Here is a 144,179-nt window from a genome sequence, read left to right as displayed (position 1 = left end):
AACGTAAAATATGCTATATTTTTGAGTTCCCAAATCATCTTCAAAGTTAGACAGAATGAAGTTAGATTCTAGAGAAAAAAATGTCAAAGGAAATCAGTTGTAGTGTTGTGTGATGACAGGGTTCCTAGTCAAAAGCAATAAATGTGGTCCAATCTAACAATCACTGGGTGAGACTTTACCCTGTGTCGGGTGTTGTACTGAACATTTTGAAGAGAGAGGCTCTGCCTTGGAGTTGCCCACAGCTTGGCAAATTTTTACTGATTTGGGAAGGGATCTGTCAATATTAATGATTGAGGAAAAAAAACCTGTGTACTCTTGTGAACCGGCTTTGGATGAAAAAAAAGTCTTACTGACTCACACGATATGGGAGGCCTTCAACAATTTATCTTTAATTTAAAAGGAAGAATTCAAGTATCTATGTATAAATAAAAGAGGATTTTTAATTGTAATGACTCAGAAATGGAAATAGTTGAGCTTAAGATTAAAACAGCTATCACTAGGTATTAATGTTTTAGTATCTAACCAACAATTTTGGTGATTCCTTCTAACCAACATTAGTCTCAGTGCTGGTGTATTGTGTGTTTGTGAAAAATAATGTTTTAATCGATTCACATTTGATTGAAACAATAATTGGACCCAGATACCCATTTACAATAGCATTACTACAATACAACTTCACTTAGAAGTCAACTTCTAATAAAAACTCAATTCAATTTAACAATAATTTCTTTGGCATATATTATGTATACGTGAAGTACTGAGTGAGGTGCTCTGAGGGATGTTAGAATGAGTAAAGCTAGTCTCAATTTTCAAAGATGAGGGCGGGGGCTTTTAAAATCGTCTTAACGACTATATTTCCAATACTTAGGATAGTTCTTAATACATAATTGGCTTTCAAATAAACCTCTGTAAAGTATTAGCTATGATGCGAGGCTTTACATGTGATGTACTTTAAACAGGAAGTACAACTAGGTCATAGAAGTGTGAGGCAGCAAAACAGGTACCTTACCCTCTTGCCATTTTATCTAAGCACACGGAAACCCACTCAAACATAAAGTGCATGTGTACATGTACTACACACACACACACACACACACACACACACACGACCACAAACACCATGTTTCCTGTAGTCTGCAAGATAGATTTCCTGTAAGTTGATCCCTCCCTAACTAAATGCTATATTGACAGAGAAGTAAGATCCTGGCAGATACAACAATTGTGTGGCGTAACCGTTATTTTCCACCACTGAGAATTTTAAACAGACAAATGAAACCTTGAGGATTTTTCCTTAAATATTTGCTATATCCATTATTGAGAGCCCAGTTCTTCTGAAATGTAACATGTAAAATTTCAAATAAAATTACTTTTTAAATGCTGACCTTTTGTTTCTGAGTTTTTCTTGCACAGTTACCATAGATATTCCATGGATCTATGGGAGAGTTACAGGTCCCAATAAAATCACCCAACTCTATTCAACTGTGGGAGTCAATGACACTGTGTTGTCTGAGATGTGCATCTCTTGGGCCCCAAGAACACAGATTTGCTCTTTTCAGCTCTCTAGGTGAATCTTACTATCTGGCAATAAATATTTTACCTTCACTTCCTCTGATTATAGATTTAATCTAGTTTTGTTTTTAAGACAACTCTTCTATTGCCTTCATTCTTGGAGGAAACACTGGAATATATTTTTAATCTTTGTGTTTTAAGTTTACTATCAAAGACAGGGCATCTCTTCTCTTTGGGTAGGAGATAACAGCAATCTAGATGACTCCTTACATATGACCTTTTTGTCTGTTTGTTTTTATTGAGTATTCTCTTATTTCCTGGCATTTGGGTCACCCATCTCTTTCTCACAGGGTCACTAGACTTGATTTAGTCAGAACAATAGTCTGTCTCAACTGTGGGGTTAATAAGGTATTTCCTGTGCTGTTGAATATTTGCCTTTCTGACTACTGATAAAATCATCTTTGCTATTTGTCTTGGTCTCAAGAGAAAAAAAAAATGTGTATTCACCTTCAAAGCATGCAAGATAATGAAGAAATAGCTCCTGGATCAAGGAATGTCACAATCAGTGTAACTTTAATATCTTTTGTGTCTCTGTGACTTTCATGTTCTGATGCTGTTATTACTGACCCTCAAGTTTAATGAGAGAGCGGCAAGTGTGCTCCATTTCTGAGCTCATGTGCCGAAGTCTGATGGCCACCGACCTGCTCTGGTTAAAACGTCTTTCTCATTTTAAAATTAGAAACGAAAAGAATCTGTTCCTATAAATCATGAATGCTGGGTGAAAATTGACTAAATGATTAAAAGGCTGGTTTTTTTTTTTGTTTGTTTGTTTCTAAACAGAGCTCTGCAAACGATCTGGTCTGGCTGCCAGAAGCTGTGTGTAGGGTGAGAGCCTGGAGGACCTGGGTGGCCTGCTGTCTTCCAGTTTAGAGACCAAAAGCTAAGGTTAGTTTGGGAGAGCCTTTGAAAAGTGTGTGGAAGTATCTAAAGGTCTGTGACAATTTCAAAGGTAAAATATCAATAGCATAATGGACTTCCATGGATCTATATTTGCTCTTGATGTTGGCTGAAGTTATAAAAACTGAGGCTGTCACATCTCTGTGTGTCTGTAAGAGACAAAACAAGCGCCTTTCCCCTTTGTACAAAAAGTTAGTCTTTTATAAGTGTCTGTCGGTAAATATAGCCCTTTTGCATCTGTGCCTAGAAATCTGGGGGGAAACCCTTTTGGAAATTAATTGGTCATAGGAATTTGTGTTTGTACACAAATGTGGGATGTGTCTAATGTCTACTTCCAATAAGAGGCACATGGGATAGGAGCAGGGTGGAAGGCAGGTACCAGACACTTCCTCTGTGGTGAGGAGAGGATCTTGATTGGTTGGAAGAGACAGCTAGGACCCTGGACTCCTGCCCCACTCCCTGAAGTCAGATGAAGCCCTTTCCACACCTGCCAGAGGACTGGAGAATTGTTTGGAGAGACTGAACTCTAGTGATACTCAGGCACAGCTGGAGGTAGGGTGACAAACCTGGATGAAATCCTTTGATAAAAACAGTAGGGGATATATATATATATGAATTGTATTAGATTATTGAAACTGTTTTGCATAGCTTGGAAAAGAGAAAACTAACTTGGTAATCCTTTCCTGGTTTGAATAATGAGCCTAAATGTGTGTTGGAAGGAACTGCAGGTAGAATATGAATGATCCTTTCGGGTTTGTCTGGAAGTGTCTTCTCAACAGACAAATCTAAAGGGTTATGAATTTTAAATGTCTTCTCTCTTTGCTCTAAAAAAATTGAGACATTTTATAAAAATACACCAAAGCTATAGAACACAGAATATTTATTCTGTTCTCTCTGGAATGACTCTTACTTTGTTGCTAGCCGCCACTCTCCCCCACCCCTGCCTTAATGATCCGCTGATTTTCTTATTTTTTTATTTCTTATTTTCTGGTTTTATTCTCTAGGAGACTTTCTCAACTTTATTTTTCCAATGCTTCTCTTGAATTCTTCATTTCTGCTATAGTATTTTTAACTTCCAAGATGTCTTTTTTGTTCTCTGATGGTGCTTTGTTTTTTCAGTCTCCTATTTATATTTAATATGCAATATCTTCTCTTGTCTACGGATAAGAATTAATTATTATACTTTGAAGATTTCGTGACTACTTGCTCTGCTACCTGGAGTTATTTTCTTTCTTAAAAAACTTTTTTCCTATATGTTCATTTTTTTTAAACATCTTTATTGCAGTGTAATTGCTTCACAATGGTGTGTTAGTTTCTGCTTTATAACAAAGTGAATCAGCTATACGTACACACATATCCCCATATCTCCTCCCTCTTGCGTCTCCCTCCCATTATCCCTATCCCACCCCTCTATGTGGTCAAAAAGCACTGAGCTTATCTCCCTGTGCTATGTGGTTGCTTCCCACTAACTATCTATTTTACATGCCATGTCCATGCCACTCTCTCACTTTGTCCTAGCTTACCCTTCCCCCTTCCCATGTCCTCAAGTCCATTCTCTACGTCTGTGTCTTTATTCCTGTCCTGCCCCTAGGTTTTTCAGAAACATTTTTTTTTTTTTTTTTTAGATTCCATATATATGTGTTAGCATACAGTATTCATTTTTCTCTTTCTGACTTACTTCACTCTGTATGACAGAGTCTAGGTCCATCCACCTCACTACAAATAACTCAATTTCGTTTCTTTTTATGGCTGAGTTATGTTCCATTGTATATATGTGCCACATCTTCGTTATCCATTCACCTGTTGATGGACACTTAGGTTGCTTCCATGTCCTGGCTATTGTAAGTAAAGCTGCAGTGAACATCGTGCTACATGACTCTTTTTGAATTATGGTTTTCTCAGGGTATATGCCCAATAGTGGGATTGCTGGGTCATATGGTAATTCTATTTTTAGTTTTTTTGTTTTCGTTTTTGTTTTTTTGCGGTACACGGGCCTCTCACTGTTGTGGCTTCTCCATTGCGGAGCACAGGCTCCGGACGCGCAGGCTCAGCAGCCATGGCTCGTGGGCCCAGCCGCTCCGCGGCATGTGGGATCTTCCCGGACCGGGGCACGAACCCGTGTCCCCTTCATCGGCAGGCAGACTCTCAACCACTGCGCCACCAGGGAAGCCCTATTCCTAGGTATTTTATTCTTTTGTTGCAATGGTAAATGAGAGTGTTTCCTTAATTTCTCTTTCAGATTTTTCATCATTAGTGTATAGGAATGCCACAGATTTCTGTGCATTGATTTTGTATCCTGCTACTTTACCAAATTCACTGGTTAGCTCTAGTATTTTTCTGGTAGCATCTTTAGGATTCTCTATGTATAGTATCATGTCATCTGCAAACAGTGACAGCTTTACTTCTTCTTTTCCGGTTTGGATTCCTTTTACTTCTCTGATTGCTGTGGCTAAAACTTCCAAAACTATGTTGAATAATAGTGGTGAGAGTGGATAACGTTGTCTTGTTCCTGATCTTAGAGGAAATGGTTTCAATTTTTCACCATTGAGAATGATGTTGGCTGTGGGTTTGTCATATATGGCCTTTATTATGTTGAGGTAATTTCCCTCTATGCCTATTTTCTGGAGAGTTTTTATCATAAATGGGTGTTGAATTTTGTCAAAAGCTTTTTCTGCATCTATTGAGATGATCATATGTTTTTTCTGCCTCTATTTGTTAATATGGTGTGTCACATTGATTGATTCACATATATTGAAGAATCTTTGCATTCCTGAGATAAACTCCCCTTGATCATGGTATATGATCCTTTTAATGTGCTGTTGGATTCTGTTTGCTAGTATTTTGTTGAGGATTTTTGCATCTGTATTCATCAGGGCTATTGACCTGTAGTTTTCTTTCTTTGTGACATCTTTGTCTGGTTTTGGTGTTAGGGTGATGGTGGCCTTGTAGAATGAGTTTGGCAGTATTCCTCCCTTTGCTATATTTTGGAAGAGTTTGAGAAGGATAGGTGTTAGCTCTTCTCTAAATGTTTCATAGAATTTGCCTGTGAATCCATTTGGTCCTGCGTTTTTGTTTGTTGGAAGATTTTTAATCACAGTCTCAATTTCAGTGCTTTTGATTGGTCTGTTTTTATATTCTATTTCTTCCTTGTTCAGTCTCGGAAGGTTGTGCTTTTCTGTGAATTTGTCCATTTCTTCCAGATTGTCCATTTTATTGGCATAGAGTTGCTTGTAGTAATCTCTCATGATCCTCTGTATTTCTGCAGTGTCAGTTGTTACTTCTCCTTTTTCATTTGTAATTCTGTTGATTTGAGTCTTCTCCCTTTTTTTCTTCATGAGTCTGGCTAGTGGTTTATCAATTTTGTTTATATTCTCAAAGAACCAGCTTTTAGTTTTATTGATCTTTGCTATCGTTTCCTTCATTTCTTTTTCATTTATTTCTGTATATATGCATATGTGCACAAGTTTATGTATGTACATGTGTGTGTATAATATCTATGTATGTATATCAGACCTTGGTCTCTAATATCATTCCCTTTTGAAAGGAAACAGGGCTCCTTGGAGAAGTTGCTAATTCCAGGGCTGAGGCAGGGTAGGTTAAAAGATGATCCTAGAATATCTCATCTTGCTAGATTATTATGTTAGCCACTAGTTTTGGTGGCTATTTAAAATTACATTAATTAAAATTAAATATAATTAACAAATGTGTTCCTCATTTGCACCAGCCACATTTCAAAAGCTCAGTAGCCACATGGGGCCAGTGGCTACAGCATTGGATAGCATAGATATGGAAAATCCCCAGTATTGCAGAAAATCCTATTGGATGGCATTATGCCAGAAAGTATAAAGGAGTGCTCCCAGAAATAATGAGATCATATCACAAGAACATATGAACCAGTTTGAAGGGAAGAAGGGGGAAATTTGAGCTCTGAAAGTGTTAAAAACATTAATGACTTATATACCATTGGAAAAATAGAAATCCATGAATCCATACTGATGATAAGTAAATAAATACATGTATAAATGGGGAGAGGGGAGGGCTCTTACTTACAATAGAATGCTAAGGACTAACCAGTAAACGTGCAAGGAATCTTGTCGTTCAAAATCACCATTTTGGGTCTTCCCTGGTGGCACAGTCATTAAGAATCCTCCTGCCAATGCAGTGGACATGGGTTCAAGCCCTGGTCCAGGAAGATCCCCCATGCCGCAGAGCAACTAAACTCATGTACCACAACTACTGAGCCTGTCCTCTCGAGCCCGTGAGCCACAACCACTGAAGCCCGTGCGCCTAGAGCCTGTGCTCTGCCCCAAGAGAAGCTACCGCAGTGAGAAGCCCGCGCACTGCAACAAAGAGTAGCCCCTGCTCGCCGCAACTAGAGAAAGCCAGCGCACAGCAACGAAGACCCAATGCAGCCAAAAATAAATAAATTTAAAAAAACCCCAAGAGACAACAAAATCACCATTTTGCAACCATCATGGTACAGACTGGTTCAGTTAAGACTCATTAATGGATGCTGAATTTATAGGGAAATTTTGATGAAGGGCAGGATAGTTACATGGTCTCTGTGATGTATTGATTGTAAGGAAAAAATTGTAACTACGGTGGAGAAATAGATACACCTTGACTGGGTGATCAAAATTAACATGAGGGGCAGATGGACGTTGAGTGCCTCCAGATGGGCTAACCTGGGAAGAACATATCACTCAGGTAGTGTTCTGGCTGGGATCCATTACCTGAACCTACTCTCCAAGGAACGATTAGACCAACCCATGATAAGTAATGTTTTACTTGGGATATGAAAACTAATGAAATCCCTGATTCTAGACAAGATTCTGTACTGGAGGGGAAAAAGGCTGTAAAGGACATTGTCATTAGATCAACTGATAGAACTGGATCATGGTGCTTAGACAAAAGTGTCGTATTAATGTTAAATTTACTGAGGTTGATTACTATATAGTGATTATCTAAGAGAATATTCTCATTCTTAGGAAATACACATTGAAGCGTTTAGGGGCAAAGGACCAAGATGCATGCAACTTACTCTCAAAGGGTTCTAAAAAATTGTACACACACACACACGCAGGCACACACACCACAAGAGATAAAGCAGATGGGGTAAAACGTTAACAATATACAAATCTGGATAAAAGCCATTTGAATCTTCTTTGTACTATTGTTCTTTAAACTTTTTGTAAGGTTGAAATTATTTCCAAATGAAAAGATTTTAAAAAATATTCTTAACCTTGTCCTTGAAGGTTTTTTGTCATCTGGTCCCCACTAGTTCTCTGCCCTTGTATCTGATGTTCACTCTCTCCCTCTCCCTGGGACCTGGAATACGCCAAGCTTGTTCTAGACTTAGGGATTTTACATCTGCTTTTCGCTCTGCCTGGAATGCTCTCCCTGGATCTTTGCAAGGCTGGTGTCCTCACATCACTGAGATTCGGGTCTCTGTCCAAATGTCATCTCCTCAAAGAGGCCTTCCCTGAAATGCTGTGCATTTCTTCTTTATACTTATTAATAACTGAAATTGCGCACTTTTTTTTTATTGCGTGTTTCTTTAGGTGAGTGCACATTACATGAGGACAGGGACTTTGTCTTGTCAACTGCCGGGCCCTTGATGTCCAGAACAGCCATTCAATAAATATTTGTTGAATGAATAAATTAAGGAGAAGGAGTTTTCTTCATGGTCACTGTGGCCTTGACTGTATCATTAACATTTCTAGCAGGTTAAGCACTTGTTTATGACCCCTCTAGGAGCTGGTCCTGGGTCCTCTGCACCTTGGCAGTGACACTGAAGAGTTCATGCCTGGAGTCAGATGTCTCAGGTCCTAGTGTAGCTCTGACATCCATCTGTTCTTGCCTTTGGGTATGGTACTGACCTCATAGGCTTTTTGGGTGAAGATTTAATGGGTAATAAATAAAAAGTGTTTAGCACAGGTGCCTAACACATAGTAAAGAGTCAGTAAAAACTTGCTACTTCAATTATTATTGTATCTGCCTAGCACAAAGCCTGCCAGATCAGAAGTATTTAATGAATATTGAATTGCCAAATATATGAATGCCATTCTTATTTCTTTTTGTTCTTTATTTTGGAAAATACTTCCTAATTTTGGTTGCTGTCTTTTGTTGGCAGAGAAACAAAAAGTCAAAGATTGAAACAATCTATGTACTTATGAGTTAAATTTTTTAAACTTTTTTAAATAATTTATTTTATGATATTGTTTGAAAGAATCTAAATGTTAGATTTTTGTGCATGTGTTGTTCTGATTATAATGGATTTTTTTCCACAGTGATTTAAAAGCATAGTTTAACTATGCATTTAAGGATGGCATTATCCTTTGTTTTCCAGTGAATTGCAAAAAATACATAGCTCAGTTGAACTATCTTTAATGCTATTTTTTCCTTTACTTGTTTTGTTTGTTTTTTTTCACAAAATCTCTATAAGAACTCATTTTAAAGAGAAAAGAAAATCTCTTTTATTTACTTCTATTCGTCATATTCACATTATTTTTCAGTTTATTTGCTCGGTTTTATGTATTCATTAATTGTGATTTAAAATCCCTGTTGGCATGTCCTTTCAATATTTTAGAGTAATTTTAATTTTTTGTTCCAGAGTGCAAAACATTTTAAATTTGTTTTTGAATCTATGTCTCTCTCCATATGTTTAGGACTTTATTTTGCTATCTATAATTTATATATTATTTTAATTCTTATTCATAAATGTAACATTTCTTACCCTCTTCTAGATGTGATCATTACTAATTCTGACTTACAATAAATTATTAGTATACTTTTGTTACTTTTTGTCTGCATTACTGATAATATTTTATCCCATTTGTTTTTTTAATTAAGGCTTTTTCTTTTTTTGATGGTACATTTTTATTGTTGAATAATGCAAGAAGTTTTAATACCCTGTTTCATTTCTTTTAGATTATGTTACATTAGGCTTAAAATCTGTAAGGACCTGGTGTAAAGTTGTTTAGAAAGAATTTATGATCAGAATCTGTACCCATTACTCTAATCTTTATTCTAAATTAAAAATCAGAATGCATGTATGACAAAAGATTTCACCCCCAGCATCCATTTTGGAAATGTAGAGAACTCCATAAGGCGTTGTGAATTAGGGTATTTTCTGATAGCCGCACCAGTGAAGTCAACACTTTGTATCTGCTCTGTGACCTCAGGGGGCTCGACGTGGATCGCTCATGTTTGTTTTGAGGATCCAGCAGGGTAAGACTGTTGAAGCTACTGGAGTACTGTTTCCCTTGTATTTAAAAAACTCAGCTTGGTTAATAGTTATTAATTCTTACTTTAAAAAACATAGTTTGACAAGGATTATGGGCTGAAATGTGTCCCTCCAAAATTCATGTGTTGAAGTCTGAACATGACTATTTGGAGGTAAAACTTTCAAAGAGGTGATTAAGTTAAAAGGAGGCCATTGGGGTGGGCCCTAATCCAACATGTCTGATGTCTTTATAAGAAGAGGAAATTTGGACACATAGACACGGGGGATGTGTGCACACAGAGTAAAGGCCATGTGAAGACATAGCAAGAAAGTGGCCATCTGTAAGCCAAGGAGAGAGGCCTTAGAAGAAACCAGACCTTGAACTTGGACTTCTAGCCTCTGGACTGTAAGGAAATAAATTTCTGTTGTTTAAGCCACCCAGTATGTGGTACTTCGTTATGGCAGTCCTAGTAGACTAATACAGTTAGTCTCTCAAGACTTCTCTTTGTTTGACAAAGAGATTTTTTCAGCTTTACTGGTTGTTGAAAAATGTTCTCATTCCTCAAATTTGTTTATATACCTGAAGCAGAGGTATATAAAATGTGTGGGCTATTAATATTCTTTAACTTAACCTACATTCTGTCATTCCCTTATCCAATGTTATTACTTTATTCTCATTTAAGTAAGACTTAAGGCTAGAAAGGTTATTAAAAATTTCACTATATAATGAAGTGAGAATAGTACTTTCCAAAAGATATGAAATCTTTTCTGGATTATCCCATGGAGGACTTTAAAAAATGGGATACAGGAAACGGGAGAGATCCCAGTAAGACTTAATATTCCAAAGTTTTTTCTCTCTCAGGCAATTAACAGAAGTTCTCCTTTGTCACGTCCAAGATTCAAGTCACAATTCATAACAATGTTTTTTCTTCTCTATGATGTGAGCATTATTATCATCAAAGAACATGCTCAGTTTTACCAAGTGAGTTTACTTGATGGACTAAGTTTTATTTTATTTTTTTAAATACAGTGTTCAAATACTTAAATTAATGTTTAATTAAACATTAGAGTGCATTCTACTCTAGGTATAGGTAATTATTTTAATTTTAACTTTATAATTTATTTTTATTGAAGTATCGTTGACTTACAGTATTATATTAATTTCAGATGTACAGCATAGTGATTTGATATTTTTATAGATTACACACCATATGAAGTCATCACAAAATATTGACAGTATTCCCAAACTAGTAGTTGCCGAAGGGAAAAATGGTGGGGGAAGGGTGAAGTAGGTGAAGCAGATTAAGGGGTACAAACTACCAGTTATAAAATAAATCACAGGGATCTAAGTTTTAAATACATATTTTAATATTTTTTCAGACATTCAGTTTTTAAATGTAATTGCTTATACAGTTTAAAATCTGAATCTGAAAAAGCAAACCATCCTTTATCTCTGCTTTTCAGTCTTCTGGTCTTTTTATTTGGTGAACTGTGTTATCATTTCTATCAGCAGCCTGTGGAATTTGTAGAGGAAGCACAGGTCCCGTTGGCATCTTCTTAGAAGCAGACAGAAATGTTCCACAGCTGTCTCTTCATAAGTTCAGTTTCCCTTGTCCTGGTGTGCATGCTTTGGCCAGTCTGCTAAATGAGCTGAGTCACGTGTAGTACGTTCAATGAGCCCTTTGTCTTCTCATTTTAGGCAAAGGAACTAATTGCTCTGATATGTTAACTCGATAACATCACTTAGTCCCATAAATGAAAAGGCAGGAGGGGCCAGAACTGGGAATCTAGTGTGAGGAGAAGTTGCCATGGATGTGGAAGCACAGGGCATTTGGACAGGGATGGGTGTAAGAGCATCACAAACCTGGGTGGGAAACGGAATCTGGAGTCACCAGAATCGCCCGGTGGTGGATGTGAGATGTGATACAGAAAGTGGGTGTGAGGACTGAGTGAGGAGGTGTGCACGGTGGACAGGCCTTGGAGTTCATGGAAGGTACTCTGTGTCCGGAAACCGGGAGCCTCGGGTAGCGTTGCTCAGGAAGGTGGGCCAGGAGACCCAGGCACTGGGGATGCAGGTGAGTCGGCCTGAACAAAAGGGAATGGACTCCAGCTGGGCTGCAGGGTCTGGAGCCTGTAGTTCAGGCTGGGCTTCAGAAACCGGGGGGAGCTCCCCAGACTGGGGAAGAGCAGAGAGACCAGTGGAGGATGCAAGGGTCCCAGGACAGGTAGAGGCTGCTTGCCACCTTTGTTCCAGGCCTTTTGCTCAATTTGGGCCCACTAGTCTGGCAGGTGTATGTCAAGAGCCTGGGAGGGGTCAGCCATGCAGCAAAAGCAAAACCCTACACCTAACATATTACTGGATTTGATTAATTTTATTTAACATTAAAGTTAAATGTTTAAGAAGCTCAGGTAATTTAAGTAGTTCAGGTAAGCACTAGGTGAGTACTTTTTTTTTTTTTTTTAAAGAAAAAGAAAGAAGTCCAGCAACAAGATAATGGTCTGAAATACTTCAGCAGTATTTCTAAAAACTGCTTTGCTTTTCAGGAGAAACTTCATCTAAATCCAATGTCATAATTAGAGTAAGCAAAGAGGTACTTTGTGTCTGAAAGTATTTACTAACTTGGGGGTTTTTATTTCTCTGTTGGGACCAAGAGCATATCGGAGGTGGGAATGCTGGGCTTAATGTGCCCAGTGCTACCAAGACACGTGTTTTCATCCAGCTCCTGCCATTTTGGGGCTATAATGGAAGAATTACATGAATCATCAGCTTTCCGAGTGAATCTAATTATACTTCTGAAACAACACTGGGGGGGCTGCCCTGCCATATTATTGTCTCTGCAACTACATCCTATTGACACATAGCCCTGCTGCAAGGATGTGCCTAAGTGCCCATGTGACCTTGTCTCCTGGCTAAGCTGTTTGGATTGTGGTGCCCACCTCTCCCAGTGGACTTAATCCATTGTCTGGCAAGTTCGCCAAAGATTCTTCCTCTCAAAAACTTGAATCAGGACTTCACTCATGGTGCAGTGGTTAAGAATCCGCCTGCCAATGCAGGGGACACGGGTTTGATCCCTGGGGTCCGGGAAGATCCCATGAGCCGCGGAGCAACTAAGCCCATGCGCCACAACTACTGAACTTGCGCTTTAGGACCTGCGTGTTGCAACTACTAAGCCCGCTTGCTGCAATTTCTGAAGCCCATGTGCCTAGAGCCCATGCTCCACAACAAGAGAAGCAACCACATTGAGAAGTCCCTGCACCACAACAAAGAGTAGCCTCTGCTCACCGCAACTAGAGAAAGCCTGCGTGCAGCAACGAAGACCCAACACAGCCAAAAAAAATTAGTAAGTAACATTTAAAAAAAACATAAAGTGATTATAGCAGAGGAAAATTCTGAGGAGCAGAGCTATAAAAAAAAAAAACAACTTGAATCAAAAGACTCAGTTTGTGGTAGGTGCTGAATCTTGAGGTCGTGCAATGTTGGGGTCGAGGTCTGTGCCTTTAAAGGCAAAACCACCTACAAGCTAAAGTTGGGGGCAGTTAGAGAAACTATGAATAAGAAATTCTATCTGCAGCCCAGATACTACAGCAGTTACAGAGAAACAGATGGAAGCCGGAGTGGGGTGGGGGAGTGTGGAGATTGGTGGGGAGAGAGATTTAGATAAAGAAATAGACCAAGAGGCTGAGACAGTATTTGCTTTGACTTTGGATGGCTCCATGTCCTGCGAGGCCCTCTTTATTTGAACTAGCTTGAACTGTGTTTATTCCTTGTTCCTAAACTAACTTTGACTACAACAAACACAAAAAGTTAGGCCAAAGACCTGCTTGTAGAAGTGAGGTATGTTCAAGAGAAGGTAGTTCTGAAAGTAATCAAAGCTTCATGGAGAGAATTTGACACGAATAAAAACCTCTAGACATATTTCAAGCTATGAAGAGTCAGTAAGTGTGAAACTATAAACCATACTGTTCCCAGAAGCTACTTTTACTGAAATATTTTCAGAGTCAGCAGTCAGGAATTTTGGAAACTTCTTGTTTAGTTTATCTGACTTCTGAAAACTTGGCTGATAATTTTAAAGTCACCTTTTATTTGGTATTTTATACCTCCTTACCTGGAGATGTCTGAGGGAGGGAAAATGTACTTATAATATTGTGGAAGAGACAAAAGCTTAAGTCTATACATTCTCAGAGAGAATTTTGTCACATTACCAAGTTGGTGACAAGAGAAGGTGAAAGAAAAGTAATTTATTACTCTCAGCTTGCACCTAAGAGTTATGGTGATGGTTGAGTCATCTGTCCGCCCTGACCTATTTCAGTGATATTTGTGGATTATTTATTTCCCTCTGGCATTACTGGGTGCCAGAGTTTTGTGAAAAGAATTGCAGCTCAGAACTCTGTGGGAGGATGTGTTTTGCTATTAGCTACTTACACAATTAAAAAAAGAGAGAGATGCATTTATATATTGAGTGGGCTGACCAGCCATTTCTTTTGGAGTTTAGTGAAAAGAAGGAAAGAAAACAGTACTATCACCATGAATGAAGATTTGAGAACATTTCAAAACAGGAGTTCAAAGATTAGGGGTAGCAAGGTAGATAGTGGCTGGAGCCACTGAGAGGCCTCTCTCCCTCTAAACTAGTGACTCCCATTTTGGGGGGGAAACCCTCTGGGCTATGCTAATTATCTCAAAAGATACTATGAGATTGATTTTATGAGACTGATTTTTATTCATTGATTTTTATGATATTATATTTAAAGAAGAAACCATGTCTTCAGGAGAATTAAAAGGGACATTATATGTGAAAATCTCCACCTCGGTGTCTGCTATGTGGAAGTTGTTTCACAGAAGCATTTTTAATTTGGGAGGAGGTGTCACTAATTCAAAAGCCATCATTGTTCTATGATTTTCGAAGAAGATCTTTAAACCTGAAGATTGAATTAATAGGGTCTTGGGAAAGAGAACTGACGCTTTTTCTGTGGTTTTGGACCTTTGGTCATGGCAGGAATTAGGATTATCTGATTGTCTAAGTGACTGAAGTTTTCCTATAATAAAGCTGTTTCTATGGCTTAAGGGGTGTGAAGTCTGTGATCAACAGAACATTTTTGATTTGGTAGCAAAAATTCTCTGAAATAAGCAGTGCCCTGCTGATCCTTTCCCTAGTGTCTGTCCATGTTAAACTTACTCTATGGTGAAAAAATATGTGACCATGTGTGCTGAGGGGGCTCCTGTCCTTGCTGATTCTTTGAGAGAGGGAAATGATTAGAGATCCAACTTCAGCACAGCTCATCCCGGGTTAAAATGTGAGTTCTTTAACCTGGACGCAGAGTCCTTCTTGATCCAGCCCTTCTTCAGGCCCATCTTCCCTAACACCTTGGGCCTTGTAGACATACTAGTTACCACCCATTGTTCTCTGGAAACCAGACTGTCTCTCTTGCATCCATATTTCCTCTCCCTGAAATGACCTCGTACCACATCTCTCCTGTCTGTTCTTTTTTTTTTTAAAATAAATTTATTTATTTGTTTATTTCTTTATTGGCTGCTTTGGGTCTTCCTTACTGCGCGCGGGCTTTCTCTAGTTGCAGCGAGCGGGGGCTACTCTTCGTTGTGGTGCGCGGGTTTCTCACTGCGGTGGCTTCTCTTGTTGCAGAGCGCAGGCTCTAGGTGCATGGCTTCAGTAGTTGTGGCACACAGGCTTAGTTGCTCTGCGGCATGTGGGATCTTCCCTGACCAGGGCTCGAACCCGTGTCCCCTGCACTGGCAGGTGGATTCTTAACCACTGCGCCACCAGGGAAGTCCCACCTGTCTGTTCTTTCAGAGTCACCTCACATGTCTCCGGGCAGCCCTTCTTGACTCTTCCAGTTGCAGTTCCTTTTACAGCCATCATTTCATTTGATCATCACGGCAATACATGATTTAGGGAGGGCAGATATTAGTCAATAGCATCCCCATTTGATGAACGAGGCAAAGGAGCTCAAGATAAGTGACTTACCCGAGGCCAAAAATCTTATAAACAACGGGATCATGACTGGTACCTAGATGTTCCTACACTAAGTCTAGTGTTTTATTCCCGTATCTCACACTGATTTTGGAAGAGAGGCCAGGATGGAATTTTACTTCTAGTTTTGGCTGCTGCGGTTGGCAAGGCTAATGAGACGAAACAAGTTTTGGATGAGAGTGAGGGACAATTCCTAGAGGAAAATTTTGCTTTACTTTATGAATAGATATTTATTTGGAGTTCAATAGTCGTCTCCTGGTATAACTGGGGTTTTAGTATTAGTATCTATTAACAGTCTCGTTTATTAGTTTCTTGGCTTAGAGAGTTGCCTATATTAAAATCTAATCACACCTACCTAGATCGGAAGTCAGCAGAACTTGATTCCTAGAGGCACAGGATATAACGTTGCCCTTTCACCTCAGTCCTACTGGAGGGCTCTGCTTATGGAGTGATGATTACTTCATTGCTATTGGACAAAACTTTATTGGATCATAGTCAATTTAACATATGTGGACAGTGCACGTGACAGCAACTCACTTTCCTTGGAAATTTAATTCTTGGTATTGAACTCACTGTTATTTTTATTTCTTCATGTTATGCTTTATATGTTTTTCTTAATTTTATTTCTCTGGGTTTATTTCTTCAAACACTTCTTCATTTCTTTGCCTAGTTTATATTTTTAAATGTTTGTGGACTCCTTTTTCATTAAGTCTTTTCTGAGACATTTAACATCTCTAGGATTTTCCCTCATCAACCCGTCTCTTCATGTTTGTGCACACTTTTGTTTTTATTAACTTGCTTCAGATTCTCTTTAAACATACTTAAAACATATCATGGGTGTGATCTCATCAGTCAGATGCAGGCTAGAGAGAGAGACATCCCTTTCTTTACTCTTAATTTAATGCTGCTTTTATTGCTAATTTGGATTGTTTATGCCCAAGGGCCATATGTTTCCCAGGAAGCTCATGATAATCTCTTTTCATGGAAAAGATGAGGGAGAGAGTAGGGCTTATGGACAGAAACCTTATGGGATTATGGGATTCAACAGGAGTTGTCTGGACTAGGACTTGAAATTGTACCCACTGGAGACTGTAACAGAGGTCAGAGTCCTGGGAAAGAGTTGTGAACAAAGAGTGCAAGATGAAGTACCTCGTGTCTCCAGATATGGACAGAGAGTATTAGTATGGATTCTGGGGCCAGTAACTCTGGAGATCGAGGCAGTATGTTAGGGATGAAGTTTGGGGAAGAAGATGACTAGAGCAGGTGCAGGCTGAAGAGGACCCTGGAGCACCAGAGTCAGAACTGGCGCTCAGAGAGGAGAGGAGAGCAGGGCAGCCTGTGAGCACTGGGGTGGAGGCTTGGGAGTGAGGCCATTATCACTCCTGGGACATGGACCAGTGAAAGGAAAACTCAATATTGGACTTTTCTTGACCATACTACGTGGAAGCTTGTGTTCCATTCTCCTAGGAATTTCCTTGCAAATGATTCTCTGTGAATGTAAGAAAAGATGATTAAATGGAACTCCAACCTCATCCCCTTTCTTCTGTCTTGAGAACTAAGGCCATTTTTGCCATTTTCTTTCTTGGGACAGCATTTTGTCTTTGTTGATTAACCTAGAGAAAAAATTATGTTGGTTAGAAAGTATTTCAGGAGAAGAAAGTATTTCATTGGCAAACTTGCGAACTCTGTTATGATGAAGAGAACTGATTTAAAGTAACTTCCACCTCTCAGTTGGAAAACAAATGAAATGTCACTAAGGCAGTTTCTAAATTTCTGGCCATCAGCTCCAGGCTTTCTCCCCATATGTATGTAGTGATAGCGCCCTGTCCCCACTGTAGGAGAAGGACACTCCAGTTTCTGAGCAGGAAGTATATTAGCAGCTGGATTGCTAATCATAAATAAAAAGTTGAATTTTTGACTTAATTGTTGCTCCTTAAAGAGCAGGCACTGGGTGCCCATGATAGCAGGATTTCCTGGGACAGTGACAGATTGCAAGGTTGTCTCTCAACAACAGTTGAGAGACCCTGAAGTCCTACTCTCCTATGAGCTCCATGCACCATTGGGTCGCTGGGTATTATGGCTGTGCTGCTGGGGTCAACTCTGCTTGTTTCCTAATGCTGTGTTACCCGGATAGTCTTTACCCTGGTTGGTATTGCCAAGGTCAGGCAAGCCTCATTTCTAAGATAGTACCCATTATGACAGGAGCTGAATGTGGCTGGAACCATGGCCACCCTGACCAGCACCACCAATCGCCATCATAGCAACATAAGAAAATAACTGGGAAGGAAGAGATTTGGGAAGACAATAAAAGGAGGAAGCTTGCCTTCTTTGAATGGGAACTTGAAATTTGCTACCTGTTTCTAGAGCAGGTGTATCAGCTGCCTAGTCTTCCTTCCTCCCTCCCTTCCTTCCTTCTTTCCTTCATCTCCTCCTGGAATTGAAATATAGATTAGCGTAGCAGTCATATTTTGGAGAGGAATGTATGATAATGTTTTTGTGTTGTCATAAAAACAAATAAAGCAAACTACAATAGCAACAGCAATAAAGGCCAACATCACAATAAAAGAAGCAACCAATACCCCAAAACACTTGATTCGTGGATTCTGTTTTCATACTCTATGTGGAGAAGGGGAGATGTTCCAGTATTAGAAACTCCTCCCCGACCTTTGAAAGATGGAGCACTTATTAGATTTACATAGTTAATTTTAAAGACTAGTCAATAGAAAAAAAGGATTTATTAAAGTTGTGGATGGTGGGTCATGACAAGGACCTTCTATCTTGAGGAGGAAGATAATTTCATTTCCCCCCAAAAATGTTTCAATACAATTTAAAATATCATGTCAACCTTATCTTCAAATTATTTTGGCTTGCAGGCAAATATCCTTGCAACTCCAACCTTTAAGATGCTCTCAAAACTAAATAACATTAAAGTTATACAGCAATGCAAATGAGCTTTTGACATTAGTGGAAACACTTTCAACGTGTTGATAAACTGCAACTTAATTAGCAATCTGCTGTAACTAAGTCATTTAATGAAAAATAATGCTGATGTATTCCTGAGTGACTCTTACATGTACATCAGGTAAAAATGCATGGTAATAAGTTTTCCCGTGAAGGTTCTGTAGCTATGTGAAATATATAGATGACATTCTAAGAAACCAAAAATACTAAAATAGTCTGACCGGGCATTTAAAGATGTTAGTTCTGAGCAGTGATGCGATCTCACTGAATTTGGAATATTTAAGCTTCAGCATCTTAGATATTCACAGGGGTGTTCTACTCCTCCGAATCCTATAATTGTCTGGGTAAAACTTGCCTGTCCTTTGAATCCCAGCTCAGATGTCAGCTCCTTCAGGTAAACTTTCTTATTCTTCCCCCTTCCTTTGAATATCCACCCCCCCTTTCTTCTATCTCTCTTAAAATATTTGACCCTTCCTGCCCTCCTTGTGTTGTAGTTTGTCTTATTTGTTCTACTAGATAAGCGCCCTGAAGGTCACGATTCATTTCCTTCACCTTTGCATCTCTTACAATGAGGATATTATAGAAGTTAATTTAATAAACAAATGTCTCCTTATTCTATTATCCTGCTTTGTTTTTTTCATGGATATTATCATTAGCATTTTGCTGTGGTTTTTTTCTTACTCACTTATCATTCTCTTACTCTCAACTTAAATGAAGCCCCACAAGGAGCAGGGACCTTACCTGTCTTGTTTATACTTCAGTATTCCCAGCACTTAGCACGATAGCTGACACATAGCAGGAGCTCAATAAATGTTGTCAGCTGATTAAGTAATTGAATGTAGAGATGTATAAATTATTCAATGATGCAAATAAAAATTATAGAGGAAAGTGTATGTTGGAGGCCCAATTATCTTTATTGATTCATAGGTATGTCTCAAACTACAAGCCCCTTCCAGTCGTTTCCATGAACATTCTAAGGCCTTTCTCTTTTTCACTGTTTCACGGATCACAGGCACCGCTGGCCAGGTAAGAAATGGAAGAGCAATGAGAATCAAGAACTCACTCATAGTTACAAAGTATCGATGAGAGAGGCGAGATGAGAATTCAGAGCTTAAGAATTTTGGTCCATGAATCTTTTTTCTCTCTGTCTTAATTTGTGGTAGATTTACTATGAAACTAAGGAAGCATAAGCTTCAGACCCTTCCCTTGCATGGGCCCCTTCCAAAGCCCTGGACCTAGTTTTGTATTTTTAATTTTTATTTTATTTCTCTTTTAAAGAGGATCTCCCCATCCTCAGTTATATGAACCTCATGCCCCACGAAACCTAGATGCATCTTTCCTCCTCCTCCAAACTCTAACTTTGCCTCAGTTCTGCACAGCCACTCACCACACTTGCATTCTTCGAAATCTGTACTCTTTCAGTTTCTGCTTTTCTTGAGTTCTCCGATTGCTCTCTGTGTATTGATATTCTACCAAAGCTTTCCCCCAGTCTCAAAAATTCTAAAAAATACTGTGGATTTGTAATCAGACTACCAAGTTTAAATACAGATTGTGATTTCATAATGTTCCCTGGCCTTTAGTTATCGGGATAGTCTAAATTTCCCATGTTTTAAGGAATATTCAAAGCCTGGATTTAGAGATTTTATTTAGCCTGAAAGCAGTTTTGTTTTTCTCTATAACCAATTAGGCCCTCACGTGTAATGAGAAGCATGTCACATCTTTAATAAATACCTGAACAGACCTGGGTCATTGTCACAAACAAAATTCCATCAACTCTAAGAACCAAATACCCTGGCTGTGCAAGAATTTGGGGGGCACCAGATACCCATGATGTTTTAGCTTTTAATTCCCCTCCAGGTCTATACATTGCATTTTCAATTTTTTTCCAGAATTATTTCCAAAATGCATCAGAAGCACAAAGCTATATTTTCAGTCTTTACTGTTTTCTCTAAACATCTCCCTGAATTTTAAAATTTGGTTGTTCTTTAAATGTTGAAAACTTCAGTAGGGAAAACACCTTTTCTTTCCCCTTACTTGTATTTTTCAGCTTCCAAACATAAGGCACGCTATAGCAGCAGCTGCAAGCATGAATAAAAACACAATAATAAATGAGTTGGAGCTCAAAGAAAACATTCCAGGCCAGTTCTTGCATCCCCTATGCCAGCCTTGGCAGAGGTTTTATGTTGCTGGGTCAGCTGGTGGGAAGGCTGCAGGGAAATCAGGAGAGCTGCCTGCTGGCGATGATAGCTCTGCTCCTCTCTGCTCCTGCAGGTGTTGGGCCAGCTCCGGGGGCATAGTAGGTGCTTAGCAATTGTCTGCTGAATTGGTTGCCAGTACCAGGGATCTAGAATGGCAGCAGCAAAGGAAAGCGATATGATGGCCACCATTTATTGAGCACTTACTATATGCTCGAGCATATGCACAGTGCTCTATATGCACAGTCTCGAAGGGCACTGGACATTTTGCTTGAGCTATTCTGATGTAGCTGTTTTGACATAGCTATTTGGACACTTTAGCAAACAAACCATGATGTTTTCAGCTTTCTAAATACCAAGTCACTGACACTCTGACTCTCTCTGAGCCATAGCCCATTACCAACTCCCAGTCCCGAGGCAGGGCTCAGGCAGGCGTGAGGGATAGGAAGCCTCTCACCTGAAAGCACACGAAGCAGGGTTCATATGATTATCACACTTGCTAAGTACAAAAAGCCTTCTCATGCCATCAAGCATCCTAAAAGGCAACTATTCATTCTCTGAGAATTCGCTCTTGTGTATCTCGCTGTCTCAGATTTCTTTTTGAACGTGTAATGGTCATACTCAGTGATTTTTAATTAACAAGCACATGTATTTACTTAAAAATAAAACTTTTTGATTTCCAGTTGGAAAACTAGAGCAGTGGATCTCAGTGCTCCTAGAGGTGCATGTGAGAATACAAGTTTTAAAAAAGGATATTCAGTATGTAATATACTTTTATCGCTGGAAAAGGATAAGGGTAATCATTAAAAATATCAACTACACAAAAATAAGTAAAATAGATAGTAAAAGTCCCCCACAGTTAGGGTGGGCATTTAGGATCGAGCAGCAGGCAGTGATAGCTGTATTTATTATTCGATGACGAAAAACAACAACAGCAAAACAATGATTTTCCTACATCAAAACAAGCAGTGCAAAAATTCTTGCTTCAGGGCTTCCCTGGTGGCGCAGTGGTTGAGAGTCCGCCTGCCGATGCAGGGGACGCGGGTTCGTATCCCGGTCCGGGAGGATTCCACATGCCGCGGAGCGGCTGGGCCCGTGAGCCATGGCCACTGAGCCTGTGTGTCCGGAGCCTGTGCTCCGCAACGTGAGAGGCCACAACAGTGAGAGGCCCACGTACCACAAAAAAAAAAAAAATTCTTGCTTCAGTCTCTACAAGCTGAATCTCACACACCTATCTGGTAGACCTTGTCCAAGTTCACATGACTTTGTAACCATCAGAGTCATGTCTGTCTGATTCACCAGGCTTGCCCTTTTCAAGTATACTTTCTGTGCCAAGCAGAAGATCTGAAAAACAGTGACCAAGCAATTGCAACCCACTGCAGGCAGCCTTTGGTGCAAGATGCTGGGTGTTGAACAACCTTGGCTGATAGCCCTGGCTGGGGCATGAGGTAGGTTGGGACAACATTCAGATCCTGCAACCTGAAGATGTCCTCTGCCCTTTGAAGGGCTCTGGGTGGCTGATCCTGGTGTTTTGGGGGCACTTGCTGCCTTGGCTGAGATGTAATAGCTTTGCCACCTCATGGAAGTGTCAGCTGGTGTCATATCACAATGTCATCTATGAGTAAGGATGGACGGGAAGCAGCCACACTTGTCAGAGCTGTTTGCAGTTTTGTAATACTGTGGCGAAAATGGGCCATTATAACCATTGTCTTAGAAGAAAAGCCATAGTAACAGCAAGCTATGAAATGATGTTGTGGCCTGTTAGTCTGTCTGCCCTAGATAGGGAAAATGATATTCATGGAACTTTCTCTCTGCTCCCACCAAAAGGTTATACTTAGCAGAGCCCTGCTGAGGTTGTATGTATCGTGAGATGTGATGCGGATAATTGATCCCTTTACTCAAAGATCCCTTTTGTTAATGTTTAATAAATAAGCAAAACCCACTAAAGGCTGTGGTCAGTTGATCTGGCTATGGTGAGAATCTTTTCTCTCTCAGCTGGAGAGGCTTAGGGACTTACAGCATTGAATTTTGAGATTATAGGAACAAATAGGTTTAGCTATTTCCATTGCCAGAGGTAGAAAATATTTGGAAGTAAAATGCCATGAAACAATTACTGGAATTCCAGGGACCAGAATTATAAAATATTAGAATTGGAAAGAGGATTGGAGAGTAATGATTTTTTTAAACATTTATTCATTCATTAATTTAACAAATATTTATTGATCGCCTACTATATCCCAGGCATTGTTCTGGTATTCATTGGAATCAGTGAATAAAGTGGACAAAAATCTCTTTCAACCCTGTTTCCACTGAGTTCTAGAAAAGTCACAACCTTAAAATCGCACAGCTAATTAGGAGGAAAATTATTCTTGGACCCTAGTTCTCCCACTTCAAGCTTTGAGCTATTTCCATGATATCCCATCACCTTAGTTCTAATAATATACAGATGAAGTCAGTGTCTGCATTGAATAAAGTGTTGTGTTTATATTTTATAGCAGATTTTTTTGTTGTTCATTGAAATAACAGAGCTCTGTGCATACTATGCACAGAGTGCCTGGCATATAGCAAGCATTCCACAAATATATGTTGAATACATGAATGAGGATAAGCAATGAACAAGAGAGACACATTTCCTGCCCTTGTGGAGTTTACATTCTAGAGGTTGTGTGAGATATTAAACATGGTCACACATTATTTGCAGCTCCTCCCATCAAGAGGTGGAACATAAAAGTTTTAAAATTTACTTTATATTGAGATATGATTGACATATAACATTTGTGAAGTTTAAGGTGTACAAACTTCTTGGTTGGATATATTTACGTATTGCAATATGATTACCACTGTAGCGTTAGCTATCACCTTTATCATGTCACATAATTATCATTTTTTGTGTGTGTGGTGAGAACAATTAAGACCTAGTGTCTTAGCAACTTTGAAGTTTACGATAACAGTATTGACTATAATCACTATGCTGTGCGTTAGGTGTCCAGAACTTATTTATTTGCTAGTTGCAAGTTTGTACCCTTAAACAACATCTTTCCTATCTCCCCACCCAACAGTCCCTGGTAAACACCCTTCTACTCTGTGTTTTTATGAGTTCAGCTTTTTAAAATCCCACATATAAGTGATGTCATAGAATATTTGTGTTTCTGATTTATCCCACTTAGCATAATACCCTCAAGTTGTATCTATGTTGTTGCAGATGGCAGAATTTCCTTCTTTACCACGGCTGAATAATGTTCCATTGTACGTATATACCAAGTCTTCCATTCATCCACTGACAGGCACTTAGGTTATTTCCGTATTTGGCTATTGTGAATAATGCTTCAGTGAACATGGGTGTGCTGATATCTCTTCAAGACACTGATTTCAGTTCCTTCGGTTATGTACCCAGGAAAGGGATTGTTGGATCATATGGTAGTTCAATTTTTAATTCTTTGAGGAGCCTCTATACTGTTTCTCATAATGGCTGCACCAATTTACATTCCCATCAACAGTGCACAGGTATTTCCTTTTCTCCACTTTCTCACCGACACTTGTTATTTCTCATCTTTTTGATAATAGTCATTTTAACATGTGTGAGGTGATACATTATTGTGGTTTTAATTTTCATTTCCCTGATGATTAGTGGTGTTGAGCATCTTTTCATATACCTATTGGCCATCTGTATGTCTTCTTTGGAAAAATCTCTATTTGGGTCCTTTGCTCATTTTAATAGTGGATTATTTGCTTTTTTGCTGTTGAGTTCTTTATGTATTTTGGATATTAACCCTTATCAGATATAAGGTTTGTGAATGCTTTCTCTCATTCTATAAGTTGCCTTTTCAATTTATTGTTTCCTTTGCTGTGTGGAAGCTCTTTAGTTTAATGTAGTCCCACTTGTTTATTTTAAGATGTGGAGCCTATTTTCCCATACCTAAAATCTAGGTTGACCTTGTGACTTGCTCGAGCAACAAAATGCAACTTTTGTGATCTTATAGGATATCCTTGACGCTTCTGTTCTTACTTTCTTCTTCTTTTTTAAAAAAAATATTTATTTACTTATTTGGTTGCACTGGGTCTTAGTTGCGGCAGGCAGGCTCCTTAGTTGCAGCTTGCTAGCTCCTTAGTTGTGGCATGTGAGCTCTTAGCTGTGGCATGCATGTGGGTTCTAGTTCCCTGACCAGGGATCAAACCTGGGCCCCCTGCATTGGCATTGTGGAGTCTTAACCACTGCACCACCAGGGAAGTCCCTGCTCTTACCTTCTGAGAACACTTTTGCTACCTTGTGAAGAAGTCTGATTGAACTTTCTTGAAGATGAAAGATCACACAGGGAGAGAGTCTCAGCTCTTCCAGCTCTCCCCGTCAAGCCTGCCTGGTTCTTAATCTACCTGACAGTGGAGTGGCATGAAGAACCCCAGCCAAACACAGAATCAGGAGAAACAACAATCGTTGTTTTAAGCCAGTACTTTTCCAGCAATAGAAAATCAATATAGAGGGAGATAGATAGTTATTAATTTAATAATCATGTAAATTATAATTACAAGTCAAAATAAGTGCTATAGAGGAAAGGAACATGGTACCATGAAAGTATGTAAAAGAGGAATGGATTCTCTCTGGAAAATTAGCAAAGGCTTCCATAAAGAGTAAAGTTTATGTTGAGATCTAAAAGCTGAGTTAAAGTTAGAAGCGTGAGGGAAATGTGTTTCATTTAGAGGGAAGAATATGTGCAAAGGCACTGTGGTGTGGGAAAGTGTGATGTATTTAATGATCTGAGAGAAGGTCAATTCAGCTAGAGGGTTGAGGGTGAGGGAAAGAGGCAGAGGATGTGATTTATAGGACCTTGTAGGCTATGTTAATATTTTTGGTTTTTATCCTAAAAGCAATGGAAAAGGTTTTAAGCTGGTGTAGGGGTAGGACGGAAGTGGTGTTAACATGCATGGGTTTACATATAAAAAAGTCAGTGTGACTGTGAATGGAGAATGAATTGTGAACCATCCAGACTGGATAGATGAGGACTGGTAATTATAACTACTGTTTATTGCAGTGGTTCAGATGAGAAGCTGCCCCAGGATGAGTCAGTGGAGATGGAGGGAAGTAGACAAAGATCTACTGGATTAGATGTTGGAAGGCAAGGGGCATGAAAGTCTCAAGGAAGATTCCTAGGTTTCTGGCTTGGGTTACTGAACGTAAGGTGGTGCCATTCAAGAGAAAATACTGGAAGAGGAACTGGGCTTTATATTGTGTGGGAGGTGGCAAGGAGGCCATGAGATAATTTGGAAATGTTTAATTTGATGAGACTTAGTTCTTTTAATATATCCACATGGAGAAGTCAAGAGAATATTGAAATCTGGAACTCAGAGGAGAGTTTGGGCAAGAGATATACATTTAAGGGCCATTTGATTATAGATAGAAATTGAAGTTGTGAGCATGAATGAGATTTCCCCAGTAGAGAGGATAGTGTAAGAAGCAGAAAGAGCCTGAGCGTGAATTTTGGAGAGCTCCAACATTTAAAGAAAGCTAAATTAATGACCAGGCAGTGGAGGAATGTGTTGATTTTCAGTTTGCTCCTCTCACCCACTCCCAGCCCTCCTCTGCCCTGCTCTGTGCTGGGAGTGGGGTGTTTACTTCTTCTGACTGTGTTACCTGGGCTTCCTTGCCTCTGGCTTCTGGGTGGGTCAGCTAATGGGAAGCATTGATGGGAATTTGGGAGTAGGAAGAGAAAAAGGTCAAGGGATTTATTTTCTACCCCCTCTTTGTTCCCTCACCACCTGGATGTGGTTCTGGTGAGGCTGTGATTCTTTATTACAACTCCTCTCAGGTATCCCATCTTCCAAGGATCCCAGCACTCTCTAGGCTTGTGTAACAGCATTCCGTCCTCTTGCCCCTTCAAACATAGGGGCAGTAATGACTTCCTGCTGACTCACCCCATCCCCAGGTGCCCGCCTTCACCCTCCCAAACCTGTAAAGAGTCTTCGCATTAACTATGAGTATAGCATGTGTTTTCTGCCAGGACTCTGGCTGTGAAAAAGATAAAATGGATAAAATTTCAAAGGAGACAGAGAGTTAGGGGACAAGTGACAGTATGCTGTGATGGAAACCAAAGGAATGGAAGGCTTTAAGAAGCAAGGTGTAGAAAATAAACTTATGGTTACTGGGGGGTGGCGGGGGAGGAATAAACTGAGAGATTGGGATTGACATATACACACTACTATATATAAAATAGATAACTAGGGCTTCCTTGGTGGTACAGTGGTTAAGAATCCACCTGCCGGTGGGATCTTCAAGATGGCAGAGGAGTAAGATGCGGAGATCACCTTCCTCCCCACAGATACACCAGAACATGTGGAATAACTCCTACAGAACACCTACTGAACGCTGGCAGAAGACCTCAGACCTCCTGAAAGGCAAGAAACTCCCCACGTACCTGGGTAGGGCAAAAGAAAAAAGAAAAAACAGAGACAAAAGAATAGGGACAGGAACTGCACCTCTGGGAGGGAGCTGTGAAGGAGGAAAAGTTTCCACACACTAGAAGCCGCTTCGCCAGTGGGGCTGACAGGGTCTAGGTGCTCCAGCCTGGTGTCAGGCCTGAGTCTCTGAGGTGAGAGAGCCAAGTTCAGGACATTGACCCACCAGAGACCTCTGGGCCCCACGTAATATCACTCAGCAAGAGCTCTCCCAGAGATCTCTGTCTCAATGCTAAGACCCACCTCCACGCAACGGCCAGCAAACTCCAGTGCTTGATGCCCCATGCTAAACAACAAGCAAGACCGGAACACAACCACACCCATTAGCAGAGAGGCTGCCTAAAATCATACTAAGTTAACAGACACCTATAAAACACATCACCGGATGCGGCCCTGCCCACCAGAAAGACAAGAAAGACACGCACCAGAACAAAGGCACCAATCCCCTCCACCAGGAAGCCTACACAAGCCACTGAACCAACCTTACCAACTAGGGGCAAACACCAAAAAAAAAAAGGGAACTACGAACCTGAAGCCTGCGAAAAGGAGACACCAAACACAGTAAGTTAAGAAAAATTAGAAGACAGAGAAATATGCAGCAGATGAAGGAGCAAGATAAAAACCCACCAGACGAAACAAATGAAGAGGAAATAGGCAGTCTACCTGAAAAGAATTCAGAGCAATGATAGTAAAGATAATCCAAAATCTTGGAAATAGAATGGAGAAAATACACAAACGTTTAACGAGGACCTAGAACAACTAAAGAGCAAAAAAAACAATGATGAGTAACACAATAAATGAAATTAAATTTTCTCTAGAAGGAATCAATAGCAGAATAACTGAGGCAGAAAAACGGATAAATGACCTGGAAGATAAAATAGTGGAAATAACTATCACAGAGCAGAATAAAGAAAAAAGAATGAAAAGAATTGAGGACAGTCTCAGAGACCTGTGGGACAACATTAAATGCACCAACATTTGAATTACAGGGGTCCCAGAAGAAGAAGAGAATAAAAAGGGGACTGAGAAAATATTTGAAGAGATTATAGTTGAAAACTTCACTACTATGGGAAAGGAAATAGTCAATCAAATCCATGAAGTGCAGAGAGTCCAAACAGGATAAATCCAAGGAGAAACACGCCAAGACACATATTAATCAAACTATCAAAAATTAAATACAAAGAAAAAATATTAAAAGCAGCAAGAGAAGAGCAACAAATAACATACAAGGGAATCCCCATAAGGTTAACACCTGATTTTCAGCAGAAACTCTGCAAACCAGAATGGAGTGACAGGACGTATTTAAAGTGATGAAAGGGAAAAACCTGCAACCAAGAATACTCTACCCAGCAAGGATCTAATTCAGATTTGACAGAGAAATTAAAACATTTACAGATAAGCAAAAGCTACAAGAATTCAGCACCACCAAACCAGCTTTACAACAAATGCTAAAGGAACTTCTCTAGGCAGGAAACACAAGAGAAGGAAAACACCTACAATAACAAACCCAAAACAATTAAGAAAATGGTAATAGGAACATACATACTGATAATTACCTTAAATGAAAATGGATTAAATGCTCCCACCAAAAGACATAGACTGGCTGAATGGATACAAAAACAAGACCCATATATATGCTGTCTACAAGAGACCCACTTCAGACCTAGGGACACATACAGACTGAAAGTGAGGGAATGAAAAAAGATATTCCACACAAATGGAAATCAAAAGAAAGTGGGAGTAGCAATTCTCATATCAGACAAAATAGACTTTCAAACAAAGGCTATTACAAGAGACAAACGAGGACACTACATAATGATCAAGGGATCAATCCAAGAAGAGAGTGTAACAATTGTAAATATTTATGCACCCAACCTAGGAGCACCTCAATACATAAGGCATATGCTAACAGCCATAAAAGGGGAAATCAACAGTAACACAATAAGAGTAGGGGGCTTTAACACCCCACTTTCAACAATAACAGATCATCCAAAATGAAAATAAATAAGGAGACAGAGGCTTTAAATGGTACATTAAGCAAGATGGACTTAATTGATATTTATAGGACATTCCATCCAAAAACAACAGAATACACTTTCTTCTCAGGTGCTCATAGAACATTCTCCAGGATAGGTCATATCTTTGGTCACAAATCAAGCCTTGGTAAATTTAAGAATATTGAAATCGTATCAAGTATCTTTTCCGACCACAATGCTATGAGACTAGATATCAATTACAGGAAAAAAACCGTAAAAAATACAAACACATGGAGACTAAACAACACACTATTTAATAACCAAGATATCACTGAAGAAATCCAAGAGGAAATAAAAAAATACCTAGAAACAAATGACAATGGAAACATGACGACCCAAAACCTATGGGATGCAGCAAAAGCAGTTCTAAGAGGGAAGTTTATAGCAATACAATCCTACCTTAAGAAACAAGAAACATCTCAAATAAACAACCTAACCTTACACCTAAAGCAATTAGAGAAAAAAAGAACAAAAACTCCCTAAGGTTAGCAGAAGGAAAGAAGTCATAAAGATCAGATCAGAAATAAATGAAAAAGAACTGAAGGAAACAATAACAAAGGTCAATAAAACTGAAAGCTTGTTCTTTGAGAAGATAAACAAAATTGATAAACCATTAGCCAGACTCATCAAGAAAAAAAGGGAGAAGACTCAAACCAATAGAATTAGAAATGAAAAAGGAGAAGTAACAACTGACACTGCAGAAATACAAAGGATCATGAGAGATTACTACAAGCAACTCTATGCCAATAAAATGGACAACCTGGAAGAAATGGACAAATTCTTAGAAATGCACAACCTTCCGAGACTGAACCAGGAAGAAATAGAAAATATGAACAGACCAATCACAAGCACTGAAATTGAAACTGTGATTACAAATCTTCCAACAAACAAAAGCCCAGGACTACATAGCTTCACAGGCGAATTCTATCAAGCATTTAGAGAAGAGCTAACACCTATCCTTCTCAAACTCTTCCAAAATATAGCAGAGGGAGGAACACTCCCAAACTCATTCTACGAGGCCACCATCACCCTAATACCAAAACCAGACAAAGATGTCACAAAGAAAGAAAACCACAGGCCAATATCACTGATGAACATAGATGCAAAAATCCTCAACAAAATACTAGCAAACAGAATCCAACAGCACATTAAAAGGATCATACACCATGATCAAGTGGGGTTTATCCCAGGACTGCAAGGAGTCTTTACTATATGCAAATCAATCAATGTGATACACCATATTAACAAATTAAAGGAGAAAATCCATATGATCATCTCAATAGATGCAGAGAAAGCTTTTGACAAAATCCAACATCCATTTATGATAAAAACTCTCTGGAAAGTAGGCATAGAGGGAACTTTCCTCAACATAATAAAGGCCATATATGACAAACCCACAGCCAGCATCATCCTCAATGGTGAAAAACAAACCATTTCCACTAAGATCAAGAACAAGACAAGGTTGCCCACTCTCACCACTATTATTCAACACAGTTTTGGAAGTTTTAGCCACAGCAATCAGAGAAGAAAAAGAAATAAAAGGAATCCAAATCAGAAAAGAAGAAGTAAAGCTGTCACTGTTTGCAGATGACATGATACTATACATAGAGAATCCTAAAGATGCTACCAGAAAACTACTAGAGCTAATCAATGAATTTGGTGAAGTAGCAGGATACAAAATTAATGCACAGAAATCTCTTGCATTCCTCTACACTAATGATGAAAAATCTCAAAGAGAAATTAAGGAAACACTCCCATTTACCACTGCAACAAAAGAATAAAATACCTAGGAATAAACCTGCCTAGGGAGACAAAAGGCCTGTATGCAGAAAACTACAAGACACTGATGAAAGAAATTAAAGGTGATAGAAACAGATGGAGAGATATACCATGTTTTTGGATTGGAAGAATCAACATTGTGAAAATGACTATACTACCCAAAGCAATCTACAGATTCAGTGCAATCACTTTCAAACTACCAATGGCATTTTTCACAGAACTAGAACAAAAAATTTCACAATTTGTATTGAAACACAAAAGACCCCGAATAGCCAAAGCAATCTTGAGAAAGAAAAAATGGAGCTGGACGAATCAGGCTCCCTGACTTCAGACTATACTACAACGCTACAGTAATCAAGACAGTATGGTACTGCCAAAAAACAGAAATATAGATCAGTGGAACAAAATAGAAAGCCCAGAGATGAATGCATACGCATATGGTTACCTTATTTTTGCCAAGGAAGGGAAGAATATACAATGGAGAAAAGACAGCCTCTTCAATAAATAGTGCTGGGAAAACTGGACAGCTACATGTAAAAGAATGAAATTACAACACTCCCTAACGCCATACACAAAAATAAACTCAAAATGGATTAAAGACCTAAGTGTAAAGTCAGACACTATCAAACTCTTAGAGGAAAACATAGGCAGAACACTCTATGACCTCAATCACAGCAAGACCCTTTTTGGCCCACCTCCTAGAGAAATGGAAATAAAAACAAAAATAAACAAATGGGACCGAATGAAACTTCAAAGCTTTTGCACAGCAAAGGAAACCCTAAAGAAAACAAAAGGACAACCCTCAGAGTGGGAAAAAATATTTGCCAACAAAGCAACTGACAAAGGATTAATCTCCATAATATACAAGCAGCTCATGCAGCTCAATATCAAAAAACCAAACAACCCAATCCAAAAATGGGCAGAAGACCTAAATATACATTTCTCCAAAGAAGATATACAGATTGCCAACAAAGACATGAAAGGATGCTCAATGTCACTAACTATTAGAGAAATGCAAATCCAAAGTACAATGAGGTATCACCTCACACCAGTCAGAATGGCCATCATCAAAAAATCTACAAACAATAAATGCTGGAGAGGGTGTTGAGAAAAGGGAACCCTCTTGCATTGTTGGTGGGAATGTCAATTGATACAGCCACTATGGAGAACAGTATGGAGGTTCCTTAAAAAACTAACAATAGAACTACCGTAGGACCCAGCAATCGCACTACTGGGCATATACCCTGAGAAAACCATAATTCAAAAAGAGTCATGTACCACAATGTTCATTGCAGCTCTATTTACAATAGCCACGACATGGTATCAACCTAAGTGTCCATCGACAGATGAGTGGATAAAGAAGATGTGGCACATATATACAATGGAATATTACTCAGCCTAAAAAGAAACGAAATTGAGTTATTTGTAATCATGTGGATGGACCTAGAGAAGATGTGGCACATATATACAATGGAATATTTCTTAGCCATAAAGAGAAACGAAATTGAGTTATTTGTAATCATGTGGATGGACCTAGGGACTGTCATACAGAGTGAAGTTAAGTCAGAAAGAGAAAAACAAATACCGTATGCTAACACATATATATGGAATCTAAAAAAGTCGACTTTTTATCCCTCCAAGGGATAGCATGGAAGGCAGCACACCCAGCAGTAGTCACTTTCATGAGGCTAGGTTCCAAAGTCAATATGCAAGGCAAAAGTTACGTGTCAGCAATGCCTTGAATTACTTCCTAAGTTCTTGTATCATTTCTCTTTTGCTCTTCCTTGCTGCCCTGAAATTGCTTTTTTCCAAAAAACGTTAACTCTCAATATTTGCCTGTGGCTCTGTTTTCTAGGGAACCTGAAATAAAACAAATAGCTACTTACTTTACAGTTCACAGAGATAATGTCTCTAAATGGTGGTCTGTACTCAGTAAATGCTAGTTCTCTTTCCTCCTTTTACCTTCTTCTTTTACCTCTCTAACAAAAAATAATTATATTTTTCTGTCTTCTGCATTATCATCCTATTAATAAACTAAGCATGATTTATACAGTGGTTATAAACTCTCAACTAAAAAATTCCTAATGAAATTAAGAGAATAAGAGTAAGCATCTTTACAACTAGATAATGTGCAGAGAGTTCTATGTTTTCTTGCCAAAATTATATGAGCACAGTTAAATCTCTGAAGTGTTGATACATCAGGGACTCGATCTGCATTGGTGAAATGCTTGCAGAGAAGATAATACACTGCATTACCTCCAGCCACTCTGTTGAAAAGCACTGGGTTTGGTAACACATCTGTCAACCCAAGGTTACCTGAAAACAGTTCCCTTCGCAGTAGACTATAACACTCTACCAAGAGTAATCATTTTATGTCTTTTTCAAGAGATTTATTTGTGCTTTTTTTTTGTTGTTGTTGTCTTTTTACAATTGTAGAAATACAGTCTAAAGGAAAATTCTTTTACTTTCCCCCTCTCTGGAAATACAAGATTTCTAGCCATTTGGGATTATTACATCTGCTTGCTCATTTGATTTCACAGTCACTTGTCTTCTTTTCCCAAATTCCTATGGATTAAGTTACCTTTTAAAAATAGTTCTTACAACCTCCCTAGAATAAGTTAATCTCATTATGAAAGTTTTCAAATTAAAATTAGAAACCATAGTCTTACTAGTTAACCCAATCCCTAGATTTAAAACCCCCCCCCACCCCCCCTCAATTTTTCTTCTCTGAAGAATCATTTTTTATTTTATGGTTAAGTTCTAGTTTTACTCTTCTTTTGTTATTCAGATACTGTATATATCTTATATATATTTTTTTTTAAAAAAATTAAGGCTTTGTTTTAATCAAGGTTAAATAATCTTATTATTTAAGGAATAAAGTATTCCACAGCACTATGGCAAGCAGCAGAACTCTGATTGCTCCACCTTCTGGAGCCAAAATTCTTCTTCCAAAGGCAACTACTTTGAACTCTTTTGGCTGGTTATTTTGGTAGTACCCACAGCTCCAAAACACAGACTTTTACTGTTATATCTTGAGTTTTCCATTTCAAGCATTATTCATTGACTTCCTACTGTGGGAGATGAGGATTTAGTTCTTTTCCCTGTCCTATTCCCTCAAACACTCAACAGAGTTCTGTCTCTTCCTCTGTTATGACTTACACGTTCGTTTTGATTGGCTACATTCTTCAGTAGCTTTGAAGTGTATGGATGGTTAGTCTTTTGAGATCTTGCAAGTCTAAAAATGTTCTATTCGACTCTCACACTAATTTTACGATTTCTGTGGGTGCATAACTTCACACTGAAAATAATTGTTTCTCAAAATTTTCTTCAGTCTTTTCTTCTCCTTGGTCTTAGTTTCAGTAATTTCTATTTACTTGTTTTAAAGTTCATTGATCCTTTTTATTTTACAGTGTTCAATTTGATGTTATCCCAAATATTTTAAAAAATTTAGATATTGTATTTTTTCTTCTTCTTCTTCTTCTTTTTTTTTTTTGTGGTATGCGGGCCTCTCACTGTTGTGGCCTCTCCCGTTGCGGAGCACAGGCTCCAGACGCACAGGCTCAGCGGCCATGGCTCACGGGCCCAGCCACTCTGCGGCACGTGGGATCCTCCCGGACCGGGGCACGAACCCATGTCCCCTGCATCGGCAGGCGGACTCTCAACCACTGTGCCACCAGAGAAGCCCTATATATTGTATTTTTTAATTCTAGAAATTCAATTTGATTTTTTTTCTTTTTAGAATTTCCACATCTCTCTTGAAATTATTCCCTCTTTATATGCATCCTTTTCTATCAATTTAAAATATTTATAAAGTTATTTAAAAATCTTTGGCTGTTAATTCCATCATCTGGGTCATCTATTCCTCTCCTTTTATTGACTATGTTACATTGTCCTTCTTGGCATGTCTATTGACTTATTTTGTATATTGAATATTGTGGATGATACAATGTAGACACTTGATTACCTTCTTTTTTTTCTCCCCCACCCCAGCTTTATTGAGGTATTATTGACAAATACATTGCAACATATTTAAAGTGCACAATGTGATGCTTTGATATATGTATAGTGAAATGATTCCCACATTCAAGTTAATTAAGACATCTATCAACTCGAATAGTTACCCTTTTTTTGCAGGGGTGGGTGGGATAAGAACTTGATCACCTTCTTCTAAAGAGGATTGTCTGATTACTCTGATCCTACAGTGGCCTGGTTCTAAACTTGGTTGGGATAGGTTTATTTGTTTTTTTTTTCCCTTAGTCTAAAACTTCAGCCCTTAGTTCTGGGATATGGCCTTTAATTCTAAGGTGTGGCTCCTCTGATATCTTAGTAACAGCTCTGGACTTCATCTTAATTGCTATATTCATGCTATTAGGCAGCTGCTAACATCTCACTTCTTATCCTTCCAGCTGCTGCTTCCCACTAGATTCCTTACAGTCTTGCTCTTTGCATTTCGTTTTAGGAGTCAGTAACCATTTGAGGGCATTTAAAAAACTATTTATTTATTTATTTGGCTGTGCCAGGTCTTAGTTGTCGCATGCAGAATCTTTGTTGCTGTGTGCAAGATCTTTTTTCAGGCATGTGGGATCTCTAGTTGCGACATGTGGGTTCTGTTAGTTGTGGCATGCAGGCTCTTAGTTGCGGCATGCAGGATCTAGTTTGGTTTTGTGACTTTTCTCTCTGTAGTTCTCTCCTTTCCAGATTCCCTTCACCCAATTTCCCACCAGTCTGGTAACCTTAAACTTTGACCTCCGACTCCCTAGGCACCTCTCCTTTCTGTATGGGCTCCCCTCCTGTGCATCTGGGAAGTACTATTAGTGGCAACCAGAAAGCACTGTAAATGAAAAAGTCTGTTAAATTTGGGTATCATTCGTGTACTTCCCTTCTTTCAAGGCTCCTATCTCCTTATTTCTGCCTGCTTTTCATTGCTCGCTAGTGGTTTTAGAAAGTTGTTTTATATTTTGTCCAAAATGTTGATATTTTTATAATAATTATTAAAGGGAAGATACATCAGACATAAAATATATTGCTATAACCTAAAATTAATGAAGGTTTTGGAATAATCGAATGGGATATATTCACAGAACAGGAACTAATCTAACACTGAATGTTAAAAAATATGACTGTTGTTAAAAGGTCTTTGGCCATCCATGATGGATACCTCTCACTTTTCTTGGGACTTTCCCACTTTCTCTCTCCAAATCTATTCTTCTACCAGTTCCAGGCACCCTAACCTCTGCCTCCCAGTCTTCCATGTGTAAATTTTAAAATTCCCATTACTTTATCACTTAGCTGTTGACTCCGTAAGCCAGGACACAGAACTGATCCCCTTTACTTTTTTCCAGATGAACTCCAACTATAAGAAGGTTTTCATCTGTGAATACTCTTTTTTTTTTTTTCGGTACGCGGGCCTCTCACCGCCGCGGCCTCTCCCGCCGCGATGCACAGGCTCCGGACGCGCAGGCCCAGCGGCCACGGCCCACGGGCCCAGCCGCTCCGCGGCACACGGGATCCTCCCGGACCGGGGCACGAACCCGCGCCCCCCCACATCGGCAGGCGGATTCTCAACCACTGCGCCACCAGGGAAGCCCATGTGAATACTCTTTATTGAATCTTTTTGGGGTTATAGAGAGTTGTCATGTCCGCCATGCACAGCATTTCCATTAAAACACCCCCATGCAAGGTTTCTACCTTCCAAAGTGTCTCCTCCCTGTTGTCAGCAGGCATTCTCACTTCCCTGTCTTCAGGGCACCTGCCCTCCCTCTCAGATTATTTTCTCTTTTCTCTCTACATTTATATTTCAGAAAAGATGAATAAATTGCCTTTGGTTGGTTGAGGATCCCCCTGGGTTCTTATCCTCAGTAGCCAGTGGCTCATCTGAACACATAGGTGCTTATCCTCAGAGGAAATATGGCAAAGCTCTTATTTCTCTGTCTTATTCCATGATGGTGTCTTGTTCTCATTCTTTCAATCTTTGCTTTCCCAGATTATCTTGGACCTTGTTTTTATTTTATTTTATTTTTCATTATTTTTATATGTAAAAGTGGCCTGTAACTTTTTCTAAACAAAAAGGCCATTTCTACACTTTATAAGAGATTTACAAATATATTTTTGTTGCTTTGGTCTTTGTAAATCAGTTGATTTTGGTGAATTATCATAGAGCCATTGATAAGTTTGAGGTCCCTATTCACCCTGGATCATATTATTCTATGACTCACTAATGTGAAATAGAAGTAAGTAGGCCTTATTCTATTCTTAGCTACGTAGCTGTTAAATACTAGGCCACACAAAATCATATGCTCTCCAATGACTTATTGCTCATACTAGAGAGTAATTATACTGTTTTTTTTTTGTTGTTGTTGTTCTGTTTTTTTTTTTTTTTTTAGTTTGTCCATGGTCACATCAGTGGATGGTGATTATTCCACCTTTATGTATAAGAATAAAGCAGACTGTGTGTAAAATGAGAGCATCGAGCCCATGCACTGGTGGGAAATCTTTGTCTTGGCTCCCAGTGACTGGTAATCAAGGAGCAAACAACAGTGGTGGTCAGGTTGCCATGAAACTGAGTTTTACGATCCTCTGGATTTAGGTTAACTGTCACTATGGTTTTCTCAGAGTCAGTTCTGACATTTCTCAATCACCATAACCTTAGAGTGTCTTGTCTACTCGATAGAAAACACACACAATGTGGCCTCTATATTGTTGCTTCGTTTTCCTCTCCTTTGGACTTGGGAAGAACCAGCTCATTCAGGGAACTGGAATCTCCCTAACTTCCACAGAGCAACTAGATGCAATAAAGAACAAGGCAAGGATACAGAACCCATTTTGTTATTTCTAGGTCTGGTTGGACATCAGGAATAGTATGAAAGAACTTCTTTAAGTGATAGTGAATAATGAAGATTAAGGGCATTTACACATTGATCATATAAGAGACAAGCTATTTCATTTGTTGGCCGTCCAAGAGCTAAGCTAACAATCATTGTGTACTTACCATGTACCAGTGCATAACATGTGTTTTTGATCACAACTCATCCTCGTAATACCCAATGAGATAGGCAGCTTTATTATCCTTCATTCACAAATGAGAAATGGGCTGAGGATTACATAAAGTGTTCAAAGTGACAGGTTTCATAAGTGGTGGCACTGGCATTCAAGTCCAGGTGGCCCTGCTCCAGGACCTACACAGTGGACCAGAATTGACACATCAGTTTAGTTAGTCACAGATTTAATAAATGGGTATGGTCAGCTGATTTCTAGGGGCCCGCTTCTACCCAAAGGTAATAACGTCAAGGACTCCATGGGCCTGTTTCCAAGGACTGGTTTTTCCAAGTTCCGAAATCTTCACTGTCTCAGATTGCTCACAAAGTTTATCCAGACATGAGTCTCCACTTCTATGCTTTTTGGAGTGAATATCCCATATTAAGGGCTCTTTTATCAATTGTCATGCATACTTCTTCCCTCTGTATGAAGCATTTGAGATATTAGGAGGGAAAGGAAGAATGAATTAGACAGTAGAAGGAGGTTTTAGTGCAAAAAATATTGCTTCCCCCTTGCCCCGCTTTTTTTAACCCCAGGAAGAGTCCTGGAGAAAAATGTAGGGTACTCAGAGAGTAGCCCACTGGAAACAGGTCCCAGTATTTAGAAAGCTCTGTGATTTCCCAGTGGCTGGAAATATTTTAATTGGGAGGCTGATTCAGTGCAAATGGCCTGCAGCACCCAGCTGTGCCTGAACAATTTTGACAGACACTTGAGTCATCAGTTAACGCACTGCTGTATGCGCAATGAATTAGCTTTATTTATTATCCCTTTTAATGGTTGACATTGCTGGAAATTGTTGTGCTCTACTGTATTTTGTTGTTGTTCTTAATCATACTTTGATTTAGCTTGGTGATGAAAGCCAAGGAAATGTGCTATTATGCAATTTTTGATTCAGATTTAACATGTCCATATAATTTGGCCTAAGTGTCTGGCTCTAGAGGAAAAATCCCCGTAAATGAACAACTGAGTCTTTATCCAATATGAGTATGAGATCAAATCACTGGATTTTGAAAATACTGTGTTTACTAGCCCTGGGTATTTCCTAATAAAGACAGGGGCTGGGGCTGGGGAGCCACTTTGTTTAAAGTATTTGGCTACTGTCATGTAGTGATTCATTCATAACGGTATTTCTCCTCTGGACAACAACAACAGCAAAAAGAACATTTCAATAAAACGAAAAGGCAACCTACTTAATGAGAGGAAATATTTGCAAATCATACGTCTCATAAGGGACTAATATCCAAAATTAATAAAGAACTTATACAACTAAAACCAAAAACAAACGAAAAAAACCAAACAATCTGATTAAAAAATAGGCAAAAGATCTGAGTAGATATAGGTCTCAAAGAAGACATACAGATGGCCAACAGGTACATGAAAGGATGGTCTACATTATTAATCATCAGGGAAATGCAAATCAAACCACCATGAGATATCACCTCACACTGTTAGAATGGTTATTATCAAAAAGAACACAAATAAGTGTTAGCAAGGAAGTGGAGAAAAGGGAACATTTATGCACTGTTGGTGGGAATGTAAATTGGTGCAGCCACTATAGAAGGCTCCTCAAAAAATTAAAAATAGAACTATCATATGATCCAGCAATTCCACTTCTGGATATTTATCAAAAGAAAAGGAAAACATTAATTCAAAAAGATGTATGCACCCTCATGTTCATTGCCTCATTATTTACAATAGCCAAGACATGGAAACAACCTAAGTGTCCACTAATGGACTAATAGATAAAGAAATTGTGTCGTATATACAATGAAATACTATTCAGCCATAAAGAAGAAGGAAATCTTGCCGTTTGCCACAGCATGAGTGGACTCAAGGGTATTACGTTAAGTGAAGTCAGACAGAGAAAGACAAATACTATATGAAGCTTCTTATATGTGGAATTTAAACTAAGCTCATAGATGCAGAGTACAGATTGGTGGTTGCTAGATGTGGTGGTGAGGGTGTGAGTGGGAGAAATGGGTGAAATTTTTTTTTAAGTTCAAATAAGTTGGAAAGAAAAGAGGACTTTTTTTATGGTGCCTAGATGAAGAGAGAAACTATAACGTCTTTCTTTGTTCCGTGCCACTTGAGAAATGACTAGATTATCTAAGCTCTAGCTACTGTACTGTGTACTTTGATAGTGCATTTTAGCCAGTGGCATGGATAGTATGATTTTTCCTACTTTACTGATGAGAGAGATGAAGTAAAGAAATGTTAACAGAAGTGGCTAATGTCACATAACTGAAGATCAGATCTTCTGACTTTGACCTAGGGCTCTTTCTGCTACTGCCTGTGATTTTCACACCATATTCCACAGAGATGCCTCGGGTGGTCATGTGTGTTGTGTGGTGATGGGGAAAGGGAAAAGGAGTGTTTGAAGGGAAGGTTGAGCTGATGAGCTCCCCTCCACCTTCAGATCAGAGCAATATTGCCTTGATTCATTTTAGGTACTAGGATTCCACAAGGATTTCATTTAAAAAGAGATTTCAGTTCAGTTCAGTTCAATAAACATCCTTTGATTACCTATTCCTTCAATATTCTATTCAGTAGATATTGGTGGAGTCTGTTCTTTGATCTGGGGATACAAACACAAGTAACATGTGGTGTCTGTCCTCACCATTGAATGTGTGACTTTGGGGTGGGAGTGAGGAAGGGAATTTCGAGACTGAGGGACCACAGATATTTAGAGATGAGAACTTTTGCTAACCCCACGGTGACATGGGCTAGGTAAAGTTTGGCTTTTGCTGACTCTCCAGTCCTGTGTCAGCATCCTCATTTCTCCCACAGGTGAGGCTGAAGGACATCCTCTTAGAACAGCTCTGAAGAGAAAACCAGAAAAGCCAAGAGGACTGTAGTGCCTTCTTGTTCTCACCTGAGTGTTGCTAGGAGAACAGAGTTGAAACTACAAGTTGGATGCAAGATTCCAATCTTAAGTGTTTTTAGTTAGACTGCACCTCTTTTGCTGGCTGGATTGTATTCACACATTTTTTTTTCAGGCAGGAAATTCTGTATGTGAGCCCTTAGAAGCTGTCAACAGCCAATCTGGATTCAATTAGAATGATAAATGGTCCATCATATTCTGATAGTCTCAGGAGATGCCACATAACCGCTGGAAAAAACACACAGAATTCATGAAACATCAATACAATCAATGCATGTATTTTCCTCAAGATGCTATTGTTTCAGCGTTAATAGACAGTTACCTGAATTTTAGAGACAAACATGATAACCATTAACAAATGCCCATTTTATGTTCTAAAGTTAATTAAATTTGTGCTGCAGTGTCACTCTTACAGATATTAATGCTCATTCCTCAGGATATAAGGGCAGTTTTAGCTGGGTTTCTAGTGACATAGTAGAGACCTTCCTTGAAATTACTTATTTTGAGAGTTTTCCAATTACTGGTGGCAATCCTGTTAGCAACGAGCAGGGAACTTTTCGTTAGCATTATGAACCCTACTCAGAAATCAAGTCTTTGACTCAGGGTTTGACCTGGCTATAGGATTTAGACTTGCTAATGGCTAAGCTGTAAACCTCTAACTACTTGCCGGTCTATCCTATAGTGTGTATATTAGTTTGCTAGGGTTACCATAACAATGTACAATGGACTGGGTGGTTTAAGCAACAGAAATTAATTTTCTCACAATTCTGGAGCCTGGAAGTCCAAGATTAAGATGTTGGCAGGGTTGGCTTCTTTTGAGAGCTCTGAGGAAAGGGTCTATTCCAGACTTCTCTCCTTGGCTTTGTGAAAATGAATAAAGGAAAACCTCATTCAAAATGGAGTCAAGAAGCCTGGAAGGAGGAGCTCTCACACATGAACCACTCAACACAGCTGACTTTACAATCCCAGCAGGAAGAAGCTCACGTTACATACCTCAGCAGGAAGAAGGAAGATTTTTCTCCTTGTTTAACAACAACCCAGCCAATGAGAAACTGCCACAACCCTCACTCTTTCCAGTGAACTTTCATTCAGAACAGGCCCTCCCAACTTCCTTTCCTCTATAAAAGAACTCTCCTCTCCTTTGTTCTCTGGACTTGCCTACGGTTCCCCATGGTTTGCACACCCTGAATCACAATTCCTTTGCTATTCCTGAATAAGCTCCATTTTGCTGGCTAAACCGCTTACATTTTTATTTTAAAGGTTGACAGTCTATAGATGGCTGTCTTCTTCCTATGTCTTCACATGGCCTTCCTTGCATGTGTGTCTGTGTCCCAATCTCTTTGTCTAAGGAGACCAGTCATACTGTATTATGCCCACCCCTATGACCTCATGTTACCTTAATTATCTCTTTAAAGATCTGTCTCCACATACACTCACATTGTGAGATTCTGGGGCTTAGGAATTCAACATATGAATTTTGAAGGGATACAATTCAGCCCATAGTAGCGTGTATTTGGGATAAGGCATCTTAGTTAGAACATTTCATGTAGATATGAATTGGTGCACATTTTTCAACATAAACTTTGGCTTCATTAATAGCATGGGAAAAACATGAACTGAAATTTTATTTTGGTTTATTATTTTAAAGCTCTAAACACAGGTTTATGCATGTGTAAATCTCTCAAGAGTGCTATAAGATACTATAAATGGAAAAAGGAAGATAAACTCTTTGTTATAGAACCGTGGTGATGGACATTACACAATAGATAACTAGATACTTAAGACTAACTCATTATGTGGTAGGAATAAAGAGGAAATGGACACTCTCCGGTTTAAGCCTTAGCGATGGGGTTACAATAAGATTATTATTGTTATGAGACCTTATTTAAAATTGCCTCATGCTGACTGATTTTGAGGAATTAAATATTACTCTGGCGAAATCAGTTATAAGAATTATAGGATTTGTTGAATCCCAAGAGCTGCTTTAGATTAAGTGGAATCAAATTCTGAACAAGATAAGCACATATTATCACTATGATGCCAGCCTCCTGGGTAGTGTTACTGAGCCACTCACTGTAATGCCAGCCTGTTCTCTAGGCTAGTTCAATTGTTGCCTGAAATTCCAGAAATGCAAAGCATCTTCTTGCAAAGTGTACATTTATTTATTTTACAAATAGTTTCTTAGCACTGGCCATGTACTATTTGAATGACTTGAATCTCCTGGCTAATTGAATCTCCATAATAACTATGTGGAAGGCACTACTATAATTATCAATTCCATTTTATAAACAGGGAATCAGAGGCACAGATAGGATAAGTTACTTGTCCATAGTCACACAGCTGGCTGGTGATAATGCTGAGATTCTGGCTCTAAGGTCTGGGCTTTTGCTGACTGTGCCGTGCTACCAGGAAACTAAGGGAAATGAAGAGAGATTGTGACCCCACACGGACAAGAAGAGGGTGATGCTGAGGAAGGTCCACAAAACAGGCAGAGCAAAAGGGTCTCTGAGGACAGACCAAACGATAGGACTGTGCCCTTTGGTCCTGGGTCAGAAGCTGTTTGTTCTCTCACCTCCCCCCCCATGACCTCCTCCATCTTCTGGCCCATCTCTCTGTTCCCCTTCACAGCTAACCCACTGGGAAGACTTGTCTGTATTCAGTTTCTATGTCATCTCCTTTTCTCTCTTCTTCCCACTTGAATCTGATTTCCATCCTTTCTGCCTGGTGAAAGGAATCTTGCCAACGTCACCCCTTTCTTGCCGCATACAGTGTCCATTTGTTTGTTCTTATCTTAGACAAACTTTCAGAAGCATGCCACACAGTGTGTGCTTTTTTCTTTCCCTGAAACATTTTGTTCTCTTAGTACCTCATGGCATTCTCCTTCTTTCCCCCTATCTCATCAGCTACTGCTTCTCGATCTGTTTCTGCCTTCCTTTTATGATGTTGGAATACCTTTCAGGGGCTCCTTCTGGGCCTTCATCTCCTTTCTACTTGTATTATTTTCTTAGGTAATTGCCATGGACTGAATTGTGCTTCTCCTCAAATTCATATGTTGAAATGGTTGCCAATGTGGCTACATCTGGAAATAGGATCTTTAGGAGGTTAAGATTAAATGAGGTCATAAGGGTGGGGCTTTATAAGAAGAGGAAGATTTCTCTCTCTCTCTCTCTCTCTCTCTCTCTCTCTCTCTCTCTCTGCCATATGAGAACACAGTGAGTAGGAAACTGTTTGCAAGCCAGGAAGAGAGGCCTCACCAGAATCTGACCAGGCTGGCACCCTGATCTCAGACTCCTAGCCTCCAGAATTATTAGAAAATAAATTTCTATTCTTTTAAGTCCCTCAGTCTATGGTATTTGGTATGTCAGTCTGAACTGACTGATACAGTGATCCCATCAACACTTTGGTTTTAAATGCCATATACTACATGCTGATGACATAAAGATTTCTATCTTTAACATTCTCCACTAAGCTTTAAATTCATATATGAAACTGCCTATCTGACTTACATTTGATGTGCAATAAACATGTCAAAGTTAATATCAAGTAATCTTGATGTTTATGTGCAAATTGTTTTCTCTCTATCTTCCCATTCTCAGTAAGTAATACCATTGTCTATCCCTCCAGTAACTCAAGCCAAAAATTTGAGTTGTTCTTGAGTCTTTTCTTTCCCTTATTCTCTATGTCTCTTTCGTCAGTAATCCCTGTCAGCTTTGCTTCCAGAACGTATTTCAAGTCCATCTATTTGTCTCCATCTTCACTTCATAAGCTTAACCCAAATTGCTACAGTTGTTTGCTGGATTACCATATTTCTTCCTAGCTAGACATCCTTCCATTCTTTTCTCCTTAAAGCAGGGAAAATCACCATCTTAGAAAATAACTTGGACTATGTCACTTACCTGCTTAAAATCTTTCAGTGACCTCCACTTGCCCTTAGAATAAAATCTAAATTCTCTACCATGATCTACAAGGTCTACTTGTTTGCTGCTGTATCTCCCAGAGTTTAGAATAGTGCCTGGCATGCAGTAGGAACTCAATAAGGCAATGTTGAATAGATAAAAGATCTGTTCTTTGTATCTCTAACCTTATTTCATACTATTCTCCCCCAACTCATGAACCTTCAACCACACTTGCTTTTTTTATTCTCTTGAAGAAATATTGAAATGTTTGGAGAATATGAACTATTAGAGAATATGACATATTTCTTCCTCAGGACATTTGCATTTATTTCTAAGAAGAATCTTCTTCCCACGATATTTGCGCGACGGCCCTCTTGCTTATCATTCAGTTTTCATCTCAAGTGCTGCCTTCTCAGAGGGGCCCACCCTGACCACCCTCTATTCCTTTCTCTATTACATTGCTTCTATATTTAGGTATGCCAGAATTAGGAGTGCCTCTCTGTCTGCTGGAGTAGACCATAACTGAGATAGAAGCTGCATGGTCTTCAAAGACTGAAAACCATTAAAGGGTTTCAATCACCATTTGCTAACAGGGTTGGACTCTTGGATATTCTAGATAAACAGTCCTGGACGAGGACTATTCTTAGGGAGGTTTCCATAGAGACATTGTGGACACCAGGACACAACTCATATTCAAGCCTCTGTGGGGAAACTCAGCAACTGTTCACGGAAAGAATGTGGATATTCTGAGCCTAGAGTGTATGCTGAGGTGTGCTACACAGATCTGCCCTTCAGTACCGAGGCTTCATTCCTCCAGCTGCTGGAAGACTTGCTGCTGACAGTCATAGCTGAGTCCTTCCTCAGGACCTGCCCTCCAGCAAAGGGAGCTGCACTTGCCCAAGTATATTCACCCTCCCCAGGGGAGACCCCTTTCAAAGACTAGTTGTTGGAGGTTAGGAGTTACAAAGATCTTGTCCTGTTGTCTTGAACTGGGGCGTCTCTGAAAGGCCATCAGCTCCACCGCTTCCTATGGGTAGGCACCTACGTCACATGTCAGTTTCTCCTCTGCCCACTCCTGCTTCCTCCACTCCCAATAACTTCACTGATTTGTTATTCCCAAGGGCACACCCAGTGATTCACCTAATGCAGGTCTGTGTCTCAGACCTTGTTCCAGAGGCATGCTGCCTGTGACAAGCCCTTTTGTCTGTTATCCCAAGACAGAAGTTATGGGCCTGTGGGGATATCCAGTTTCCACTTTCCTTTGCTTTATTGGGGTTACAAAGATAAACTTTCTTTGTAATTAGATATGTATTAAAAGAACACTACAGCAAGATTTCTAAACAAAGAAGCTGTAAGCTGGGGCTTCATTGGGGGCAGATATGTGAACCAATTTAGCCTTCTTTGCTTAAGAACAATAGAAAATAGTTGTAGTCTGCAAATCCCATCGATTTCCTGTGATTTATGAGCAGATTAATACATGCATTTTGGTGTTAGGTGTTTCAGGCACATGTGGATGATTTTCTTGAAAATCTGTCGTATCATGCTGTTTTATTTTTTCATAGTACTTGTCATTATGTAAAAGCATCTTTAGTTTTGGGGTTTATTTACTCACTGTCTTTCTGCTTTCACTAAAATAGGAGCTCCCTGAAAGCAGGGAGCATGTCATTCTTGTTTCCTGCTATAGCCCCAGCTTCCAGCATCTTGCCCAGCATGCAAAAAGTCTTGATAAATGACTGTTAAATGAATGCTTCTCTGTGCTCTTCTTTCCTGTTTTCTGATGTGTAGGTAAATGGTCAAGGGTCTTTAGTCCGGCGTGTAGAGCCAGTGAGAACCCTGAGTCCTGCAGATGTTGATTAAGGTGGAGACGAGGAGGGTCTGGTCCTCCTAGAAGGTTCTTATAAACTGCCAAGAGGGGAGCTAGGACAGGCAAGATTTGAAGCTCATCTGGATGGGAGGCTGCCAGGCCAGGAAGTCAGGACAAGAAGTAGATTATGAAGCCAAGAGGAGAATCCAGAAACCAGAGAGCAGGTCTGTGTAGATTACAAAGCTGTGAATGTAGGTTTCTGAGCTGGGACTGAATCCAGTGTTGGCCAAGTCACTCAATGTGCCTGAGTCCTGGGTTTCCTTATCTACCTAATAAGGTTAATAACAACACCCACGAAGTCTTATTGTGAAGACTTAGCAAATTAAATCTTGCACATGGAACATACAGTAAATGTTAGTTCCTTTTTAAATATATAATTTTTAAAGATTACTTTCCAATTACATTTATTAAAAAATATCGGTTATAGTCCCCGTGTTGTACAATACATCCTTGAACCTATCTTATACCCAAGAGTTTATACCTCCTATTCCCCCACCCCTGTATCACCCCTCCTCCCCTCCCCACTGGTAACCACTAGTTTGTTCTCTATATCTGTGAGTCTGTTTCTTTTCTGTATTATTCACTAGTGTGTTGTATTTTTTAGATTCCACGTATAGGTGATAGCATACAGTATTTGTCTTTCTCTGTCTGACTCATTTCACTTAGCATAATGTCCTCCAAGTCTACCCGTGTTGCTGCAAATGGCAAACATTAGAACACTCTCTAACACCATACACAAAAATAAACTCAAAATGGATTAAAGACCTAAATGTAAAACAGGACGCTATAAACTCCTAGAGGAAAACATAGGCAGAACACTCTTTGATGTAAATTGCAGCAATATTTTTCTTGCATTGGTCTCCTAAAGTACAGGTAATAAAAGCAAATATAAACAAATGTTAGTTCTTCTTAAATAAGCCAGCCAGTGGGTCGGAAAGACAGGGCAGAAGCTAGTTGGAGAAGCAAGTCTTGTGATTTGTGCGCTCACAGAATGAATAACTGAGGTTAGATGTCTGCCTGCTCATAGTGGCTGGACTTGCCATTTTACCCTTGATCTAGGGCCTAAACCAGAGGTAGCAGGAGCCACAGAACTTTGCAGCTGAGGCAGGATCCTGTGAACTTTCTCTGCGAGCTCAGGGAAAGCCAGGGAGTCCCACACAAGCGGGACAGGCTCACCATGCAGAATAATTGAGAAGTTCAGGAGCGCAGAAGCAGAACCTAGAGACAGCCCTGCTCTGAGACCCCTTTAATTAGAGGGAGGGAACAGGAAGCCTTACATTTCTGCTTCAGGGAGTCAGCCCAGCAGTCAGCATATCCGAGAGATCAGAAGGCTCTCCTCTCCACCACAGTCTTCTGTGCTGACTCTCCAGCTACGAGCTCCTCTTGACTTAACAGATGGGGTTAGCTCTACCCTGATCAGTTCTAGGTTTGTGATTTCTGAGCCTGCAACAAGCACAGGCTGTTAAGTCCACTCTCTGGCAATTTTATCTAAGGGTCCCTTTAAGTAAATATCAGCCTTTCTTTTTTCTCTAGCCAGAAAAAACTGACCCTGTTAAATTTAATGGCAATGCTTTAAATTAGTGAGTCATCATTCCTCCGATGTGAACTCCCTGTAATGTGCCACGAGACCTTTCTAGCAGCCTGCACTCAGAATTGCAGAGCTGATCCCTCATGGCTAAAGTATCTACAGGTTCTGCTCCTGTGAATGAAAGCAGTAGAACGGATTAAGCTGTATCTGAAGCCTGCTTGAGACTTAGAGGAAACACAGCACTTTTACTTTACTGGTGTTCCTTTCCTTCAGGTAGACTTGCAAGCTTGTCTAAACTTTTGGAATTGTTTCTGTGCATTACATAATTATAAGGATAGCAAAAGTTGCCTTGAAAGAGCTAGAAAAACCCATAGAATAAAAGGTTGGTAATGATATGAAGTTTGAAATCACCTTGAGAGTCCAACTGATGATTAGGAAAAAGGTTTTTAGATTTGGGGCCAGGTTCTAAAACTTGGGTTCTGGTCACAATTCAGCTGAAAACTGGCCATCTGACTGTGGACAAATCATTCCTCCTTCTAGAGTCTTATTCTTCTGGGAAATTGGGAAGGGCTAGTACTAGAACAGATGATTGTCAAGATCCCCTTCAATGCCAGCATTCTGGAAAATGACCTCTTCTAGCACATGTGCATGTATGTGTGTGTATGTGAGTGCACACACACACATACGAATACACACACACACACACACACCCATAAGGAAGATTGGTCCTAGGTTTCTATCTTAAATAATGGGCTAGATGCCAAGGCTATTTCCTGAGATGGGGAAGTCTGCCATGGGGAGTACTGTGCTTTTATTGGAATGTGTTAGGTCTGAGATGCCTGAAAGCAGGTGCCTGCCACGTAGGCAAATTAAATACAAATCTAGAGCTCAGAAGTGAATTTGAGATAGAAATTTGCGAGTCAGCAGTATACAGATGATATCTAACCCCATGGGAATTGATGGGCTCACCTAGGAATAAAGTTTAGAGAACAAAAGGCGAAATTTCTAAAAGAGGAGTTCCAGGCATGTTTTAAACAATGGAACAGTTGAAGAAGTGTATGATATTCTACGTTGGACATGATTGGAGGATATCAGCCATTTGGGTATTCGTTATTTCTGCTAAAAGAACTCATCAACTTCTCTCTGTTGTTAAACTCTGTTAATGTAAATCCGGTTTATATACTCTCATTCAAGTGGAATCAGATGTGTTTGTGTAAAATAAAAGCTGAAATGTTCACTACTGGGTGCTTACAAGGATCCACTCCCCCCTCCATCATTACAGAACACCATTTTTTGTCCCTGTGTCTCAGGGAAAGTGAGGCAGCCTCTAGCTCTAACCATTGACCTGATTGGTCTAAGAGTAGTCTCACGTCCTTTGCCTGTGATTGGTTCAGGGATTGTCATGTGACCCAGTTCAGGGCAGTGGAATGAGAGGAGAGATTTTCTGGGGTTTCTGTGGAACCCTGGGAAATCTATGGATTTTCTGGGGTTTCTGATACTCCTGGGAAAGTTTCGGGAAGTGGCTCCTTTTTCTCCAAAGTTGTTGTGCATGGATGTGAGGACTAGAAGTGTAAGGACCAAGGATGATTAGAGGAGGGCAAATCTCAGAGAACAGCAGCGAAAAAAGAGGAGAGGACCCTGGATAAAGTAAGCCCTGAAGCTCACCTTGTGTCTAGACTTTTAGAACTGGTAGCCAGTATATTTCACTTTAAGCAACTTTGAATTGGATTTTTGGTACTTGTGGCTAAAAGTAGCCTCTATGATATACAGTCTTGCTAAATTAAATAGTTCATTTATAGGTAGAAACTTGCAAAGTACAAAATGTTTGGCTCCATATGTCTTATCTCCAAACATTTCATTTGTGTTTTTAAAATAAAGGTTGAAGCTGCAACAGAAGTGAAAAGAACCTGTCTTTTCAAGGGTGATATTAAAAGTTCTCGCTTTCATATTTAGCTGTCACTGGCAGACCTCTTTGACTGCTGAGAGGCACAGGTTCCAGAATTAGATCCTCAGTCCCCTTTGTTGATCTTTTTTTTTTTTTTTGCGGTACGCGGGCCTCTCACTGTTGTGGCCTCTCCCGTTGCGGAGCACAGGCTCCGGACGCGCAGGCTCAGTGGCCATGGCTCACGGGCCCAGCCGCTCCGCAGCACGTGGGATCCTCCCGGACCGGGGCAAAAACCCGTGTCCCCTGCATCGGCAGGCGGACTCCCAACCACTGCGCCACCAGGGAAGCCCCCCTTTGTTGATCTTACTGTGAATGCTAACTCTGCCTGTCAGATCACAAGCCCTGAGCTAGAGGTGTGTTAGGAGGGAGAGGGTGAGAGGGAGAATGAGGAACAGGGTTCAAGGGCATGGGTACTTGTGAGAATCAACAACCTGTGCAACGAATCCTGTGAAGTTTGCTCAGGGTGACAGAAATGAGAGCGGTTCTTAGTTCTAATCTTCCTTATCAATAATGGTTGCAAAAAAGGGAAAAGGAAACCAACCTGTATTAAGTAGCTACTCTTTTAGAGACACTCTGCTTGGAGCTAGGAGCTTTTGTGCGTGTGGGGTGGTAGAGACAGGACACTCTCATTAAGGTATGTGTCTTCTCCTGCTTGCATGTTGGGTGGCATATTATTGTATTTAATTCTCAAAGAAGTTCTTTGCAGTGTTATTATTCCTGTGTTTATAGAGTGAACAGAGGCATAGAGAAGTTGAGTAGCTGGCTTAAATTCACACATGGTGTTGAATCAAATCAGATTAAGCCACTCTTTTCACTATGTTATCCACACTTCCTCCACCATTCCCATCCTCACCCCTCATTCTCACCCTTACCGCTCTCTTGGGTAAAGTGTCTCAAGTCAGCTTGTCTTAAAATGGGGATAAGAAGTAGTTCTGGGTTACACTTCGCTGGCCTTAGTGATAGGCACAAAGTCTGGAGAGAGAGTGGTTTCTAAACAATCCCTTCTTCCAGATTCCTTTGCCCAGCTTCACCCATGGTCTTGCTGGTCAGTTCATTTATTGGCAGAAGTTTGTGATGTTTATTTGCTTCTGTTCTTACTCTTAGTTTATCTGTTTCCTGTTTATATGGTTTTTCAATAGACTCCCTCTCAAACCCAAATAGATTTTTATCAGTTCAGTAAGGATAAAATGTAGGAAGGATCTGAGTGTCCAGGAACAATTATTACTTGCAAAATATACTTTAGCATGCTACATGGTCGTGCTAGCTGCTTCTTCCTGTAAGTGATCTCACCTATGCTTTTCATACATATTACTTCCTGAGGAGAGATGTCTACTTTCTCATTCTTTTGTATTGTTTGTCGTTCCTGGTATAGTGCTCTGCAGATAAGAAGTGCTTAGTAGATATGATACTTGTTAATTGCCAACGTGATTGTAGCAGATGAGTTTCAGTAGTGAGGACTCAGAGGTAATGCAGTTAGGGAAGAAAAACACAACTTTCTGTTGGAGGCACAAAGATTACTGTACAAACAAGAAATGTCACATTTCTACTCTTTCTTAATCTCAACATCATTTTGACTCAGCCTACATCTTAGTTGCTATTGTGGCTTTCTTCCATTTTGTGTGTTGCACAAGAATTCCAAGACTAACAAGGGTGTGGAGATTAGAGGAGGGCCTTGAGTCTCCATTTCATCAAGACAAGCCCTAATGCCTTCATTTGCAAGCCTGGATTATCCAGATGGGCCCAACGTAATCACAAAGGTCCTTATAAGAGGGAGGCAGGAGGGTCATGGTTGTAGGAGACGTGACAAAGGAAGCAAAAGTCAGAGAGAGAGAATCACAGATGTTATACTGCTGGCTTTGAAGACGGAGGAAGGGGCTGTAAGCCAGCGAATGAAGGTGGCCTTTAGAAGCTGGAAAGGGGAAGGAAATGGGTTCTCTTCTAGAGCCTCCAAAGGAATTCAGCCCTTCCCTGATTTTTTTCCCCCAAGTGAGACCCATTTTGAACTTCTGACCACCAGAACCATAAGATAATAAATTTGTGTTTTAAGTTACCAAGTTCGTGGTAATTTGTTATAGCAGCCATAGAAAAAGGATACAGATGTGCAGTATTTTGAAGCTTTGTGTCCTGCTACTTTCTTTCTAAATGGGGGCCTGGAGCAGGACTGTTGTGGTGGGTTGGGTTTGTACCATGGTGCTATTCTCCTGTGCTGCATTGCTGGGATATTGCTTGGAGCAGGGGCTATTCTATGGATTGACAATGATGCTTTTCCATTTTTTCCCCTCACCATTTCTATCTCCCCCTCTATCTCTTCAGTAAATCTCTACATTGAGCTCCAAGTTGTGAAGAGATAGACCGTCTTGAATAGAAGAGGGAAAATTCTGTGCAAACAAATCACACATGTATAGCTCAGTAAATCATCTTACCAAATGCACTTACAGAATAAATACATTTTAAGCAGTGTTTTCTCATTTTTTCATTTTCTGACCGTGCTGCACGGCATGTGGGATCTTAGTTCCCCGACCAGGGATTGAACCCATACCCCCTGCATTGGAAGCATGAAGTCTTAACCACTGGACCACCAGGGAAGCCCCTAAGCAGTGGGTTTTGATCCAGGAAAGAATCTCAGATACCCCCGCCTGTCGGATAAATCTGTTTTTGTTGGCTCACTTGCTTTTTTCCTGCTCTCAGTGAACCTAAAACTCCTTCTCTGCTACCCTTTATATATGTATTCATATGTGTATGTATCTATGTGGGCATATCTATATGTCAAATTATTATATACGTATCACTGTATATAAAACTACCATGCATAATCTCACTTCATAAAAGGAATGAAGAGTTAAATTTTTCTAATTTATCATTTTTCTAGAAAAGACTAGTTAGAAAAAATTTTGGTTGCTTTGTGAGAAGAAGGATGGAGCAAATGTTTGTTTGAAGATTATGCTAAGAGTTTTCTTGGCAAACATGGGTTTATGTGCTCTAAATGATGTGACAACAGAACATCGGATGAGATTCTTGGCTCCTTTAAAGCCATTAATGGTATGTCCCTATTTTTCTTCTGGCAATTGTTAATATATGTTTTCTTCTCCTTGGGCTATAACTGATAAAATGAACAGTTGAAAAGCAGAGACTTGTATCAAACATTAACCTGGAATGAACTATACTAATTTGAACTGAATCCAAATATTACATTTGTATTCAATCATAAATGCTTCAGTTTTCTTCCTAAGAAGTGAACTGGTTTGAACCAGAACTGAGCCTGTATATACTTTTCCCCCAAAATCATTGAATTGGGAGAAAGCAGAACTGTCAGAATGTCCCCTGAACAAAATTTGAGCTGAACTATTTCATTTGGTTTGAATCTCTGATGAAAAGGGAATTGTATCTCCATATGTTTATCTTCATCTCTGGCTTTCCCTTATCTTTTAGGTGCAAAAAGCATGAGGATCTCTTGTTATTCTCTAGCTTTCACAACCATAATTAGTCATACTAAAAATGTTGTACAAAGTTCCAAGTCATATTATCAAAAAGACTCACTCTTATATGGGCACACATAGGGACTGACAAGGGGACAAGTGGAGGCCTACCTGTGACCAGGGAACTAGGAAGAAATATTCATAAGACTAATTGGTCCTTTACCACTTTTTTTTAAAAGAGCAATCCATTCATCTTGACTTCCTGCTGGTGTTCCCATTGTGTTGAGACCTTTTTTCATAGGCTTTGAAGATCATTTTGAGTTGGTGCTATCTACTATTTCTCTGGTTGGATGGGTTTTTGGATTAGAGGTAGGAATGGGGGTGCAATGGGGGTTGCCTTACTGGGTAATGATTAGGAAACTTGTCAATATTAGGTTTCTTCTGAATCAACTCTTCTGAGTCAGGCTCTAGATGGAACCCATCTTTCAATATAATAAATTATGCTTTGCTGTAAAATCTACAATACAGAGTGAAGACCTTTAAAACCATGTATCTTGTCCCTTTGATAGAGAAGGCCAGTTCTCTAGAATACTTTCTTTGGGATTTTGTACCAACCTTTGAAAATAAGAAACCCAATCCACACTGGCATGCAGAATAATTCTCTAAAGGGATTATTTTCCTCATAGGCTTCGCAATCAAACAAGTTTCTTAAGTTTAAGTTTCTTGATTCTACCCATTATTGTGTTTGAACTTTTTTGCCAGGTTATTACCTCCTTCTTTTACTTTTAGGCATTTGTAATCAAATATATCTTTCCTTAGTTCTGTTATTTGCTTCACTAAGACCTTAAATATTTCTCAATATCAGTTCATTACTCTTTAATTAGCCTTTATATATTTTTTAAAATGAAGTTATGATAGCTGACTACATTTTGCAGTTTGTAAATGCCTTTCTAAAAGTATGTTTTGCATTTCTAATCCCTGATGATCATATTGCCCTTGTAATTGCATAAGTAGAGAAAACATTGAGAATTTAATCTAAGTACATTTTTATAGCAAACAGTAATTATGGAAACAGATAGAGTAAAAATTAATATAGCAAATTACCTAGGTTCATGTGTGCTCTCTGAGGAGCACACAGACTATAATAGATTTTATGGACATTTAAAGACTAAAGTAGAAGATTTATTACTGATCATTTGAAGATGATAACGTTCTCTCTGATCTTGATTTTCAACTTGCAAATCACTTTTGTGTACATAATCTCATTTTGCCCTGATCACAACCCCAGAAACAAGGCAGAGAAGGAACAGTTATTTGTAGACTTGGAAAGGATAATTACCTATTCCAAGGACAAGAGCTGGGAGTAGAAGAGTACAACTGGTTCTTGCTTCTCTCAACAATAAGCTTATGTCCTACTTATCACCCCCTGCTGCTTCCTGAAGTTTTTGCAAACACTTCTCTATTTCATTTTTGTTTAGTTTTACAAAAACAGTAGTTTTTCTTGGCTTTGATCTGAATGATCCTCTAGGTCCAAACAGTTTGAAAAAGTCTGAGAAACAACATTCAGACCAAATTTATCTCATCTTTGGAGTAAAAAAATGTTTCCTTTAGGACCACATAAACAAACCTAATTCCCACTGAAATTCTGACCAAAGGATTTTATTTGTCTTCTAATTAGATGTTATTTTATTTCCTATATCTACTAAGAGTTACATGTAAAAAAACTTTTAAAAATCCTGCTTTTGTTCATTAGCCTATAGTGAGTTTATGAATTTAGGAAGAATTAAGGCAGGGAGGCATATTCTACAATAGCCCTGACCTGAGTGGGAGACCAGTGCCCTAGTCCTGTATCTACCACTGATTCCTTATGCCCATCTGAGCATCATTTAATCAATCTATAATGTGAAATAGTTAGACTAGCTGATCTCCGCAGTTCCCCCTGCTAACTCTAAGATTCCAAGGTCCTGGGCTTAAAATTGTTGATTTCTGATTATGCCAGATCTTCCAGCCTATCTTCTAGAATAGCGAGATCTATATTCTTCTAATTATATGATGGGAGCAATATTAGAGTTGTTTACAGCAGAGACTGCTATGTGTCCACCAAAGCTTATTTCCTCGAGCTCCTGGTACACAGTAGGTGACTAAGTTCTGGCCTCTGGAATGTGGGTAGAATGTGAGCTCTTTCAAGTCTGATTGCAAAGCACTCAGCCCAGCCATCTTTCTCTGTCCCTCACCTCTGGCCAGAAGCTCAGGACTTGCTGGTTTCAGGTGAGAGTGGAGACACAAGATAGAAGGAATTTGAGTCCTTGAAGCTCTGTGGGGAATGTGGACGGTTCAACACGTGACTAGAATACATGTGAGTGAGAAATAAACTTCTGTGAGTCCACTGAGATTATCTTTTACTGCAACTGGTACCAGAGTTGGATACTGACATAATACAAAAAATTAAAATATGCATCATTGGTTTGCTCGTCAGGTGATGGCAAATGAAGAAGAGATAGAGTCACCTGGAAGGCTGAAGGGCTCTATTTTGCTGTGGCAAAATGTTTGGTAAAACTATCACCTGTGGGGACTTCCCCGGTGGTCCAGTGGTTAGGACTCGGTACTTCCACTGTTGGGGGCCCGGGTTCCATCCCTGGTTGGGGAACTGAGATCTCACAAGTTGCACGGAGCGGCCAAAAAAGTCACCTGTGACAACTTGGAAGGCATATATTTGCCTAGGACTCTGTAGCTCTGGCATCAATGAGCGTCATTGTGATTATATTGGCTGTCATTGACTGTTTTGAGAAAAATAGTATAATAAAGAGATAATGCAAGATTTGGCTAGTTCTTAAGCAGATAATTAAGGGAATAAAGAAATTCTACATATTAAGGTCCTTACAGGTTGCAAAAGGCACCTACTTCTGGACTCTGAATAGTAAGCTTTAAGATTAAAAGGGATTTATTGAAAAAGACCAGTAAGAGTTTTCAGTTAAACACAACTCAGATTAACAGTGTTACCTTCACACTAAATTGTATTATTTCAGATAGCCTCAACGTATTCATCATTAAATTGGGAGAGAGAGAGACAGACAGACGTGGGGTGAAGCTAAGAAATAAGGCAGGTTTGAGAACTATGTATGAGAAAGAATTTGGGGTGTGATGATTGGCACTGAAAACTGACTGGAAACGGCTTCTGGCCTACAACATTTTTGAGGGATTCTACTGCCAAAAAAAGCATGAACCTGTTCTAAGTTTGGGACTGACTAGAGACCTTTAAACAACCTTGGGCAGGAAGCAGGCTGCAAAAGATGCACAGCCTACAGATGTCTGTTTCAGATATGGCCTTGCAGGTTAGTGGACAGAGAAAAATCTCGGAAGGTAGTGTCTGTGGCCATGGAAACTGATGGACAAAAGAGTACCTTCCAAGAGCAGAATCAGTGTGTAAATAAGGAACTTCCCCAACTCCCAGAGTTGAGGGCCTTCACTATGGCTGCCCAGCAGGATTTCTTTTTTCTTTTTTCGTTGACCCAGAACTGCTATGTATCTTACATTCTTTCCTATTTTGAATGGGACATTTTATTACAATTATCCTGTCCCCACCTCACCATTGGATGTAGGCTGTTTGTGCAGGAGTGGACAGATAATTTGATATTTAGTTCTTAAGTCACTGTTTTCATTAACGTCCTATCTGCTGGGCTACAGGAAGTCACCTGATAGAACTGATAGCTTAAGGGGAGAGCCTGCCTTTTGAACTGGCTGCAGTGACTTCATGGGCTTTGTAAGCACCTTGTGTGGAGGTGCTTACTAGATACGAGGAAGTGTCAAATTGAAATTTAGTGACAAGCAGGATGGACCATGGCAGAATTGCCATGTGTTAACATGTCATTTCTTCTATCTCTTGGCAAACAGTGAGGCTGCTTTTCCCACTCTTGCTTTATGTGGTCATTTGATTGAGGTTTGGCCAATGCCATGCAGACCGACGAATGTCTGCCTCTTCTGGGCCTGGTCCAGAAAAACCTCTAGCACAGTCTCCTGTGCTCTCTCTTGTCACTTGGCTAGAAGCAAAACACTCTGAAGTTCTAAGGTAGGGGTTGGGCAAACTACAGCCTGTGGGTCAAATCCTGTCCACCACCTATTTTAAATCAAGTTTTACTGGACACAGGCAAGCTCATTGTTTAGGTATTGTCTGTGACTGTTTTCCTACTACGACAGCAAACTTGAGTAGTTGCAACAGGGACTGACTGTTCAGGCCTGCAAAGGTTAAGATATTTACTAGCTGTCCTTTACAGAAAGAATTTTCTGGGTCCTGTTTTAGGGCATGGCAGATGGGAGGATTCTGGATTTCTCTATCAATTCACGGAAGACCACTCACTGGTCTCTAAGTTAGATTTTACTAGAATTAATTCTGTTGTGTTAGGAATTGAGATCTTTTGGATTTACCTGTGCAGCAACTAGAATTAACTTGACTGACCTGCTGTGACTGAGACTTAAATGTGGAAGGACCTGTTTTGCCTATGACCAGGGTCTCAGTGTGAGATTCATGTCTATAAACAGTAAAATAGACCTAACTTTTCAAAAGGAAGCTTTGAAAGGAAGTTTGGCTCCAAGAAGGAAGAGAGATTAATGCATTCTTCCAAGAAAATTCTGCTTACACCTGTATTTTTAAGGATTAATTTTTTTCGGGTGAAGAATTGTCTTGTGGTTTACGTTAATTTCATTTGTCATCACAAGAAATTAATGCATAAAATGCATACTCCAGTTGTCTTTTAAATGTTTGTTCTTATGGAGTGCTTAGTTACAGACTCTCAGGCTGAATGCAAGCTCTGTTTTGCCATTATATGGCCCTAGCAGAGCATCTGTGTGTCTGATAGCTTTTAACTGAGCTGCCTTTGCTTTCTTCTTAAAGTGGACCTTTACTGAATATGTTAAAAAATATAACCACGTTCCTTGACAGATCAACTCTACATTGATTGTTAACTTTGGAAAATACCCCATAGAAGTTAAATATATAAAGCATATCTTCAGAAAGGTTTACACCAGACCCCTGGCTCATCCTGGCATGTACCAGCTCCAGTAGCACCAGGTGGTCCTCTGGCACCAGGCTACCTGCATGTCGTACAAACCCGGGCTCCCAGATCACCACAATGCTGGCTGGCTCCCACGGCTCCAGGCAACTCTTATGGCCCCAGGTTCCCACTCAGCACCTGACAGGGACAGAGTAAAGGGACAAAGTAGGTGATTAAATAGTTAATTCCACTAGGAGATTGTAAGTAAAGAAAAAAGTGTGGGAGACCCCTGTAAGTTAATGATCACTCAAGAAAGCAAGTTTGCTTAGCAACAAAACCATGCAACAGAAACATGAAACATGCCCCCAAATAATAAAACAATGGTGGAATGAGACCCATATCCTGCCCAGTGAGCTCAGTAAGTTAACAGTTCTTAGGACATGCTCCTCTGAGCACACTGAAAACAAAAGTATAAGGAAAGGGTGGCATTATACTGAAACCTGAGATGACTTGCCATTCTTAGTATATGTTACCACCTTTTTGCTCATTTCCATTGCACCATGACAGTCCCAGCTTGACCATATAGGGACAAGAAAACTCCCCCACCCGACATGGAGGAGGAACTGATGTCTACTCAAGAATGAAGAAGAAGGTGGTCCTCTCCCCCTCCCTACTTTTCCTTTGATTATAAAACTGTAGCCCACTAAGTTCTAGGGGTGCAGCACCCTCTCACCTGCCCACCTGGAAGCCTTACAAGCATCCTATTCTAATAAATCACTTCTTATCTATCACTTTGCCTGTTGCTGAATTCTTTCTGTGCTGAGACGTAAAGAACCAGAGCTCCTTGGAGCCCCCCAGGACACATTTCTGTGATTTCACCCCCCCCCCCCCCCGCAAACCCTAGCTCCAGGCAGGTACCTGTGAACTCAGTTTCCAAGATACAAAAATTCTCAACAAACCAAATTCAGTAGCACATTAAAATGATCATAAACCATGATCAAGTGGGTTTCTTCCTTGGGATGCAAGGATGTTTCAACGTATGCAAATGAATAAATGTGATACACCACATTAATAGAATGAAAGATAAAAATCATACAGTCATCTCAATAGATACAGAAAAATTGTTTGAAAAAATTCAACATCCATTTATGAGAAAAACTCTCAACAAAGTTGTTATTGAGGGAACGTGCCTCAACATAATAAAGGCCGTATATGACAAAACCACAGCTAACATCATACTCAACAGTGAAAAGTCACGCAGACACGTAAGCCCCTTCTCCAACCCTTATGGAACTTCTCCCATAAGTTCCCCAGCCCTCTTCCTCTTCTGACTTGTAACCCCTCCCCTCCTACTATAGCCTTTCTACAGACTCTTGCTGTGAGGAATGTCCCCTGTCGTGCAAACCTGTCCAAGCACCAGCCAGTAAACATGTTGTGGTTCCTGCTTCTTGTGGTCACATTCTTTTCTTTGATCAGCCCCAAATACCTCGGAACGTGACAGTTGGGTTGATTGATCATTGCTCTGCTGGGAAATGGCAGCTCTTTGGATTGAGTGACACCCCACTGGATTTTTATGCTTCTGCCTTATGTCCCAGCCTCCTCTGACAACCTTATTTAAATATAATACTGCAGTTGCTCTTTACATAATTATTCTGTTTTTTCCCCTTGGTATTAATAACCATATTTATAAATTTGTTAATTTCCTCTCTGCCCCACTGGAATGTAAGTTCCATGAAGAAGGAAATTTAGCTGTCTTGCCTCTTCAGTGCCTAGCACGGCTCCTCCACCTAGAACATATCAGATAAATGTTGGTATTTGTTGTGTCGACTGAAATAAAAATGCACAATGTAGAAGTTGTGAGTTACGTTTCTTTTTATTGAAGTATAGTTGATTTACAATGTTCTGTCAATCTCTGCTGTACAGCAAAGTGACTCAGTTATACACATATATGCATTCTTTTTTTTCTTTTGGTGAGTTAAGTTTTATTCAGAGGACTATAGCTCCAGAGACAGCCTCTCAGCACTGAGGAACTCCTCTGAAGAGGTAAGGGAGGAGCCAGCATATATATGAACTTTCTTGCTGGGAAAAACTTGTAGTCAGGTATGAAAAGATTACTGATAGTCACAAAGAACAGACGATTTTAGTGCTTTTCTACGGGAAGATGCAGGAATCTGGGGTCATTGAACTTTTCATCAGATATGTATCTAACCTAGAAGCCAGTATATCAAAAGCACGGAATGCTTCCTGTTTTTCTGCTTCCTGGATTCCCCTCAGGGTGCACTGTCAGTGGGTGACTACAGTGGCTAATGGCTTGATCCTTGTAGAATTGGAATGGCAGGCAACATTTTTTTCTTTACAATTGAATGAATGAATGACTATATAAATGATTACCTCTGTTAAAACTCACGTGAGGTTTTTTCCACATGTCATGGTACACACCTAGGTTCAGCTAGCCCTTTTATAAGTGTCAGTTTATAATCCAAACCAATAAATGATTATCTCAAAAACTCGTTAAGCATGGATTTCTTAATTGTTCTTTTGGGTAAGTCTGTATGAGATTTTAAACTAAATACATACAAATAAGGAGAAGCATATTGTATTAGTAATATACTCTCTGCTACAACTAGTGGAATACCTCACTAAAAGTGCCTTAGACCGTTGAGGTTTGTTATTCTTCCATAACAAGGAGCTAAGAGGTAGCCCATTCCAGGGCTGGATCCATGCTCAATAATGTCAGAACATTTGGATAAACTTTTGCCTTATGGTCACAAAGTTGTGGCAGCAACTCCAAACCTCATGTCCTAAAATGGTGTCCTAAGCAGGAAGGAAGGAGGAGAGCACAGAACTTTCTAGTCTTAGTCAACAGAGGAGAATCCTTTCCAGCAGTCTTAGAAAACTTTACAGATTCCATCGGCCAGCCTAGGGTCATGTGCCCATGCTTAGAACACTCACTGACAGGAGGGGATAAGATTTGTGTGTCTGGCTTAAGCTGATTTATCCTCTGCCTTCACGAAGAGAAAAAAATCTCTAACAAATCCTGAATTAAATTGGGATTTGCCAGTCAAGAAGAAGGGAGGAGGGAATTCCCTGGTGGTCCAATGGTTAGGACTCCACGCTTCCACTGCCAGGGGCCCAGGCTCAATCCCTGCGAGGAACTAAGATCCCTTTGGTTGGGCAATTGATAATATCTGCTGCATATAACTGAGTCTCTAGCCCCCAAATTTTTATTTCCCCCCAGTTTTGCTTATCCTTTTTATTAGTTAAAAGTTTTATTAGTTAAAAGTTTAACTTATTAGTTAAAAGTTAAAAGTCCAGTAATAAAAAATCTTAAATTTTAAAAGTATCTGGATTTGTGTGTATCAATCAATCGATTTTTTTTAAAGTCATGCCAGTTTTCTCTTTTTTTTTTGTAATATTTACTTATTTATTCATTTAATTTCAGCATGCAAACTCTTAGTTGTGGCATGTGGTATCTAGTTCCTTGACCAGGGATCAAACCCGGGCCCCCTGCATTTGTGAGCAGAGTCTTAGCCACTGGACCACCAGGTAAGTCCCAGTCAATCAATTTTTAAGTATTTACTGATCACTTACGATGGGCTCTGCATTTTGCTAAATTCTGTTTTCTGGTCTGATGAAGGCAAAAGGTATAAAAACACAAAAAGGAATAGAGAATGTAGTTGGAAAGATTCTATACCTAACTCTCAGCTGAGAACTGCTTTCTGATTTTCTGGAGACCGTCATTAGTGCTCACTTAACTGTTCAAATAATGGTTAACTTTGTGTGCAAGGTGTTTCTTCCACAGAACCTTACCTGGCAGGGGATTGTTTTCACTGTTTTGGGATTTGTAAAAGGAAGGGGAGGATCCAGATGTAACGTAAAGCTTGTCTTGCTTCTGTGGCTTCTCCAGAATAGTTTCATGTTCATTTCGAGTAGCAACAAACAACTGTGGGGCTAGTGGAGCTAGGACAAATCACAAGGTTGTGACTCAAAAGGATGGCAGGTCTTTCTCAACTTAACGAACAAACATAAAACCCTGTGACCTGGGGTCTTTGGGACAGATTTACGCAATGGCCTGTTTTAGTTTTTGTTTCTTTGGCATATAGACCATTAATGACGCCATTTTGCCCCTCACGGCTTTTATGAATCACTGCGCAGTGATACCTGACTGCCTCAATAGGTTATAGTGCTGTTTCTAGGAGTACTCAGCTTTTTTGCCTTTTGAGATGCTGAATCTTTTTTTTTCTTTTATTTATTTATTTTCTTTTTTTTTTTTTTTTACATCTTTATTGGAGTATAACTGCTTTACAATGGCGTGTTAATTTCTGCTTTATAACAAAGTGAATCAGTTACACATATACATATGTTCCCATATCGCTTCCCTCTTGCGTCTCCCTCCCTCCCACCCTCCCTATCCCACCCCTCTAGGTGGTCACAAAGCACCGAGCTGATCTCCCTGTGCCATGCGGCTGCTTCCCACTAGCTATCTATTTTACGTTTGGTAGTGTATATATGTCCATGCCACTCTCTCACTTTGTCACAGCTCCCCCTTCCCCCTCCCCATATCCTCAAGTCTGTTCTCCAGTAGGTCTGTGTCTTTATTCCCGTCTTACCCCTAGGTTCTTCATGCTATTTTTTTTTCTTAGATTCCATATATATGTGTTAGCATATGGTATTTGTCTTTCTCTTTCTGACTTACTTCACTCTGTATGACAGACTGTAGGTCTATCCACCTCATTACAACTAGCTCAATTTTGTTTCTTTTTATGGCTGAGTAATATTCCATTGTATATATGTGCCACATCTTCTTTATCCATTCATCTGTTGATGGACACTTAGGTTGTTTCCATCTCCTGGCTATTGTAAATAGAGCTGCAATGAACATTTTGGTACATGACTCTTTTTGAATTTTGGTTTTCTCAGGGTATATGCCCAGTAGTGGGATTGCTGGGTCATATGGTAGTTCTATTTGTAGTTTTTTAAGGGACCTGCTGGATCTTTAATGAGTTTGAATCGACTCTGCTCTCCTTAGTTAGCCACTTTAGAGAGTCTAGTGCCTCGCTATTCGACGTGTCATCCATTGACCAGCAACACTGGCCTTAATGGAACGTGCTAGAAATGCAAAGCCTCAGGACCCATCTCAGACCTACTGAATCAGAATCTGCATTTTAATAGGACCCCCAGGGGATTCTTATGCACGTTCAAGTTTAAGAAGCGCTTGTCTAGTAGACTTTATCCATGGTTATTGCTGTGGTTGCTGTCCTTGTTTTCATCATCGTCATCATCATCATCATCATCATCATCATCATCATTACATGTACCAAGTGAGAGTCACAGGGAGCACTGTTAACTAAAAACAGACAAGCAGGCCACAACTCAAACACGGAGACCTCTTCTGGTTGTCTCACATCTTTCCCAGATGGCCCTCTGTGAGAAAATCTTACTGAGGACTTGAAGGAAGGGTCCTTTAACAGAAGGGCAGTGTGAAAAGGGGTCTCAAAGGTTCTGAACATGACTCTGCATCAGATAGATTCGTTATACAGCACACAGATTTCTGAATCCCACCCTAGATCTCTTGTATCAGAATCTCCTCCGAGGGCCTTGGAATCTGGACTTTTCAGTAATTCCAGGAATTCCTGTGCGGCCCTCCTGGCACCAGTTCACATAATAGCATTGGGAACAGCAGTTTGGGCCCCACTTGTTCCATTTGGTGCTGACATTTTCACCCCCACAATGTGACTCATTGTCATAGACCTCAGATTAAACATGTCTACTATTGGGGGAATTACTAGAAATCTAAATATAACTTGGATGCTCTTGTGGCCTCCTGAACTTCTACTGCCCTGGCCAGGTTTAATTCTTCTTTTTCCCTTTTGTATTCTGTGTGGAATGGTGGAAAGAACCCCCAGATCAGGTCCTGGTTCCAGCTGTACCATGGTTTGAATTCATTTTGGGCCAGAAGTATCATTTTGCAGATAAGGTCTGAGGACAAAAAGTTTCAGGTAATTGTGGGCAAGCTGCTAAACCTTTCTGGTTTTTGCATCTGTAGAGTAACAGTGTTGAACTGAAGTTCCTTTTCCTAAAACCCATTGTGGGATTCTAGGAAGATCCAGGTCCATTTTCTCATCTTTCAACAATTTAATTGGCTTCTAAGTCTAGCACTGATGTTACTGCAGTATGAATGACCATATAGCAAGCTGAAGCAGACCTTTAGTGACTCTGAAAAGACTCATGTACATTAATATTTACTTGGTAAGAATGACATTTAGAATGTATTTTGATTAATGGTCCTGGAAGTAAACAATTCCATATACCAGCCAGATTCTTGGAGCCTGCATTTGTTTGGGGATGTAGAAAACCAAGACATATAATTTTTCAGTCTTGTCCATGGGCAGTAGTTTTCTTTCACGGATTTTCAGTGGAATTTCTGTTTATTTAAAAATTCCAAGTAATTCCTTCAGAATTTAGGAAATATCATTGATCATCTTATGGGGAATATTTTAGGAGTCAAAATGGTATTACTTCAGTTGTGCATATTTTCTAAACTATGAGGACCCCTGTGAGGTGAGAACATGTGTTTTTAAGGAGGAACTTAAGTCATCCGGAAAGTTCAAAGTGAGAGTCATAGGGACTCCACAGCTTGGTTGTGGAGAAATGCCAAGTCCAAGTTAGAAGAGTCTTTGGCTAATATCAGGTCTGAAACGCACACTGAACAGGAAGCCACAGCAGGGTGAAAGAAGGCCAGGGAGGGGCAATTTGTTGCTCATGAGCCCCAGCTGAAGGAGACTGGGCTGGGAGGACGGCCTGGCACTGCCCCTTCCCACAGATCTCAGTCTTACCGCTCACAGTGTTCTCTTTCCTATTCTTGGAACCTCACACAGCTTTCTGTTTGGGCCCAGGAGTTGTATCATTTCACAGTTAAGGTCTGAGGAGCCAGAAAATGCTGGTGCCCCACGGTGAGGTCAGGACATGCAGACACACGTTTGTCTAACTCTCACAGTAGAGTATTCTCAGAGGAATGTCTGTGGCTTACCATGGTGCTGTGTTTAAAGAGAGAAAGGATGAATTTTCCAATACTATGTTTTTCAAATCTTTAAAAACAATCATTAATATGATTACTACGTTTTTCTAATAGAATTTTTTAATTGATGAAACCACATTATGTACAACGAAGCTGCTCTGGCTGAACTAGGGAAGGGACTCTGCCTTTTTGGTCATCCCTTCATTTCCTCTTCAAATCCTTGTCAGTCCATGTAGTCCAGTGACACAAGTACAGTTTATTAACCCCTGCTTTATGATATCATCTTTGTAAAATTTGCTTTTCTTATTTGAAGTCTGAACCCTCACCCATATCCTTCAGCAGTCTTAGAAAATTTTAATTATCATTTTCTGGGTCTCATGTCATCCTAGTGAAAAACATATTCCCATTTTTCAAAAGTCAGCTCATAATTCTTTTCTTGGGGGCAAACTTTGCTGGCCCTTCAAGGTTAATTTAAATGCTTCCTCTTCTGCCCTCCAATAGTGCTTTCTAGGAGCCTGTCTGTATCCCCATGTAGCCACCTTGATAGAGGGAATCTCACGATTAGCCATTCCAGTCCCAAGTTCCTGTTTCCAGAGAGATAGTTAATGCTATGCAATGAGAGTTTGTTTTCAGATCACATTCCAGGCAGAAAGTGCCTTTTCCGGACCAAAAAGGGGTTCACGCATTTCATTTCATCTCAACAGAAGAATAACGCTCATTTTGGCAGAGACTCATGAGCCTCCAAATGGAGAGTCGTGTCAAAAAGACAGAAAGCTGCAGCTTCGTCCAGGCTCTCCCAGGTTGCCAAAGAGCAAAGGCAACTGTAGGGGGAGAGAACTAAAACTTTCCAAAAATGTCATTTGATAATAATTTAGTATTTAAACGTTATACTTTGGCATCATCCATTAGCAAAGGTAGAGCTTTTTCGGATGAGTAAGAAGGAAACTGAGGCAGGAACCAGGCATCCCTATATATAGATGGGAAAAGAGAGGCATGGGACATACAGAAGAGGAGCAGAAAAATTGCCTTAGCCACACTGGTTCCCCAGAGAACTGGGACTGGAAAAATGTTCCTAAATCCCCTGTACTTTGTGGGGAAGTCATCATTTGCAAGTGTGTGTTGTGAACCATATACACAGAAACATGACCTGTGAGAGGATGAAGACTCAAATTGAGAAGAGCTGACCAGGGTGCTGACGTTCTCCTGACTTGTCCGTCAAGTTTTATGTTTCCGGCGTCTATCCTCCCACCAAAATCTTAACTGACATTTCAACTCCTACTAGATTGCTTCCTCACTTTAGGAGCACATTTTGCACTGGATAAATACGTGTCGAAAGAGTTTCATGAACAACTTCTTTTTCTAGTCTCCATTTAAAGCATGAGGAGGACTTGCTCATGTCACAGACCTGAGTCCCTGTGAGATGTGATATTCTGTACTTCAGTGCTGGAAATCTAGCACTTCTTTATTTTGGTTAAAGGTGCCTCTTTCTTAAATCTCCTCACTTTCTCTTCACTCGAATGACCAGCACTAGCTAGCACTTGCCTGTGGTTAGAAAACTTACGCTTACAGTGCAAATTACTGCATGCTGTCTTCATGAGACTAACTTCTGTCTGTGCATGCTTGTGCTATGCTGTCACCTTTCACATGCTGTAATTTACTGTCACCCATCTTCCTTTCCCACTAGGCTATGTGGTCCTGGATGCAGGGATTAGTCTCCATTCATAGCTGGCTCTTCACGTTTAGCATATATTTTGGCTCATGGAAAGTGTACCATAAAAGTTTGTTGAACAAATGATTTGTCTGAAATAAATGTTTTGAGAGTATTTTAAAACTATTCGTTGGTGTGCTTTGTTACTGATACATCTTTTTACCCTGTGGCTCGTCCTTTTCCTCATCTAGACAAGGGTGCTGCATATGTTGCCTCCACTTATTTGGGATTGAAGTGACACACAGAAATAGGAAGAAAACAATCTGAGTCAGTATTTTGCCTACATCTGGAGAAGGAGGAAGGGGAGAGACCTCAATGCATAGAAATTGATGGAGAAGAAAATTCTCATGAGGGAGAAGAGTCAGGTTTCCCCCCACTCCTGAGGTTAGGAAGGATTCTCTGGGCTGGGGAGAAGGAAAGAGATGAGAGCACGGGCAGATGTAAAGTTTGTGAGAACAGGGACCAGGGTCTGGACCTGGAGGGATACTGTGGGAAGGAGCAGTGCTAGGATCCAGACACCACGTAGCTGGCCTTGAGTAACCTCCAGCCATGGTCTACACAGGAGCCCTATTTTCTGTACTTCTGTCCATGCTGGGTGAGACCATCCTTCAAAAGCAGCCTGTAGCTCAGCACTGATTGTCCAGAGGAAACTGCATCCATCTGTGCCACAAAGACCTGTGAGGATGCCATGTGCATCCCAAGCTCAGAGTGAAATCATGGAAGCCAGATCCCTTCCAGTGGCCCCCAAGGTCTTGAATGCTGTACCTGTATTACTTCTCTGATGCCATCTCCTATAGCTTCCCCCGTTGCTCCCTGCACTGTAGCCATGCTGGCCTCCTTGTTTTTCCTGGAGCCCCCCAGGAATACTGTCAACTTAAGGCCTTTGCGCTGGCTGTTCCTCCTGCCTAGAAGGGCTCTTATCCAGAAATTCACCTGTCGTGGCTCAAATGTAACCTCCTCAAAGAGATCTTCACTGACCATTCTGTTTATAATTGCAACCCAACCAAAGCCCACCCCTGGCACTCCAGATCCTGGTCTACTTTTTCTTTTTTCCATAGTACTTGCCACATTCTAACATACTATATGCTTTACTCATGTATTAAGTCTTGTGTTTATTGTCTATCTCGCTTTGCTAGAATACAAGTTCCACATGGGCAGGAATCTCTGTTTTTTTCCACAGATGTATCCCAGACATCTAGAGCAGTGTCTCACATCCATTAAATGCTCAATAAATATTTCTGGAATGAATGAATATGGTAAGAGAGAACTGCTTTTTAAAAAAAAATTTATATTGGAATATAGTTCATTTACAATATTGTGTTAGTTTCAGGTGTACAACAAAGTGATTTAGTTATATACATACATATATCTATTCTTTTTTAAATTCTTTTCCCATATAGGTTATTACAGAGTACTGAGTAGAGTTTCCGGTGCTATATAGTAGGTCCTTGTTGATTATCTATTTGATATATAGTAGTGCGTATATGTTAATCCCAACTTCCTAATTTATGAAAAGGAGTATCTAGTCATAGGTTTGCCTCTGATGTAACCACAAAACCTTTATTACTCACAGCTGCAGAAACCTGAAATATGTGACATACAAGTGAGCATATCCTTCTGAGACCAGGCATCTGTGTCACACTGGACACAAGTTTGTGTTTGTTTTTAATTAGACTCCTTCACTAAACAGAATTAAATCTTGCAAGCCATGAATTCACAAATTAGGTCACACATTGCAGTGACTATTAACATTTTTGGGTAATTAACCTTTTTGAGAGTCTAATTAACCTTATACTTTCTCCCTAGGGAATAGGTACATATAAATATACCAAATCTGCTCACATTTAGAAAGTGCTCTTTGATTTCAGTTTAGAACCTTTCTCTAAGAGGAGCCAGGGTAGGGCACTTGAACTTGAAAGAAGTGTTTCATCTTCTCATCTTTTACTATCCCACTTCCACCCCCAAATGTCTTAAAATAAAGGTGTTTTATGACACAGTACGGTGGCAGGAGTCTCCTTTGTAGAATCTTGTTCACAGTCTTTATTCTTTAGTTTAAAGTTAATGATTCTGAGTATTTCCCAGAGAAGTCAGTCGAATTAAAAAACTATTAGTATTCTCAAATACTATTAGCCACCTGGGGCCCAGGCTGAATCAATCCAATAGTTATCTACCCTACAGCTGACACTGAGTAGTCTATCATTGTGGTCCAGAAGCTCCCAGTCACGCTGTGTTCAATTGATCCGGAGAGGTTGGCTTCATTCCTCCAGGCAGTGAGTGCTTACCTGTTGAAAGCTATATCATACGTGTGGTGCAAGGAGAATGAAACTACCATGGTGCCAAACTTTTAAAAGGCGAGTCTCACAATTCTTCCTGGAATTGTGAAACTTTAGTGGGATTGCTAGAGTTTCCTTACTGCCCTAAAGGGTATGTTTTTCTTTTTACAAAATAAACTGGTTTAAAATAAATTTTATTTTAAAAATTTGTTAGATTTTACAGTCATATATTTAGGTAATTAGAGAAAACTGAGATCTCATAAAACATGTTTCTGGCTTTTAGGACTAGTAAGAACTCTGTTATATGTGGGTAAATAATGAGGCACTGCTATGCAGAGCACCAGTTAGTTACTGTATCTATTCCATCAGGGGAATGTTTCAAAGAATTAGATATTTGTATTAAGTTTGTAAACAGAGGTTTTGGTGCCCAGGAGCCATTAGATATCACTGTTTAACACTGTCATTGAATAGATTGTTGATTTGTCTTTTGCAAAGGAGTGTCAAGGTCACATGCTAATGGACCTAGAACTGTGATTTTTTTTTTTTTTTTTTAAAGAGTAACTTTCTTTAGTCATGGTCTGAAATGTTCTTCCTGGAGTTTTGGAAAGTGTGATTGACACTCTGCTAAATTTACTCTAACTTGTGCATTAAGTCAGAAATTTTGGCAAACCTTACTTCTTCAAGTGTTTTGTTTCCTATTTTTCCTCAGTGCGTTCATGAGAATCTTGATCTACCCGGTCCTGAGAGCTGCGTATGGGATCTTTCTGAAATTATTCCTTAGCATTTTGAAAACAATAGAAAAGATTTGTGAAGAATGACTACATCCTCAACAAGTAACAAAAGTTTTATGTCTTACCAAAGGATTTAATTCAGTAGACTTTAAATTCATCAATCACACATTAGGGTTCTGTTATTAATTTCCAGTTTATCTTCGTTAAAAATATTAGTGGAAGCACTCAGCCAGGTTACCTCTGCCATAACTCAGGATGAGTTCTCCTGTTTTATAGTCTAGACGTTGCTGACCTTCTTTTACTCCATATCATTCTTGTCACAGGTGTTTGGGTAGGAAGATTATTATTTGTGTTTCACGTTCTTTTTACTACTGACCAAAAATTCTGTCTCTAATCTGCGAAAGTTCAAAGTCCATGTAACAGAAAATTTTAATGTACTGTATTACTATCAAGGATTATTTTCTTTCATACTCTGTGCAAAATGTCCACTGCTAATTCTTTATTAACATGGAAATAGCATCTCTGTCTGGCTGCAAGCCTCTCTAGTGGGGCTGTCTGTGTCATACTGACTCCTGGGTGCAACCTCTCCATCCTCTGTCTGTCAGTGGGCATAGAGAGGGAGCAGTGAGAAAAAAACCTGAATCTTATTACTTCCCAAGGTAGATCTTGCTGTTTGTGAAGAGCTTGACTTATTAGGAACTTTAGCCTTATACTGATCCAGATCTGTCTTCTGGAACAGATCTAGTCCCTGTTCTGATCTTTGAATCACACATCGTCTGACCTCCTTGTAGCCCTATAGCCTATTGATGCAAACAATGACTGTGAACCATGAAAAAATGACTGTGGAAAAACATTTACTTTGCGATTACTGTAAAAATAACATGCTCATTGTTTAACATGTAGAAAATATAGACATATAAATAGGAAATTAAGAATAATCTATTATTCACCTCAATAGATGCTGAAAAAGCCATTTGATAAAATTCAACATCCATTCATGATAAAAACTCTCATCAAAATGGGTATAGAGCGAACATATCTCAACACAATAAAGGCCATTTACGACAAAGCCACAGTCAATGTAACATGCGATGGCGAAAAGCTGAAAGCCTTCCCATTAAATTTAAGAACAAGAAAAGGATGCCCACTATCATCGCTTCTATTTAACATAATATTGGAAGTCCTAGTCACAGCAATCAGACAAGAGAAAGAAATAAAAGGTATTCAAGTTGGAAGGGGAAGAGGTAAAACTGTCACTATTTGTAGATAACATGGTACTCTATATAGAGAACCCTAAAGTCTCCACTCAAAAACTATTAGAACTAATGAATGAATTCAGCAAGGTTTCAGGATACAAGATTAATATACAGAAATCTGTTGCATTTCTATACACTAATAATGAAATATGAGAAAGAAAAAAAATCCCATTTAAAATTGCATCAAAAAGAATAAAATACCTAGGAATAAACTTAACCAAGAAGATGAAAGACCTATAGTCTTAAAACTTAACCAAGAAGATGAAAGACCGATACCTATAAAACACTGAGGAAGTAAATTGAGGATGATTCAAAGAAATAGAAAGATCCTATGCTCTTGGATTAGAAGAATCATATTATTAAAATGGCCACACTACCCAGAGCAATCTACACATTTAATGCAATCCCTATCAAAATACTCCTGCCATTCTCCCCAGAACTAGAACAAATAATCCTAAAATAGATATGGAATCACAAAAGATCCAGAATTGCCAAAGCAATCCTGAGAAGAAAGAACAAAGCTGGAGGTACAACCCTCCCAGACTTCAGACTGCAAAGTTAAAGTAATCAAAACAGCATGGTATTGGCACAAAAACAGACACATAGATCAATAGAACAGAATAGAGAGCCCAGAAATAAGCCCACGCGCCTATGGTCAATTAATCTATGACAAATGAGTCAAGAGTATACAATGGAGAAAAGACAGTCTCTTCAGAAGACAGTGGTACTGGGAAAACTGGACAGCCATATGTAAAGCAATGAGATTAGAACATTCCCTCACACCATACACAAAAATAAACACAAAATGGTTTAAAGACCTAAATGTACGACTTGAAACCATAAAACTCCTAGAAGAGGACGTAGGCAGGACACTGACATAAATCATAGCAGTATTTTCTTAACTCAGTCTCCCAAGGCAAAAGAAATAAAAGCAAAAATAAGCAAATGAGACCTAGTTAAACTTAAAAACTTTTGCACAACAAAGGAAAGCGTCAACAAAATGAAAAGACAACCTACGGAATGGGAGAAAATATTTGTTGACAATGCCACCGACAAGGAGTTAATATCCAAAATATATAAACAGCTCATACAACTCAATATCAAAATACAAACAATCCTATCAAAGAATGGGCGAAGAACTGAATAGACATTTTTTCAAAGAAGACATACAGACTGCTAGCAGGCACATGTAAAAATGCTCGACACTGCTAATTATTAGAGAAATGTAAATCAAAACCACAATGAGGTATCATCTCACAGCTGTCAGAATGGCTATCTCAAAAAATGTAACAAATGTTGAAGTAACAAATGTTGAAGAAGGTGAGGGAAAAAAGGGACCCTCTTACACTTACATTTGTGTAAGAGTGCAAATTGGAATTTACACAAAGGAATGCAAATTGGTGCAGCCACTATAAAAAACAGTATGAAGTTTCCTTAAAAAACTAAAAATAGAACTACCCTATGATCCAGCAATTCAGCTCCTGAGTAAATATCTGGAAAAAATGAAAATATTAATTTGAAAAGATACATGCATCTCAGTGTTCATAGCAGCATTTACAATAGCCAAGACATGAAGCAACCCAAGTGTCCATCAACAGATGATTGGATTAAGAAGGTAATATATATATGTGTGTATATAATATGATATATAATATGTGTATATATATATATATATATAATGTAATATTACTCAGCCATAAAAAGAATGAAATACTGCCATTTGCAGCAATGTGGATGGACCTAGAGAATATTATGCTTAGTGAAATAAGTCTGACAAAGAAAGACAAATACCATGTGATATGACTTATATGTGGAACCTAAAAGAACCCACAAATGAATGTATATACAAAACAGAAACAGACTCACAGACATGGAAAACAAAATTGTGTTTACCAAAGGGGAGAGGGACTGGTGGGAGGGATAAATTAGGAGTATGGGATTAACAGATACAAACTACTATATATAAAATAGATAAGCAACAAGGATTTACTGTATAGCACAAGAAATTATACCCATTATTTTGTAATCACCTATAATGGAATGTAGTCTACAAAAATAAAAAATAAATTAAATCTATTATTATAATAATTATAATATTCACTTTCATTTGATAGAATTTCACATCTATGTGTATTTTCCAACAGTTTGATCCTATTGTATACCCAGTTTTGTTTTCTAAATATGAAATGAATTTGTAAATTCAGTCTCTTCATTGAAAAAGATCAGAAGACACACCTATTCCACACATTACTTATGTTAGTGGTTACTACATACATTGGGATGTTAGGATTTCATGGTCATGCCCAATATCATATTCTTCCTGTAAAATACATAGTGGGGAATGTGAAGAACAATTTTGCTATAGAGCTCTGCTGAATGTTAGTCTGTTTCAGAGTAAAACCCTGTGCTATGTTCCTCCTGAGGCTGGCATGGAATTCTTGACATTCATTCTTCATGCTTGAATGGAGAGGCAAACAGTAAGAAGTGATTATTCCTAAACACAGCAAAGAAAATTTCTATTTGTTTATTGTTCTCTCTCACAATAACCTATCTCTGACAAATCCCAGGACTCCTTTCCCAGGCCAGTACATGACCGGGCAGGTTCTGGATTAATTACAGTTGAGGTAGTTTGCAGGTAGCCGTGGCCAAGGCTTTGGGTAACTCTTGTACCTTAACCAGCGTCTTCCTTAGCAGCGTGGGTGAAGTCAGGGATAATTCTCTTCTCTTCATACTCATTTACAAAGGTTTTAATCAACATAAGACCCCGCAAACCTTGAGCTTGACCCAAAATGAATTTTTCCGGGATTCCTATGCAAGCTTTAGGCCTGTCCTAATTGTGTATAGTCATTGGAAGGATAAAAAGAAGATTTGGGAGTATGGATTAGCAGGAAGTGAAGTTTGTTGAACTTTGGATCAACTTTCAATGCAATTGAAGGCACAATTTGATAGTTACAGAGGCCTCGAACAGTAAGGAATTGGCTAACTTCAGTTCCAGAGAAGATGCTAGGAAAAAACACTCAGTAGATCTGCAATCATCTGGAGCAGCTGTAATTGGTGTTGCTCAGATTATGCTTAGAAAACAGTGTTCGGTTTTGATTTCAACACTTGAAAAATGATGTGGAATAGGGCCAGAGAAGAAAAACCTGACATTTTCTGGCATTTTAAATTGTCACTTGTACTATTTAAGTTAAAACAAAATTCCCCCAAAGCAACTAACCAACAAAGAATGTGAATTTTGGGTCTGACAGATTGCAGTTTGAATATAGGCAATGTCTCCTTTAGCTTTGTAACCTTGGAAGTTAAAAAATGCTAATATTAAATATATTAAAATATTTATAGTTATCATACAGGATGGCATGAAATATAGCAATAAAATGAACATTTTTAGTTCTGCTCTAGGAGGGTTGTGTGCAGACAGAATATCTGTCTGCTATACTATCAGAAATGGAGGTTGGGTTATCAAAAAAGTTTCTCCGAGTTTGTTTTCTTATCTATTAATAGGAATAATGATCCCTGATTCACAGGATTTCTGTCACAATTAGATGAGATAGATTGTGTAAAAACAGCAAGGAGAGTACCCTCTTAGGAGTGGTCCCACCCACTGCCCACATTCCCACGGCCCATTCAAGCCAGCACACACACCTTGGCCTCTGCCCAGCCCACCTCTGAACCAAAGCTCATCAAGAGCAGCGAAAGAGCCTCTTGGTTCCCAACACTGATTTCAGGGCAGGCTTTGTCTCTTTTCTCCACTTTCTCTTCTTGAAGACCATCTGCTGTTGTTTGTGCAACGCTGCTTGCTCTTTGTTTTCTTCCTACTGTTCTCACTAGTCTCGCTCATTCTCCTCCTCAACTTCTTCCTTCTTTACTTATCCCTTAAATGCCAGTGTATCCCCAGGCATCCGTCCTTAGCCTCTTTTTTCTTTTCTCTTTGTAGTCTCCCTGTGTGATTTATTGACTTGGTGTTCAAACTACTACTTCAGTAGTTTTACTAGGCTGGTAATACAAATCTCTATTGCCAGCCAGAGATTTCTTCTGATCACCAATCAATTTCCTGTTGGTCCTGTGCCATTAAATAATTGACAACATCTCCCAAACAAAAGTCATTGTCATGCACCTATTCCATATATATATATATATTTGTGTGTGTGTGTGTGTGTTTGTTTGTTTTGTTTGCTTGTTTGTTTTTGTTCCATATATATTGATTGGGTGCCTGAGATGTGCCAAGCCTTGACTATTTCTCCAACCCTATGTTCAGTCTGTTCCTCAGCTGGTGCCCTGCCTTACAGTCAAGTGGCGCTATAGAGTCTCCCCAATCCATCATGCTCCCTTATGTCTCTATGCGTAGAAAGAAGGAAGAAAGAGGCCACCTGATCTTGGACCAATAGAGAAAACTACTTGAGGTCCTGATTTTCCAGATTCCTGATTCCAGTCCTCATGAGACCCAGCTTTGTTCTGCTGATTCTTGACTTCTGTGAAATAAATACCCCTGTTATTTCTCCAAAAAAATTTCCTTTAAGGTTGGGCTAGTTTGAATGGATTTATTCTTGAAGATCAAGGAGATTTGAAGTAAATGGCCTTTTCAGGGAGGGAGCTTTGGAGGTGTTGTGGTTCCAATAATGAGCTAATCTGCTCCCTTAATAAATGAAATTAATGGTCTCTGCATAATGGCATGGCTGCAGATTGCTTTCCTTTAGGGTAATTTGGGATGATGGCTAAGAACCGGGTGCTTCTCCCGATGCCATGAGATGGCACAAGGGACCCCAGAGAAGGAAGGGAGGGAAAGAAAGGATGGAATAGGGAGAGGTTGTACCCTCGAGGGTGGCCTCTCAAGTGGCAGTTATGGGATGCTTTTTTGTTATTGTTCTTCTTCAAGCCCAAATCAGCACTGAAATGGTGTTGAGAGGTGCAGGTGGAGAAAATACAGACTGAGTTGTGTTTGGGAGGGGGGCTATTTGGGGAGGGCTGAGCAGCGAATGGCTTCAGAGGGGCAGGACAAACAGCCTGGAGCCAAATGCCTGGCTGAGATGGAAAGGGACTTGGGGAAAGTGTGAACGGTGGACCGGAAGGTGTGCACATTATCTGAGGATTCCGAGAAGCATCTGGAGAAAGAGAATTCTTTACAAACCAGGTTTGGTAAATAAAGTTCAAGCATGGGTGATTCAAAAGTCATTAGAATTTGCATATTAAAGGAAAGGAGACTCCCTGCTAACACTTAAAATGAGGGAATAAAATTAGGTTATCTCTAAGTCCCCTTTCCTAAAATAGACCTTTTAGTCCCTCCCTATCACTTTTTTTCAATCTGAACAATAAACAACTGTGACCAGTCAGGGTCTTATGAGATTATTACTTTTTATGCCACAGAAACACGGGCTCCAAGTCTAGTACACAGCTCAATGCTGAGGGAGCTAAAAAATACTGAGGCCTGGGCATAGCACGCTGCCCAAGCAGAATTCTGATTTAGTTGGCTTGGGACATTGTTTTTAAAAGCTCCCCAGTGGTTCTAACGCATGACCAAGGCTATGAACTACTGCAGTGATGACTTTAGATCGTTTAACCTGTGGTTTTCAGGAAACTATCCATAACAGCATCTATGTCCCTTTAAATGGGACAGAAATCTATTGAAAAAGATTCCAAAATCATCAATAATCAAAGGAAGAGAAAGGGGGATGTCATAGAAAGCTAAGGTTGGTCTTATCTGTCAGTCTCTCTGTGTCTGATCTTTTAGCTTGTGAGTGACCCAAGCTCTTTCTGTAGTGTCTTTTTCCCTTTGGCGGTCTACCTTCAGGACATTTCATTTTCTTCAGCTGCTTTAAAAGAAGATGGATGAAGAGTCTATTTTGTTGCTTGTTTGATTTAAAAGTTTGGCTGGACAAAATTGAAAACTATTCACGTACGATTGGGGGACAGGGAATACACTGTATTAATCTATACTATGAACAAACATGGGGGATATGAAAGCTTTGCTGTGCTTTCTTAATTTCCACTTTTCCATTTAATTTGGAATTGGAGACATAAAGTGGCAATTCTTAACCTTTTTAGAATTAAAAAGTACCCAACAGATATTTGTGTAATATCATTACCTGTCTCACCAGCTCTGGCCTCAAGGATGCGGCATGGCACAGGTATGGTTGAAGTCAAAGGATATAAGAGGAGCCCTCCTTGAGAGGTCACTGAAAATTGTTGGCACCAGTGGCTGAGATTTTTTTGGTTTTTGTTCATGTCTGGTACCATCTTCCTCACTATTTGGGCAGAAAGCTTGGCTTTAGCTCTTGTACATTTTTCCTTAATGTGCAGCTTTTTTCTACCTGACTACCTTGGGTAGAAAAGGTTCTGATACAGTTCTAGTATTCTCATTGTGGGAAGGTGGATTCTAGAGTGAAAGGCAATCTGTTACTCTTTTATGACAACTAACTGCCAACTAGGCTCAAGTCTTTGTTCTGGAGAAAAATTAGAAATTATCTACATTCCATTAAAAATAAAGGCTCATGTAGCAATGCTCCTTGCCACTTACTTTTCAGTTGTTATTTCAGGTAGCTTATATGTTACTCTGTAAACCAGCAGAACTTCATGACTTTACAGATGTAACGTTGAAAACAACCTTTGGATAAAAGTAAATGTCTGCACATAATCTTAGGAGTATCCAATTGCATAATTTTTCACCAGGTTCCAATGCAAGAGAATGGTAAGAGAGTATAAAGAACTAGTTTGCAAGGAGAGTAATGTCATTTTTCTTGAATCACGTATATTACTTTAAGCTGTAAATATATCTTTATTAGCTTTCCACCTGGGGAAGCTAGAATTAAATTCCCAACAATGTGATCACAATCAGACTTACTCTCATTTGTTTTATCTAGTTTTAGCTTATAAAGGTTGGTATTACTACAAATGAAAACAAAATCTGAAGGTAGCTTGTGGTTCTTTTCTATTCTTTGGGTTTTACTTTCTAGTCATAGGAAAATATAATATTATGGGCTACCAAAGCTGGTGAGGGCAAGAAGCAGTCACTGGAACACTATGAGTGAGATGGTGCAAATTTATATGGCTTTTAGAAAGCAAAGGATGTTGATATCTTTAAATTATTTATGCTGTTTAATGCAGTGATTCCACTTTTATGAGTTTATATAAAAGAAACTGCCCTAAGTAAGTAATAATTTAAAAAATGTTTCATGTGCATATTCATCATAATGTTATTTAAATGTAAGAAAGTTAGAAGCAATCTTAATGCCCAGCTATAGGGGAAAGGCTAAGTAAACTATAGGACACCCACTGTATGAAATATTACAGTGCCATTTAAAAGAAGGAATATAGATATATAGAAAAATGTTTATGATATTATATGAAAACAGCAGAGTAAAAAAAATTGTGTAAGATGTGCAAGCGCAACTTGGTTAAAAAACAAAACCAAAATCTATGCATAAATCCCTGTAAAAATACATTATATTGTTTATTTCTGGACGGTAAGATCAGGAAAAATCTTTTTTTTGTTGTTCTGGCTGCACTGTGTGGCATGCGGGATATTCGTTCCTTGACCTGGAATCGAACCCATGCCCCCCACAGTGGAAGCATGGAGTCTTAAGCACTGGACTGCCAGGGAATTCCCAGATCAGGAATAATCTTTAAATGTTTTTCCTATTTTATGTATATTTCCAAATTTTGTAGGAAAAAGATAAATTTAAAACATTAAATATAAATAAGTAAAATGATGGGGTAACTGGTTTATGGGCTAAAGAGCTGCAGAGAAATTGAGGAGGAAAGGAGGCATCCTTTCCTTGGTGGGTGAAAGGCTATCAGAAGAGATCACCAGGGTGAATGCACAGGCTGCTTTGCAAATAATAAAAAGCCCCCATATATTTCTCGGTTTCCCAGTCTTTGTGAGCCATTGGATTGTTCAACTGTGATTTTAAAATTTGTTTTAATCAGAGACTTTTTGTTTAGAAGAAATGTCATATAGAAGCACAACAGATGGAATAAAATTAGGTTCTCTCTCTCCCTCTCTCTCTCCCTCTCTCTCTCTCTCTCTCTCTCTCTCTCTCTCTCTCTCTCTCTCTCTCTCTCTATATATATATATATATATATATATTTTGTGTGTGTGTGTGTGTGTGTGGTACGCGGGCCTCTCACTGCTGTGGCCTCTCCCGTTGCGGAGCACAGGCTCTGGACGCGCAGGCTCAGTGGCCATGGCTCATGGGCCCAGCCGCTCCACGGCATGTGGGATCTTCCCAGACCGTGGCACGAACCCGTGTCCCCTGCATCGGCAGGCGGACTCTCAACCACTGTGCCGCCAGGGAAGCCCAACAGTCTTCATTTTAAAGTCTATTTTATCTGATATGAATCTTGCTATTCCAGCTTTCTTTTGATTTCCATTTGCAGGGGATATCTTTTTCCATCCCCTCACTTTCAGTCTGTGTGTGTCCCTAGGTCTGAAGTGGGTCTCTTGTAGACAGCATATATATGGGTCTTGTTTTTGTATCCATTCAGCCAGTTGGTGTCTTTTGGCTGAGGCATTTAATCCATCTACATTCAACGTTATTATCGATATGTATGTTCCTATTACCATTTTCTTAATTGTTTTGGTTTGCTTTTGTGGGTCTTTTTCTTCTTTTGTGTTTTCTGCTTAGAGAAGTTTCTTTAGCATTTGTTGTAAAGCTGGTTTGGTGGTGCTGAATTGTCTTAGCTTTTGCTTGTCTGTAAACGTTTTAATTTCTCCGTCAAATCTGAATGAGATCCTTGCCGGGTAGAGTAATCTTGGTTTTAGGTTTTTCCCTTTCATCACTTTCAATATGTCATGCCATTCCCTTCTGGCTTTTAGAGTTTCTGCTGAAAGATCAGCTGTTAACCGTATGAGGATTCCCTTGTATGTTATTTGTTGCTTTTCCCTTGCTGCTTTTAATACTTTTTCTTTGTATTTAATTTTTGATAGTTTGATTAATATGTGTCTTGGCATGTTTCTCTTTGGGTTTATCCTGTATGGTACCCTCTGTGCTTCCCGGACTTGATTGACTATTTCCTTTCCCATGTTAGGGAAGTTTTCATCTATAATCTCTTCAAATATTTTCTCAGACTCTTTCTTTTTCTCTTCTTCTGGGACCCCTATAATTCACATGTTGGTGCATTTAATGTTGTCCCAGAGGTCTCTGAGACTGTCCTCAATTCTTTTCATTCTTTTTTCTTTATTCTGCTCCCTGACAGTTATTTCCACCATTTTATCTTCCAGATCACTTATCTGTTCTCCTGCCTCAGTTATTCTGCTATTGATTCCTTCTAGAGTATTTTTAATTTCAGTTACTGTGTTGTTCATCACTGTGTGTTTGCTTTTTAGTGCTTCTAGATACTTGTTAAACGTTTCTTGTACTTTCTCCATTGTGTTTCTGAGGTTTTGGATCATCTTTACTATCATTACTCTGAATTCTTTTTCAGATACGTTGCCTATTTTGTCTTCATTTATTTGGTGTTTTAGGTTTTTACCTTGCTCCTTTTTCTGTAACACGTTTTTTTGGTCGTTTCATTTTTTTTTTTTTTTGATGGGTGGGGCTGTATTCCTGTCTTACTGGTTGTTTGGCCTGAGGGGTCCCACACTGGAGTTTGCAGGCAGTTGGGTAGAGCTGGGTCCTGGTGCCGAGATGAGGACCTCTGGGAGACCTCACTCCGATTAATATTCCCTGGGGTCTGAGGTTCTCTGTTAGTCCAGCAGTTTGGACACAGCGCTCCCACCTCAGGAGCTCAGGCCAACCTCCAGCCTGGGAAGCAAGATTCTGGAAGCTGCATGGTGGGGCAAAAAAAAAAAAATAAGAAAAAAAGGAGCAATACAATAACAAAGAATAAAAAAGAAAATAAAAATTGAAAGATAAAAAATATATTAGGAAAAATAAAAATATAATTGAAGGAACTGCAGCAAGGTAACAAAACCACAAGAGAAAAAAAAAAGGAGGGGGAGGGAACAAGCCAAAAGGAGCAGAACAATAAAGCATAAAGAATAAAATAAAATTAGAAAAATAAATGATTTATTAGAAAAAATAGAAATATAAATGAATCAATAACAACAAGGTAAAACAGAACCCCAACCTAAAAGAAGAAGAAAAAAAAGACCTTGGTATGGGAGGCAGAGTTTAGGGGTGTGGAACTTAGGCAAGGGCAGGGTTTAGGGTGGGGCGGGGCCTAAGGGGTGACGTTTGAGCATGGGGCGGGGCCTAGGCTCAGGACCCACAAGGCTGGAAAAGGTTTTGGGGGCGGGGCCTAGGCGGGGAGATATCCATGCGTGGGACAGGGCCTCTGCTTAGGACCTGCGTGGAAGGGGAGAGGCAGCACGTCCAAAGTGGGGGTTGTCCAGAGTGTGGAGTTCCAGAGTTTGGAGGTAGGGCCCTGGGTGAGGGTGTGTGTGTGGGGTTTAAGCCCAGCCAGGTTGGAGGCGGTCTCCGAGTGCAGAGTCAGGGCCCTGAGTGGGAGTGCAGGGGTGGGACTGGGGCTCTGCGCAGCAGGAGGGAGGCTCTGAGGGCAGAGGATTAGGCCCGGGAGCCCAACAGGCTCCCGGGCACCTAAGACAGGGAAAGCACTGGCTGCGTTCCCTTCCCTTCCTTCGTGCCCCTCCCCCACCATCTCCCCCAGGGTCTCCCCAGTCGCTGCTGGACCCCTAACCATGGGTGGGTCCCGCTGGGTGTAGGAACTCCTCCTCTCCCCCAGCCGCCCCTCAGGGGTGCCGGTCCTGGAGGTCCGGCCTTTACTTTTGCTCACCCTTCCCTCCCTCCCACTCCCCCAGGACCTGCATGGCTGGAGGGGGCCTCGGTGGGCAGAGGATCGGGCCTGGGATCTCAGCAGGTTCCTGGGGGTCCAAGAGAGCAGGGGAAACGTGACCACACTCCCTTTTGATCATCTGCCCTCCCAGTGGTCCCCCAATTTCCCCCCTCAGGCGTGGGATCCCTTCCCCTCCCCCAGCTGCCCCTCAGGGGCACCAGTCCCATCCTGCCTCCACTTCTCCTCCCCCTTCACTCCCCTCATGCCCCACATCCTACTCAGTCGTTGGGGGTTCCTCCCGTCTCCTTAGGTGTCCGTGGTCCCCCACCAGTGCCTGGTAGGTGCCCTAGTTGTGAGGAGATGCGAGTTCCATGTCTTCCTTGTCCACCATCTTGACTCTCCCATAGTCTACAGTGGTACATTTGTTACGATTGATGATTCTACACTGACACATCATAATCACCCAAAGTCCGTAATTTATTTATGTTTCACTCTTGGTGTTGTACATTCTATGAGTTTGGACAAAGTTTAATGACATGTATCCATCTCTATGGTATCAGAGTGTTTTCACTGTCCTAAAGGTCAGATGTTTTTAAGGTGGCAGGTCTAATTGCTTCAGATCCTATGTAAAGTGGCATAAAGATAAAAAGAGTGTAATTGAACTGTATTAACTAGACTGATATGCAAGTGGAATAACAAAGAAGTAGGGGAGGATGTACGATTGGTGCTTCTGTATGGGCTTCATGGGCCAGTCTCACTGGCTTCAGCAAGAGGCCTTTGGGAATCCAGACCGGAAAGGAGGAAAGTGGTATCCGTCACATGGAGGCCTAAAGAACTGCTTCATAATTCCAGGAAAGACACCCTCTAAGGATTCCTAGAGGAATCTGAAAGGGCTGGAGTCATAGAAATGCTTTTTGGGTTACATTAAACACAACCAGATTTTTACCCTAAACTGCTGTTTACATAAGCAAAGAGCAGATAAACTTTATGCAAGTTTATGAATTGTTTCCTCCTTGATGCCACAATCCTGTTGCTTTTTTCAGCAACGTAATAAAATAGTTTTAATGAAACCGATAGAAATGATTCCCCCTGCAGACGTGTGGTAATCCTCAGCTTGTGACCCAAGGCCCTGCAGTTCTGGGTTACTGAGTAAGGGAATTATTTCATATTATGTTAGATGCAAAGGGGATTCCCCAGTGTTCTGTGATGGCGACAGAAACATATTAAGAACCACAAATAAAAATAGCAGCATAATTAAAATATAACGTAAAAGTTAAGAAGTTCAAACCTCAGCTTGTTCTGTCCTTCATCCCGAGACCTCTTGACAGAAGTGTGTCAAAATTTTGCTTTTTGAAGAGATCTCATTTTAATGTTTTAAATTAAAGGCAGACCATTTTTGTGGAATTAGCACAACTTTGAAGTAATGAGAATTATGCTACTTTGATTTGCTTTTTCCCTGAAGATTTTTTTTTTTTTTAAATCTGACATAACCACATTACGTTACAGGCACCAGGTCATTCATCCAGTGCCAGGGGCTTGGGGCAGTTGAAAGGGACACAGAGACCCCCATGTGTATCACATTACCTACAGAGTGTCCTATAGAGTGTCTACCATTCTGTGGACTCTGGTCAGGACCCTGGTTCAAGCCCGACTGACAAATTTCACAGCATTTTATTAGTTTCAATATTAGAATATCTTCGTTTTCGCTTCTCTGTTTCACCTACTTCCTATCAGCAGTGCCACACTCATAACTAACAGGGCAAGAGAGGCGATCCTGTTGCTTACCGGTTCAGGAGACTTGTCTTGTTTGATGTATCATGATACGCCAATAAGTTCAGCATTCTGCATTTTCCCCCTCTTTTTTTAACTGAGACATAAAATGCATAATATGAGGTATATTAATTGAAACATATATTTTAAGGAGTTTTTACATATGTATACACTTGTGTAACCACTACACAGATTAAGATATAGACTATTTCCAGGAGGTTTCCTGATGCCCCTTGCTGGTTAATGACACTATCCTGGAAGTAACCATTTTTCTGACTTCTCTACATACAGAACGCTTTCCTTTGCATCTGGCTTTTTTTTTTGCTCAACACCAGGTCTGTGAGATTTATCCAAGTGTTTCATCCATGAGCAGTTTCATTTTTTTTTTTATTGCCATGCCATATTCCCCTGGATGAATCCACCACATTTTATTTATTTATTCTCCAGTTGATGGATTGTTTCCAGTCTATGACTTTTATGAGTAAACCTACTCTGAACACTCGTGTATATATCTTTTGGTGGATGGAGATAAGCATTCACTACTCTTGGGCATATGGCCAAGACTAGCATTGCTAGGGTATAGGTAGGTATATGTTTAGTTGACTAGTTTCCCTTAGTATTTACATGTTACATAACCATAGTACAATATCACAACCAGGAGACTGATGTTGATACTATGTGTGTGTATAGTTCTATACCATCTTATTACCTATGTATATGTGTGTAACCAGCACCCCAGTTAAGGTTCAGAACCATTCCATCGCCACAAAGATCGCCCTCCTGCTATCCCTTTGCAGCCACGGCCAACCCTTTTTCCTCCACCATCCCTAATTCTTGACACCCACTAGCCTGTCGTCCATCTCTAAAATTTTGTCATTTCAAGAATATAAGATGAATGGAATTATACAGTAGTGACCTCTTGAGACTGCCTTTTTTCACTCAGGATAATGTCCTCAAGATCCATCCAATTTATTGCATGTATCAATGATGGTTACTTTTTATTGTGCAGTAGTGTTCCATGACATGACATGACCTCTGGTTCTAGGGCAGGGGTCCCCAATCCCGGGCCGCGGACTGGTACCGGCGAGTGAGCGAAGCTTCATCTGCCACTCCCCATTTCTCCATCACTCACATTACCACCTAAACCATCCCCCCCACCCCCAATTCGTGGAAAGAGTGTTTTCCATGAAACCAGTCCCTGGTGCCAAAAAGGTTGGGGACCGCTGTTCTAGGGTATTTGTCCAATGGAGGAGAGAAGCTGTAGTTGCACATGATAAATGTAATCTGACTGGATAATTTTCATCGAAGCTCATAGAAGTCATGACGAATAAGCAAAAGATGATGATGATGATGATGACAGTGACAATCAGAATATGTTCAGTTGAAGAAAAATCTGTTACAAACTCCTGCTGAGTTGTTGCCAGTGTCCTCATCAAGAAACAAGTAGGAGTCCAGTTGCCATGTGAGTCCCTTTAATCAATGTTCTTTTTTTTTTTTAGATTTTTAAAAATTTTTATTTTTTTCATTTATTTATTTTTGGCTGCATTGGGTCTTCGTTGCTGCACGTGGGCTTTCTCTAGTTGTGGCGAGTGGGGGCTACTCTCTTTGTTGTGGTGCGCAGGCTTCTCATTGCGGTGGCTTCTCTTGTTGCAGAGCATGGGCTCTAGGTGCCTGGGCTCAGTAGTTGTGGCTTGCGGGCTTTAGAGTGCAGGCTCAGTAGTTGTGGTGCACGGGCTTAGTCGCTCCGCGGCATGTGGGATCTTCTTGGACCAGGGCTCGAACCCGTGTCTCCTGCATTGGCAGGTGGATTCTTAACCACTGAGCCACCAGGGAAACCCTTAATCAATGTTCTTGACATTTCCTGAAATAAAGCTAAAGAATAAGAAGTGGCAAGAGATTCTCAATGAGATATCAGGTATGAGGGTGCTCCTTAGCTTACATTAGATCGCTGGCTAGGTTTATTAAGTAAAAACAATGTGGCAATGGCAAATTTATATATTGGTTTGATGAAACCTACTCTGTTGCGAAGATGCTTTCAATATTTTATTTCCCTTTTATCAATAACAAACCAATAAGGAAGGTGTTATTATTGTTGCAGTTTTAAAATGAGGAAATTGAGGCACAGAGGATTAAATAATTTACCCCAGAAATATAAATAGTAAGTGGTAGTGCTAGATTATACTGTAAGTGGTGTCAGCTGGGGCTGTGATTATCTGGGGACGGTATGAGGCTGAAACTACCAAGAGGGCTCACTTACACGTCTCCCAGTCTGTGCTGGCTTTTCTAGGAGCTCAGCTGGGACTGTCAACCACAGTGTCTCGATTTTCCTCCATATGCTTCATGGGACTTGAGATCCTAACAGTATGGTGGCCAAAGGAAATGTTTCAAGCATGAATGCAGAAGATGCAGATTTCTTAAGGTTCAGACTTTGAAATTAGACAGCATTATTTCCACTGCATTCCATTGGTGATAGCTGTCTCAGGGCCAGCCAAGATTCAGAGGAAGGGGATATTGACAGGAGGGGCAAAGAATTTGTGGTTGCCTTTTTTTTTTGTTTGCGGTACGTGGGCCTCCCCCTGCCGTGGCCTCTCCCGTTGCGGAGCACAGGCTCCGGACGCGCAGGCTCAGCGGCCATGGCTCACGGGCCTAGCCGCTCCGCGGCACGTGGGATCTTCCCGGACCGGGGCACGAACCCGTGTCCCCTGCATCGGCAGGCGGACTCTCAATGTGGTTGCCTTTAATCTACTGTAAGCATTGACTAATTCAAACAAGAAAAATGATGTAGGGCAACGGTTGCTTTAATAACAGGTCTGTTTTCGGTCCTTGCATCTGACCTCATATTTGGTATCACTTCATTTTGTCTTAGCCGACAAAGCCTGATATTTAAACATACAGATTTAATTGATCAATAGAATTTCATGAATAGAATTAATATTTCAAAACGTATTATTGTCTAAGGTGAATTTTGGAAAAATCACAACTTCACAATTATCAGCTTAGGTGGTATCAGGTATGGACTTCTCATCAGTCAATCCTCTACTCCCTTTAGGGGTACTAGAGTCCTTGAGGGACCTTGTAATGTTTGAAGCAGGGCCAGTGTATTGGAACTGATTTTTGAAAAACATAGTCAGAACTTAGTCATGCATATAGTGCTGTTCATATCTAAAACATTATCTTGGAAGCTTCGCAATTATTCCAATAATACTGCCTTATTAAAAAAGAATTTATGGAACTATTACTTTGGAATTGCTTTCAGAGTCTGTAACACTCACTTTGAAAATCCAAGCCAGTTATTTTTTTTTTTTTTTAGTGTGACTAATTTTTTAAGTGCTATGAGCTGAACAGACCTAAGTCTGATGAATGTGGCATGGGGGTCAAACTACGACTGCTGGTTTTGATGCTAAAAAAGATTTAATGATAAACTAATTAGGATTGATTTTCTTATTGCTTATAAATTGGCTTCTGATAGCAGTTCCAGGAAAAAAAAATCAAACATATTTTGAGCAGTAGCTTCCTATTAAATTAGTGTGCCTCTCAGGGAATCCACTTTGAAAAAGGCAGCACATATTTGGATGTATAAATTCTGGCATATTTATTCAAAAAAGCAGATGAGTTACTTTATCTTCATCTTATATCACTTATAGTCTGATCTCATGTTTTTCTGATGTATGTACCATGTATATAATATTAATATTTTATACATATGTAGTGATTTTAACTTTTAAAATATTTTACAAACTTTTAAATCTTCGCAGTGAGGTCATGAACATATTATTTCATGAATATATTGTTCAGTTTCGAAATGAGGAAATCAAGTTATAGAGATTTAAGAGCCTTTCTAAAAAAAGAAACAAAAATAAATACATAATAAAGAAACAATAGATGGTAAATGCCAGAACTGCAATAAAATCAGAGTTTTTTCCTTCATAATGCAGTGATAGTCCTTTTTATGACATGGTATCAGAAACAGTGGAAGAAGATAGCTATTTCGTAAAGGTGTTTGGATCTCAAAGAATAAATTAAGGTAAAATAATATTTTTTCAGAGAAGCGTTTAAAAAAGCTTTTGCAGGGCTGATCTGAACCATTAATTTTTCTCATAAGAATCTCAGTTGATTCAGTAAATAATTCCATTCCCATCACTTTGGGTTCAGTGGATTTTCTCCTTGTTTCTAACTGTAGTATCCTAAGCAGGATGCTTTTGTGGCACTTTAAAGCGGTACATTGGATTTTTCTAACACTATTACCTAAGATCAATGGTACCCAAACAGCGTGTCAGTCTGTGAACTCACTGCTGTTCAATTAATGCCTGTGGAAAAAGAGGTCCATACTCCTGACAGAATCCCAGGAACAAGTCCCTTCCTCAGGAGGAGAAATTGCCTGTGACCATGAATGAGTGGGCTGCCGTACAATCCTTGGGCCTGTCCTAAGTACTTCGGCAACTGCCCACTAACCTCTGCATGTTTCTCAGCAGAGTGAAGAATACAGTTCATTGTAATAAGCCCTAGGCCAGAAGATGTCCCTGTAATCATGGATGTGTAGCTCTTCTCTGAGCATTGTCTGCAATTTCCTGCTTTAATTAAAGGATGAGAGTTTCTGAAGAATGTTAGCCTACAAGGACTGCAATCGGAGAACTTAGTCTCTCTCCAAGTGCAATTTAAGTTTTCTATCAACCTTACAGGTAGCCCAAGACTGAGATCTCAGAATTCTGCCTGGCCTTGCTTTTGCTTCCGGCATGAATGAATAATTTCTGTCTTCCATCCTATCCTCGCTGATAGCAGTCTGTCTTCCTGTTCAGTCCAGCAAGGTTGGGCTTTCAGGTGTAGTAAAGGGGGACAAAGTGAAGAAGGTGGTCTTTTTTCCCCCCCATGAAAATGTTCCAAAGGTGGGAAACTTTTGCAAAATTGCTGGTCTTTTTCTTTTTTAAATGGAGCAAAATTCTTATATTATGAGAAATTCTAGTTTCTAGATTATAAATAATAGGGGGAATTTCTCAGGTTGACTGACGACAAAGACATGTGCAGCCTTCTGTATGAAGAAAAGAGCAGACAGATTCCAAAAATGGGAAAAATAGCTGTAGACTGTGCCAGAAAGGGTTCCAAAATTCTATTCTTAAGCCCCTTGAAAGGTCAGAGCTCCAAACTTTGTTGTTCAGTTAAACCAAAACTTGGAGGAGCAAGAATTTCTAAACTAGAATTCGTGACATTGCTCTGTGTAGATCAGAGGGTACGGATCTCCAAAAATGGGAACATATATTTACATGTGGGTACATCTAGGACATGTAGACAAGGGTTCAGAGAGGAAGATTATTAAAATACAACAATTTTTTCTAAGTCTTCAGTGGATCATGTAAAAATTAAATCAGTGGGTGACTTAAGGTGTTGTATAAAACCAAATCACAAAATAAGTCCTATAATCCTGAGATCCAAGTGAGTAAGAACTCCTTTCACACATATCCAGGTTCTTTATCAGAATGAAATGTTGTTTTTAAGGGAAATATTTTTGTTTTTTAAGAAGTATGCTGAGAACAGGGTGGAGAAGTATGAGAACACTGAGAAATAAGAGTGATGACCCAAGGTTCTATGGTTGTATTAACCTTATTTTTTAAATAAATTTTAAAAAGAAAAAAAGGAGAGATTAAATTAGTGAGGACTGGAATATTTAAGTGTATTAAGTAGGTGGAAGATAGGAGATGAAGAAAAGATAGAAAGAGGTCCTGCTCCTGTCATATACTCCATGATAATTAGCCATGTTCTAGACTGAGACAGCAGACCCTCCCAAATGGGAAGCCATGGCCTCAGTATTGCAAACATGCCTCTCACCAAGGCTGCTGATAAAAATTGTTAGCATTCAGAGATTAAGAATTCCTTTTTTGTTTTTTTTAGAAGAGCAAGTAACCAGTTAGGCGGGGCTAATTCTCCTAATTTAGTTCTGTTACACCATGCCTAAAGAGAGAAAAAAAGATGGGTAGGACCATGGTGTTTGTCCTTAAAGGACTCCTATGGCACTACAATTTATTTCATTTTTTAAAACTAGTTTTAAAATTTAGGCTTTTGTACATGGGTTGGAAATTACAGAAACCGATAGGAAAATACCATGAAATACTCTCCAACCAGAGGGGGATTGGGGCTCTTTCTCTTCCTCTGCTTCATTCTTCCCATCCTTACTGGGGGAAGGATTTTTTAGCATAACAATACACTGCAGGATTTGCCTGGTAATACCTTAAATGATTGTGACCTCGACATCCACAGTTGGGCAAGAAACCCTTGTTCTAAGTCTGAGGTTCTCACTTCAGGCATATAGGTGGACCAGGCTATGTAGGTGTGGAGAGGCTGTGAGGTATCGATGAGGAAAGCATAACATGCACACGCCTGAAGCTCTGTGGTCATGTGGCCTATTGTACAACCCTGAGACTGATGGTGTGTAGCTGGCTCAGCTGGGATGGTCTTTTGCACATTTCCAAGCTAGACTCCATACAAAACTGTTCCAGTCTTATGTGTACATAAGTTCTGTTGTATATAACTTTGGCCTTGAAGGGGGCCAGCTGAGCTTCCACAAGTCTGATTTGGTGCTCAGTCCTTTAGGTGTTAGCTTCCAGAAATGTGTACTGTCTTCCTTCTTTGTAGTTTCAATAAGTAAACCATATATGATTTAGCCGAGGTTGTGTGTCTGTCATCAGTGCAATCCTACTCCTGACGGCGGCCAATATGCTGATTATAGCCACACATCTGAGTTTCTCTACAAAAGGTAATAAACATTAGCAAGACAGACATTGTCTTGTTGGTACTCTGCTTTGAAGAACGTGAGGATCCACATTCCCTTCTAGGATAAAGCCAGGAATATATCCCCCCAGCCAGGGTCATACCAGGAAATAGGTCCCCTGGGTTATAAAAATTAAGGGAAATATGGAGTAGAAACCCTGAAAGGAAGTTTGAGTTGTGAAATAGCAGAGGGGCCGCAAGGTCAATGGGGAGAGAATTCCAGGTGCCCATCAGAGGCAGACTCTGTGAATTGAATTCATCCTGATGGAAATGGCAAGAGAATATTTTGCATCATCCTGAAACCCCTATATATGTTCATGTCGAGCTTTTCGAGATTATTCTTCTAGTCACTGAGCCAGTATTTTCTTTGAGATATTGGAGATAAAATTAAATTAGAAAATATTAATCAGTTCTGTGTACTCTGTGTGTCTTTTACCTCGTTTAGCAATTTTACTAGAATAAACTTTTTACTTTGTTGATCTTTATTTTCTATTTCATTAATTTCTGCTCATCCAGCATGTGGCTTCATTCTTTATATACATGCTCTTTGGTGGTTGTTTCCTTTTTCGCATCATGACTTGTCCAGATCTCTGGGGCTCATCCAATCCTCTGGTACAATGCAGTACCCAGCTCTAATTTGCTACTTGCTCTTCAGTATGTTAAGGTATCCAGCCTTTTTTGCAGAAACACATATTGCTGCCATTTGGAACTGTTCTCAATTAACAGATTCCACAACACCAGAGTCAGGCTTTAAAATACATTTTTTTTTTTTGGACAGTGCCTAAAATGTGAAGCCCAAAGACTGTACTTCCACTGTATCTTAGAATATTATTTCATCAGAAGGGATATTTAGGTGGACTTTTGAAGTGTTGGCACTTTGGGCGAGTTTGGAGGATCCCCGCAGAAAAGGCAGGGAGTATTTTCTTCTAATGCTAGTCCTTGCGTGGTTCCCAGCGTGCTGCTTCCTCTCTCATATACATATGTTAAAGTTGCTTCAGTGAAGTGGTGAGCAAATTCTTGATTATTTCCAATTTTCTCATTTTTCTTAGGTTATTTACTTTACATCACTTTGGCATAAAATTCTCTGTACTATTTTGAGGACATGAAAGATAAACTATTTGTAAATTCCCAGTTCTCCACAGAGATGGACACCAAAGTCAATTCATTTTCTGTTGTTACTGTGTTCAGTGCACACATGCCATGGGGTTGTGAAACAATAAGTATATACCCTCCTTAAAAACTCATAATCTGTTGGGAAATAGTTATGTGGATAACATTAGAAGTGTCAAAGAAGATAAATTGCTGGGGAAAAAAACTCCATGGATTGTGTGTGTTCGTGTTTGTGTGTGTGCACATGCACACGTATACACATATATGTACTCTGATCCTGGGGGTAGGGCTGTTGAAGATGATATGCAAGGGAAGGACTTCAGTTCTTCTGAAGCATGGATGATGTTTCACCAGATGAAGTTGGAGGAAAAAGGCTTTTCAATGGAGAGCACAGGGAGATAAAGCCAGGAATGGAAGAAGTATGGTTCTAGAGATTGCATTTTGTTTATTCTCATGATGTTAACATAACTGCCTCATTACAGACTGCAACAGAGAGATTAAATATCCTCATCAAACACACATGAGGAAGCTAAGGAAATGGAAGTGGAAATCACTTCTTCCAATTCATATACTACCTTCCCATCAAATTTCTAAGGAAATAATGTGTGAGCTGTCCCAGCAAAAATTTGGAGGAGGTATTAAGCCATATGCAATGCTCTCTAGGACCAACCCTGGTCCAGTGGTAAAGGAAAGAGAGAAGTGAAGTAATACTTACGGAACATCTTTCCATCAGATCTAGATACCTACTGACATACTTCTATGTAACGCTCATAATGAATGGTTTTACAGGCATCAGGGCTGTGTTTCAAAAGATTAACTTTATGTTTATGCTGTTCCCCACAAAAAATCCACCAAGTAAGGATAAATAAACTTCATTTGTTCATTTTAGTTGAGAATTAAAGGGTAAAGTGGCTTCCCCTAGGCAAAGAGACAGGGAAGGAATGCTTGGGCCAAGGAAGCCAGTTGGAAGAGACAAAGGGATTGGAGAGGCATGATGAGGTCAGATAGCTAAGGCCGTATCAATGTGCAGTTGACACTCATTCATCCATTTATCAATTCATTCATTGCACAAATATTTATTGAGCTCTTGCAATGTGTAAGACACACTGCCCTGTGGACTCAGGATATAACAGTAACCAGATAGACCAGATCCTTCTTCTCATACAGTTTACATTCTTGTGGGTAGTTGCACACAAATAAAAAGCCAATGAATAAGAAAAGAAAATATTAGATAGTGGTGAAAAGTGCTGTACAGAGAAATATAAAAAACTAACCAGTATAGCTAGATGGCTGCTTTAGATTGGATTGGATGGTTGGACGATCAAGGAAGATAATGTACATAGGCTGAAGTTTGAATGGCAAAATCAAAACAAAATACCAACCCAGAACACACAAACAAACAACATCTAGCTATATGAAAGTCAGGAAAAATAGAATTCTGAGTGCAATGTTCCTGAACTTAGAATCCTACTATAAGCTCCAGGAACTTAGAGAAGCTAGGGTAGTTGGAGCATAGTGGAAGAAGGGAGAATGATATGAACTGAGGCCAGGTGAGTAGGCAGGGGTCAGATCACTTATGGCATTGTGAGAAGTTTGTATTTTATTTTATGGGTAATGGGAAACCATTGAAGAGATTTAAATTAGAAATGATCTCATACAACATTTTAAAAGATTTTTAAAACCTCACTGACTGCTGTGTAGAGAGTGAACCTAGAGGCTCGAGAATGAAATCAAGACCAGCTGGAGATCACTGCATCATATGAGAGAGAGTATTGTCTTGGACGTATATGGTTGCCTAAGAGGTTACGAGAAGAAGATGGGCTCAGAACTGAATCATTCATGCCAATGAAGACTTATGCAAAAATCTATGAGATATGATGGTATAAAGAGTGACGAGCTGCCGAACACTTGGAACACAAGCATTTGTGCAGCAATGCTTCCGGATGCAAAGTGCTTCTTTTTACTCCCCAACTTTTAAAAGACACTGATAGCCTTTGAAGTTTCTGAAAAAGGCTCATAAAATTGAAAATTTTCTTTGATGTTATCAATGTGCAAATAATGATTGAAAACCAGGCACTGCCTTCATAGATAGAGCAGAGTTTCATCTAGATCCATGCTGAAGGGACATTGTGTAACAGCCATTTCTCCGTGATGTGCCACAAAATATTAGAAGAAATGTAAGCAACTATGAGTATTTATGGACTGCATAATGTCACTTGACAAAGGCACGGCTTCAGTTCTCCTCTGCTGCTCTCCCAAAGCCACAGAGCATTTGGATGACTGCAAGACACGTTCAGCAAGGAAGTAAATCAATGGAAATCTAAGCCTTGTATTTTCTTTTCTTTGAAATCTTTTATTTTAAGCTAATGTAAGCTTGATATAAATCAAGACAGCTATTATAATAACAACATACATTTTCCTTAATCACCATCAGTTAAAAATAATGTTTGACTTTAAAACCTGAAGAAGATAGTAACTTCATTTTACTTGTGTACAGTAGGATTTGATGTCATCTCACAAACTTTTGTAGTGAAATAATACCTAATTCAGACTTACATGATTTTTATGAAGACACTTTTTGATGCCTAATTCGTATTTGATCCTCTCAGTAAGTTTCTGTCAATACTTTACACCCTAGGGTGAGTTGGTAAGAAGAATTTCCCCCACTACAATTAGCTTGAAGTCAGGGCACTTAGAGGATAGGAACTTTAATTAGAATTAGGGAAGCAATAATTTGGGTGACTTTAAGGAAGATTTTCTGAGTGGATAACCACGAACATCAAGTAGGTACTGGGTACATCCTAGGGAAATCTTGGAGAACAAGACCAAAAGACAAGATGTTGGCATCACCTAGATGGTAAAGGTGCAGCAAATTAGAGGCAAGAAGTTGTAGTATGAATAATGTGGGTGGTTGAGTCAGAGCCATCTCAATTACTGTTGTAAGGTTTTGGGGAATGTTATATGCAAGAGAGTTTCATAATTGGTAAAGAATTAATATAAATGTTAGATATTTTTATTTTTGAGAAGATGCTAGGAAGAAAATCATTGCACAGATGGCTCACTAGAATTTGAGAGCTACTATTCCAGTGAAAGGACAAACAGTATCACCCAGTCCAATACAGAGTAGGAGAACCTCCGACTTCCACACAGATTCAGGGACACTGCTGGACCACAGTATTAGAGGGTGGCATACAGTAAAAAAGCAAGAAATATAAATGGGCCTGAATTCTGGAGAAACTCTTGTCAGCTTAAGTTTAGCTCTCTGTACATTTTATCATCAGAGTAGCAAGTTCTCAAAGCCTGGGGTGGAACTGTAGACATAGGGTTAAGGTAAGTTACAAAACTCACCAAAATTTAGTCTTGGTGCATTAATCTAAAAGTTGATGTATATCTAACAGTCATTCCCTACTTTTCCCCTACTAACAGACTCTGATTTTCTTCGTAAATTGGATAGATAGATTATTCTGGGAAACTGATCACATCCAGACTCAAGGAATGATTCCTGCTTGCTAGTCTAAATCAGTTATGGCAATTCCATCCCCCTTGCCAATAAGTGGTTTCGAAATGGCAAGTGACCCAATTCTATTTAAAAAAATGGAAAGCTAATGCCAGAGGGATTTGAAGCTGATGGTACACTGGCAGTAACCATAGCAACAACAACAAACAAATCTAGCCCCTGGCCAAATTGACTTAAATTTCCAGGCATAAATATTATTTACCTCAGTATATATTTTAGATACTCTATGTCGGAAAATCGTGAAATTATGAAACATGTAAAAATAGAGAAAAAAGCCCATTGTGAAGAGAGAAAACAGTGAACAAATCTAGACTCAGAGATAATCCAGATATTGAAATCAGACAGGGATTTTATTTTATTTTATTTATTTATTTTTTAACATCTTTATTGGGGTATAATTGCTTTACAATGGTGTGTTAGTTTCTGCTTTATAACAAAGTGAATCAGTTATACATATACATACGTTCCTATATCTCTTCCCTCTTGCGTCTCCCTCCCTGCCACCCTCCCTATCCCACCCCTCCAGGCGGTCACAAAGCACCGAGCCGATATCCCTGTGCCATGCGGCTGCTTCCCACTAGCTATCTACCTTACCACTAGCTATCTACCGTTTGTTAGTGTATATATGTCCATGCCTCTCTCTCGCCCAGACAGGGATTTTAAAATAAGTCTGGTTAATATGTTAGATGCTCCAATATGGAAAAAGTAAAAACATGCTCTAGCCAGTTGAGAATTTTAACAAAGAGATGGAAAGTATAAGAAAGAGTCACATGAAAATGCTAGAAATAAAAAATACAGGTATGATAATGCCTTCAGCAGGCTTATGAGTAGTTTCCATACAGCTGAGACAAGAATTAGTAAACTTGAGGAAATTGCTCAAACTGAAATTCAAAGAAAAAAAGTGAAATGAATATAAGCGTGCCTCAGAGATATTGCAGTTTGGTTCCAGACCACTGTAATACAGCAAATATTGCAATAAGTGTGCCACGCAAATTTTTTGATTTCTCAGTGCATATAAAAGTTATGTTTATGCTATGCTGTAGTCTGTTATGTGTGCAATAGCATTATGTCTAAAAAACAACATACATACCTTAATTAAAAATACTTTATTGCTAAAATTGCTAACCATCATCTGACAATGCAGGATTGCCACAAACTGCAGTAAAACAAGGTATGCCTGTAAAAACAGAGCACCCAAGAGCTTGGGATAATATCAAACAGTCTAACATAGGTATAACTGGACTCTCCAAAGGGGAAAATTGAGAGAATGTGGGGTGATAATATATGAAGATGTAATGTTGATAATTTTCTAAGAATTATGAACGATATCAAACCACAGATCTAAGAATATTAGAGAACCACACTGAGGATGAATATTGAAAAAATCACTCAGACACATCATATTCAAACATCTCATAACCAAAGATAAAGAGACAATCTTGAAAACATCCAGAAAATTTAAAAACACAGAGAGACACCTTATATTCAGAGGAACAAAGGAAATATTATAATTACAGCAGACTTTCTTCAGAAACTCTGCAAGCCAGAAGACAATGAATCAACATCTTTAAAATACTGGAGGAAAAAAACCCAACAACAACAACCAAAAACCTGTCAACCCAAAATCTATACCCAGCAAAATTGTCTTCAGGATTGGTCATGATGTCACCATGCCTGCATAGACAGATTTTGAAATCTTTCCTGACTGCTCCAGTCAATTCTGACCACACCCTTCTCTGAATTTCTATAGCTCTGATCTTCGAATCACATGTTAGGTGTTTGATTCTTTCCTATAGTGTCTGTTCTTCAGGAATCACATGTCTGGAAGTCTCCAGAAAGTTGATAGTTTTCAGAAGGAGAGAAAATTCTGCTGCACTTTCCTGTCCCTAGCTCAGTGCTGGGCTCATGGTAGGAAGGTGACACATTTAAGTCAAGCTTCTTCGTTGGTTGCTTTTGACTAGAAGGTGGCATATTTTTCTCATGTATTATAATAGATTTTTCTCATGTAATAGGGGCAAGGAGTCTATCTGATAGGCAAAATAGAAAAAGAGAGGACAAATAAGGCAGTTAGTTACCTTTTCTATGCCAATGTTGCTCTTTATTTTCTTATAAGCAGAGTCTCTCCCTGCTCTAAGCACTCCCTACCTCACTTCTCTCCCTCTACCCCCAAAAGATATGCTTTGTCTGGTGAAATCTTCGATAAATTGTTTGGAGACGGAAGAGCAGGAGCCTTCTCACTGGACTCACCCTCATCAACATCGATAATTCGAGAACTGCTTTCTTTGGAGCAAGGGGATAAGGAAGGTCGGCCACAGAAGGCTTTGTTTTGTTGAGTGGAGCATTGAAGTTGAAGATGCTTGTGAGAATAGACAGGGATTAAAGGGGGGCTGCAGGGGAGACATGAGGGTTCTGTAGTGGGAGAAGAACTTTAGCAGAGAAGATATTAGAGATCTAAGGAGGAAAATTTGAAAGTTTTGCTGAGGTGTGTTAAGTAACTCTGTATCCCCTGACGTTGCCAACACTTTAGAAGTTGGATTTATTAGGAGGGGAGGGAAGAGGGTAATACTGCAAATGCTGACTCTGGCCTCACAGAGGGTGCCGGGTAGGGTCAGTGGTAACCACAGGAAGTCTAACCTTCATGGATTAATTAAGTACCATTGCCATGATGAAAAGAACAGCTGCAATTCTGAGTTTTGTCAAGATCTGCCTGGACACTGCAGATAAACAACACTTCAAAAAATCATTTAGTTTTTAAAGTGGGCAGGTGGAAACTTTATTTTCGCTTCCCAGTGGGAATTATATTTTGAGCCTGGGAGTAGATACACATGCTAAATTTTGCTTATCAAAATGGAAACTATGGACAGACCTTAAATGATTACCTTAGTAGTCAAAGAGGCCTATACAAATACAGATAATCTCTAAATACAATGTACTTTAAATATAAACAATAAACTTATAATGGTACTGAGAGACCACAGCGGCAACTAGATATATTTTAACAAGCCTGTGCCTCCTTTTCCACACATCTTCCTTTAATGGGCATTCTCCTTTCACAAGAAGTACCTGCCTGCACACACTAGGTCTGCTTCTCTCTAGGTGTGAGTCCTATACTCCTGGCCGGCAAAGCTAGCCAATAAGCAGATGCTGTACGTTAGCTTTAATCGCCATTAACTAAATGAGGCTGAAATTGTGCTCGTTATGAAAAGATTCTCAAGTCCACATCCAGAGCTACTCCTGACGAGATGCAGCCAGACCGCCCAGCAGGACCCTGCTGTAGCACAAAGAGAGGCTCCTGCCCAGACACTGCTACTGAATACATAACTAGTTGAGTCAATAGCTGACTTAGAAGGTATTTTCTAGATTTTCTTGTACAATGGGAAGATGGGTCTGGGTGTAGTTACCTGAGGCTATTTCTGAGAAAGTGTACAGAAACTGTAGTAGATTGTTTCCAAAGGCGGCCTCACAGTTCCTCCCATCCAGCATGCAATTTTATAGTGTGACTTTGCCCTTTCCCATCAAGAGATGGAGTTTATTTCCTTTCCCTTAAATCTGCCTGGCTTCAAAGGCTCACTTTGAATAACAGAATGTGGTAGAAATGACATTCTAGAATTTCCAGGCCTAAGCCTTAAGAGACCTTGCAGCTTTCGCTCTTGCCCTCTCGGAGCCCAGAGCAACAGTTTAAACGAGTCTGACTACCTTCCTTCCAAGTGGGTGGCCATGTCGGAAAAAGGCCTTGAATGATGCGGGATTACAAAGAAATAGAAACTCAGCCTTTCCCTGGCCATTCCAGCCACCCCGGTGGCAATCCCGCTGGGAGAAATGGATGTGAATCCACCGTGGGTTCTCCAGCCCATCTAAGCTCCTCCAGCTGACATCATGTGAGGTGCAGCCTTGCTCCCACTGCAGAATCGTCAGCAAATAAATGCTCTTTATTATTTTCAGCCACATTGTTTTGGGAGCAATTTCTCATGTAGCAATAAATAAACAATACCTAAGTAAACTAGCAGTGTAATAGTAATAAATATCAATGATGGTGATGACAGCAGTTAACATTTATATAATACCTCATATGTGCCAGCACTCTTCTAAATACTCTGCTTAAATTACTAATTTAATTTATTAATTTATTTTATTTTTGCTGTTGCGTCTTCGTTTCTGTGCGAGGGCTTTCTCTAGTTGTGGCAAGCGGGGGCCACTCTTCATCGCGGTGCACAGGCCTCTCACTATCGCGGCCTCTCTTGTTGCGGAGCACAGGCTCCAGACGCGCAGGCTCCGTAGTTGTGGCTCACGGGCCTAGTTGCTCCGCGGCATATGGAATCCTCCCAGACCAGGGCTCGAACCCGTGTCCCCTGCGTTAGCAGGCAGATTCTCAACCACTGTGCCACCAGGGAAGCCCACTAATTTAATTTAAATGGCCCTGTGAGGTAGGTATGATAACTTATGTTCATTTTAAGAGATGAGAAACTTGAGACCAGAAAGGTTACAAAGTCCAAAGTCACAAAGTAAGTGGTAGAGGTGGGACTACATGAACACCTCTTAGGTGCTAGGTACTGTCTTAGGTCCTTTCTATATATCATCTCTTAATTCTCGTACACCCTGACTCATGACATAAATATTAGTTCCTCTGTTTTATAGGTGAGTAAACTAAGACTTGGAATCTGGTTAATGCGAGAGACAGCTTTTAAACCCAATGTAGCTGACTCCAGTGCCCAGTCTCTTTTCACTCTATGATGTGGAGTACCATCCACATTCAGTTAGTTGTTCAAAATCATCTACAGGATGTCTTCCTGAAAACCTTTATGAATGTTGGATGTGTAACAAGGTAAGGATGTCCCCTCTCCTCACTCTTATGCAATACTGTATTATAGGCCTTTGCAGCGGGCAAGAAAAATAAATGAAAGTCATACTAAAGGAATAACTAAAACTGTCCCCATTTACAGACAATGTGACTTCCTGTATATAAAAAAAGGAATGAGAAGGGAATAACTAAAACTGTCGGCATTTACAGACAGTGTGACTTCCTGTATATAAAAAACTCCCACCAATAGAATAAGTGAATCTAACAAGGTCACTATGCAAAAATCAATCATATTTTCATACACTGTGAATAAATAATTAGAAATTGAAATTAAAAGTATCAGTTTTAATAGCACCAAAACCATGAAGTACTTAGGTGTAAATCTAACAAAACATTTGCAAGATCTGTATGTGGAAACTAAAAGACACTGATGAAAGAAATCAAAGACTTGAATAAGAGATATATCATGTTCATGGATTGGAAGACTCAATATTGTTAAGATATTAATTCTCTCCAAATTGATCTATAGATTAAATTGCAAGTCCAACCAAAATTCCACCAGGATTTTTTTATCTTAATCTTTTATTGAGGTGAAATTCACAAAACAAAATTAACCATTTTAAAGTGAACAATTCGGTGGCATTTAGTACATTCACAGTGCTGTGCAATCGTCTCTATCTGGTTTTCATCATCCCTAAAGGAGACCCTGTACCTGCTAAACAGTCACTCCCCTTCCCTCCCTTATCCTCAGCCCCTGACAACCACCAGTCTGCTCTGTCTCTGTGGGTTTGCCAATTCTGAACATTCATATAGGTGGGATCATACAATATATGGCCCTTTGTGTCTGATTTCTTTCACTTAGCGAGTTTTTGAGGTTCATCCACACTATAGCAAGTAAAAGAGCTTCATTCCTTTTATGGCTGAATAATATTCCATTGTATAGATGAACCACCATTTGTTTATCAGTTTGTCAGTTGATGGGCATTTGGACTGTTCCCACCTCTTGGCTATTGTGAACAGTGCTGCAATGAACATGCATGTCTGTGGGCTTGTTTGAATCCCTGTTTTCAATTGTTTGGGGTCAGATGAGTTTTGTAGTCTCTCAACACACCTTCCCTGGGTTTTCTATCTCACTTCACATTTTACTTCTCTTTGTCCTTCTGTTTAACAGATCTAGCCCCAAGGCACCGAGAAGCTGATTCATACATTTCTTTTTCTTTCTTTTTTTTGAAGATTTTTTTGATGTGGACCATTTTTGAAGTCTTTATTGAATTTGTTACAATATTGCTTCTGTTTTATGTGTTGGCTTTTTGGCCACAAGGCATGTGGGATCCTAGCTCCCCAACCAGGCATCGAACCCACACCCCCTGCGTTGGAAGGTGAAGTCTTAACTGGTGGACTGCCAGGGAAGTCCCTGATTCATACATTTCTTAATCTGAGCAGGGGCTGCATTCACTGTGTGAAAATTCTTCAGAGTTCTGGGTGCAGGTGCTGTGGCGGTAATTTTTCCTTATAAGCATCTGGACCAATCAGGGTTATTGACTCTAAATACCAGAAACAAACTCTAACCAAGCAGAATTAATTCAATGAGATAATCCTGTAGCTCACAGAATTCACAGGGATCTGGACAATCAGACTTGAGAATATGCAGGAACTGTGGGGAATATGCAGGAACTGTGGGGTGGTGGGTACAGTGGACATCCTAGGACACCCCCGGCCACACCCTAGGAAGAGCTGTGTCAGCAGGCTGTCCTGGGTGTCCAGACTTTGAACAGAATCCACAGGCATCATTAAGGTGGGATACACACTGTTTTAGCTCCCAGCAGACACACGCAGACATATACAGAAACACACATGCAAACACAGACACGCACAGACACAGAAAAATATACTCACACATCACTCATGCCCAGAGGCAGAGCTCTTCATGTAAGCCTAAATTATAACAATTTGAAAAGTCTAGAGAATTCCCTAGCGGTCCAGTGGTTGGGACTCCATGCTTCCACTGCAGGGGGCATAGGTTCGATCCCTGGTCAAGGAACTAAGGTCATGCATGCCATGGGGCATGGCAAAAAAAAAAATAATAATAATCTAGCTGAAGACTTGATAATATCTCCTGTCCCAGGTCCTGCGAAGGCTGGATAAAATCCCTTCATACAGCACTACCTTCCTCCCCCTTTCCTGTGGAGACAGGCCTTGACTCCTTGTCTGAAGAAAACAGGACACTTTCTTGAATAAGATGAAATGGTACTGCTCAAACTATCAATTTTCACAGACCACTGTTGTTCCTTTTTAATTCACTGTTGCTTCCTTCTGGAGGCTATGAGAGGAATTTTTTTCCCCTTTTTTTCCAGTTCATATATTTTTGTTTGTTTGTTTTTGTATGTATGTATGTATATATGCGTCTATGTATTTATTGAGATATAATTGACATATAACATTGTGTTTGTTTAAGGTATACAATTTAAGGTTTGATACATTTATATATTGCAATATGATTACCGCCCTAGCATTAGCTAACACCTCTATCATGTTACATAATTATCATTTCTTTTTTTGTGGTAAGAACAATTAAAATCTAGTCTCTTAGCAACTATTAAGTTTATCATACGGCATTTTTTTTAACTTTTTATTTTGGAGTATAACGGATTAACAATGTTGTGATAGTTTCAGGTGCACAGCAGAGTGGCTCAGCCATACATATACATGTATCCATTCTCCCCCAAACTCCCCTATCATACAGGATTGTTGCTTATAATCACTCTGCTGTGCATTAGCTCTCCAGAACTTATTTGTCTACTAGTTGTAAGTCTGTACCTTTAAACAACATCTCTCCAGTTCCCCCACCCCGTAGTCCCTGATAACCACCATTCTACTCTCTGCTTTACAAGTTAGCCTTCTTTAGATTTCACATATAAGTGATATCATACAACATTTGTCTTTCTCTGTCTGACTTACCTTACCTAGCACAATGCCCTCAAGGTCCATCCATGTTGTAGCAAATGGCAAGATTTCTTTCTTTGGAATGGCTGAATAATATTGTTTTTTTGGTGTGTGTTTATATACATATATGTGTATATGTATAAACACACATATACATAATCTCACATCTTCTTTATCCATTCATCCACTGACAGACACTTAGATTGTTTCTATATCTTGGCTATTGTGAATAATGCTGCAATCCAGCAGAATTTGTGTGTGAGTGTGTGTGTGTGTGTGTGTGTGTAAAAATCAACAAACTGGTTCTAAAATCTATCCAGAAAGACAAAGAAGTAGAATACCCAAAATAATTTGGAAAGAGAACAACAGAGCCAAAAGACTCTCACTACGCTATTTTGAGACTTACTAAAAAGCTACAGTAATCAAAGTATTGTGGTGTTGACTAAAGGGTATACATACAAATCAACAAAATAGAGTCCAGAAAATGACAATAGATTTTAAACAATAGGTCAATAGATTTTAAACAAAGGCAATTTGAAGGAGATAGTTGGTTGACGCTCCACAAAAGAGTACAGTTGACCCTTGAACAACATGGTTTTGAACTGTGCAGGTTCACTTATACATGAATTTTTTTTCAAGAGTAAATACTACAGTCACGGGGGGAAGAGGAGGGTGGGATGACTTGGGAGATTAGGTTCGACATAAATACACTACAATGTGTAAAACAGATTGGTAGTGGGAATCTGCAGTATAGCACAGCGAGCTCAGCTCGGTGCTCTGTGATGACCTAGATGGGCGGGATGGGTGGGGGGATGGGAGGGAGGTCCAAGAGGGAGGGGATATATGTATACATAGAGCTGATTCACTTCATTGCAGAAACTAACACCACATTGTAAAGCAATTATACTCCAATAAAAAAAAAAGTAAATACTATGGTACTACAGGATCCATAGTTGCTTGTATCTGTGGATGTGGAACGAAGGACACGGAGAGCCAACTGTAAAGTTACATATGGATTTTTGACTGTAGGGTAGGGCATCCTTGCCCCCGAATTGTTCAAGACTCAACTGTATATCCAAAGAGTTAACAAACACGTGGAAGATGCTCATTCTTATTAGTCATCAGGGAAGTGAAAATTATGAAAAATATGTATGTGTCTAACTGAATTACTTTGCTGTACACCTGAAACTAACACATTATAAATCAACTGTAATACAAAATAAAAATTAAATTTAAAAAAACACAAGAAGCAAAAAAACAAAAACAAAATAGGATAGCACTACTCAACCTTCCAAAGGGTTAGAATTAAAGATTGAAAATTACAATTTTCAGTGATGGTGTAACTGGAACTCTTAGATGCCCCTGCTGGGAGAATAAACTGATACAATCATTTTGAAGAACTATTTGACTGTTTCTACTAAAGCTGAACATTTGTATACCCCATGACACAGCCATTCCACTTCTAGAAATATCCCAAGAGAAATGCATGCCTCAGTGCCCTAAAATACATGTTCAGGAATGTTCATAGCACTATTATTTCCCATAGTGGAAAAAGCCCCAAATGGCCATTAATAGAATGGATGAATAAATTAGAATATTCATACATGGAATCCTGTATAGCAATAAAAAAGAACAAACCACTGCTATATACTATGGCATGGATGAATTTCACAAAAGTAATGTTGTTGAAAGAAGCCAGATATAAAAGAGTATATACTATATGACCCTATTTACATAAGGTTCAAAACAGGAAAATCTGTATTTGAAATCAGATAGTTGATTCCATCTGAGAGAAGAGAAAAATGACTGGTTGGCATGGGGCACAAGCAGAGACTTCTGAGATGCTGGTAGTATTTCATTTCTTAACCTGAGTAGGGGCTGCCTTCACTTTGTGAAAATGCTTCAGCTTGTGTGATTTTGATTTGAGCACTTTTCTCCATGTAAGTCTTTCTTTAATAAGAAATTTATTTTAAAAATATGTATACATATTTGGTTTTGCCTTTTTTTGATCTTAAAATGGAATCAGACTGAACATATTCTTATATGATTTGCTTTTTCATTTAACGTTCTTATTTTGCATTTATATGTTTATATATTTATTTCATATGTTGATACATGCAACTAGAGTTTAGTACGATCATAACTGTGTTTTAGAAAAATCATTCTTGCTGTTTTGTAGAGAATGGATTTGAGGAGGAAAAACCAGTGGCAGGGAGACAAGTCAGAAGATGATTGCCAAAATTTTGGAGAAATTAGGTGGCCCGATCAAAGGCAGTGGAAATAACCGTGACAATAGGGCCTGAAATTTAAGAACTGATCTTATGGCATTCCCATAAGATCTGGTGACTAATTGGATATTGGAAGTAGCAGAAAGTACGAGGTCTAATGTAACTTCCAAGTTTCTTTTTACATGGACCATAGGCTGGTATTCCAATATACCAGGGTTTTCCATCCCTGGCTACACATTAGAATCACTTAGAGGACTTTAAAAAAAAATAATAGTGTGCTTTCCCCTTCAATAAAGATCAATTAAATTGGAATATCTAAGGGGAGGGACCATGCTTTGGTGCATTTTCAAGAAACCAGGTGATTTCATTTGTGGCTAGGGTTGAGAACTGTTGCACTAGATTTTAAATTTCTTGTGGGAACATCTAATTTGTCATTGAATCCTGAGAACCTGGCAAATGTTTGGCATTCAGTATGTGTTTAACAGAATTCATTGATAAATTAAGGAGTATAGGAAAGAGGACCATGTTCTGTTGAATTTGAGATGCTGTGATGCACCCATGAGATGCTGTGTAATGGATTCATAGGGCTCTATGGCTCTAACTACAGAGAGAACTTGGGGCTGGAATGTAAATTTAGGAAACATGACAATATGACTGGTGGTTTAAGCCAAAGGTGTAGATATAAACATGGCTCAGGAGGGCGGTGTAGACTGAGAAACAAGAAGAGAAATCTAGGGGAATAGATGAATGAATAATCCAGTCCTTGAATTCATGGCCCATAACCTTGGTGCAGGGATTGCATTGTTTATACTTCTTCCTCTTCTACCATCCCTCTGAGGACAGGGACCCCACTTCCTATGAACAGACATTCTTGGTACAATGTCTTACCTGCCTGGCTGTCAGTGTTTTGACTTTCTGCACCTCAAAGTCCCAGTGGCTGCCCCACTGGCCACGATTGCATCTATTTCAATTCCCTGGCTTTCTAAGTCTTTGGTGTTTTGCTGCCATTACTTCCTTTGCTGAGTCATATTTTGGAACATGACTATTACAGCTGAGAGATTTTTGATGCCTATAGAGTTCTCTACAATTTTTTAAAAATATGCATATATCTTCTTTTTTTTAAAGAGTTTTCTTTTGATGTGGACCATTTTGAAAGTCTTTATTGAATTTGTTATAAAATTGCTTCTGCTTTATGTTTTGGTTTTTTTTTGGCCACAAGCCTTGTGGGATCTTAGCTTCCTGACCAGGGATCTAACCAGCCCCTGCGTTGGAAGGCTAAGTCTTAACCACTGAACTGCCAAGGAAGTCCCCAAAATATGCATATATCTTCTTTTTGGTAAACCTTTGGTAAATAAAAGGCTTATTGGGATTGACATATATACACTATTGATACTACGTATAAAACAGATAACTAATGAGAACCTGCTGTATAGCACAGGGAGCTCTACTCAGTGCTCTGTGGTGACCTAAATGGGAAGGAAATCCAAAAAAGAGGATATATGTATGTGTACAGCTGATTCACTTTGCTGTATAGCAGAAACTAACACAACATTGTAAAGCAACTATACTCCAATAAAAATTTTTTTAAAAACCTTTAGATGATTTTAACCTTGTGATCATCCTTAAAACCAGTAAATATGTGTTTTTTACTGTCTTAGAGAATGAAAGGATAAAAACATCCCACTTATACATAATAATATTACTCATTTCAAATGTGTTCACTAGTATATTTTTCATCATAAATATTCTCTATTTACAGTCTGGAATAATCACCACTAGTCGGGTGCAAACAGCTTCCTCTTTGTGTCGTTAAAAAAAGCAGTGAATGAAAATGTTTTCAAATTTAAATTTTACAAGGTTTAATTTTATGCGAAGGGATCAGACATAGCAAATTCTTATATATAAATTTATCTGATTATGGCAGAAAATATTTCTAGGCAGCAATTCATCTTACTAATATGTTATCAGGAAACTCCATTCATTAGCTAATTGCCATTTTGTTTTGGTGATCGTTGCATTTAGAATAATACCTTACTTGTGTTGAATGCTTGAAAATTTGCCAAAAAAGTATTTTGAATTTAATAACTTGTTGAGAACTTGCTACGTTGATTGATGTGCTTGATGCTGAGAAAGTTGAGATAAACAGTTCATGTTTTTAAGAAGAGGATGCTGTATCAGTCAGGGTTCCATTAGAGAAGCGGAATCAATAGGACACATTTTTATCTATCAGTATCTATAGCTATCTACTTCTATATCTATAGATCTATATATAGAGAGAGATCTATCTATATCTATCTACTTCTATATCTATATCTTTATATATGGTAGTGGATGTATTCTAGAGATTTGACCTTATGCAATCGTAGAAGCTAAATAGTCTGTGGGAGATTATTTCTTCTGTATCCGAAGCTTCATTCTGGAGGCAGCAGTGCAGGCATTTGAGAGGGGCAGATGGATGTGAAGTGGGGCAGCAAGGAATGGATGAGCTGTAACCCACAAGGATGGACTGGACTTCTTGTCAGTGTCTCCCTGCCTTTAATCCTTGATGGTGGAGTGTCTTTTGGTGAAGCTGGGGCTCTATATCATGGCGTTTAACAAGCTCCTGGCCTAGGACTCAGAGAAGCTGAAGAAGAAGCCAGCACGACCGTGAGTGCTGCGGGCGCTGAGGCCCGGCTGCTGCCCCAACCCCTCCAGGGGGCTCTGCAGAAAAGCAGCACTGAGTGTGAGATGCAGCATTGCCTCAGGTTCTGCACCGAGCCTCCGAAAAGATGGCTGCTGCTTCACTACCACCTTCCACATCCTTCCTAATGCCTCCTGCAGCCCAGACTAACCTAGAACTATGCAGGGAAGGGAATTCTGGGAAATGTAGTCGCCTTCTAGCTAAGTTGATGCAGTGCAGCTACATGTGCATGTCCATTCCTTAGCAACCCTGGGAAGAAGTGAAGAAAAATATACCCATTTTACTGATGAGGAAGGGCATCGAGACTCTGAAAAGTCATGCACCGCCAAGGCCTACGTAATGAGAGAAGGGTGGAGCCAGGGTCAGAGCACACATCTGATTCCCGACCCTGTGCTCTTCCAGCGCTCCCGCTGCCTGTAGACTGCCGCCATGCCAAGTGTACATTGCTCCCCAGTCGTATGTATGTAGATTTGATGTCTGATTTTTTTCTGATCTCCCACAGATGAAATTCATATTGAAATCATCACCCTTTGCTCCAGTAAATCCAGGAGGACTAGAAAATGAATTGTCCTTTATGAGAGGAACACTAACAAAACTTTGAAAGAACTGATTTAAATTTTAAAACAATTGATTTTGCTTTCCTCAATTCTCTTTTTCTCCTCTCTCAGATTTTCTTCTCTGATAATTGCAGGGAGACCTATTTCAGGAATGATTTGTAATACCTGAGTGGACTGCTTTCTGGATGGAATGCTGGGACTTGGTCTCCCCAGGGCTGACTCATTTCATTGCAACTGGATAACAATGTGCTATTACTTCCAAAGATCAAAGTCTCCAACTTCCCTAAAGATTACATTGTGGGTAGAAGCAAGAAAGGAGGGGTTGAGAGTAGTGAGTGTATTTAACAAATTACTCCTCAGTAACTGAGAGCTAAAGCTCTGCAGATGGTCTGATAAGAATTCATTTTCAGTGTTGAAAAATGGTAACATCCAGGGCATAAATTCTTGTAGCTGCAAGTTAGGTTTAATTTGGTATCAGTTACTGATGTTCTGTGGAAGGTTACATAAAAAATCATTTAACTTCTCTTTAGCTCCACCTCCTTTTATATAAAATGGGACTAATTTTTTCCCCACTACTTCCTACAAAGACATAAACTGAAAATTAATAGCTAGTAATATAACAGTTGGGATGAAATGACAGGCTACAGCTTTGTAAGTGCAATCTTATATTTAATCTTGGCTTCCAATCAAGATTTCTGATTCTGATGACGATAAGTCCTCGAAGTGCTGAAAATCAACTGCAGTCTCATCTCCAGTAATCTCACTTACTGCAGCCAGTTCAAATCATGTTTTATTTCTTTTTAGCTTTATAATCAGTAACTCATGAAAAAAGCAGCCCATTAAATGATACTCTTTTTCAAGTTTTTAAAAATTAGCATTTTGGCTTGTCATATGTCTAATTCGTCCTACTAGAACTCTGCTTTGTGGAAAATTTCTAGCACAGTGCCTAAAACAGAGTATTTTATAAGTATTAGTTTTATCTTCATCAGTCTGAAAAATATATCTGTGCTTTTCAGTAGAATCTTCATTTTATACCTGGTAAAATCATAAAGTTTCTTTTTGGGTTGGAAGCATTGTATTGTCAAAACTAAACTTTGTCCTTATGTCATAATTAAAGAGTTATTGACATTTATTTATTTTATTTTTATTTTTATTTTGGGGATGGATTTGGGGAACCAATACATTTAGTGTTGAGCAAGAGAAATCAAGAAAGAGAAATACTCTATTTATGCTGCACCCTTTGGGGCTCTATTTTCAGAGTCGGGTTCTCTTATTCTAATGCTACTGAAAACTTGATTGGGGATTTTGTTCTGGATCCAACTTTTCAGGGACAGAGTGTCCATCTTTGTTGTTCCCCTAGTTTGGTAGATACATCTGGCCCCAAGTGCCAAGGGTACAAAGGTCTCATTAAAGGTACTAAAATATGTTTGCACACTCCTTCTCAGTATGTGGATGTCAAGCCAGACACTTCACTAGCTACCTAAGGGCCATTTCACCGTCTGGAGAAGCAACCTAACTTTTCCACACTTTTGCTTCTGATCTGGACAAAAACATATTCTTCTTAAGGAAAGGAAGAAAGAAAGCTAGGGCATCACAGTCTGGGTGTGTTGGGGGCTTGCACCATTAAAATAAATAGAAAATCCGGGTCAAGGTTGAGGGAAAGACAAACAGGTTAATTCTTAAGACATGGGACTCTCTGTCCTGGTGATCAAACAATTCTATCATCCAGGTTTTTTATTTAAAAAAACCCTTTTCTACCTTTGGTAGAAATGGCAGAACTAAATAAAACCTGAAGAAGCCAACCAGATGGGTCATGGGTGCAGTGAAACCAAGGGGGATGTGGCCAGGCAGAGAAAGGTCTTCCAGGTATCACTCTGTTTGCGCTGGGAGATGTAACGTGACCTTTGAGAGATGCACCTGAGGGACAATTACAAGGAAAGGACACCTGTAGAGGGGAGAACAGGGATTTCAGGGAGAGAAAAAACAGCTTCCTACTTTTGCCTCATACTGGATAAAAAACGTTGGAAGAGGCGGTGAGCAGAGAAAATTGACTAGTGTTAGTGAGTGTGGACCTTTTAGTTCCTTCTCTCTCCAGGTCCCTTTGATTCTCCAGATCGACTCTTGTTTTCCAGCTGAACCCTGGGTCCCACTCCAACATTCATAACAACGTTGTTTTCCTTTTTCTATCACTTAACCAGTTCTCCCTGATGTTTTTCATAAACACCATGAGGCCAGGGCTTTGTCTCTCTTGTTCTCAGTAACATTGCTGGCATCTGGCAGAGTGACACATATGAGACACTTTACTAATATCTGCTGAGTAACTTCATGGTATCACAAACCTCCCTTCCAGTTACCCGCACAAAGCTCGGGGGTGGTCTCTGATGTGTGTCATTGATTCACACCTTGCTGTATTTTCCTGCTTCCTTCCCACTCCCCTACCCTGGTTTCCAATACCGTCATTACCTCACCCTTGGATTATTGCCATTGCTTTTTAGCTATTCCTCCCCCTTCTGGTCTTTTCTAGCAAATTGATGTTTTATTGCCTTAATAATTTTTCCTAAGCACTATTTTTTTTTAACGTATTTTATTTATTTATTTTTGGCTGTGTTAGGTCTTCGTTTCTGCACGTGGGCTTCGTTCTGCACGTGCGACGAGCGGGGGCTACTCTTTGTTGCGGTGCGCAGCCTTCTTATTGCGGTGGCTTCTCTCGTTGTGGAGCACGGGCTCTAGGCACCCGGGCTTCAGTAGTTGTGGCACGTGGGCTCAGTAGTTGTGGCATGCGGGCTCCAGAGCGCAGGCTCAGTAGTTGTGGCGCACGGGCTTAGTTGCTCTGCTGCATGTGGGATCTTCCCAGACCAGGGCTTCAACCCATGTCCCCTGCCTTGGCTGATGGATTCTTAACCACTGTGCCACCAGGGAAGCCCCCTAAGCACTATTTAAATCATAATACTTTCCTGCACACAGAATGACTCCTCTTCACTTACCTCTTATCATCTAAACTGATCTAACTTCTTAATTGGGCTTACTTCCCTCATTTAATGGGGGAATTAAACAAGATCATCTAAAAAAATCCAATCTTGCGTTAACACCCACATAGTTCTACTTCTCTTTGTGATTTTTTTTCAGAAGGAAGAGGTTTGGGACCCTTGAAAGTGTCTGGTTGATCATCTTGAGTGAGAGAATTGGGGCATAAGGTCTGATGCACTTCTCTTTGAAAAGGCGTGGGTCATTGGGGAATAGGAGAACAGATACAGAAGCATCTGTGGTTTTGACCCAGTGCCCCCCACTAGAAGAACACAGGAAGCTCCCCAGGGCAGGTGGAGGCCCTATGGAGGCGACAGATGACACTAATAGGCATGGATGTCAACAAGCATCTGAGGAAAACCAGCCTGCTTTAGCCTATGGCTGAGAAGGCTAAGAAGGATGCAGCTAGCCACTATTCAATTAACAAGGCACACAATTTGCGTGTTGCATTGTAATTTCAAATAGTTATAGTTTGCATTTGATAAGTGGGGAGTAAGTAGTCTTCACTCATCCCTATGGTATTGGCTAATAATTTTTCTTAAGTTACACAAGAATACGAAATAGGGCTTCCCTGGTGGCGCAGTGGTTGAGAGTCCGCCTGCCGATGCAGGGGACACAGGTTCGTGCCCCGGTCCTGGAAGATCCCACATGCCGCGGAGTGGCTGGGCCCGTGAGCCATGGCCGCTGGGCCTGCGCGTCCGGAGCCTGTGCTCCTCAGCGGGAGAGGCCACAACGGTGAGAGGCCCATGTACCGCAAAAAAAAAAAAAAAAAAAAAAAAAAGAATACGAAATAGGTAAAGTTTTCTGTGATATTTATTTATTGTTTTTTATTTTATTGGAGTATAGTTAATTTACAATGTGTTAGTTTTAGGTATACAGCAAAGTGATTCAGTTAAACATATACATGTATTCATTCTTTTTTAGATTCTTTTCTCATATAGGTTATCACAGACTATTGAGTATAGTTCCCTGTGCTATATAGTGGGTTGTGTAGGTTATTTATCTTATGTAAGTTTTCTGTGATTTATATTTGAAGTAAATCTGATAGAGCTTTCCTCATGCCATGCCACATAGTTTCTAGTGAAGGAAAGAGAGCACAGAGGATTTAGAATCAAAAGGACATTGTGTGGTTCACCCTGAAATATTACCCACTAAAGATGGGAAATATGAGTGGCAACTCTTTAAGTTTCTATATTATAGTCGTCCTCATTTTTGTTTGGTTCATCTTTAGGCCCCTAGAACTAATTCCATCTGGGGAGCTGGGGTTCAGGGACCAAACGTGTCTGGCATCTACCCAGCAGCACCATATTTCCATGATTTTTTTTCCCTGGAATGGTCCACATGAAATGTCTATCCCAGACCAAGTGGACTTCTAACTGGACCCTCTGTTTCCCTAAACTTAGATGGCAGACTGAACATCAGGGTGATTCAGTGATAGAACCATGGGATGGGGAATCAGAAAGAAACCTCACAGACCTGCTAAGAGGCCAAACATCAGCTCTAAACCAGCATTGTCGTCTTGTGCAAGTCAGTTATCCCTCATAAGCCTCAAGGCCCTCACTTGTCAAATGTGGACATTAGTTCAGAAAGCCCCAGATCTTGAGGGTTACATGATATAATGTACAGGCAAGTTCTTTACACATTTTAAAGTGGGGCATGGCTCTGAGCTGTTATCCTGTCTTGTACTGTTCTCTGATTTCATGTATTTCTCCAAGGAAGAGGCCGTAACTTCTCATTTTGTCTTCCCTGACACATCTTTCGTTCTAGAGATGCTGTGGGACAGAGAGCAGAAATTATACAACTAAACTGTCATACGCATCCAGATAAGTGCTAAAACCTAAATTTGGTGTCGCCTCTTAACTCCTCACAGGGCTTGCTGCAGCCATTTACCACAGCCGACCACTGAAAAATCTTATTTTGAGAATACATGGCTAAATGGAAATGCTTTGAAAGTAGGACTATTAGGCTGTAGGGAAACTTAGAAAAGACAGAGACTTTCTGATGTGGGATTTAGAGCCAGACACACAGCATATACTCTCTTTCGTTGGGAGCCTTAGGTATTTTGCTTTATTTGGTCACTTGTATACAGCTGCTCAGGACACAGTTCTCTTTAGGGGCAAACACAGCTGAAGGATGTACAGTCTTCAGAAGACAGCTGGGAGACAAAACCTTATGAGATTATGTCACCCTTTGCCTCTTAATAATTGAGCAACATATGGTCATCCCTTGTTATACGGGGGCATTTGTTCCAGGACCTCCATGAACACCAAATCCGCTGATGCTAAAGTCCCTCATGTAAAGTGGAATAGTACAGTCATCCCTCCACATTCACGGATTCAACCAAACATAGATGCAGAACCTGCAGATGAGGAGGGCTAGCTGTATATAATTTGACATGTTTGTACACTATCTATTTTTTAACCCATGTAACAGGTTTTTAAGTGTACATTATTGTTGACTGTAGGTACAATGTTGTGTAGCCGATCTCAAGAGCTTTTTTTTCTCGCTTAACTGAAACTTAATGCCCATTGATTAGTAACTTCTCATTTCCCCTTTCCTTCAGCCCTGGCAACCACCATTCTACTCTTTGATTCCAGACATTTAACTATTCTTGAAACCTCATATAAGTGGAATCATGCAGGATTCATCCTTTCGTGACTGGTTTATTTCACTTGGCAAAACGTCCCCCAGCTTCACCCACATTGTCACATATTGCAGAATTTCCTTCTTTTTAAAGGCAGGGTAATATTCCATTGTATGTGTACACCACATTTCCTTTATGCATTTATCCACTGATGGATATTTAGGTTGTTACCATGTCTTGGTTATTGTGAATAGAGCTGCAATGAACATAGAAATGCTAACATCTCTTCAAGGTCCTGATTTCAATTTTTTTGATAAATATGCAGAAGTGGGATTGCTCTATCATATGGTAGTTCTATTTTTAATGCCTTGAGGAACTTCCATACTCCTTTTCATACAGCTACACCATTTTGCATGCTCACCAGCAGTTGTATAGTTGACCCTTGAATAACATGGGGGTTGGGAGTGCTAACCGCATTTCCCACCCTGTTAAAAATCCACCTGTGACTTTACAATTGGCCTTCCTATCTGTGGTTTTGCATACGGATTCAACCAACCTCAGATCATGTAGTACTGTAGTACATATTTATTGAAAAAAAAATCTATGTATTAGTGTACCTGTGCAGTTCAAACCTGTGTTGTTCAAGGGTCACCTATATACTGTATTTTAATGGCTATTATAGTCCCCTGGTTCAAAGGTGCTTTGCCCTTGGCTAACCATCTTCCAGAAGGAGGCACCAGAAGGTACCTCTAAATGTGTTTATAACTTCATACTTACAAGCTTCTTCTCTTCCTTTTGCCGTGATAGATAGACTCAGCTACAACTGCCAAGTACAAAGAAAAAACTTCAGCAAGGATGAAGTAATCTGAGTCTCTGACCAAACCTGCTAAATATTAATTAAAAGTGGATGGTCACACAATTTTAAAAGATGAAGTTTTTAAGAGCTCTGAGCATAAGACGTCTGATCTTACTCTTTTCTTAAACACCACGGTAGATGGACAATTTTAGCAGAGAGAAGAAAGACTCAAAGTGGTAAAACTAGCACTTACCATTTGCAAGGTGCTCGTACTTCTACATCCTCTATATCTATGAACTCAATTCAGTAATTCTCTCAGCATCCTTCAAGGTAGGGACAGTTATGATATGTATTTTATGGAAGCTGATTAATGGAGAAGTGGAGCAGCATGCCCACATCACATAGACAGTAACTGGCAAAGCTAGACTTTCCACCCAGGGCCTGTCTCTATAGCTGGTGCTCAGAACCACTGCTTTGTCTCCTTCGTAATAGGTGAGCAGATCTGCGGTCAAGGCAGTTAGAGGGGCTCTCCGCTTCTGTTAGCTTGGGTAACTGAAGACTCCTTTGCAGACTCAGACCCATGTGGCACCTGAGTCAATCCTGAGGAGAGCGAGAAGCCCATTAGCAACTCAGCTGCAGTAGGTGAATACAGAATTATTTGTGCTGGCACAGACCCGGTGTCCCTGGAGTGAATCCTGACTGTCCCCTGCCATCAGTCACAATTTGAGCTTTCCCTAATCTTTGCTCTATTGGCCTTGGCAGCTGGATGAGGCTTCAGCTCAATTCTCGAACCTGAATTTTATATCCCTGAGACTGGGACCGCTCTGAATTCCAACCAGCTTCTCTGCAGCTCTGGGTTTGGCCTAGCTTTTACAAGTCTTCTCAGGATGGAAGGTGAGAAAAATCAGATCTTTCTCTTGATGTCCTCAGCCACTGACTCTGCTGTGAATAGCTTGGAACCAATGTTAGCCTTTAATTACCCTGGCTGTTCACAACCTACCATAGCCATTTGGCCCTATTGATGGATCAGTTAACTTGCTCTGACGATGTCTTACAGATGAATGCTAGTATAGGAGGCCCTCCTATAGCTGAGGTTAGATTTTCCAGTCCACTTCCAGCTGCCTGTCCCCCCTCTTTCCTATCAGCTTTTGTCACAGCTTGACTCATGCTCTGACCTGCTTGAATTAGGATAATTCCCTTTATACAGAACCCCCGGGCAGAGGTACTGTCAGTTCTGTGCAGCTCCTCAAGTTCCACAACCAGGACCAGCTTGGAAGACTGTGAAGCCAGAGGTCTTTGATGCCATGTGGTGCCCTCACATTACCCAGATACCCTCACTCTCTCACCCTTTCCTTGCCTCTTCTTTCTCATATGTTAGGGCCCAGCTGTTAACATTAGTGACAATGAATTATTCAGGTAAACCGCTCAGAGACGATGCAGAGGGTTAGGAAGGACTCAGCGGATAATTCAGCAACAAAAGTATTTTTAAAGTTAGAAAAAAAAATCAAACCAAATGTTTGCAAGGAAACCAACATTAGCAGTATTCCTTTAAATTTATAATATATCTTCTTTGTTCGTGTGTATGTTTTGACCACTTTCATCACCATACAAAGATATTATTGACTATTACTATTGACTATATTCCCCACACTGTACATTTCCTATCCGTGACTTACTTACTTTGCACCTGGAAGTTTGTGCCTCTTATTCTCCCTCACCTGTTTCCCTCATCCCCTCACCGCCTCTCCTCTGGCAACCACCTCTTTGCTTTCTGTATCTCTGACTCTGTTTCTGTTTTGTGATGTTTGTTCATTTGTTTTGTTTTTTAGATTCCAGTGAAATCATGTGGTATTTCTCTCTCTGACTTATTTCACTCAGCATAATACCCACTAAGTCCAACCGTGTTGTTGCAAATGGCAAGACTTCATTCTTTTTCTGGCTGAGTAGTAGTGCATTTTATATATATGATATATAAACATACACCTCACATCTTCATTCATTTATTGATGGACACTTGGGTTGTTTCCATATCTTGGCTATTGTGAATAATGCTGCAATGAACATAGGGGTGCATATATCTTTTCGATAAATATTCTTTTGCATTTTCTTTGGATAAATACCCAGAAGTGGAATTGCAGGAACATATGGTTGTTCTATTTTCAATGTTTTGAAGAACCCACATACTGTTTTCCATAGCGGCTGCACCAATTTACATCCCCACCAACAGTGCCTGACGATTCCCTTTTCTCCACACCCACGCCAGTGCTTGTTATTTCTTGCCATTTTGGCATGGTTTTTTATGCACCAAAGCTGACGGATGGATGCGTTTTATCTCATTTGATCCCCATGATTGCCCTACAGTGAGAACAGGACTAAGATGCTTAACTTGTAAGTGGCAGAGCCAGGAATAGGACCTGGGTAGCTCTCAACTCCCATGCACCTGTGTTCTCCAACGCACCCCCTCTGCTTCTCAGTCGGCCCGAGGAGTATCTGATGAGATCGAGTGGAATAGTGAAACACTGGATTAGAAAGAGCTTTAGGCATAACCTGTACTCCTCTCTCATCGCGCACTTGAGGGATCTGAGGCCTGGGAGGGTTTGCCTAGGTTCTTAAAGCTCGGAAGGTACGTAGCAGGGATGCTGTCCCCAGGTTTGTCCCTCGCTCTCCTTCTCATGCTCTCTGCTTCATGAACCTCTCTACTCCACCTTCAGGCCCCCCAAAATTCACTGTCTTAAAGCGAGATAGTGACAGTAAGGTGGTATTGTGGTGGGGACAGTGTAGGTTTATGACAAGCACGAGTATGTGTTTGTGTGTTTGGTGTGGGCTGCTTTTAGAACTCTGAAATTAACAAGGGGTAGCCAGCTGCCCCTTCGCCTGCCTAAAGTTTACCTTCAGCAGTGGATTCCCCTTCTCAGAGAGAGCAGATGGCCTCCTTCTAGAAGCACATTACTGTTAACAGTTTCTCCCTGTTGTTTAGCAGTAGCGCTGCCTAAAAGCCTGGTGTGAAGGAACCTCTGGAGAAGAGGTACCTCTGTCCAGAAAAGGAAAGGGAAATAGACCCTGATTTTAGACAAGTCACACACAGGGGCATACAGAGAGCAGAACTTAACTCTACTGTGGCCTCCTGGGCAGAGGGCTGCCACTTCTACATCTTTATTTCTTTTCATCCCCATAAAGACCTTTCTTTGCCAATCTGTATGTATTCAAACAGCCATCCACCAAGCTTTGGAGTGCAAGTAAAGCACGTCAACCTTACCCCCACCTTGCCCCAAGCCTGAACAGAGGCCTGAAAATGGGGGGTACCACTATGAACCAGCACTTTTCCTCTGTTAGTGTTGATTTGCAGCCCTTCCCTTTCAGGTCTACTACTTTAGGTATATTGTTTCTATTCTGTGAAATGTCTCCCTTTAGAGATTGTTTCTAAGAAGGTAATTAGATAGGCAGACAGAAATAGGATGTGCAGTAATGAGAGCAGGCTGTATGGCCTGGGAAGGTTTTTCATGCCTGTAATGGGGAGAGGGCCAAAGCAAGATTACTGGTGTTTAGTAAAGTGGCAGGTACAATTGTCTCTTTTCCCTTATCAAATTACAACCCTCTTGTTATTCCATTTCCTGACTTTGAATTCTTCCTTTTGTAAAGTTATATACTAACTGGAGAAATGGAACACCTTATCATTGCCAACATAGATATGTATATATATAATATATATTCTTTTAAAAAAAATAAGAAAATAGGGGAAATGTACTTGAATCTTAATCGCTTGTTTTTTTTCTAGAGCATTTCTTTTGTGGTTCTCCTTTCTGAGTCTTAGGTGGCTTATCTGTGTATCAGAAGCATAGCGAGAGGGAGAAGGGGAAGAGCAAGGCCATGGCCCTGGGAATTCAGGCAGCAAGATAAAGGCTCCTCTCCTCCCCGCACTGAGGGAGGAAACAGGAAGTGATGGGGATGGCCTGACTTTAGCCCTACAGAGACCTTTATTTTATTTAGTTATTTATTTTTTGATAGTAGCCTTGGACTTGGGTGTGATCAATAGTGATATGTGTGTGGAGAAACAAACAAAATAGGGGTGAATTAACAGAAGTATAGTCTCTACGGCAGCCTTTAAATCATTTGATTGTAAGAGGTGAATTCTTTTAAATAATTTAAAAAGAGGAATAACAAAAAATGGCATTATGCACACTTCTTAGACAAGATACAACTAATTTGGCTAAATATTGGATAAGGGGAGCTGAAAGCCCTAGGGAAAATCAAGTGACTGGTTTCATCCAAGTCTTCTATATATATGTGGGCAATAGCTCTCATTGTCGTATTAGGAAAATTGAGAAGAGAAAATAGATGTAATTGTCTATTCGTGTCACTGCGTTGCTCAGAATCCTTGAGTAGCTTCTGAGTTTTACTCTAGATATCCAGTGAAAACTTCTAGCCCTGGCCTTCAAAACTGCACACCACGCTTACCTTGCTTGTCTGCTCTCATCTCCAGCATCCAGCAGGAACCCTCTTCTGCAGCACAAGCAACCTCCCTGTAGGATCCTGAGGTCAGATTTTCCATTCTCCCTATTCATTAGTTTCATACTCTGAGCAGGTGCTCAACCAGCCCTAGAGATTTTGCTCGGGTTCCTTGCACGCACTGCAGTCTCCAGATATCTCATCTTGTGTGCTCCTACCCAGGATCAGGTTAGTGTTTTTGTTTGTTTATTTATTTATTTTATTTTGGCTGCACTGCACGGCATGCGGATCTTCCAGGACCAGGGATCAAACCCCCGCCCCCTGCAGTGGAAGTGCAGAGTCTTATTATTTTCTTTTTTTAACATCTTTATTGGAGTATAATTGCTTTACAATGGTGTGTTAGTTTCTGCTTTATAACAAAGTGAATCAGTTATACATATACACATGTTCCCATATATCTTCCCTCTTGCGTCTCCCTCCCTCCCACCCTCCCTATCCCACCCTCCCTATCCCACCCCTCTAGGTAGTCACAAAGCACCGAGCTGATCTCCCTGTGCTATACGGCTGCTTCCCACTAGCTATCTGTTTTACGTTTGGTAGTGTATATGTGTCCATTGCCACTCTCTCACCTCGTCACAGCTTACCCTTCCCCCTCCCCATATCCTCAGGTCCATGCTCTAGTAGGTCTGTGTCTTTATTCCCATCTTACCCCTAGGTTCTTCATGACCTTTATTTTTTTTTCCTTAGATTCCATATATATGTGTTAGCATACAGTATTTGTTTTTCTCTTTCTGACTTACTTCACTCTTAGATCCATCCACCTGACTACAAATAACTCAATTTCGTTTCTTTTTATGGCTGAGTAATATTCCATTGTATATATGTGCCACATCTTCTTTATCCATTCATCTGTTGATGGACACTTAGGTTGCTTCCATGTCCTGGCTATTGTAAATAGAGCTGCAGTGAACATTGTGGTACATGACTCTTTTTGAATTATGGTTTTCTCAGGGTATATGCCCAATAGTGGGATTGCTGGGTCGTATGGTAATTCTATTTTTAGTTTTTTAAGGAACCTCCATACAGTTCTCCATAGTGGCTGTATCAATTTACAATCCCACCAACAGTGCAAGAGTGTTCCCTTTTCTCCACACCCTCTCCAGCATTTATTGTTTCTAGATTTTTTGTTGATGGCCATTCTGACTGGTGTGAGATGATATCTCATTGTAGTTTTGATTTGCATTTCTCTAGTGATTAATGATGTCGAGCATCTTTTCATGTGTTTGTTGGCAGTCTGTATATCTTCTTTGGAGAAATACCTATTTAGGTCTTCTGCCCATTTATGGATTGGGTTGTTTGCTTATTTGTTATTGAGCTGCATGAGCTGCTTGTAAATTTTGGAGATTAATCCTTGGTCAGTTGCTTCATTTGCAAATATTTTCTCCCATTCTGAGGGTTGTCTTTTGGTCTTGTTTATGGTTTCCTTTGCTGTGCAAAAGCTTTTAAGTTTCATTAGGTACCATTTGTTTATTTTTGCTTTTATTTCCATTTCTCTAGGAGGTGGGTCAAAAAGGATTTTGCTGTGATTTATGTCATAGAGTGTTCTGCCTATGTTGTCCTCTAAGAGTTTGATAGTGTCTGGCCTTACATTTAGGTCTTTAATCCATTTTGAGTTTATTTTTGTGTATGGTGTTAGAATTTCATTCTTTTACATGTAGCTGTCCAGTTTTCCCAGCACCACTTATTGAAGAGGCTGTCTTTTCTCCACTGTATATTCTTGCATCCTTTATCAAAGATAAGGTGACCATATGTGTGTGGGTTTATCTCTGGGCTTTCTATCCTGCTCCATTGATCTATATTTCTGTTTTTGTGCCAGTACCATACTGTCTTGATTACTGTAGCTTTGTAGTATAGCCTGAAGTCAGGGAGCCTGATTCCTCCAGCTCCGTTTTTTGTTCTCAAGATTGCTTTGGCTATTTGGGGTCTTTTGTGTTTCCATACAGATTGTGAAATTTTTTGTTCTAGTTCTGTGAAAAATGCCAGTGGTAGTTTGATAGGGATTGTATTGAATCTGTAGATTGCTTTGGGTAGTAGAGTCATTTTCACAATGTTGATTCTTCCAATCCAAGAACATGGTATATCTCTCCACCTATTTGTATGATCTTTAATTTCTTTCATCAGTGTCTTTTATGATTTTCTGCATACAGGTCTTTTGTCTCTTTAGGTAGGTTTATTCCTAGATATTTTATTCTTTCTGTTGCAATGGTAAATGGGAGTGTTTTCCTAATTTCACTTTCAGATTTTTCATCATTAGTGTATAGGAATGCCAGAGATTTCTGTGCATTAATTTTCTATCCTGCTACTTCACCAAATTCATTGATTAGCTCTAGTAGTTTTCTGGTAGCATCTTTAGGATTCTCTATGTATAGTATCATGTCATCTGCAAACAGTGACAGCTTTACTTCTTTTTTCCGACTTGCATTCCTTTTATTTCTTTTTCTTCTCTGATTGCTGTGGGTAAAACTTCCCAAACTATGTTGAATAAGAGTGGTGAGAGTGGGCAAGCTTGTCTTGTTCCTGATCTTAGTGGAAATGGTTTCAGTTTTTCACCATTGAGGACGATGTTGGCTGTGGGTTTGTCATATATGGCCTTTATTATGTTGTGAAAAGTTCCTTCTATGCCTACATTCTCCAGGGTTTTTATCATAAATGGGTGTTGAATTTTGTCAAAAGCTTTTTCTGCATCTATTGAGATGATCATATGGTTTTTCTCCTTCAATTTGTTAATATGGTGTATCACGTTGATTGATTTGCATATATTGAAGAATCCTTGCATTCCTGGAATAAACCCCACTGGATCATGGTGTATGATCCTTTTAATGTGCTGCTGGATTCTGTTTGCTAGTATTTTGTTGAGGATTTTTGCATCTGTGTGCATCAGTGATATTGGCCTGTAGTTTTCTGTTTTAGTGACATCTTTATCTGGTTTTAGTATCAGGGTGATGGTGGCCTTATAGAATGAGTTTGGAAGTGTTCCTCCCTGTGCTATATTTTGGAAGAGTTTGAGAAGGATAGGTGTTAGCTCTTCTCTAAATGTTTGATAGAATTCGCCTGATTTTCACCATTTTTAAGTGTACCGTTTAATAGTATTAAGTACCTTCATATTGTTGTGCAGACCTCACCACAATCCATCTCTAGAACTCTTTTCATCTTGCAAATCTGAAACTCTGTACCTGTTAAACAATAACTCCCTATTTGCCACTCCCCCCATCCCCTGGCAACTACCATTCTGCTTTCTGTCTCTATGAATTGGACTACTCTAGGTACCTCATGTAAGTGGTTCCTTTTTCTGAATGAATTATTTCACTTAGCTTAATGTCCTTCAGGTCCATCCATGTTGTAGTATATGTAAGAATTTTCTTAAAAATAAGGCTGAATAATATTCCATTGTGTCATGTAAAACATTTTGCTTGTCTTTTCATCTATCAATGGACATATGGGTTGCCTCATTATTATAGTTATTGAGAATAAGTCTGCTATCAACGTGGGTGTACAAATATTTCTTTGAGACCCTGCTTGCAATACTTTTGGGTATATCCCAAAAGTGGAATTGCTGGATCATGCGTAAATCTATTTTTAATTTTTTGAGGTACCACCATACAGTTTTCCACAGTGGCTGGGCTATTTTACATTCCCACCAACAGTGCAAAAATGTTCCAGTTTCTTCACATACTTGCCAACACTTCTTTGATCTATCCTGGAGAATATCCCATGTGTACTTGAGAAGAACATGTATTCTGTTTTTGTTGAGTAAAATTGTTCTCTGTATGTCTGTTAGGTGTAGTTGTTTTATGGTGTTGTTCAAGTCCTTTTTTTTAAAACGTATCATATGTCTGGTTCTTCTATCCATTATTGGGAATGGGGCATTGAAGTCTCCAACTATTATTGTGGAATAGGGTTTCCTTGTCTCCACATCCTCACCAACATTTGTTATTTCTTGGCTTTTTGATGATAGTCATTCTGACATGTGTGGGGTGATATCTCACTGTGGTTTTGATTTGTATTTCTCTAATGATTAATAATGTTGACCACCTTTTTATATATATGTTGGCCATTTTTATGGTTCCTTTGGAGAAATGTCTATTCAGGTCTTTTGCCTATTTTTTTTTTCAGTAATATGTTTTGTTTTTGTTTTTATAAAAGGTATACCTAGGACATACTTTTTTTTCCCTAAGACATATTTATAAGGAATTTTTTTAACATAAAGGGATAGAAAAAGATATACCATGCAGTTATAAATCAAAATACAGCTGATATAATGATATTAATTTAAATTAAATAACCCTTAAGAGAAGAAGCATTATTAGCAAAAAGAAAAAATATCATTACATAGAAAATAATTTGCTAGGAATATATAATCAGAAACATGTATTCTTTTAAGAAAATAATCCTCAGAAATATAGAGAGGGGCTTCCCTGGTGGTTCAGTGGTTGAGAGTCCGCCTGCCGATGCAGGGGACACGGGTTCGTGTCCTGGTCCAGGAAGATCCCACGTGCCGCGGAGCGGCTGGGCCCGTGAGCCATGGCCGCTGAGCCTGCGTGTCCGGAGCCTGTGCTCCGCAACGGGAGAGGCTACAGCAGTGAGAGGCCCGCATAATGCAAAAATAACCCCCCAAAAAAACAAAAACAAACAAACAAACAAACAAAATATAGAGAGTAAAAACTGAACGAATTGCAAGGAGAAATTGACTAATATGTAATTTAAATGGGGATTTGTTTTTTTTAATTTTTATTGGAGTATAGTTGATTTACAATGTTGTGTTAGTTTCAGGTGTACAGCAAAGTGAATCAGTTATACATATACATATGTTGACTCTTTTTTTAGATTCTTTTCCCATATAGGCCATTACAGAGTATTGAGTAGAGTTCCCTGTGCTATACAGTAAGTTCTTATTAGTTATCTATTTTATACATAGTAGTGTATATATGTCAATCCCAATCTCCCAGTTTATTCCTCCCCCCATCCCCTAGTAACCATACATCTGTTTTCTACATCTGTGACTCTACTTCTGTTTTGTAAATAAGTTCAATTTTTTAATTGTATATTTGTATGTATTGCAAAATGATCACTAAAATGTCTAACATTTGTCACCATACAAAGTTGCAAAAGTTTTTTCTTGTGATAACTTTTAAGATTTATTCTCTTAGTAACTTCCAAATATGCTATACAGCATTATTTTCTTTATTTTTAAATCAGGTTAAAAAATTTTTCTTTTGCTCATCAGTGTTGACAATGGAGACAAGTTTGGATAGTGATCCGTCCTACTTCTGCAGGGCAACTCTGACACATGGCCACGCTCTTACTGGAAAGGTTGTCTCCCTCATTCCTCCTTGCTTGTCCAATTGTGTGGTCTGATGATTGTGCCTTGATCACAGTCATCTACAGATTACACGTGTAGGTGTGTCTCCTAGGTGAGATCTTCACTGGTTGGTATCCTGTTGATAATAGTAATTTTTCTATAGAAAAATTACTATTACATAGCTGATGTTGTAATAACTTGAAAAATATCAAAGCATTGCTTTTGGAAATCAATACACCTATTTGTAATGCTTGTTGTTTTTGTGGCTTTGAGGTGCTAGTACATTATTTTTCTCCTTCCTGATGCTTCTCTCCTTTCATGATCCTTCACTTCTGCTGAACGGTCTTTGTCCAAAAATAACAGTAGGAATGCTCAATACAAATTTTAAAAATTCTTTATTGTATTTTACATGTAAATGATTTACAAACGTATTATTAATTCTTTCCCCAAAAGCTAATAGAAGAGATTCTATTATTACATCTTGTAGATGAAGAAACTAAGCCCCACATGTTACACAGATGAGTAAATTTTAAATCCATTGCTCTTTCCATTTCTTCATGCTAAATCCTTTGCTTGGTCCTTCAGAATCTTTTCCATGCTGTAGTCAATCTGAAACATCCAGCTCATCAGATAATGTGTTATCCCTCATGCCCCAAATTTGCATATTTCACAGGAATATTGATATCTTTACATAAAAGAAATGATTAGCAATAAGATTTCTAGACCACTTGCTTAGTAATGTCACTTCCAGTTATAACTGAGTGGAAGAAGTCTCCTTAGCCCATAGCATTTAAAATTGAGTTATTCCTGAGATTGTAAATAAAAGGCTAAATGTGGTCTGTCCACCTTCCTCAGCATCCGTGGCGGCAGGGTGCACTATTAACTGCAGAGAGAGGTCAGAGGTAAAGTCACAGAAGGCCAGTGCTAGGAGAGACCTTAACAGCCATCCAGCCCAGAGCCTCGCCTAGGGTCAGGGAAGATGAGGCTGGAGGTGGGGCATGGGGGTGGCATGGAGAGCCTGCTAGAATCCTGTGATGAGCTGGCAGGAGAGTTGAGGCTAGGGCCTGGGTCTCCCTTCTCATGTTTCATCAGAAGACTCTCAACTGACACATTTGTACCTGAATCCAGAACAAATTTTCTACCCTGTGAGGTGCTTGTACAAATAGAATGTCAGAATAATAAGGATGCTAATAAAAACCAGTTCCTGCCAAGAAGAGCTAACCTAACATTACTACTGATACATATGTACATTATCCTAAAAAGGTACATTCCTCAGCAAGGTGAAAAGGATTTGCAAGATGACAGAGTTCAGACCGGTTCCTTGTCTGAACAAGAACATAGTGCACTATTTTGAGTCTTGCCTGTGGGCAGGATGCATATTTCAATTAGTCAATCAGCAAGTGATCACTGTACTCTGCAAGGCCTCCTGAAGGATGCCAAGAAGGCTTCCTGCCTATGGGGAGCTTCTAATGTATTGGGAGGCCCAATTAACACCCACAGAATAATTAGGAACAATTAAATACAAAACTGAAAATTATCGACCCAGAGTTCAACAGACGAAATCTGGGTGTTGAGACCTCCTCTCCCACCGCCTTCCCCCGCCATCAGTACAATTGCAACTTCAGCTGGATGTGATCAATAAGAAAAAGGGGGAAGTGTCAGCAACTCTTGCACAGGTAGGATGGTGTTGTATGGGAACCATTCTTGGCCCAGTGGGATAAGATCCCTGATGTAAACTCAGAACGAACTCTTTGCCCAGCCCAGCCTTGTATGTTTTAGCCATTCTATGTTCCCTTGAGCTTCTGGCCCACCCTGATAACCAAGGGCTGAGCTCTTTTGCCACATTCAGGGTCAACCTTTTTAAGAGTTTGAACTTGTTCTGTCTCGAACTCTGCATCTTGCTTGTTTCTGCAGAGCCCTGGCCTTTCACCTCTTCTCCCGACTGGACCTCTGACTTGCCCTTCTGCTGGAGTCTCAGTACTATTCCTCTGGTACTAATGGTGGCCATTTTAGTGGATATATTTTATATCCACCCATTGTGTTAGGTTATCTCTCCACTGAGGGTAACATCTGACTCAGTCAAGCCTCTAGCCTGTCACAAAAATGCTTATCTGTGGGGCTGGGATTTCCTTGCAAATGGCACCTGAACTATTCATTCAATCCTTCCTATATTAACTTTTCAATCATTTGCTGAGAAATTACTAAACTGGGCACTGTGCTAGTTGTCAGAGTTATAGAAACATTGAAACATGGTCCCTTCCACAAGGAGTCAGTTCTCGGTCTAGTGTGGGAGACAGATAAGAATATAAGAAAGTTCAGTGTCCTGAGTTAAAGTTTTGAGAGCTATAATCACAGGGCACTTTGAAATTACAGCTGTGGAATGTTGATCCATACTGAGGGCATGTGTGTTGGGGGAGTGACAGTAGGATGAGGTCTCAGGAAAGGTTTCTGAGCAGAGCTGAACTAACAAATAATACCTGCTGAAATTTTTGAGCAGCTGTGAAGATTATTGTCTTCTTACAAGAGCCTGGAAGATCCACACACATTTTTGTATTTGGGAATGAGTCATTTCAGTCCCTTGTCATCTCAGTTTAATTGCTTGTGAGTAGGTGCAGGGTTAATAGCCATGCCTCTATTAAATGTTAGTAAGAGGAATACATTTATGAAAAATGCCTAGCATTTTGCTGGAATTGTCTCAGAAACCACCAAAGTGTGCTGATTCCTACCTGAGCCAGCACTTGTGGGGAAGCAAAATAGGATCTGAAGAGATGCAGATGTGGTGAACGTGTGCACTTCTTTTCTAAAGACGTAATTAATGCATGTGGCACAACATTCAAACAGTAGAAAAGGTGGTATGGTATGAAGGGAGTCTAATTCCTTCCCTGACCCCCCATTCCCTAGTACTCTCTTTGGAGGCAATCCATGTTACCAGTTTCTTATGCACCCAAAGGTGGTCTATGCATTTAGAAGTGTGTATGTATATATATATTCATATATCTTATATTCATATTTCCCCACATATAATAATTGTAGCACACCATTCTGTGCCTTGCTTTTTCTCACTTTATTACCTCATCAAATATTTGTTGCAAGTCTAATGTGTGCTATACATTGTTTTATGTGTTAGGAATACAACAGTAAGCAAAAGAAAAATCCATGCCCTCAGGAAGCTTATATTTCAAAACATCTTTCCATATCACTACATTTGTTCCTGCTTCTTTATAATAGCTTCATACTCTGTCTTTGCATGGATGCGCCATAATTTGTTTTACCAGGCCTTTATCTGTGGATACTTAGTTTGTTTCTAATCTCCTATCTAGTGGCTATCCTTGTATATAGAGTGCCTGGAAGAGAGCTTTCAATAGAGTAGGCACTCATTTGTTGAATGAATGGATAAATCCTTTCACACATGTAGGGGTATATTTGGGGATAAGTGACTAGAGGTTGAATCTATAAGTCAAAGGGTACGTGCATTTTAAATTTCAAAAGATATTGCTAAATTTTCTCAATTTATGTTTGAAGCAATTTATACTCTCACCAGCAATATATACGAGTAAAGTCCTATTTCTCCTTACCACCATATGTCAATCTGATGAGTTAAAATGCTACGCCGTTTAATTTTAATTTGTATTGCCCAGAATGAAACTAAGCATCTTTTCTTATGCTGAGAGGTCATTTGCTTTTTTTCTGTGACCCATCTATTCACACCCTCTACTCTTCTACTGCATCGATGGTCTTCTACTTATTGGTTGTAGAGCTTATTATATATCAAAAAAAGATTCCTTTGCTGTGATATGAGTTGCAAATATTTTTCTCAGTCTGTTAGTCTTCTTTTGATTCTGCCTATGAATTTTTGCAATGTTGTATACATTTTCTTTATTTTTCTGTAACTGAATTTACATAAAATTCAATCATTTGTTTCATGGCTTTTACCTTTTGTGTTAAGAAAGATCTTCTTCCCTCTGAAAAAATTTTTTAAATTCTATGATTTCTTCTTGCACTTTTATGCTTTTATTTTTTACAGTTAAATCTTTGATACATATGAAATTTAGTGTGAACATGTGAAGTAGGGATCTCATTTTTTTCAGATGGTTATCCCATCCCATTTCCCAATAACATTTATTGAGTTGTCTATCTTTTATTTCCTGATATGAAAACATCACTATTATTTTTATCACATATCTTCTTAACTAAATATTGTAATATTTTCATCTTTTTTTTAGATTTTTCAGTCTGCTCTACTAAGCTGAGATTCAGTTGAGCTTTAATCTGGCTGCCTGTAAAAGAAAACCCAAATAATAATTGTTTAAACAAGACAGGATTTTATTTCTCTCTCACATAACATGAAGGTTGGAGGAAGCAGTCAGCACAGTAGCAGTGGCGGTACAATATCATAAAAATACCAAATTCTTTCCATCATTCTGCTGTGAAAACTTTCGTGCTGGCTTCCAGCCTCAAGTGCCTCATGGTGACAGTATGGCTGCTGTAGTTCCAGCAACCATATATAAATTTTAAGCAGGGTATAGCCACTGTGGAAAACAGTATGGAGGTTCTTCAAAAAACTAAAATAGAACTACATATGATCCCCTTTTGATCCCACAACTCCAATCTTGGGTATACGTCTGAAAAAAAAAAAAGAAAACATAATTCAGAAAGATACATGCGTCCCAACGTCACAGAAGCATTATTTACAGTAGCCAAGATATGGAAGCAACCTAAGTGGGATGAAGAAGGTGTGGCATTATATATACACAACACACACACACACACACACACACCACATATATACACAATGCAATACTACTCAGCCATAAAAAAGAATAAAAATTTGCCATTTGCAACAACATGGATGGACTTGTAGGACATTATGCTTAGTGAAATAAGTCAGACAGAGAAAGATAAATACTGTATGTTATCACTTATATGTGGAACCTATAAAATGAAACAAACTAGTGAATATAACCAAAAAGAAAGATACTCACAGATAAAGAGAACAAACTACTGGTTACCAGTGGGGAGATGAAGTGGGGAGGGGCAAGGTACAAGTAGGGGGTTAAGAGGTACAAACTACTATGTATAAAATAAATAAGCTACAAGGATATATTGTACACATTGTACATTAGCATTCTCACCTTGGCATCTGGATAAATCAGTAGTTGGGATGAGAACCAGAAGTCAGAGGATGGGCTTTAGCACAACAGCATCTCGATGCCTCCGCCCGCCCTCTCCTCGCCTCATTGCATCCTCAGCCATGCGCTCAGTCTGTTGTTCTTCCCCTTACTCCTTATTCATGCATTCATTCCAAAAATAACTACTGAACACTTACTGCACGCTGGCTTCCAAGGATACAGCAGAGAGCAAGACAAAAGGTCTGCCTTTGTGGAGCTTAGTAGTAAGCAGAGAAGATATGCTGTTAACTAACCAAATTACAATAAAGTGTCTAGCTGTGTCTACCCCATCTCGCTGTCATTCACCTCCAAAGTCTACATCTTATCCCCTCTCTCTGGGCATATGGAAACTAGGGTTGAGGGGGTAGACGAGGAACAGAGGAGGTGACTCTTTTCCTATGTTCTCCAAACCTTGTACTTTTGGGGGTAGAGTACTCAGTTTTCAATTTAATGTTAAAGATATTTTTTATTTCCAAACTTAAGTTACAGTTCACATCATAGTGTCACCTTACAAACTGCAAAGCATTTTAGAATTTGCAAAGTCCTTTTACAGTCATTACCACCTTAGACTCAAAACAATACTGTGAGATGAATGATCCATTTTATGGAGGAGAAAACCAAGGCTCCTGGAAGCTAAGCTACTTGTATCATTAGTGGTAGAGCTGAAACTTGAACTCTTCTGTCTGATTTATAATGGTTATGGGCACATTCTAGATTTAAACCTGACTTTGCCTCACTGATGCTTCATAGACCATCTATTGCTCTAGAAAATGTTAACAATCATAGCTTGTGTTACTTTAGTAAATCATTACAGAGACAGCAATTAGATTTTATCTTGGCTGTTTTCAGGAATTACACTGCAGGTGGCACACTGACATATTCAAACACAGGAATGCGTTTGCCAAGTGGTTTCCTAGAAGCTGCCTGTTTTTGATTCCCTTGCAAGTCTAGTAGTGGCTGGAGGTCAGCAAGAGGGGGCAGGACAGGAGACAGGAGACTGCAGGAGCGAGGGCCCTAACGTACCTGCACCACTCAGAGTTCCATGGCATAAAGTGGGTTAAATCTGGGAGACGGTAAGAAAAGTTGTCAAGAATCCCAGGGCTCATTACAGTGAGAGTTAATCAGCAGGACAGAAACCAACCAGACTGGGCCTCAGGCTGGCTTCATGGGCCTGGGACCTGTGCAGTCCCTTGAGGAATGGCGCTTAAAAGGGACCTGTGATCAAAAGAGCCCCAAACTGGGTTTAACGTTCTGCTGTTGCTATCTTGAAATTCTTGATCATTACATCTTTATACATTTAGTACAGTGGGGGGATGAAAGGTGCAGAGGAAGGAGATATGTGAAATATGCTTGTGGCCGGTCATTTCCCTCCTCACTTGCTTATAGCACTCACCATGCCCCGTGAGCACAAGATGCCTATGGGCACAGGGTGTCTCTGAAAACAGGGCGTCCATGAGCACAGGATATCCATGAGCACAGGATGCCAAAACACTGGATGCCCTTGAGCACAGGGAGCCCTGTGAGCACAGGATACAATGACCAGAGGGTGCCCACGAGCACAGGATTCTGTGAGCCCAGGGTGCTATCAGCACAGGGTACCCATGATTAGAGGGTGCATGGGAGATCAGTGAGACGCAAGGCGGGGACGAGGTAAACACGTTACATCTAGGATTGAGTGAGGGGAGATGATGACAATCCTGATAATCCAGGCTTTCCATTCTAACCAGAACGTGCTTCAAGCACAGAAAGAAGGCAATAGCGTCCTAAGAAACACAAACGACCAAGGATCTCTATCACCTTCTTTCCCACTCCTGTACCTCCCTGCATTAGCCAACCACTTATGCTGAAATGATGACATAGAAGGAAAGGGAAAGATGGGGTAACCCAGAGTTTCTTATCATTTCGCTCCTTCCTTTCGCATCAGCAAGCCAAAAAGATAGTTAGATCATATATGCATACATAAACAAGTGCAAGAAAAACAGGTGATTTTGTTTTGTGCAGTTTTCCCACTCTTCCGGTTAGAAAAACATACATATGCTTGTACCAGTTCTGATATACAAATTGTGTAATTTTGGTGATGCTGCATATGAGGTAAGTGCTCTTGTATTTTCATTTAAAACTGGCGTTGCACAATATCATCAAGATGAATGGTCAAATTCAGACTATAAGTTAAAATTTTTTCTTTATTTATAATAACATTAAATACTAAATTTTTAAAAATTCCATGATGAGTGAAGAGAGAAGCCATGGAAGAAAGACAAAGTTTGTATACAAGCACTTTTAAAGCACGTTTTCTCCTGCTTTTGGAATAAGGTTCCTGCATTTTCACTTTGCAGTGGGCTCCACAAATGATGTAGCCAGGCCTGTTTCTCCCACACAGGGTGGAGAAATCTTCAGCACCCTGGAAGGCCTGAAAAGATCAGGGAGGGCTCAAGAGTTAGTGATTTTGTGTTTGGGTCAAATTAGAGGATATTCATTAAAGGAGGGCCAGACAAGTGCATCGGGAGCCTGGGGGACAGTCAAGTCGCCTTGATATAGACCCTAACTGGCCGCAGAGGCGTGTAGTACCCAGTGAGGCTTCCTAGTCATTTTCTGGCCTTTGGGTGGCTTCTGTGAGCACCCTGGAGGGAATGGGCCCAGGAAGAGGCAACGGCAGCTGCTAGCAGCTCCAAGAACCAGGTGGCTGTGAGGTGCAGTGTCTGAGTCGAGGTGTTTCTGACATCCTGTCAACTTCTCGTACTAAATATTATTGCTACACTTGAGCGCCGAACACTTGAGGTCAGCCAAATCGTGTTTTGTGAGTTTTCAAGTAGCCCAGGGAAACAGTTCTCCTTGTACCAGATATCTAAGCAATAAAACATCATGAGAGCATTGGCTCTGCCAACCCAGGGTACATGGGTGCAGTGAGACAGGAAAGCAAAACTGTCGCTGGAGGTTGGATCTGAACCCCGTGTGGGCAGCGGCTGGGAAGCATGAACACTAAATGCATCTAAACCTCACTGTTCTCTCTGTTCGCATCTGGCAAATAGGGCGAAATTCATAGGCTTTCCCGGACAGAACGCTCCTTGCTTCCCACCCTCAGCTTCTGACTTGGAGCCTGTCCCCGTGGACGCTTTCCCTCCTTCCTTCGTGCTGTCACGTCACCGACAGGGAGAGGGATGTATATCCATGCAAAACCAACCGTGTGGCAAACTGTCCTTAACATCTTCCATTTGCCTCTTGTTGAGCCTCGCTAACAATGCTAACAGCCTACGATAATAAATACACACCACATAAGGATTTTCGCCAAATTTAAATAACGACTCAAGAAGTCTCAAAACTTCTTCTCCCACCCTTATTTGTACCCACACGTTGGATACTCCTTTGGGAAGATATACTCTTTTTAAACCTTGGGAGTAACCAAGGCAATAGTGTGCTGAATAGGAAATACACTGCATTTAGTATCAGAACTTGCCACTAGGGCACCTGAAAAAGTTATTTTACATCAGGGAGCCTCCTCTGTTAAATGGGGAAAGAAGTTCCCTTCCTCTGGAGATTGTGTGGGTATGGCTTTGTTAGCGGTTGGGGTCTATGCAAGTGTTAGTTATCGTTATTACAGTTGGTACTTAAATTTCTGTTGAATTGTTGAATCTTCAAGGAAACTTGGTGAAGAAGTCCCCTGAGTCATTACTATGATTGTCCTAACCTCAGCTTGACATTAGATGTCCCAAAGGCAAAAAATGACTGAGGAGAAAGGATGAGGGCCAGTGGCTGGAGCATCCTGGCTAATTCTCAAAATAAATTTGACATACTCAAGACTGACATACTTGAAACTGATTAAGAGGTGTGCTGGGACATGGCCAGTAGCAAAAAAGAAATACTAAAGACAAATTTACAGCTCAAAGAAATCCCTTCACCTTATGCAGTTCACATGTGTTCTTTTAGAATTGTAAATACTTTTAAAATCAGTTTGTCTTCATTTTTAGGTGGCACAAAATTCTATTAAATTCCATAGCAAAAAATTTGACAAACTGCTTGTTAGAAAGAGGTAACAGTAATTAATGTTTGTAACATGTCTTAGTCTTTACAAAGCACTTCTTTAATCATAATGCATTTGTTTCTCACAGTAACCTTGTGGGAGTAGTAATTATTGTTTACCTGTTTTATTGGTGACAATACTGGGCTCAGTATCTTATCAAGAAGAACTAAAAATTGGCAGGACCGCAACTTGAACCCAGGTCTTTTCACTCCAATATCCATGAAGTTTAATAAAAAGTACAGTTAATAGTCAGATACTGTGACTAGAGACGGAACTAGCCCAGCACTCAGGGATTCTGGTTCCATCTCTGTCATCACGCAGAGTTGCCTCAGTCCCTCCTTTTCACTAGGTCTCAGTTTCTTCATCGGCAAAATGAAGAGGCTCAGTGGAGCACCCGGAGTTGTCTCCCGTTCCTTCATCACTTGATCGGTGTGAAGAAAACAAAAATGCAGTTGAACAGCATTGAAAAGAAATGACTTCAATGGGGCTTCCCTGGTGGCGCAGTGGTTGAGAGTCCGCCTGCCGATGCAGGGGACGTGGGTTCGTGCCCCGGTCCGGGAAAATCCCACGTGCCGCGGAGCGGCTGGGCCCGTGAGCCATGGCCGCTGAGCCTGCGCGTCTGGAGCCTGTGCTCCGCAACGGGAGAGGCCACAGCAGTGAGAGGCCTGCGTATCGCAAAAAAAAAAAAAAGGTGGCAAGAAATGACTTCGATGCTGTCTATTTCAGAAAATGTGTTTTTTGTTTGGCTTATGGGAGGAGGAGGGCAAGTAGGAACAGCCAGGCAAGTGCCAGGACTAGTCCAGGTAAATGTTCTCACCCAGCGTAAGTCCTGCAGGAAAAGAAATCCCACCGGGCATTTGGAATTCATGGCGGACCTGAATAGGAAGCAGCTGTGGTTGTGTACCCTGCACGCAGTCCAGTCTCTGAGCCTGAAGATAGGAGGACGCTCCATCAGGAGGGTGGGAGTTGATCCCCAACTAATAAGTGAAGGTTTCAGAGGCACTGAACCCGCGCCACAAGCATCGTGCCTTTCCCAGAGGAGCGCATACTCGTTAGGCGTAAATAAGTCCTGTGAAATGTCTCCCACGTTCCCTGTGAATATTTCAAACATCGTGCTTAGCCAAGACAAAAAAAAAAAAAAAAAAAAGAGAACAAAAACAAAAGAGATCTTTACCCTTTAAGCTTTAAATTTGTCTGCTTGTTTATTACCAGATTTAATCTCCTGAAAGAAATTTTGGCATGACATCTTTAAAATTGCTCCTCTCTGACATTTATAGGCAAGGCCCAAATATTCAGGCCAAGACTGGGGCTTTTGGGGCCCCATCTACTCTTTATACTTCTTCCCCTTCCAGGTACTGGAGGTCTTCTCATACTGGAGGTCAGGCAAAGTGCTGTGAGAGAAATCTGTGGTGGGAAGCAGGTTTCCCTGGGGCCGTGAGCACCCAGGCATGCAAGTCGTTGGAATGTATTTCTACAGCTGTGTTACTCCCCATTTATTTATGCGGCAAAACTTTACTGAGCAGCCCTTAGGTATCAGGCACTGTTCTGCACATTAGTGGAGGCAGGAGCCGGAAGACGAATAAGATACCGTTTAACTAGTGGTTACCAGTGGGGAGAGGGGCAGGGGGATGGGCAAGTTAGGGAAAGGGGATTAAGAGACAAAAACTACTAGGTTTAAAATAGATAAGATACAAGGATATAACATACAGCACAAGGAATATAGCCAATATTTTATAATAACTTTAAATGGAGTATAATCTATAAAAATATCAAATCACTGTGTTGTACCCCTGAAACTAATGCAACATTGTAAATCAACTACACTTCAATAAAAAAAGGACACAGTTTGTCTCAAGGAACCCTCAGTTTTAGTGAGAGAGAGAGCTAGGTAAAGGAATCTAAGGAAACATTGCAAAATGTGTGCTTGGAGAACATAAAGGGGTCAGGCATACAGAAGAAGGCTGCCTGAGAGAAGGGAATTCAGAAAAGCCTCAGAGAGCAGATGACATTTGAACTGGGTTTTGTGGGAAGAGTTTCACCTAAAGAGAAGGGATAGGCGAGGAGAAGAATCTTCTAGAGAGAGATTAAGGCATGTTCAAGGCAGGGAGGTGAAAGAACATGGTCTCTTCTGGGAGCCTGGCCCTCCTTTGCATGGCAGGCGCCCAGGATTTACGTGTGGAAGAGGTGTGATATTAGCCTGGCAGTTTGAACATCAGCCAGAAGGTGAAGGGGGCTTGTATTCTATCAGGCTGGGGGATTCGATCTTTTTCTCAAGGCAATGAGAACCCTGTTTTTGGATGATCATTCTGGCAGAAATACTGAGTTGGCCAAAAAGTTCATTCGCGTTTTTCCATAAGATGTGACGGAAAATAGAAAGGATGGATTAGAGGGAAGACAGGGAAACTTAGATCAGTCATATAGAGGCAAAGGAGGGAGCACATGTGAGAGAGATACAGGAGGCCAAATTGGGAGGACTTGATGTCCTGCTGCACAGACCCAATAAGCAACATGGTCATGGGGCTTGGGAATGGGACGTGATCATGACAGGAGAGGGTGATGAGCAGTGCCTGTCCTTGATTGTTGGGTTAACAAATACTAACTGAGTGATCTGTTGGTATGGAGGCCTGGAGTCAGGGGTGATCGGGGAAGTGGGTGCAGCAGTGGTAAGGCTTCTTCCCTCTCTCCAGCAGCTTGTCATCTGCCTCGCTGTTCAAGGGGTGACCTGAGGTCTGCGGACCGGCAGCATCAGCGTCGCCTGGCACCTTGTGCGGCATCTTGGGCCCCACCGGCATTACTGAGTGGGACTTTACTTTCTAACAAGATCCCCAGGTCAGTGAGACACACGTTAAAGTTTGAGAAGCCTGGCCGAGGGTAACGCTTAGAACTTCTTCCATTGACAGGAGGATTGTAGAGGGAGTAACAGCAGAGAGATAGCATGAGGCATAAAACAAAAGTGCCAAAAATTCAAATGGTTCATCACAAGACTGTGGAGCCAGACACTGATGTTTCTCTTTGTCCTGAAGTTTATAACTGCTGGGAACTATGCCTCATTACTAATCTTGACTCTGATATTTTTCTACTTCATATTTCTACTGCTATCCTTTATGTACATGGGACACTTAAAGGTACTTAAAGGGTTGTAAAGTGAGTAAAGCTATTTTGAGAACAACTAAGATAACAAAATAGACAAAAAATAACAAACTTGATCCCTGGCATCTTCAGAAACTCGTTATTCCTGGGATATAAGGAGCTGGTGAGTATGGCTTTAATAAAGACTGAGCTAAATTCTCCAACTTCTAGGTCAGAGAAGAGACAAAGTTAGGGTCACATGGTGGCAGGGCTTGGTTGGGAGCCGGGCAGCTCCAGGCAAGGAGCAAGAGACTGAATCATTGTGACATCTCTGTTAAGCCTCAGGAACTGTGTTTTGCTCAAGACATGAATTTGGGGAGTTGGCTGTGGCTCTTGCCTTTTCAGCCTCTCATCCATTTTGTTAGGACGGATTTACTGGGGTGAAAATTTGATATGGATCCAGAAATCTGCGGACAGATAGTAATAACATTTGATGGAAGTTGTAAAGATGACTCGGGCCCGTAAAAGAAAAGGGCTCTGCAAAATGCCTAAAGCACACCAAGATAAAGAACAGGATATGTTGCCTTCTCACAAGCTTAAGATGGCATTCAGCTCTAGGAACACGCTTAATCTAAGCTTTGGCATACGCCATCACACTCAAGACTTCCAAAGTCTGATGATGTATTAGTTGTACCAAGATCGTGGGAGAAGGTAGATCACATTCAATTGCCCCCATGATGACTGGAATGACTATGTGTTGGAGCGGAGAAGTGATAAAGAAGAATGCATGAACTTCAGAAGCGCTAAAGTGATGCAGTCTAAACAAATCACAGGTGACTTTAGTGACAATGTGAAATTGTTTTTCAAGTACATCATAAACGATAGGGATATTCTGTTCTGAACTATTCTTGTTTCTACGAGCGCCAGCTGTGAAGAGAATGTATTTATTAGGGACAGGACAAAGACTTTGAAACAGAAACAACAGAGGCCATAGCTACTCTGACAGAATGGCTAGTTTCCATTACAGAAATCACTTTGGGGTGGTTTTTAATAGCACTGTCCTGGGCGGCACTTTGCACTTAGTTACTTCACTCAGTTTTCTCATCTGTAAGGTGAGATGCATCCTAAAGTAGACTGAATGGATCCATCCAACCATCCTGTGGTTATTTCTCCAGGTCCTGGGTGTACAGTAAATAATTATGCTCCTATCTGAGCTCCTTAAAGGGTGGAGTTCAGGATACTGTGGTAGCAAGAGTGGAATGAACGTCTCCTCTCTCCACCGTCCTGTACCAAAATTGCAAAGACATGGGAGGGAGGCAGAGGGTGGTGAATGCCATCACATTTTCATTTTATCCACTTGTTTGACCTGTGCAGAAGATGTGGGATTGACAATGAATTATTCCAAGTTTAATTAACTGGTGGCTTGAATTATATTTTCTTCTCTAGATATAATATTTTCACCAGCATAAATACACAAATTCTCTGACACCTGTTTGGTAGCTACAGATCTGGCCACCTCCAAACTCATATTTAACCCTACTTCAGAGAGTGGGATCTAACTTTGTGAGAGAAGAACAAAGAGAAAGGGCTGGATGTTGCAAACTCCTAAGTAGGGGAAAGTTAATTCCTCATGGTGAAAACTTTGACCAATGGGGAATATTTGACAGGAGGGATCCGGGCAGATCAATAGCAGACCTCAAGAAGAATGTCCTATGGCTTGTAAGATACGTGCATCCAGGGTGAGGGTGGAAAAATCTCTGTGAGAATTCAAGGGCATACCTCCTGTTTCTTTTAGGAAAGGAAGGCTATAACTGGTGGATAGACTTCCAGACGAGACCTCGAAAGTATTTAATCCATTTTGTAGCTACTCTGAGAGATCTGGCAGGACTGGAGATTAGCTAGGAGCCAAGCCTGAACTCCCCAGGGAGCCCCTAGAGCCTCTGGGCTGTATGTTATCCTCTGGGCCTGGCAGCCAAAGCTGGGAGCGCTGGGAATGGGGAAGATGGAAAGGACACTCAGCCTGGTGGTAAGAGAGGGCGTGGGGAGGGGTGGGCAGTCGAGGAGCGCCCGTCACTCCATGTGAATGCTTGCCGGGCAGCAGAAAATCTTCAGTTGTCAGTTTACTGCTAGTGAAGACCCAGTAAAGCAGATGCTTGATTTGCCCCAAAATAGAAAGGTGAACGGGAGGGAGATATTCTCGGGTAAGGAAAGCAGTGAAGCGGTGTTTTGTTTTCCTTCTCTTTTTTTCTTTGTTTTATAATATACTTGTCTCAATTGACATTATTTTTAAAGAGACTGCTTCTGTGCTGGGAAAGGAGAGTGTTCTGATGTGCAGATTTGGGCCATTAAATGAATAGAAAGGAAGGCCATTTTCATGCATCCCCCAAGCTCCTCATATTTTTAAGTTCTTATTTTTGTTCTTATTTGAAAAGAGGTGACTCTTTTCCTGTATGGACTTATTACCTGTAGAAAAAGACACAAGGGAGGACATTGAGAATTTGGAAGGAAGAATATTGATAACTTCATAGAATGTTTGCTGAGGAAATACATATATATATGTAAATATATAAATATAAATTTATAGAAATATATATATTATATATATATATATATATATATGTTTTTAGGTAAGTACCAAACGGAATGTTTGGTTTTCTTCCTTTACCCTTCAAAGTACATTCTTATTAGGTTTTCTGTAAGATTAAATGACAAGGGAATGGTCAAGGTAAACATAGGGCTTGGAAAATTACTTTTTGTTGGAAAAACTACATTGGCTTAATCCTAACCTGCACTTAAACCAGGGCAGCACACAGCTACACAATTTAGCATCGTAAACTGTGTCCTGATGCCCGTGATGTCCATAACAGCCCCTTCTCATGGCCAACACATATTTTAACTTCTCAAACTTTTTAATTACAAGGATGTTTCTATGCTATCTAGTAAGAAAGTCTCCACTGGAGAAAATGTGATGCCCAGATAAGAAGTATTTCTTCCTTCCTTTTATTGTTCTGGTAAGTATTCTAGAAGGATAGCTCAAAAATCAGTGACAGCTGCCTGTCAGGAAGACATTCTGTCAAATTAAACAATATAGTGTTTTGCAGTGTGACGGGAAATTCCTACTTTTAATAGAATTGTCACAAAGTCTCATCACCAACTACAGACAGGTACATGGTTTAGTTGTGAGTCACCAGAGTTAGCACTGACTAGAGACCTTACCTGAGGGACCAGACTTAGTAAGAAGAGAATGAGAGACACTTGTGGTTTTGGTGGAATGCCCGTGTGGGTTCTGTTTATGCAGGACTAAAGTGACTTGAAGGTCTGTTTTCTCTGTTGATGTTTTACATCTATCTTAGTTTTGCTAGAATCTCTTGAGGTTATCAGTTGATGTTCTTTTGGCCAGGGATCTGTGTCAAGCAATTTTTTGTAGTTCTCAGGATATTTGGTAACCTACAAAAACCTTTCTATGAGGAAATGTCCTTAGAAAAACAATCCTGTTTAAATTCTTTGGCAGAAAATTTCCATCAATACACTCATAAATGCAGACTCCCGTCTACTCTAATCTGTTTACTCATGGATTTATTAATATAAAATAAATTTCAAGTTCAATATTATTGAACTATATTTAATATTATAAGAATTATCTTTAATATTATGAGAATTATCTTTAAATTCTTGTTTATTACATTATTACAATCATTAAATTTTTATTTCAAATCTCATAAATAATTCAGAACAGTGGAAATAATCATTAACTGCTATTCATTTCACAGCATCCCAAATTTCACATGGTTTTGCTGTTGTTAAGTCACCCTTGAGCATCACTTTTATATTGTTTTGGTAATATGACCATCAACCTGTATTTATTTTTCTATCACATAGCTCTCATAACTAAAATATGGCAGCTAAAACCAACCTCTCCCTGAATTCATGGTTCCTAAGAAAGTCAAAATCTTGTATGAAACCAACTCTCTGCTTTCTCTCTTCCTAGGAAAACAACACTAAATAGTTCAGGTTGGGTCCTATATTAATTCATGATCAAAGTTGGAAGAGTACTTATTACCCACTTTTAGTTTCCACAAAGAGAGATATTTTCCTTAACATCCCTTACTCTGCCCTACCCAGGGCAAGAGATTTGAATTTTCCGATTCTAGAGTTTGAGGGTAGAATCTGACTGTGACCCCCAGCTCAGTCCTTTCCTCTGCCCTTTCTTGTTGCGATGTGTCTAGCTGCAGAAAGCACACATTCTGCTCTGCTCCTCTAAGCTGTCTAAATTTCAGGGGGCAGGCTCAACCTTTGTAGGGAGATGGTGAACAGAGGTGTCCTTAAGTGACCCTCCCCAGATCCCAACATCTGGTACATGGGCTGAGGATCTTGGGAAATAAACAAGGAGTTGAACTTGGGGAGAAAAGTAACACTCACAGAGATTGAGACTTTGGAATGGGTCAGGCCCTGTTTTTATTGTGTCAAGTTTGGCATCTGCAGGTGTCTGTATTGTGTGATGCTGCTAGTTACTACCATTGTGGGTAGAGTTGGGGGTTGGTGAGATGGACTTTTAACTTGTGTGGCCAGGGCAAGTGAGTTTAGGTTTTAAAGTTTGGCCTGCTTCAGTTTGGCTTGCTATTACAAGAAGGCTGGGATGGGATTAGATCCTTCATGTGTTGGTTAAACAATCAGCACGTACTGCATCAACAGTATTTTCCAGCTGGGTTGATAGGCAGGAGCTTTAACTTTCATGGGATCTAAGTTCTGCACACCTTACAGAGCACTCATGAGGCTCAAGATTTTAGTTTTTCCTGCCAGATCTAAGGAGGCAGTCTAAATTCCATTTGGCACTCTAGACCAAGGAAGACGAAGGAGGCTCTAGGCTAAGTTTCAGTGAATGTGGCTTATTCATAAGCTTGGGTTATTCCCTGTTGTGTGATTTAAAACTGACTCTGGATTTCTTATTATCTTTAGTATCTTTATCCTTAGCTTTGGTTTTCAGAGAGCCAAGCTGTAAATCTAACCATAGAAGTGTGGTAGACTTTATTAATAAAATAATAAAAAGAGTTTGGAAGCTCTTATTACAATAAAAAATATGGCATATTTTTCAATGGATATAAATAATAAATTTGTTGTGGACCCAGAAGCTAGGAAGATAATGAAAAAGGTCCTTTCTAGGTATTCTCTGTTTCCAAGGATGAGATTTGCTTAGAAAGTCAAGAAGGAGCTGGAGGGATCTCAAAATTGTTCTTCAAAAAGACAAAGAGGGCTATGTGCTCTCTGAGCAGCAGGAAGAAATGGGAGCAGGAAGAAGTGCGATTGATGGAGACTAAGACATAGAAGCTCACATATAGATTGGTGACATCTTGGGCTGCTGGATGAAACCCTCTGTTGCATTTAAGTCTAACCAGGGCAGAGTCAAGATGGCATACCAAGAGGATGCAGAATTCGTGTCTCCTCACAACTAGGGCACCTACCAGGCACAGGAAGGGGACCACAGACACATAAGGGGATGGGAGGAACCCTCAGCGAGTGGTTGTTTCAATTATAGTTTTGTTTTTCCTAATATAATTTTTATCTTTCTATTTTGTTTTTTATTCTTTGATATAATACTGCTCCTTTTTTTCTTTCTTTTTGTTTTTCTTTTTTTTCTTTCTTTTTTTAACCAAACCATGACGGTGGGATCTTGGTTCCCAGGACAGAGGTCAGGCACGAGCTCCTGTGGTGGGAGCTCTGAGTCCCAACCGCTGGACTAACAGAGAACCTCAGACCCCAAGGAATATCAATCGGAGTGACACCTCCCAGAGATCCTCATCTCAGCACCAAGACCCAGCTCTATTCAACTGCCTGAAAACTCCAGTACTAGACCTCTCAAGCCAAACAAACAATAAGACAGGTTGGAAGAAGAAGAAGGAACAAGGTAAAAAGCTACAAGACCAAAAATAAGGACGAAATAGGCAACCTACCTGAAAAAGAATTCAGAGTAATGATAGTAAAGATGATCCAAAATCTCAGAAAGAGAATGGAGAAAATACAAGAAACATTTAACAAGGATCTAGAAGAACTAAAGAGCAAACAATGATGAACAACACAATAAATGAAATTAAAAATTGTCTAGAAGGAATCAATAGCAGAATAACTGAGGCAGAAGAACAGATAAGTGACCAACAAGATACAATAGTGGAAATAACTACCGCAGAGCAGAATAAAGAAAAAAGAATGAAAATAATTGAGGATAGTCTCAGAGACCACTGGGACAACATTAAACACACCAACATTCAAATTATAGGGGTCCCAGAAGAAGAAGATAAAAAGAAAAGGACTGAGAAAATATTTGAAGAGATTATAGTTGAAAACTTCCCTAATATGGGAACGGAAATAGTTAATCAAGTCCAGGAAGCAGAGAGAGTCCCATACAGGATAAATCCAAGGAGAAACACGCCAAGACAAATGTTAATCAAACTATCAAAAATTAAATACAAAGAAAAAATATTAAAAGCAGCAAGGGAAAAGCAACAAATAATATACAAGGGAATTCCCATAAGGTTAACAACTGATTTTTCAGCAGAAACTCTGCAAGCCAGAAGGGAGTGGCAGGAGATATTTAAAGTGATGAAAGGGAAAACCTACAACCAAGATTACTCTGCCCAGCAAGGATCTCATTCAGATTTGACAGAGAATTAAAACCTTTACAGATAAGCAAGAGCTAAGAGAATTCAGCACCACCAAACTAGCTTTACAACAAATGCTAAAGGAACTTCTCTAGGCTGGAAACACAAGAGAAGGAAAAGGCCTACAATAACAAACCCAAAACAATTAAGAAAATGGTAATAGATACATATATATCGATAACTACCTTAAATGTAAATGGATTAAATGCTCCCACCAAAAGAGATAGACTGGCTGAATGGATACAAAAACAAGACCCATATATATGCTGTCTACAAGAGACCCACTTCAGACCTAGGGACACATACAGATTGAAAGTGAGGGGTTGGAAAAAGATAT

The sequence above is a fragment of the Delphinus delphis genome, chromosome 14 (assembly GCF_949987515.2).
Source record: "Delphinus delphis chromosome 14, mDelDel1.2, whole genome shotgun sequence".
NCBI classification, from domain to species: Eukaryota; Metazoa; Chordata; class Mammalia; order Artiodactyla; family Delphinidae; genus Delphinus; species Delphinus delphis.
This window is presented reverse-complemented; position numbering follows the sequence as displayed.